This window comes from Nycticebus coucang, chromosome 1 (assembly GCF_027406575.1).
Source record: "Nycticebus coucang isolate mNycCou1 chromosome 1, mNycCou1.pri, whole genome shotgun sequence".
Taxonomy (NCBI): Eukaryota; Metazoa; Chordata; class Mammalia; order Primates; family Lorisidae; genus Nycticebus; species Nycticebus coucang.
In genome coordinates, this window is record NC_069780.1 from 139,414,005 (window position 1) to 139,558,183 (window position 144,179).

Sequence of the window (144,179 nt, forward strand, 5' to 3'; positions counted from 1 at the left end):
TTACGGCACAATGGGGACGCTCCGCCTCTCAGATGGCCTATGCACTCCCCTTCTCTGATGTGCTGTGTGACCTCGAGCAAGTCATTTCCCATCTCTGCCTTAGATTTCTCATCTGTAGAATGGGGATGATATCTTCTGCTCATGATCGTGGAAGGATTAAATCACATAAGGCACATGAAGAGTTTAATAGTCACTTGGTATATCAAATCAGAGTCCAGTCAGAAATAAAGAAATTAGCTGTTGAGAGAGAATTGAATAAGGGCAATTAATTACTCAGGTAATTGTTGAGCTAATTAGGGAGAAGGACTCAGAAACCAAATGGGGTGGTAGGAAAACCAGAGGTGTAGCAGCAGCACAAAACTGCTATCACTCTTTGCACTGGAGTAGAAATGGGAGGAGGCAATATCACCAGGGCCTTTTCCTGAGACCCTGGGTGGGCGGGGGAGGGTCAGACCTGGAAGGGAGGGTCTGTTTGGTGGGACCTGGAGCCCCAGAGGAGACACGCTACCTAGAAGCCAGAAGGCAAAATACCCAGGGAATATATTAACACATTAGCTGCCACATGATTTGTATTTAACTTATGCTAGTTTTGAGCCCAGGGTCTCATGAAATATATAGAACTCACATATCTCTTGACCTGTCTTGACCTAATAAAACACCACCATCCCATGGAAAATTTTTTTTTCCTCTTATGGCAGTCAATGCTAATAGTGCTGTGTGCTACCAAACAGAACCAGGGGAAAGCAGGAAATGAATCCCAGCTATCGCCGCAGTCAATGTTAGTCACTGTTTCCATGACGATGATTATTTGTATACCCCTCTCCTCCATTACTAGACCATGTCATTTTCAGGTCTGGGACCCTCACTGTGCCTACAAGTACTGTGGGTGATAAAAGGTACCATACACGCAAGGTGGCATTGCTCTAAGTCCATGTAGCAGTCAAAGCAAATGCAAACAGTCTTTACCAGTGAGGCTTGTGCATCTTGACGAGAGGCTTGTGCATCTTGACGAGAGGCTACAACGCAAAACCTGCATCTGGAGTGTGTAGCTCCTTCCCTGACTACAGCTCCAGTCGCACCTTTGCAAAATGTCAGTGTTCAAAGTATGTAGATCATATAATAGTAAAGTAAAAACCGGACACCCCAGCAAACCAGTTACTACAGGATGACTCAAGGCTGGGGGATGAGTGTGGAGGAGGGGAGAGAAAGTGAGGGACAGTGGCACCTCTTCTGTATCTCTATAATGTGCATATCACATCTGTATAATCCAGCTGTCTCGTAGCAAGAGCATTCCTCGGAATGACATCACCTAGAGGCATTTCTTTTTGTCACTCAGAATACAGTGAAACAATGTAAATGACACTAAGCTATCATGTGGCCACTCAATGTGCTCACTCCACCAAAAAATGAGATAATGGGATAACAGAAGAAAGGGGGTGAGTGGGAGACGACTGAAATAGCCAGAGGGAGAGAGGCATTTTAGCAATATTTCTTACGTGATAAGTGAAATTTCAGACCCAAACTGAAGTTTCAAAACAACCTTTATTCTGTTTGAAGACCTAATACAATGCATTAAAGCAACTTAAAACAACAAGACATAGCTCCATGGAATCTATAACTTGAACAAAATGTCGGAGGCACGCTCCCCCTCCCCCCCTCCCCGGTTGCCTTGTAAAGGCAAAATTACAACTGACCATGACATCCTCCCTCTCGTCAAAAGACCAACTTTATTTTAACAATGTCATATAAACAGATTTGTAAAAACATCGAATAGATTGTAGCTTCAAAAAATACACAGGTATAAATGAGTTTTTTTGTTTTGCTTTTTGATTTATTTTTCTAAAGTCTCCATTTGCAGTCAAATGCTCTACCACTGAGCTATACGCCCCTGATTTATTTTTCTAAATAGCAGCATCCTGGGCAGCTAATGCTATCTCATGGTGACAAATTTAATGTTAAGTTGGAGAGTTTGTTCAATTAACTCAAGTATTTTTTATAACTAGTTTTTTAAAAAACAAGAATTTGGCATTTTGGAACTTTGTCCCATGTGAGGCATTGCGTCTTAAACTGCCCCTTTCTTTAAAGGACCCTAAACTTAAACAGGTATCAGGGTCTGTTATCCAACTGACTTGGATACCATGCATAGCAAAAGCACAGTTGTTAAAACCAGCAGAATTTTTCTCCCAGTAAGGAACATCAGTAGGACTTCCCAAACACGTGACTAGCTTGTAACCAGCTACATGACAAAGCAATCGGTTCCCCACAGTGACATGTCACATGAACACATTTTGACTGGACACACTGAAAACAAGGATTTCCAAGTTAATCAAGTCACTCAGACCACCTCCCTAAAAGGAGTAACTTCTACAAACACAAAAAAGCAAAGAAATATGAACTTCTTACTTCACTTGCAAACAATTTTTACCTTTATAAGACAAAACAAAAGAGCCTCAAAGGAAAAAACCCAACCCATACATATACATAAGAATTGTACTAGACATCTGCCTGTTACATACTTGAACTCAACGACTGTGGATCTGTTTTGGCTGAAAGGTGTACTGAAAACACAGTCCATGCACATATACATATATACATATATCAAAGGCTGTGAAATTGTCAGATGTTGCAAACATGTGCTTTTTGCCTTTTCAGGTGGTTATGATCTCTCTTGTAATATGAGGTTCCAATGCCCCCACTTCTACACCCTATCACAGCCTCTCTGCAGCTTAGCTTTCTGGCTTGATCTTTAGGATGCTACGTTGGGTGGGGAAAAACTGATGCACATCTCAGGAGTGCCTCCGTTGTATCTATTCATACTCATGAGCCACTAAGATGATGTTGGTAGGAGATGACTACCTGACTGAACCCAAAGTGCCCTGCTGGCCGAACACACGAGAGGACAAATGCGGGGTGGGGTGGGGGGCATACTACACTGCCAACAAAAAGGCATTCGGCAGAATCGGTCCGGTGTAACTCACAGTCCTGCCTTGCTGTTCAATGAAACATCTATTGCACTTATGCTTGTGAGATGCAAAAATAAGGCAACTGCCTACATACCAAGTCATCTTGCAAAGAGTGTTGAAGCAAAAACATTCACAAAACTGTAGCTTTTAAGAACATTCAATCTCAGATCTTGTGTTTTAGAAATTAAAACTATTTGTATTTAATAGCATACATGATGTTCTACCAAAAAGCATAATCCACAAACCCAGTTTATAAACTACTAACAACTGATTAACTGTTAGACTTCTATGTAATCTGGAAGGATATCACCATCACAAGTTTTAAAGCAAAGACACTCAGAGGAAAATCAGGGAAATTATCAATTGCCTGTGATGAGAGGGAGATGGTCAGATCAGTACAGTCAAGTTTGAGGGCTGACAGTCTGGCTGTCTGACTTTTGCTTGAGTATGAGTAGCTGTATGGAGAGGGTGTAAAATGATACATTCTATATATGATTAACTCAGCTGTAAGACCGATCCTTTAAAAAGATTTTTAAAAGGAAAAAACAAATCCTTCACCCAAGTACTTGAAGAGAAATAGAGCTGTGGGTGAATCTAATACACATACTGAGAAAGAGAAACTGAAATCGCAAGATTATTCCATTTTAAGCTACTAGGGTAGTGACCATGATTATAATTAGTATTCATTCCTCCCAACTTACGTACAATTCCTACTGAACATAACAGCTTTTGCATATATAAATCAAGGAGAGACCTCACACTCTTGCCCTAAATTGGAAGGATTACACTAATCCCCCCTTCCTTTCCCCATAGTGAAGTATCACACACACAATTATTTGGATGAATGAGAAGGATCTCCCCTGGGATTCCTGCAGTGGCCACGACTTGAACGGTCTCCACACCGTCTAGAACAGTGACAGTACAACTGTGGCGATTTGCTTTATGTTCTAAACGGAATGGAAAGCTACTAAAGTAAGAAACTTCCACCTAAAAATATTTTTTCAGATCATGCTTCCTCTAAAATGAATGTGGGTTATCATGGACAGTCTAATGTTAGAGAAAGTTACTTTTTTCTAAAGGCAGAGATTATACCTTTAAATCAGTGTTCTAAACAAAGGTGAGCTCTATTCCAGGAACCCAAAAACAAACTCTCGGCACTTCCTTCCTAAGAACTGAAACACCTGACCAGCTGCACTGTTAGTTACAGTAGGTTTGTAACTGTCGTTAATTGATAACAACTAGCAAATCAAAGTGAGAAAACACTGCAGTATAAGCAACTTCCCTTTGCAGTTTATTCACTTCTTCTCTGTAATCATGAGAAAGTGCATACCACCATGTCACCCGCCCGCCACCCCACCTGTTACATCCCTTGGCTGTACCCCCTTTCCCTAGATTCAAGAAGTTCACAATTCTTTATGAAACAAAACATTGCCAGGTACCGTATTTTAAGAGTCTTTAAAACAACATTGTTGGACTCAGCGATACTTTGTCGTATTCATATATCTTTTTCTTTTTTTTATTGAATAAAGCAGCTTTGAAGCTTATCAGGCACTGCCCAACAAAACATTTAGTCCAAAAAAATCTGTTATGAACTTTTTAACCTTGGGCTAACAGCCAAGTATTCTGTACAAGAAAAACTGTAAAATATTTCATAGTTTTAATTCTGAAGCCATATTTTTTTTAACTGGCATCCTGTACATTTCTTCTTTAAAAAAAAAAAAGAGATAATAACAAAATGAATATTAACAAAAATCAGGGACAACAATATTTTCAAGCAACAAAAACTCGGGTGGGGAAGCTTATTCTGAAAGGTCCATTTAAAACTCAGATACCAACTTAATGAAAATTAAGAATTGCATAGCACTGTGAATTTAGCCTTCAGCAAAACAAAACAGAAGCTATTTGGTATTGATACAAATCCATCTATTTGATAATTAGTCATTCAATATTATGTACATATTTTATATACTGAATGTCCTTTAAAGTCCTGTTTTCCAAGCTCCACATTTTTCTGTTGGTGGTGGTGGTTGTTGGTTTTTGTTTTTTTGACAAGTTTAAACAAAACACTTTCTGGCACTCTGCTATGACATAATTTCTTCTGAACACACATGAACTGACGTTCTCCCAACGTGTCCCTCACGAGCGGAAGTGCCTTTCTGCTACATATCGTTCCTTTGTTAGAAAATCAAATAATCCACAGTGCGATGTGTCTAGGTCCACCGTGGACAGCAACACCCAGGCTAAACCAGGCTGGACCGAGCATCCTCAGGCCAGGAGGGCTCTGCAGCCCTATCTATCCTCTGGTTTCCAAAGTCCCAACTTTTAGCTGGTAAAGCTTCAGAAAGCATTAACAAGCACCATGGTTAAAGGCCTCTTTGTCCCTGCACGCAGAGATTTTTGCATTTCTTTTTCCCTTTGCGGTGTTGTGGCTTTAAACCAAAAAAAAAAAAAAAAAAAAGGAAAAGGAAAAGAAAAAAAGGATAAGCACTCCGGATTAGACACGTATGGTCATCATACAGCCCTAGGCTGTATGTCTTCCCCTACTTCTTTTTTTTTTGTCAAAGAAAGCTCTAGTCCCATCTGAAGACAGACGGCTTCATTTCTGCAGCTCAATTCACAGGTCAGGCTGGAGAGGAGCCCTTTGCTTTCCAGAGGCCTCAGGTGGTTGAACTTCAGGAGAAGGATCCGAGAGTAAGCGCTTCATCGCCTCTGCTGTGCATATACCGGGTAGGCTAGTGTGACATTGAGGGAGTCGTTGTGCTGCACGAGGGAGGTGTGTTGGTAATGTAGCACCAGTTCCTTCAGAGAGCTGTACAGGTTATAGGGCTCAGCAAACCCATAGCCAGTTGCTGTTTTGTTTATGACACAATGCTTCACTTCACCATCCACCCTAGAAGAGAGAGAAAAAACAACAGGTTTTTGAGCTTGTCCAGGACAATTCACAACTACAGGGGTGTTTTTAATAGAATCATCACCAGGAAAGGGCCATGCAGGCCGGTCTCAGCTTTAGGGAAAAAGTCCTAGGTTACTGTAGACCCTCCTTGGCTCTGTCACTTTACTGACTGAGTGCCTTGGGTAGGTAACCAAGCTTTACTGATTGACTGTATTTTCAACTTGAAAATGGTTTAAAAGGAGGACAATAGTAATAGGTATAAAATAAGGTAACTCTGAGAAATGAAGTAACGTGTGCCATGTGTGTGACAGAATGCCTGGCCCCCAGCAAACACACAAGTGAGGACTTTCAGTCACCATGAGAACTACTGTTAGTGCCCCAAGATGACCAGCAGCATTGCTGTAATTGCTTCTTTCAGGCTATCCTGGAAATGTCCACATAGCTCTCCATCGGTCCATTTCCTCTGTATCCTCCTATTCCCTCGTCTTTACTCCAAGTTCTTCTTACCCCTTCTTTGCTGTAGTAATATTTCTCTGATCAAATGGAGGTTGATCATGGAGTGTAACAGACTTCAGAACCTCTCCCTAGTTAGAGAATATTTACCTCTGTGCAATAATGTTAGTGATCTCTCTTTTCTAACTATTAAAAATATACAAATGGAAGCAATGTGTCTTCTCTTGGCTGCACCTGTCCCAAAGACAGTAATAGGGGTCTTTTCTCTTACTGGTCTGACCTGTTCTTGATGGATACTTTACGTATGGATAGCGTTCTCATGTGAATTAACTCAGATTCTAACTATGTTAGCCTTGGGAGGCCAAAAGGGGGGGAGGAGGGCAGTGAGAACAGGTATTGCTACTTCCTTTTTAAAGATGAGGAAAAACATGACTTAAAGACTTCTTGTGATTAATTAGTCATCAAACTGGAAGCCAAACCCCAGTCTTCCAAGTGAATGGCAGATTGTTTCTTTCTATTAGACCGTATTAACGGATACTTCCGGTTAGACTTTAAAATGCTATTATGGGCTGGGCTATGGCTCATGCCTATAACCCTAACACTCTGGGAGGCTGAGGCAGGTGGATTATTTGAGCTCAGGAGTTTGAGATGAGCCTGAGCGAGAGCAAGACACCCGCCTCTACTAAAAAAAGACAAACATCGTGGCAGACGCCTGAAGTCCCAGCTGCTCAGAGGCTGGGGCAAGAGGATGGCTTCAGCCCAAGAGTTTGAGGTTGCTGTGAGCTATGACACCGCAGCACTCTACTCAGGGTGACAGAGTGAGGCTCTGTCTCAAAAAATAAAATGAAATAAAATAAAATGGTATTATGTCTGCATTAGCTCCTTTTCTACATTATTGAACTATAAAATTCTTCAAGACTAGAACTTTCCAATCCTTGCCCCCAAGGCTGAATGAATGAAGTGCTGTCTCTTTGTGAGACGTGTGTGCGCTGGAGATACGTACACTACAGAGCAGGCGTAGCAACCCTGTTTACTGCTCTCCCGGACAAGAAAAGTGCCGTCCCGTTTCCCTCGTAACAGGTTTTCCGCTTTGTTTCGGTTGCTACTCCCGACATTCCACGTCTTCTCGTCATGGTGGGGCAAATCCTCATCATCTTCCACCAGTGAATATTGGCTGAGGAGGGAGAGGAGGAGGTTTCTCAGTGACGATGCAGGAGCCACCAGCCTGCCTCGCTGTGTCCCCGGAGCAGGGCCCTATCACTTCCTCCAGCTCCTGCCCCTCTACCGGAGCAAGTCAGCCCAGCCATCACGTGCCTGGCTAAGCCTGGCCTGAGCGCTCCTCACACTGTCCAGCCCCAAGTGCCAGCTCCCCGTTAGCCATAAATTATACCATTTCTGTTTTCAAGTGAGCAACCACTCTCAGGTACCTGGGCACAGGGGAAGGCATTAAACGATCTTGTTTATCCAGTTTAGATCAGGAAACTGATTGACTAGGAAGATTGCCAGTTTTCAAATAATTTAAACAAAGCATATACTTAAGCTTCAAAATATACTAAGCATAATTTTTTCTCTGACTGTTCCAAAAATATTTTTGGATTTTTTTTTTTAGGGACATCATTATGGACACAGCAGGTCCTTTCACAGCATTAAGGGTAAAAATAAACCCAAGTCCTCTTTAGCTAAGCTTTCCTTTTTAAAAATTCTGGATAATGAAGCCAAATTTATACATTTTCGCCTATGACATGCTCCAACTCAGTAAAATTCCTCACTTGTTCTAAAAACAAAGCAAGTCCCACGTTTCCCTAAGATAAGAAAAGCCTCCTGTCTTTAGTGTCTCTCTCCATCTTTTGGTAACTAAGTACTCACTCCTCAGTGTTTTCGTTGCCCAGCCACTCGTTCAACTTCTTCTGCCGAACACCTTTTTGAGTCAACCACCTGAAAAACAGTTTTGAAAAGAAAACGCATTAGTAACTCATCCTTAATTCTAGCAGTTACCACTCAATGGACAAGGTTTTCTCTCGAGGACTCACATCAGGTATTGGTCTCTCGTCTTTCTCAGCTGAATGAGGTCAGGCTTGATGCTGTTCATACGTTTGTCAATCTCTCGGTACTCAGCTGCCTGCTTCTTCAAATCTTCCTCTAGCCGTCTCCTGCTGTCAATAATTTCGCTGATTCGAGACTTTAACTTATCATAATTATGCATGATCCTGCAGGCAAGAGAAGTGCATCTGTAATTAGCTGGGTACATCAAGAAGGGTCCCCAAAGTTTACGAAACGTTTCACTCTGGCTTCCCAGCCGTTTTCCCCAGGTAAAAAGAATGTTTGCTTTTCCTATCATTTTAAAATTATTCACAGCACAGAAAGCAGGATTATCTGTAAGCAGTTTTAAAGGATTTTGGTCATCGCTAGCACAAGGACGATGAAGACACTCCTGGCTCACCAACCTTTGTATTTCTTTCTCATTGCCTTCACGTTTAAACTTTTCTATATATTCTTTGCTATACCGCTCCTGGGTTTGGCACTGTTCTTCAAATATTTTTATGGTTTCATTAAATGCTTCAATAGCTGTTCTTTTCATTTGGATTTCCTGCAACACAATTTTAACATGACAATGTCATACCTGTTGTAAAACAATTTCTTATTGTAAGATACTACCAGGACTTTGATCAGTATTATGATCTAGCATGTATCAGTGGGGTGGGGCTTGAATTCACAAAACCATAGATTCATAAAAAACACTTTTCCTTGGATAATTTTCCCATTCTATGACTGCTTGGCAATATTCCTACAGTTTTTGTCTTTTTAAAAGCTATTCTAGTTTAGAGCATCCATGTTGCCTTCTTACTCCCTCTGGTGATCCCAGATACCTGGAGATGACAGCCCTGGGACAAGTGTTGGGACAAGTGTCCAGGGAAACATGGAAGTCAATGCAGCCTCTCCTGTCATGGCAGAGACTGGACAAGTCTGTGAAACGGCCAGTAATCACTAACTTCCAATCTAAACAAGTCTTCAGTCAAGACTTATGTCAAACAACCTAAAAATGCCCATGACCTCTTGTGAACTTATTTTACTGATTCTTATCGATTGACTTTATTTATTAAAGATACTATGCTCAAATAATAAACAATGATTCACAAATAAATGATCTTGTCCCCACTTCATTCACAAAACTCAACTCTTTATTCTTTTTTTTTTGAAGCATGTTAAGTTTTAATAACTAAGTTCTGAACTTTCAATCAAAATTTCACAGAAAAGTTACCTGGGAAGTACGGGTATATTCTTCATATAATCTATCATATTCCCGACTTTTTTCTTGAAACTGAGTGTTATATTCATGTAATTTTTTCCCTACAGCTTCAATATTATCTTCTTTGACGACTTGATCCTAGAAACAATAAAAATCAGAGAAGAAAAAACTAAATTCAGTGAATAAGAATTTACTCAAACAGCAATTGTTTTAACAGAAAAGCTGTAATGCTTTATAGAGAAATCTTTAAAATTACTATTCATCAATTATAAAACCTCAAATTTGTGATCATAAGTATATAAAGTTTTTCAAATGTGAACTATTGAAAGTACTTTGTCTAAAGAACGTAACTTCAGGAATTATTCAATTTTGATTACCTGTTGGTATTTGGATACTGGATAAAGTAATTTCACATCCAATTTGGGATTATACTGAGCTAGAGATTCATTCCTGTAGTGGTTTATTAGTTCAACCACAGAATTGAAGGTTAAGGGGTCAGAGAAGCCATATTTCCCATCTCGGTGAAATATTTTGATTAATTTGTTATTTCCTCCTTTCCTGTAAATGCAATATAAAAATAATGGCATTAATATTTTCTAATAAATATGGTTATATCAACCCAAGCCCTGCAATTTCAGCGACGTTCTATGACTTACCTTAGTGTAAGAGTATAATCACCATGCATTTTAGTAGATGCATCTCGTACCAAAAAGGTCCCATCTGCTGTATCTCGAAGTTTTTCATTCACTTCTTCCCTGAAATAAAAAGAACACAAGACAATGCTCACTTTGAGGATGTAGTGACCATAGGTTTACACTGTTTTTTAACAAATTTTTTTTTAGAGCGGTTTTTAGGTTCACAGCAAAATTGAGAATATACCTCCTGCACCCACAGATCTACATTTACTAATTTCTTCTTTGTTTATACAGAAATAGTAACAATTCCAGTCTCACAATTAACAGGTGATGGGAGTTGAAAAAAATATATACTTTACTATTGGTATATCTGTGCTATTAAGTTTTAAATTTATTATTTCAGAAAATGTTCTAATCTCCCAGACAAACCAGCACAGAAAGTCTTGATCACAGAAAGGTTTCCCCAGCCCCTTCCTTCCCCCTCAAGAAAATGAAGAAAACAATGCTATCTTGTTATTGTGTCTGACATTAACATTAATTCTTAGGGTTTTGCTAAATAGAGCATCTTTCCTCACTGTTCTTAGGCGGTGTCATTTTTCCCCGGTGTTTCCCTACATCTCTGTCGATAGTGAAACTTCCTGGGTATTTAATTTCCTGTGGCATCCAGCACCCACAGTTCTCTACTGTTCAGTGACTTTTCTGGTCGTCTTTGGAAGAGAACCAACTATGCTTCATGCTTATGTTGGATGATATCCTAAAAATGGAACTTAGCAAGCTGGTGCTTCTCTTAATCTAAAACTCTCTGTGTCTAGGGAAAATGAAGAGTTTCTGGAGCCTTACCTCGAGATATCTCCCCAGTACCATTCTGCATCTTGTAAGGACATATTGTTATTCATACCGTTGTTGGCTACAGTAGTGGGTTTTGGTGGTTTAGGAGGCAATGCTGCAGATGAAGGAGGAAGAAAAAGTTGTTTGCAATCCCAACCACAACTGAACATTTCAAATTAGACCTAAATGTTTTTAGATTTTTTTTTTCATAAAACAGAAAATTTAGGGCAACTGAAATATACAGCACTAATTCACAATTCCATGCAACATGGAAGACAGTGTTTTTTAAAACAAACAAATCTTTCAGAGAATGGCTCAAAAAGAAACGAAACTAAAAAGAAGAAAGAGAGAGAGAGAACCTTGGAAACTAACGAACTGGGCTGGCCATGTGAATAAATTTCAAAGTCAATCCACAGTCATGACATTTTCTACTTCTAGATTCTAGTTATATGAAAGTTTCGTGCCTGGTCAAATCCATCTACAGTAAGAAACTATGAACACAGGAGCAGCAGGAATAACGTGAATTGGCTTTAATTTCCTCTTCTTATTTAATTATAAAAGACAAATTCACTCTCTGTCCTCCACAAATACTATTGCAGTAATGCAAAAGCTCATCTACAGCAGTATGCTTTAAGAGGAGGACTTGGGTTTCTCTACTCTTAGTATTTCAGGCAATGTTCTGCCAAAAGCCACTTTAAGAAACTCATCTGTGCCCTAAATCTCTTCAGTATTCACATTAATATTCTGCTGGCTAAATTGTGCTCCCTCTGCCAGAACTGATAAAAAGCCATATCCTCCTTCCTCAATGTCAAACCAGTATTCATATGTACCAATTGGTGACAAAAGACTGCAATGTTTCTGAATTTCTTAACTGGGGAGAGGGCTAATATTGGAATAAAACAATTCTGGAAACAAATCCAGGATTTTTAGCTGAATTCTAAGTAGTAAGTTTTCGAGCACTGTTAACTATTTTAATTTATGTACAAAGACTAGGGCTAAATAATGAAAAGTAGGCTTCTTTCTTCATCATACTATCTTAACATAAGAGACAGCAAGCCAAATCTCAACTTCTGATTTAGAATAGTTCAGGTCACCAAGAACTGAGTTGCAATCACTGCTACATTTTACATGCTTTCTAAACCACCAAGTGTTATCACTGCAAAGTACCACACTGTTCTCATCCACTGTCAACAGAGTAAAGCAGCATAAAGATGCATCATTTTAATTACAGGGACACTATATAACAATATAACCCAGCTAGGGAAGACCCCGATTAACAAAAGATACCAGTGAAAAAATGGAATTTAATACACATCCATTCAAGTCAGAATAAGCATTTCCCACACACAGCCTGACCTGCTTGCTTCTACAGGCAGTAAAACAATCTGTTTCATTTTTAACCTCTGAGCAAACTAATTTTTATCAATGAAACAAATTAATAAAAATAAAAATCTAAAGAGGATCTGTTCCAGTAGCTTTCAAAAAATTAAAAAGCCACAAAAATTAACTAGCTCTCTACAATAATTCCGCAGTATTACCTGGTGGATCCATTTCTATATAAAACATCAAGTCTGTGCCACAATTTATATCTGTCTTGGCATATTCTAAATCCAGGTCTTCCATATTCCAAACAGTGTTGTACATTTGTGCGAGAGTTTCCTTGGCTGAGCTCAGTTATAAGAAAAGAGTCCGGCTTTCTTTGTAATGGTGTCTTGGAATTCATTTTAAAACCTATAAGGGCTGCACTGAAACCTATTACATCACACACCCCAGCCAATCAAGTCAGAAAAATGTCACCAGACCACTCCTGCTTCATCAGTTCCCTTCTAAACCAGCCTTAGCACAATCTCAACCTCACTAAGAACACACATTTAATAGAAATGCAACATATACATGCTCATCCTTTGGAAAAGGTGTTTAATGTGACTGTTCTCCTCCAGCAGTGAGTTTTCTAATTCCTTATTTATTACTCCTTGCAGCATGGTACGCTCCGCTGTTGGCAGGTTGACAAAAGCTGATATGCTGCAGCTCCGAGCTCCCCCACCCCCCAGAGCATCTGGGTTTATAGATAGCCCAGTTATTCCCTGCTTTAAAAATCTTACAAAGGCATCAAAATAGTATACCTAAGCTATATTTTACAGTCCTTAAATATCTCCTATATATAGTAAAAGCAGAAAGGATCAACCACTCTGGGCATTTAATTTCAGTCCTGCATTATGTGCTGAAAACTCAGAACTTCAACACTGTTACACAGGCACATTAGAAAGGACATTAAAAAAAAAAGGTATAGATAAAATTCCTTCTTTTATCATACATTGTGAAGTTAAAATGAGACGTTCCAGAACAATGATGAAAACTCTGAATAGGAATGTAGGTGTCTGTTAGCAGAAATAATAAATATAATTGTCAACATTAATTTTAATGTTGCAAACTGGGCAAAGTTAAATGATTCTTCCCAAAAGAAAGAGGCCATATATCAGAAAAGCAGAAAGCAGAGTATAATATAGTTATCTTTGCAAATTATTTCACTAATAAACCCATCCTAAGACTGCTTGAAGGGTAGGGTGATGTAATCGCTTTTTCTTTTTCATCCCCCACCCCTATCTCAAATGCCCTACTCTGGGGACAAACATTCCTTCTTAGTAGTATTTAATATAAAGGAAATCAATTTCTCTATAAAGCCAATGACTAATTTTGACCCTTTAAAATCATTCTGCATACAATCCTGTTACTCTTATCGGAGCCTAAAGTACATTCTCCCTATGAACCAAGCTCCCTTTTTACAGTGACAATATTATGATGGGGGTTCTCCCCCTCAAAGAAACGGCTCATTTTAAAAACTGCAGTGGCTTTGCCATCTATGTACATTTGTATGCCACATATATACTTGTCAATTTAAAGAACACAGAAGCCCTTGGCATTTATTAACTTTATATCAAATTTGGAATCACAGAATATTATGGAAGAAAAAGACAAAGGCCAGGCATTCTGTTCTCTGGGCACTGTTCACTATGTCCCCTCTCTACTTTGATTCATTTTCCCATTACTGGGGAAGGAAGGGCTTATCCTATCCCCTCTCACTCTCTCCAGTTCATACTTTTCGGTTTGCTTAAGGGTTTAGGTAAATCTAAACTCAAATATAAATGGTAAAAATGGTGATGGTGGGGTATGCTGTCAGGTAAGAGTTGAAAAAAAAAATTCTTAGATTAATAAAAATGAGACTCCTTCAAAAGTAAGGAGACACATCTCCCAATCAGTGGCGGCCAGTCTAACAGTCAGCCCAGATACCCAGGCCTGCATTTGGGAATCCATGGTGCAAACCATTCCAGCTACAGGATCTCAAATGGTGAACTGACCCAGGAGGCAGGGAGACAGGTGATTTTCCACAGTCTCTCCAAGTCCTGGCCTGGCACCAACTTCCAGCCAAGCAAGCACTTGCTAATTAGTACCTCCTTCCCAAACTTCCAACATCACCCCCACCTTTCCCTGGAGCGGCACCCCTGGAGGACACGGGGGAGCGCCAGCCCTCCTCTCGCCTCTGCCCTCCCCAGCAGCGCTTACTGGGGCGTGCGCGCACCAGACACACGAGCACAGCACGCACGCCCCGAGACAAACTACAGAAAGGAGCCGTTCAGATAAAAAACCGCAGGGCAGGGGCAGAGAAGTGCACAAATTCAAGGCAACTTACTTTGCAGGTTATGCATTTCAGCGGTTTCCCTTTGAAATGCCTGTCTCCGACAATGAAAAAAAAAATCCAAAAAGCTGTTCTTCTATCAAGTGGGCCAAGTCCCCGCGTCTCCCCCGCCCTCTCCGCCTGCTCCTGCGGTGGCGGTGCGCGTGCCCAGCGGGTGGCTGCGAGTGCGCGCGGGGGTGGGGACGCCGCTGGGACCCCGGCTAGCTGAGCCCGGCACAGCCGGCTGCGCCCGCCCGGCCGTCCCGGCCCGGCCCGGCAGCTTGGCTGATCCCGCCGCTGCTCACCGCCGGCTCCCCAGCGAGAAGCCAACTGGATCTCGCTACTGTACCGGGGAGGGAAGGAGCCCGGGCGCTTGCACGTCTCCCTTAGATAAAGATCGCGGCTTCATGATTAACTCGGGCAGGTTCAAATATTTGCTGAACTAGGCATTTCGGGAGGGGGAGGGGTGCCCCAGTCAAAGTCAAAGTTGTCATGGGCTGAAAAGTGGCCAATGAAAGACCAACTTGCTCATTTTCGCAGAGGAAATGAGAAGGCCATTGTGAAGGGACCCAAAATAGTCTAACTGGCCACCGCGCGCTGGCTGCCTCCTTGGCTCAAGAAGCGGACTGAGAAGCAAGGCACTAGGCGCAGCCAAACACAGGAAGTGGCTGAGCTAGTTCAGCAAAAAATAGAATCAAAGCCTCGCTTGTAAAAGCCTGAACCTCTTGGAACAGCCCAGAATACAGGGCCTCGCATGTGTCCACGTCCTGCACCCGTCCCACACACTAGCACAGACAGACCTGCAGGTGTAACAGGAAAGCCTTTATGCAGCACCTGGGGGATGGGGATGGGGGGCAGATTACAGAAACATTCAGCGGAGGAGGGTACCCTCAGGAAGACTGGCAGAACTCCACCTGCATCCTATACTCCATGACCATGGGAAGATAAGAAAAACGAAACACCTGTAGCTCCCTGCCTCCTGGGTCAGTTTACCATATGGATGGCCATATGACCTCCTAATGAAAAGGTGTGTCCACATGAGGTTTATGTGCGGGCCACATGGGGCAAAAGACAGACAGGGAGAGAAGGGCATACCTTTCTAGTGGATTTTTGTTCTTTATTTGAGAAGGGTGCAATGAACCACATTTAGGATTATCGGCTACTATGAAAGATTTCACCTGAGAAAATTTTCAGTTGCTTCAGTATATATGCTTCTCCAGAGACATGTAACATAACATGAAATCACAAAATCACCAAGCTTTAAATAAGAAAGTGATTTACAGATCACTTTCAATCAATTCCTTCATGCTACAGAGGGAGGAAAAAAAAAAAAAACCTGTGACTCAAAGAGGTGAAGTGGTTTGCACAAGGTTATGGTACCTTGACTAGAACTAAACCTCTGACATTCAGTTCCAAATTCCCTTCTCTACCCACAGTCCTGCTCTTCACTTTGCCAGAAAGCGTAAAACTGACAAATGAAACTGAAGGTAATTTTAAAGCCACATGCAAAAAACTTTACATAACAGAACTCTAGCTTTTTCTGTTTTCTATTTTTAGCTTACTTTTTTTTTTTAAAGCTACCTTTGTATTCCTTTTGAAGAAAAATGGGTTCTGACTATAATACCCTTATACTCTGTATGGGAAGGTGATCTAGTGGTCACATAAAGTCCACACAGGCAAACAGCAGGAACCAGTTACAGGATTATTTCAAATATCTGGAAGTGCTGCTAAAGCTACGATGAAAGTGATTTTGCAAACTTTCCTTTGGTGCCACTGATATTGAAAAACTTTTCCCAGTGGGGGGAAAAAATAGTCTATAAGTGAATCTGCCATCTGATCATAGGGACATATGGTTAGTTCAGAGAACACCCTTATGTAGCATCCTGAGCTACATAATCTTGCCCTACTTTTAAAAATAGTCTTTCTAAAGCTAGAAACATTGGAAACATCACTCTCTTAAGCATACCTGCCTGGATTCACGTGATGTTTTGTGTCAAAACCTTCTAAGATTAAAATGCTGTAAATCCAACAATATATTTTCTGATTCAGAAGAAAATTATCCACTGGAAAGCAGTACATCCTCTACTTACAGAAAAAGTCTTATAATAGATTGGAAAACTTTGCTTGAAACACATTCTCATAAGAAGTACAATCATCTACCATAGGGGTTCTATGATATTACTGAAAAGTGTGAGCTGAATCTTTTCCCATTGAATTCCAGTCTTTGAAAAGTGACCACATGAACACATACTATTTATTAGCTCTTTAAGGGAGCCCTCTGCTGGTAGAATAGAATCAGTAACAATGCTTTGGGAGAAAACGATCAACTTTCTGTATTATTTTGTTCCTCTCACACTATGTTCACGTTTTACATAATTTTACAACTGTCACTTAATCCATAGGGTTCACTGACAAATAACTAGCAAAAAATCGAAAGCACAAATGTTATAATAACTTAAGTGTTTTTCATGTGACTGCCAAGCTCTTCTAGGAAAACTTGTATTTTAATGTCAGTATTTCTCTGGAACCTCAAAGACCCAGCCATATTGGAAAACTTGCACACGTAATTGAAAATTAACTTTCCCTTAGGGATTTTTAAAAACAATATATAACACTGTCCCTTTCCTCAAAGTTTTGTAAAACTAATTTCAGAGGCAAATATAGGCCATTATTTTGCTTCTCAGCAGATGTAATCCAGTCAGGAAAATGCTCTTGATCATTACGGTATGTGTGGAAGTTGTAGAGTGAATGCAGGATCTCATGTGCAAATCACCATCAAGTAGCAAATGTTCCCCCCAAGCAGCTTTCAGCGTGGAAATGTTTTTGTGAACCACCATTTATGAACAAAAACCACTTTAAAAAGGGCAGTGAGAAAAAAATTAATGGGCCAAAATCTTTATCTGAGAGTAAAATGAATACCTCCCCCTTCATAATTTTAACTTAAGACAGTTTAGGACAGAATCACCTTTCAGGATGATTTAAATTCTTTACTCTGCATCCAGTGTTCTTAATGATCCCATGCTAAGGAAAATGTCCATTTAAGTTTATAAATAAACTCAGATTGATGTATGCATAAAATGTGACAAATTCTATGAGGTGTCTGAAAGGTCACACCCACTGCTTAGCAGAAAAAGAACTCCTCCCCTTCCATCCTGTCCCTGGAGACAAAGAGAAGGCTGCTTTTTAAAGAGTACAAATACCATTGGAGTCTTTAATAAATCCTAGTTGTGGCTCACTTCTGTTTACTTCTGCTCATCTAAATATATCCATTTTTCTTTCAAAGTTTCATTTCTCACCTTTCAAACAACTCTGTAAAGCCAGATCACATTTTTAAACCTAATAAAAATTAAATCAGAGAAAAAACTCTGAAAGCCATTTCCCTCTACCTTAGTGCTTGCTATAGTCCTGATTGAAAACCAAGCCCAGAGCATTTAAAGCAAGATTTATGAATCAGGCTCTTCAGGATGAATGTTTTGCAATGTGCCAGTGGTTAAAAATTAACTTTGACAGGTGTAGAAGGGCAGGGGGGAGAAAGAGTCATTTATTTTCCACTCTGGGCTTGAGGATACAGTATTAGACTTCAATTATGCCACACTAATATTTCTGAATATACCCATGAACTCTGAAATATGTAAATACATGGATAATGGGTTTCATTCAAAGGCATCCTGTGTTAAATGGACCTATTATTACCTTGGTTGCCCTACAGAAATTTACTTTAGCTACCTAAGGATTTATAGGGCAAACATAACATGAATGACTCAAGAAAATCTGCTGTTTGGCTTTAAACATTTTTAAGACTTTTTATAACAAAGGGAACAGCAAAGGAGCTTCTCTGTGTGCTTGGCCTTCCCAAATCTTAGCTTTCCTTGTTACTTCACAAGGTTTCTGGATGTATGAAGTGAGTTGATGTATGAACATTCTTTGAAAATTGGGAAGCTTATGAAAGAATAAAAGACTTTCTTTGGATGATTATGCTGTACCCGGTTCTATGCTAGGAAGAGTTCAAAAGGAGAAAAAGCCTTTATCCTTGCCCTGTAGAAATGTAATTGAGTAGATTGAACTAATAGGAAAAACTACAGAACAGTTAAGTATAAGAGAACAAGGGGCTTAAGGGTATAAGCATATCAAACAGGTCAACTTAGCCTGCATGCAGAACAGGGGGAGGACATACAAGGCTGGCCATTGTGTACGGTTGTATTGTGCATTGGGAGAAGGCACCTAGGTAAGGTGACCAGGGAGTGGCGCTGAAATCTAGCTGCTCGCTCAGCAAGCTACACCCAGAGGAAGTGTATGGTACAAAGGCACTCTCCTCCTTCCAAGCAGTGTACCCACTGGAATGGGTGAACTGCCTGGGGATGTCTCTTTCTTTTTTTTTTTTTTTTTTTGTAGAGACAGAGTCTCACTGTACCGCCCTCGGGTAGAGTGCCATGGCGTCACACAGCTCACAGCAACCTCTTAACTCTTGGGCTTACGCAATTCTCTTGCCTCAGCCTCCCGAGCAGCTGGGACTACAGGCGCCCGCCACAACGCCCGGCTATTTTTTGGTTGCAGTTTGGCCGGGGCTGGGTTTGAACCCGCCACCCTCGGCATATGGGGCCGGCGCCCTACTCACTGAGCCACAGGCGCCACCGGGATGTCTCTTTCAGATTTTCACTGAGGCCCCTGTAGGCCCCAGAGGCCCTAGCTCTGCCGGCTGAGAATGTGAGGACAGTAGGGAGAACAGCCTGATAGGATTCAGGACTGAAGGAGTCAGATCTGCTGAATGAGGCCAGCTCCTGCAAGGCCTCAAAAGTGAGAGCACACAGTAGACAGGAATGAGACAGGGTCAGGAGTTTCACTGTGTGCCAACTCATTTAATCCTCATAAAAACCCCAAGAGAGAGGCATTACCCTCATTCTAGAGTCTGGAAAACTGTTTGGAAAAGCAGAGCTACTTGATAAAGAACTTGTCAAGTACAAAGCAAAGAGTTGAGCCTCAAAGCCTCAACTCCAAATCTATTTAACTCAGAAGCCTACCCTGTTCTTTCCATCACATGTCTGGTAGAGAGACACAGGCCTTATTCTGAAAACTGTAAACCAATGCCTTATGGCTCTTTGCTAAATGTGACCCATAGGTGCTCTTTTTACATATTTTTAGTTTACTGCATGATGGAGACTTTGGAAGAGTTTTTGCATGGACACAAAAGCAGCCCCATTGCTCATGAAGGTTCTGAAAACCCAGGCGGCAGATGTTGGCAGATAGAACAGGCTGGAGTCCAAGGGGTGGCCCTAGCACACCCAGTTCTGGCACATACTGCTTAGGTGGCACAGACAAACCTTTCAGGATCTGTGGGCCTCAGTTTCTCCATGTTCTAAGTGGCAAAATTGGACAGTGTGTAGCACTCTAAAATGATGCTTTCTATGATAACTTTCACTTAATGTATTCACTGATTTTATAAAATACCAAGCCATCATTTTTGTACTGTGCAGTTTATTTTGAATCTTTAGCCTCCATGAATCAAAATGCCATTCCTCCTTTCCCTATTCAAATGGTACCTATTCTCTAAGCCCCATTTCAAGCTGTTTCTTCCATGAGCCTTTTCTGTCTACTCAATTGCCCTAAAGACCACCATGTGCATTTTTAAAGTTCTTTTTATACTAAGAGTACATACCTGCCTTGTCTTTAATTAGATACTATATGCTAATGAGTCTTATTTGAACTGATACATTGCCTCAAACATCATCAGCTTTAGCCAAGTGGCACCTCATGCCTCTAATTCTAGTACTGTGGGAGGCCAAGGCAGGAGGATCAATTGAGCCTAGGAGTTTGAGAAATAGCAAAATAGCAAGACCTCATCTTTACAAAAACAAACAAACAAACAAAAAAAAAGACTGTAGCTGGTGTGGTGTCAGGCACCTGTAGTACCAGCTACCTGGGAGGATGAGGCAGGAGGATAGCCTGAGCCCGGGAGTTTAAGCTTGCAGTGAGCTATGATGATGCACTGCCTTCTAGCCTGGGTGAGAGTGAGACCCTGTCTCAAAAAAACAAACAAAAAAACAAAAACAAAAACAAAAACCAATCACCTTCCATCATTTCAAGCTACCTGGGAAAAACTAGAAAATCTGTCTACTCTATAACAGAATTTTGTTTTTGTCCTTCTTAAATACCATTCAGGCAAATGACTGATTGATGACATTCAGAGGTCCTGGTGCTATGCTTTCAAAGCCCTCTGGTATAGGCACGTGCTGGGGCCATGATAAAGGACTCTAGGAAACTATTGCATTTTCACCAGGCCTAAAAACTCTCTTCTCTGACCCAGGGTGCCCTGCCAACCATCCAATGTACTAGAGCCATTCCTGAACACAAAGGTGGTCGGGATGAGGATGTGTTTGTTCTGGTGTGAGAGATGCAGAAACAGCCATCTGATTCCAAAAGGCCCATATAATTTTCAGAATTGTTCAAAGATACACAGATCATATAAAGGGAAACGGCTCAAAGTAGGGTTTAAAAATTACTCAGATTCAATTTTTTGTGAAGAGGCTACATGAATACTGGGATGATCTAGTAAATGTTCAAGGCTTTGTCATTCCCTTGCAGAGCTGATGGAACTAATCCTCCTTTGAAACTGACGAACCAATTTCTTCGTCAAGGGATGTAGGGTCCTTTGACATAGCAAATAGCTTTCAGGGTACATTATGAAAATGGTTGCAGATATACTTTTCCTTTGGTGGAATAGGCTGCAACGGATAAAGACATTTAACCACTTTACACAAGTCAGACTAATCAGACTCCACCACTGATTCTATACTTTTGAGTAGTAGAAATTCTCAAAAACTCCATGGGATAAATCCACATATGGGTAGCTGTCAAGCTCTGTCTGGCTTTTGGCCTCCATGTCTCCCCTTTCCAGAGGAGTGGTCGCTGAGAAGTCCAGGACCACTCGCTAGCCCTTCACTGTCAGCAGGGCCCAGCTCTCCCTGGTCTCTAAGAGACACCTCAGCAAATGTCAGGAGGACATTACAGAGCTCAACTGTGCCCTCTGGCCCTGGCTACTCCTTATCCTTCCCCAGCTACATCATTCCTCTAGGAATGGTCGTCAGTAATGGCTCAAGTAGCATGTTCCATGCCTGACCCTCAGCGTTTCCTACTAAGTCCAAACCAGCTGCTGAACACAAGCACAGAACTCCCAAACCCATTCACAAGTGACCTGTGTAGTCACATGAAACCAAACTTTAGGCCAACTCTGAACTAAAGTCCTAGGCCACACCTGTTGACAATCTTCTCTGATGCAGCCTACCTACAATTCGGGCCATCCCTATAACTATGCTGCTTGCTTTGGAACATTTTGGACATCCACGCTTGCCTTATCTACTGTATCTCTGATGCCCTTCCCACTTCTGGTACCATATTTTGGGCCTGTCTGCGGAAGCCCTTCCCAATTCCTGCATCTTGAGTGGTTACCTACCCCTTAGACTAAACCCAACCCACGGTTGAGGGCGGAGGTGAAAACCCAGCCTAGGCCCTCACCTCTCTCAGGCTGCCCATTCAGGTGCAAATAGCCAAGCCTGGCTATGCAATACCTAATAAAAAAATTAAAAAAAAAGAAAAAAGAGCACAACTTAATTTTCCATGGAATGATGCTAGTAACTGGTCTTCGTCCCTGCTCATACAGAGATAAATATGGTAATCTACATGAACTATCTATAATAAATAATATATTCATGGTGTTTCATTTAAATTCTAGACATAAATTAAGACTCAAGGAATCTTGTCTACTGGTCCTAAAACTTAACTTCATTCCTAATCACTGTAGGGAGTTCCAAAAGTTGCACCTAAAATTGCCACACATAGGGAAAATGGAAAACTGTAGCTAAATGTACATTGATTTATAAAATATTCATACAAAATTTTAAAAACAGGTGGTCAACACAGAGAATATTTTGTAAAATTTTGTAATGAACATTTTATAAATCAAGGTACATTTAGCTACAATTTCCCATTTTCCCTATGTATGGCAACTTCAGGGATGACTTTTGGGACACCCTTTGTTCTAACTGATGAGCCTCTATTAGCCAACTTTTAACTAGTATATAGCATAGTGAGATTGTTTAGACTTTTCACAGTAGCCAAAAAATACATCAGTTTACATTAAACCCCCGGATAACATAATCCACAATTCCTGCTTTGTTAAATGGCTACTAACTGCAGCATTTTTCAAAGTAGTAGTGTCTGGCTTGCTCTAACTTGCTGCAGTGAACACTCTGTTTTCATACGGCTTGCATTATTGAAAATGTTTGACAGACATTTCTCAGTATACCTGCTTCCAAAAAACACATTCCAAAATACTTTAAATTATATCGTAATTACATAAATCCCCTACTTTATAAGTATTAGAAAAACAAAAAAATGTCAACAACTAACATGAACTCCACAAATTTATTCTTCAACAAGTAGCAGAGTTACAGGAAGCTCTCCCAACTCTCACCTAAAACCAAGGCAATTTAAAACCTGAAAATGTTGAAATCCGGATAATATTCACTATATACCCTACCACTCAGCTATTTCTTTCTTTAAATCACTAGGGCACCTATGACTATGGATTGTAATTCCACGAGAAACTTATGTTACTTCAGAGGAGGTCTACAGCCACCATTTTTAAGGCTCTAAAAAAAATGAACAAGGAGAGAACTTTAAATGTTCAAACAACGTTACCTGGTGCAGGCTGTCGTTCATTCCATTCAGTTGAGATTAAAATTTCTATAACTTTTATGAGGTGTTCAGTATTATCAGAGCTGCAAGAAAGAGAGTTTTATTAGAAATCTTTTCCCTAAAAACAAACTCATTTTACACATTCAAGTGAATATGTGATAGAAATTGGCACATGCCCCCATGATGATCTGAAACAAAAACAAACATTTGGCCCATGTATCTGCAAAGTAGTTATCTTTAGGATACATTTAATGACCGATCAATTTAGGACTATCTTCATGATCCCCAAATACATGTTTCTCTCCTTTCACTTACCTAGGTGCTGGAAATCGGAAAAGCATAGGGCTAAATATTTCTGAGAGCACTCTTGCAGTCAGAAGGTTTTTGCTGGAGGCTTGAGAGAGCTTGAAGAAATGTTTTAACAAATACTGAAGTGTGAGCCAATACTGATGAGGTATGTTTGGCGACCTAATGAGCTTCTTCAAAAGCTGGATATATTCTTCAGAGCTTTGTATTTCTACACATTTAAAAAAAAAAAAAAAAGAAAAAAAAGAAAAGAAAAAGGAATAAGAGAATGCTTCGAGGTATTAATGAACACACATCTAGAAAACTTCTGTACTTTCTTCTAGCTATAGACGCGGTCACTTAAGAAGTCGTCAGGAGAGGCACTCAGAGCATTTGTTCTTCTCATTGGAAGATGCATTATGAGAAAGTACAAGAAATAAAAATGCAAGAAACTCTCTGTGTAAGAAAACCACAAGCTGCTCAGAGTCTGCTGGCAGGAACCTGCCCTGGGTCAGGCAGCCTTGCATGTGATTGGCTAGCTCAGAGGTGCATCAGATAAGTTTCACAGGTTTTACCTTTGAAGGTTACCAACCACAATTTCCTGTCCCCAAAGCACTTACCTGAAACTTAGCTCCTAACATGAACATCTCCAGTCACCTGGGTACTGGTCCTGGTTCCCTGAATCTGACACTAGTACTTGAAATGCTGTGTCCTTTCCCAACTGCTAATACTGACAGAAAGTTACTGATTAGCCATGCCAACATGCAGACAGCATTAAGCAAATAAGAATAGTAGATGCCCTTGTAAAGGAGGAAATTTGGGTGGTAGTTTGGGGGAGAGGGAGCGTACTACTACTTTTCTCTAACTACGATCCCTACACATGCAGCACTCCATATGGAGTTTCCAAGCATATATCTATACAGCCATAGATCTATCTGTATCTCAGTGTATGTTCATTCAGTGAGGCTCTCAGAACAGAAAACAAACCTGGGGCTAAAGAAATCATTTCACTGTAAACGGCTACCGGGATCACAGGGTTCGGCAAGTCCAGGAGATAGCGTTTGAAAGCGTCTGTTAAAATGTGCACATCGATCATTTCCAAGTCCACAGAGGTCGTATCTAGGAAAGAAACATTTTAAGAGACATTCAGACATGTGTATATCAGTTTGGCCAATTTTCTCAACGTTTGACTTAAGCGTGGCAAAGGCAAAGAAGAGGCAGGTGGACAAATGCATGACACAAAGTATGTCCTAGCAGTGTGTCTCAGAGTGGGTGTGCCCTTCATTTGGGGTACAACAGTTCTTCCCTGAGGAAGTCTGTCTGACTGACAAGTTGCAAACATCGGCATGCCTGATCCTCAGACTGTGATGCCGGCAGCATGTGTGTAGTACTCCCCAACTCTGGGCAACAAAAAATAATGCCCGTTAGGAGCTGAATTACTGAAGCCCAAACTCTCGGTATCTCAGAAAGTGACTGCATCTGGTGATACTGCCTTTCCGGGGGTGATTAAGTTAAAATGAGGCCATCAGAGTGGACTCTAATCCAATCTGACTGGGATCCTTCTAGAAGAGGAAATTACGACACAGAGAGAGACACCAGGGATGCAGGGCACACAGAGGAAAGGCCACATGAGGACACAGTGAGAAGGCCGCCACCTGCAAGCCACGGAGAGAGGCCTCCAAGAAGCCAAAGCCGGCCGCGCCTTCATCTCGCACTTCCAACCTCCAGAAGTGGGAGAAACAAATTTCTGTTTTTTAAGCCACCCTGTCTGTGGTAGTTTGTTATGGCATCCTGAGCAAATTAACACAGAACCCCAGACATGTCCAAACACCTGCTGGAGGCAGGTCCTGCCCTGATTGAGAAGGGCTCTACCTAGCGACGGCTGGTCTCACAGTAAATGTTTCCAAAAACCTTGACACAAAAAAAGACAAATGTAAATTTCCAGATTTCTTAAAACTAAATCCTGTATCTCAGAATTTGTGTAAAGTCAACCAAAAGAGCAATTGATTAAGCAGTAAGATATTCAGCAGTTTAGCGACCCATCTCAAGAATAGTCATAAAAATAATTTGCATGTTTTCCGAATGTTACTTCCTAACTCTGATTTGCTAATCTAACCTGTGGGCAGCCAACTACCTGAAAAGAAAGATAAGATGAGCCGATCTGTCCAATAAATCGCTCAGCTGGGAAAGAGGTGAACCAATTGACTAATGGAGTGACATTCATCAAAACCACTCTGAGCAGCCGCTCTGCATGATGCTGAGTACCTGGCATAGAAACAGGAACAGTGACCACCCAGCAGAGAGCAGGGATGCTGGGAACAAAGATGTGGGGGCAGCAGTAGCCATGGGCATCTAGAGAAGAAGAGAGGTATCTGGCAGCTGCTGAAAAACCCACGCTGGCAATGTGAAGGGCAGCTTCAGGGAGTTATCTGGGGACTTGTGTTCTCATTGGACAAAAGGGCTGATGGGCCAGACCCTACATTTTTGTACAGATTTACTAGTTGTAGAGTTAAGAATAAATTGGAAAGCAGTACTGCTGGAAGTAAAAATACCAGTTTTGGCCATTCAATTCAAAGTGATGGAGTCTGAATTCTAATGCAGTTAGAAGCATACTAGTCAGTATCAAGACCTCATGCAACTTGGTGATTGACTGGATTGGGCTATGGCCTAGGGGAGAGAGAGGAAGCATCCACATTTACTACACAAGTAGGAGAAGGGCTATTCTAGACACCCTTGAACTAAGTATGATAATACAAATCATTCTAGGTTGAGCCTAAGACTAAAAAATTCCTTGAACACATCATTACCAAAAACCCAACTTGCCTCATTAAGTAGTCAGTGCTATGAAAGCTAATCACACAACACCATACTCTAAGGAAAGTCAGCCTGGAGTAAAATAGGAATAGGTCAGGGTCAGTTTGAGGAAAAGAACGATTACACTGAAAAGGTGAAGAGACAGGCTTGGCGCCTGTAGCTCAAGTGGCTAAGACGCCAGCCACATACACCAGAGCTGGCGAGTTCATATCCAGCCCGGGTCTGTCAAACAACAATGACAACTACAACCAAAAAATAGCTGGATGTTGTGGCGGGCGCCTGTAGTCCCAGCTACTTGAGGAGGCTGAGGCAAGAGAACCGCTTAAGCCCAGGAGTTGGAGGTTGCTCTGAGCTGTGATGCCCCGGCACTCTATCTAGGGTGACAGCTTGAGGCTCTGTCTCAAAAAAAAAAAAAAAAAAAAAAAAAGAGATACAGCGTTAAATCATTCAAATGTCCTACAAATAAGTAACCAGAGATATATCGTATTTCTAAGAAGTACAGGAAAGGCAATTGTAGGCCTTTGCATAAGGGATCTACATCAAAGGTAATGCTATTGCATGTGTAATTAAATGCTGCTGACTAAATTGTATATCACTAGAGGAATATGCTATAGTCACCTACTATTTGGCAAGCTTCTGGCCCTCCACATACCTCACACTATGTGCCCAGGAAATTAATATTACTTAATTTGCTCATCCCCCCAAAATGTGACAAAGTATTCGGTGCAGGTTAAGAGAAACCAAAATGTCAAGATGCTAACTATCCACACCCCCCTCTCTCTGTGCTCCTGCGGTGCTAGTGAGCCATCCCTCCACCAAGACACTTCCCAAAGAGAGGGGTACTTATGTGGGATTTTGTGTCTCTCCCTACTTGACTGGGAGTACCTCAAAGGCAGGGCCCGTGGCTCTCACCATGTCTCTCAGTGTGTCCAGCACACAGAATGTGCCGAATGTCTGTGGACTGAACTAGAAGCCCTTAAAGTGAGGTTCATTCACCAAAGACCATCCACATGGGAAATGATCTTTGGATAATGCTTACCTTACTTATATCAAATTCCTCTAGAGTTAATAAAACACACTGTGTTTTATTACTTTTGTAGTACATACAGCTCCAAAGTTTCTCAAGAATTTCTGACTTCTGCTCTGATTCTTTTTCTGCATTAAAATTAGCCTAACATGCCCTTCCAAGAGCTATACACCCTGGTCGTGGGATGACTTTTGAAGAGCCACATAATCCTGGGTTGGGGGAATCAACATCCTCTTCTACCTCAATTTTCACCAAGTCTCCTCATCACAGGTAACCAGTAAACTCCCAACACTTCGGTCCTGCCTTCCACAGGAATGGAGTCCCTTCCTGCCCTGGTCTCTGTCTAGGTTAGGGGTTCTCATTGGTTGGGGAGGGATCCCCGCCCCCAACCTGCCCCAAGAGATACCTGATGAAGTTTGAGGACTTTACTGATTGTCACAACTGGGGGAGGATGCTGCTAGCGCCTTGTGGGTAGAGGCCATCGATCTGGCTAAACACCCCACAATGCAGAGGACAGGCCTTCAACAAAGAATTACCAGCCTAAAAGGACAACAGTGCCAAGGCCGAGAAAGCCTGGTGCAGGTTAAGAGAAACCAAAAAAATGTCAGGAGAAAATTCATCATTCAAACCCTCACAAGACAAGAAAGAAACAATTCATTTTAGGGCAAAATAACAAAAGGAGGGGGGAAAATAACCAAGGACTTTTGGAGTCAGCAACGTACGGGTACAATTCACAGCTTTGTACTCAGCCACTGCAAAATGTGAGAGAAATTACTTACCTGTCTCTCACATTTTGCAGTAGCTAAGTGCAGAAGATTAGCTTCCTTTTCTGGTGAGTTAAAGTACTAGAAATTTTATTAGAAGGTTAATATGTGGATGGAATAGACTAACTTATTAGGTGCTAATAAAAGTGGGCTACTGTTCTCCATATCTGTCCTTTTCAGACACTAGTACTTCACAAGTTTGGTTAAAAGCCAGGTTTTTTGATTTTTTTTTATTTGTTTTTTTTCAGGAGTAAATGATTTATCTCATTACTCTATTTTTATGTATTGAAAAATCTTAGAGCTGGAGACAGTCCTGGAAGATTTCAGGACTGTTCCAAGTTTGGACAACGTTGACTATTTTTTTTTTTGGGGGGGGGCACAAAATTCACTTTTTTAACACAGAATCCAAATGAAAGCAGTTTTCTATATATGTGTTTTGATCTTACCAGGGAAGGAAAGTTGTCTGCTCAAATATACTGACGTAAATCTTGCTTGTTTATTCCACCTACGAAGTACACAGGAGTGGTGTGAAGAATTTGGGGCGACGGGAGACTAGACTGCATCATTTTGTATGGGTCGCATTGAAGACCTAACCACTGTTTCCATTTCATCAGTCTCTGATGTCTGAACACTTCCTGTGACTTTTAACATGTTCAATTTGACCAATTTTCTGACCAAAACATGTATCTCTCTTTCAATTGGCTATGAAAAAAATTCAGTGTTTCCTTATCACTGTGGTAAAGCTGTTAGAAATGCAGAAGGACAAGGCTTTTCTCTCAGAGTTTTCTGCCAGCTGACTGGTACCGACTGCCTCTGTGGGCAGTCCAAAAGACAGCGGCAAAGAGACCAGGCCTTGTACACGTGTGACTGGTTTCCACGAACAAAGGAAAAACATAGTTGAACAGAACTTTTTTTAAGTATCAAAACATTTGATCTATACATTTCAAGTGAAAGCATTTACTGATAAAGGTATAGGAAGATGTTTCTTTTCTCCAAGAAACATCTTTTCTAGAAATTTTCATAAGCTCCCTCATTTTGAAGTTGCCTCACGCTTCAAATTCTCATTTACTATTATAAATGTCATGAGAGGATTCTTTATATCATTTCACTTTTGAAGGAGCTTCTTTCAAAACTGAGTTACTCTTTTTGGCTCAAACACCCAAATTCAGTTAAAATGATGTGAGGCAGAAAATTATCTTTCTTAAAAAAAAAAAAAAAAAGGTATTGTGAGGGAATGAGGATCTGAGAGATTCTAGAAGTTGATAGGAGGTGACTGGCTGGAACGATGGCAAGTAAATTGATGTGGACAGTTTTTTCTGTATGCCGGGGGTGGGTGGGTGGGGAGGACACAACAGCAAAGCCACCACTTGGCTGAGCTAATTGTGTCATTTAACCAGCAGTGTGCTGGGGATGGCCTGTACCAGTTCGCAAAACCAACTGTCCTCAATTCTTCCCAACTTCACGGCCAGTAACATCACATCGGTTAGCCTGAAATCAACTATGATGGGAATATTCACTCCATGGAAACAGGCAAATGCTACAAACCAGGATTTTTTCTTCCTAGACAGTTTATCAGCACAGCACTGGATATAACAAAATTGTGATGTTACTTAGCACATAAATGACGCACACACAAAAAACAAGCAAGCCAGAAAAAAGGGGAGGGAAAGGGAAAAGGAAAAAGGAAGAAAATGAAAAAAAGGAGGAAAGGGAAAGAAGAGGAAAAGGAAAAGCAAAAAAAGTAAGAAAGTAAAAAGAAACAAAAAGAAAGTAATAAAAAGATGCCAGAAGAGACATGTGCTCAATGACATCACCTTATAAATATTTTTTAACTCATCCAGCTGAATTAGATGTAGCTAACTGCAGGGTCAAGGAAAGATGGTAGAGACACAGAGCTGGAGAAATAACAAAAGGTGGCTTCTCTCCTCTGCAATTCCTGCAGGACCCAGGGCCTCACAGCTGCAAGGATGGTCAAGGCGCCTACAGGCAGGCACGAAAACCCTTACATCCCCATGCAAATGACAGACAGCAAAGGCTTGCCCTGTTTTGCATTGCTACCCTAATAAAGCAGAGAACTGTGTGTGATTTCTAAGTTTGCAGTTTGTCTTTAAACTTTAGAATGCTGCATGGATCAACTTCAATTTTTTTTACATGCATTAACTGAAAAAGGTAAGGACTGGGTTTCCCGTTTGTATTTCTAGCTCCATGACACTCACCACAATCAAGAAGCTGTCGTAATTCTGCAGGGTTGCTAGAGCTCTGTGTTCTGTATAGAGTTGAACACTCCAGACCTAGGACACAAAACAGACCATGTACATATATACAACACACAGCTCTCCTGAGAACCTGTGAGCCTCCTGCCAGACACATTCCGGTTTCCATCCCATAGCTGTTCTAGATGTGTACCAAATATTCTTGGAGGCAATTCCTGTTCATCTTATCTGGCATGTCAATAATTCTGGCAAAACCATCTGGCTACTAAGAAGTTAATCACATCATTAACTTATGGAAAATTTGCTAGTTTCCACACTATAACTACATATTAATCTGGAGTTAGAAACCACAGACTGAGATCCCCCTCCTCTTACAGCCCCAAATAGCTAGGGTGTCTAGCACAGTATCTGTACGTAGCAGATAGTAAGAAATTTATTTCACGAATGGCCAAGAGGCAAACATTAATTATAAGAGACATGAAATAAAAGCAAATGAACTGTTTCTCTTGACAGTCTGGTTACCTTTCTTTTCAATGGCTTCCACGAGCTTGATAAGAAGAAGGGGGGCAATGTCAGGAGGGGCAAACTGCTCGGCAAGGTCCGGGAGCGTCAAAGCTGCAAGTAAACAAAATCCCACTGTTACTTTTCTACTGGGTACATTCAAGTGCATTAGGCCACAGTGAAGAACGCTGAAATAGAAAATAATCTAATTACATCTAACCTTAGCAAACTCATGCCCCAGCAAGAGGGACCACGACCCTGGGCTCAGCATTCTTGGGACAAGGGGCCACGCCTGCTTCTCCTCTCCTAGGACACACTGAGAGTACGCATGCAGAAGCCCAGGACTCCTTGCCAAATGGCCTCTTATGGCCTTTCCCCAAAGTCCATCCTCCCCTGGACATGGGAGCGCACAGTGGCTGAGTGGAGGGACTCGGGATAGGTTGGAGTTCAGATATGCAGGGAGAGCTGGGGACAAGCCCGAGTCCAGCTCTCCCCTCACCACCATGCTCTGAGGCAGAACTCTGAGGAGCCCAAGAAGGCCATTCAAATGTGGCCTCCTGGTCATTAGGAGGGAACAGCTGTCCAGGAAAGAAGACAGTACAGACTTTGTGAACAATCTGTTAATATGATCTATAACTAAAATATCTGGACGCAGGGTACCTGGGCCTCCTTTTCTATTCTTGCCTTAAGCCCCACAAGTGCCGGGGGGGGGGGGAGGGAGGGGGCGAGTAGCAGACCTGGAAGCTGATACAAATAAATGATCGCTGCCCACTTGGCATCAAATCAGATGCCTATGTAACTGCCATTAGAGTCTTTATTTGCTTACATATATTTTTGTCCGTAGTTTAAGAAACTCGATGCATTTATGGACTGTTTTTCCATGTTTTATTCACGGCCATTTACCAACTGTAATGGTACCAAAAAAATCTAACTGGATGACACTCACAAATACTTTCTTTGATATTACATCAATAACCATATTCTCGCTCGAAAAAATTAAAATCATTGTTAAGTAAAAATATTTTTCTCAAAATATTCCAGAAGAGGGAGCTAAATATATTCACTTCAAATTTCTCAAACTACAAAATACAGGTAAATGATAATCTTTCTGTATCTGCAACCTGTTTACTAGCCACCTATAAATACCTTTGTATGATACTTATGATTCATCATTTGAATGCTTATTTAGGAATAGTCCACATAATTTAAGAAAGATGAAGTACCTGCAAGTTTTTTTCAGTGAGATCCTAGTACTATGTTGGATAAATTTCTAATGAAGACCATATTTCAAGAACTAAAAGTCAACATGGAATAATGAATTCATGATACAAAAGTAATGCTATGCAATTTTGACTCAGAGAACTAAGTATGATTTAAGTCATTTTGCAAACCCTAGCCCTCTGTGCGAAGACTCGTTCCAATTGCAATATGCCACATGCAGTATATGGATGGACACGTCATCTTGCCACCTAGCTCTAATAGCCATTGCAACTGTCCAGGATAAAAAGAGCTGAATTTTGAAGGAAAATCCTATAGCCATACTGTCCAACAGAACTTTCTATAGTGATGGAAACATTCTATAGCTGTGCTCTCCCATGAAGCAACTACCTAGACACAGTGGCTACTAAGTTCTTAAAACACAGACATTGCAACCGAGGAACTGAATTTATTTTAAGTGATTTAAATTGCATAGCCGTATGTGGCCAGTGCCCAAGGTGCGACTATTTGCCTGAGCAAGGGCAAATTTTGTCAATGGTAGATGAAGGATTCCTGAGTCAGCTCTGTGTGACAGACTCCACCGTAAAGCTGTCCCTGAGCACAGGGCATCATGATATAGAGCTAATCAATATCGGAACTCCAGTCCCTGCAAAAGTTTATCACTCAGTTTCTTAGGTGACTTTGTCTTACTGTAACCTCACTAACTCACCTTGGACTTCATAACGGCAGAACCAACATGTGCTGTTAGATTTCCAGAAAGCCCCTATGCAGACAGCTGGGTGGGAACTTCATGTCTCCTGTGTTTCCCACACCTGCTAGAGCCCCAGCAACACCTGGAGAACTTGCTGGAATATCCTTTCCCAGTTACCACCCCAAATCCCCAGAATCAGAATCTCCAGGAATGGACTAGTAATCTGTTTGGGTTAGTCGTAAGTTTTAAGACATACTATTTTGACAAAAAAGTTCATGTGGGTGAACGCTTAAAATAAAAAATCTGGTAATAACTTCTCAATCACTAAATGTTAAAATGTGCATCTACCTGAAAAACACTTAAAATACAATTATCTTGAAAGTTTCGTGGCTTTTCAATGGAAAGTATTTTTATAAAATAAAGAAGGAATACTCTACAATGAAAGAGCACACCATTTCCTCTGATAAATTATCTCACTGTCCTTTTGACTTATGTGGATTGTCAGCTCACAAAAGTATCCTCTCATACAAATACCCTCTACACTGAACAAAATATCATCCTATCAGCATATGTAATCAAAGGGAAATATAAAGGTAAAGAAATAGTGTGGACTCTGTAGAGAAATGATATTAATTAGGATTTACTATAGTGTCTCTCCTTAACCCTCTCAACAAAGCCTTGGCATACCCAAAACTCAAAAAGTTAAAAGATTAAACAGTAAATGTACACACATGTCCACACAACTCTCAAGCAACTAACATGCCAATTCCTCTTCTTCTGTCATAAATTACACAGGATTTTTTTTTTTTTTTAGTTAAAAAAAAGCCCTGGGCGGTGCCTGTGGCTCAAGGAGTAGGGCGCCAGTCCCATATGCCGGAGGTGGCGGGTTCAAACCTAGCCCCGGCCAAAACCCCCCAAAAAATAAATAAATAAATAAATAAATAAAAGCCCAGTCATGTAACAACTGTTGGGTGCATATTTCAATCACAGTTAGATGAAATATTTAAATGTGCATGTACCTGAAAAACACTTAAAATACAATTATCTTAAACGTTTCATAGCTTTTTCAATGGAAAACTTTTTTTGAAAAGCTGATGAAAGCTTTTAGTGCCAGCCATGGAAATAGAATTACTTAATAAAAGTTTATTTCATTCCAGAATCTCATCAACATGGTCAAATATGAAAGTTAAATTAAACGATCATTAAAGATTTCATCTAACTGTGACTGAAATATGCACCCGACAGCTGTTACGTGACTGGGCTGGCAAATGCCACATCCCTCCTTCTCTTTCCTTAGTTAGTTCAAAAAACATAAAAAAAAGCAAAAGCTTCTTACTCTCCTTTGTCCTTTCAATGTTGGCAAAAAAAAAAAAACAAAAAAAAAAAACCCCAAACCATAGTTTACCTACAGTGTACTGGGCTACAATGTATCATTTGTTCTACTCATTCAGGTGTTAGATGAAGTTTCTGAAAGGTACTGTGATAAGCTGCCAGTCAGGGATCTGGGAGAACACTGGAACTTTTCTCAAAATGCACACCAGAATACCCAAAAGAGAAAAAATAACTACACATACAGTAGGAAGCATAAGTACTCCTTTTGTATCGTGTTGAGTGACTTTCCCACTGAATCCGTAATACATTGACAAAAGCTCTATTTTGCAAATAGAGCTCATCACAGCTGATGAACATTATGCAATTTAAGCTTTAAAAGGTAAATTTTACAATAAGAGATGGTTAAAAAAAATTCCAGGATTTCCTATTCCTTAGTATAGAATGTCTGTGATTCAAACCATTTCCCTTTAAAATATTTAGACATAAGGATGTGACAGCCCTACCTGAGAAGCTTTAAAGCTTATGTCATCCACTCAGGGCCATGGTAGCAATTACCACGGAAAGTCTAACAAGTATTCTAAGATAAAACATTAATTTTAATAATAATTCTAAAATCAACTATTCCTTTACTTCTATTAAATATACACAAGGTCAGTAATGATTTTTTTCCCATTAGATTTCATTTTAAAAAATCCCAACAGAAAGTGACAATGCCTAGGATTTCCAAATGTGACAAGTTGTTCTTTGAAAAGTCCATGATAAAGTATCGTATCATACAGTGTGCTAAACCAAAACATTTTAGAACTTAAACAAAAAAAAAAAAGATACTGAGAGTATTGATCATGTAGGGTGGAGCTACCAAGCAAAACACAAAACAAAGCATGGTCCTCCTGAAGTTTACATATAGATCCTCATTAGCTTTCACCTTTCAAATTTTATACCTGAATAAGTAATGAGTTTTGAGGCCTGTAGCACAGTGTGTAAAACCAGAGAACCAAGTTTACTCTTTAGAGCAGGCGTCCTCAAATTTTTTAAACAGGGAGCCAATTCACTGTCCCTCAGACCGTTGGAGGGCTGGACTATAGTTTAAAAAAAAAAAAAAAACTATGAATAAATTCCTATGCACACTGCACATATCTTATTTTGAAGTTAAAAAACAAAACGGGAACAAATACAATTCACACCGCTTCATGCGGCCCACGGGCCGCAGTTTGAGGACCCCGGCTTTAAAGTCTGGATAAATTTATACATTCCTCTATTACAATCCAACCCTATTTTTTTCACTTAGCTGAATTATTTTTTCATCAAACAAAATCAGAATTGCTTAGAAAGGAAGGAAGGAAGAATAGCAGAAAGGTCTGAAAGTGTTGTGATATCCAGACACACATTCCGAAGCAAGAAGTCATCTGTCTTCAGACCGTGATGAACTAGGTGTCCCAGGTCGTAGAAAAGAATTTCTGATGACACATCCCAATGCTGACTTTCCACTAGTTCTATTTTTCCTGCTTTAACCTGGCGACAACCAATCACAGGGAGGAGGAGAGAGCCTTACTCTCCAGATTTAAGCCCTTCCCAAACCACTAATGTGGACAGGCCTCAACTCAACAGTCCTTGGACACAAGCGATGTGTGGGAGACAGTGGCATCCTTTGCGTTAAGTGGTGCCAATACTGGTATGAAGTGCAAGATGAAACCAGCACACAGCTGCACCTTTTGGAGGCGTTCTCCATAAAAAAAAAAAAGATATTTTAAAGTTAGTGCCTGGCAGAGTTGAGTGGAAAGTTTAAGCTGAAACGCTGGGACTCCAGAGACTGCCCAAGCCAACTATTTCATTACCGATGGAAGCAGCTTAGAAGTGTGTGAAAAACTGCCACTGACCTCTAAAAATGTAATACACAGAAGAGTGTATATGCAAAGTCTGGATCAATATTGTATCAGTCTGTATCTTAACTGCTGCTGAATCAAAATTGAATTCTTATCTGAAACAATCTCACTTCCGAGAAAAAAATGTACATTCTGGTAGGCAAAACTAACAAATTCCAAGTTTTTTCTTAAATAAACCTTTTAAGCACACTCTTACTTTATGCCTACAGTGACTAATGTCCTGAACTTTAAACTCCTTGAGCGCTATGGGCAACGTCACAAAGAATGCTGGTCTGGGCTCAGCGCCCGTTGCTCAGTTAGGTTAGGGTGCTGGCCACATACACCGGGTCTGGCAGGTTGGAACCTGGCCTGGGCCTGCTAAGCAACGACAACTACAACAAAAAGATAGCCGGGCATTGTGGTGGGCGCCTGTAGTCCCAGCTACTTGGGAGGCTGAGGCAAGTGAATCACTTGAGCCCAAGAGTTTGAGATTGCTGTGAGCTGTGATGCCACAGCACTCTACCGAGGGAAACATCGTGAGACTCTGTCTCAACAAAACAAAACAAAACAAAATGCTGGTCCGTGCTCTTTAGCTAAGTTAATGCAGCTAAAACACAAAAACAAAGCACGAAACCAATTATGAGTTCCTTAATTTTGGGACACACCTGTTTAATCAGCAGTATAGAAGTGATTAAAAACCCAGGTATAAAACCAAAGAGGCCTGGATTTTAATTCTGACTTTTCCATTTGCTGAGAGTAATCCTGGGGAAGTTAATTAACTTGAACCCCAGTCTCTTCATCTGGAAAATGGGAATAATTATGTGAGGTAATAAGAATTAAATGAATAATATAAATAAACATGGTAGGCATAGCACCCAGTATGTAGAAAACACAAACTAATGGGTAGTTATTATTGTTAAGATTATTCATGTAATCTTTATTATGGTTAACAGATTTTTGAAATCCCCAATTGTAACGACTAATTTTAAGACCAGAAACTATCATATACTTAAGCAATGAAGAGTCTTCTCAATACTTTTTTAAGCTGGCAAGCTGGGAGCACGTTTGGTAGACACTTGGATTTTGCCTTTCTATATAAAAACATTACTGAATATCTTTTCAGAAGTCGTAACTATCATATTATTTTCATTTTATCACAGTTTCCCAACACGAGTTACCATACTAATCCATTTGAGTTACTAGACTTCAATTTTCTGGATGTAAAGTAAAATAAAGTTGGAGTGATCATGTACTAACTTATATTGTGCTTGGGAGGAACAAGGACTTTTTTTGGAGGAGCAAGAGGGAGAAAAAAGTATGGGCCGTTGAAAAAGAGTAGAAAGAGTTGATGTGAAAATAAATCCTCAGCTCTAATTCCATTATTTTCTGAGATAACTAATAGCAGAGAACAAAGAGTTGCCAACAGATTTGAACTGAAGTTTGCAAATCTTTTCAGACAACGTAATTAGTCTTTAGTATCTTTAGTGCATCTTCTCCCACTAATCTCTGTTGCTCTATAGCTTAAAAACAAATGAAAGGGATGTGAGATCCTCTTCCCATTAGTTTTATTTCTACAAAACAGACTGGGATAGGAAACAAACAGCGGGCGAAGATCTTATTAAACATAAGCAGATATCACAGCTTTGTTTTCGAAGGCCTTAGCTAAATTAGCTGTGGAGCTAAGAGATAACTGAAATGAAAGATTACACTTAATCTTTGACAGGCCTAATCAACTGTGATTCTTATCTCCTAAATTGGTATCTGATTCAAAGATTACAATTTACAGGGTATAGAAAATTAAAATGCTGGGCAGGAGGTAAGTGGGGAAGAAGGGACCTCCCCTCTTTCCCACCAGAAAAAAAGAGTTGAGTCCAAGAGATTTTAGAGGCCAGCGATTTTTAAGGGAAATTGGTCTTTCCGTCTGCTGGCTTAGAAAGACATCATACAAAGTATGACCAAGAGACCTCTTCTCCCCTCCCAAAAAGAAAGTGTACACACCACACAGTGGGCACTTGGCTATTTGTTGAATGAATGAATATTACAGAATGCCAACTAGGAGCCATATCACCACATTAAGTATTTTACAGGCATATGTTTACTTTTTCATAACAGCTTAAAGATGAATAGTTGCTATAAGCCCAATTTAAAGGCAAGGAAACTGAGATGTAGGAGAACTCAAGTCATTGGACCAATGTCACAAATCTCCTAAACAATGCTCAACTTAAGCCTCCTTCCCTCAGTGGGAGTATGTAAGTTTCAGTCAAAGAAAGAAACCTATGATAAGTTTTCCAAAATCCCCTGCCAAGACTCCCTAATTTAAAAGGTAAGTGGCAATAAGAATGTTACTTGACACATGGATTTTTGATGCTCAATCCCACAAGGGAACAGCTAAAATACTTTCTGATTATGTTCTAGTTAAACTATCTTAAGAATATCGGCTTTCGTACTTCCCCCCAAAATAAGTTTGGCTGCGAGTTAACTTGTGGAGACGCTCACTTCTCTCCCACCTAGATCGGGTAAGAAATTTCAAAGTCAAACTGGTTAAGATATAATGTTAAAAATTCTTAAAAATAATAAAGCAAGATCTTAAGGCATAACTTGAGAAGCCCCAATGTCACAAGCAATTGACGGGTCCCTAGACGAGGAAAGGGCAGGGCTAAGGAGAAGAGCTGGACAGAAAGGTTTTACTGGGAAACCAGAAACCCAAAAACAGCACTGGATCCAAGCTGGAACCTCACTCACAGTGCAGAAGCAGGACGTTTGACCAAGGAGTGTGGGAAGAGAGAGAAAAGGGAACTGCCAAAGAGGCATATTTGTCCAGCTACACAGAACAGGCAGTTTTAAGAAAGCCTGGATAGAAATCAGAGGAGAAAAGCAGGACCAAATTCCATTCAAATAACTAGAGAGAACGGAGGGTTTTCTCCTCTGACATTTTTAAACATACTAAAAGTTAAAAGAATTGTTCAGTAAATGCCCATATATCTTCCACCTAGATTCTACAATTAACATGTTATCATATTTGCTTTGTTACATAGTCACCCACCAATCCATCAGGTTTTTTTAGATGCATTTCAAAATAAGGTACAGATGTCAGTTGCTATGGACAGAATTGAGTCCTCTCTCCCCAAATTCATATGTTGATGCCCTAACCCTCAGCATCATACCCTGTTTCCCCCAAAATAGGTGTGCTCCCAAAGATGCGCTAGGTCTTATTTTTAGGGGACGTCTTATCTTTCCTGTAAGTAGGTATGATTTTCGGAGGATGTCTTATTTTCCGGGAAACAGGGTAGTATTTGGAGATGGGGCCTTTGGGAAGGAATTGGGCTTAGAGGTCCTGAGGGTGAGACTCTCAGGATGGATTAGAGCCCTTCCCTGAAAAGACCCCAGAGAGCTTGCTCCCTGCCCTTCTGGTGTGAGGACAGGTGAGAAGGTGGCCGCCCGCAAGTCAGGAAGAGCCCTCACCAGAAGCTGACCAGGTTGGCACCCTGATCCTAAACTTTCAGCTTCCAGAACTCTCAGAAATAATTTTTTTTTTATTAAATCATAGCTGTGTACATTAATGCGATCATGAGGCACCATACACTAGTTTCATAGACCGTTTGACACATTTTCATCACACTGGTTAACATAGCCTTCCTGGCATTTTCTTAGTTATTGTGCTAAGACATTTACATTCCACATTTACTAAGTTTCACATATTTCTATTATTTAAACCACCTACACTATGGTGTTTTGTTGCTGTAGTACACTACACCTCAAAGAGAAGAAAAAAACCTTGTCTAGAAAAAGTGGGTGTCAAACACAAATTCTACAGGTATTTAGGAAACATCCTTTGTGTGCCGGATTATCCCCAAGGGCAGTGATCTAAGGCAGGGCTTCCCCACCTTTAATGTGCATATCAATAACCTGGCTCAGGAGGTGGGGGTGGGTGGGATTCCACACTTCCACCAAGCTCCCAGTGATGCCCATGCTACTGGTCCTTGAACCACACTTGGAGTACTAAGGACTGAGAATGAACCCACCAGCTACAGTGAGAAAGTCCAGATCTTGATGGAGAGGGAACCCAAGGAATAACCTTCTTATTGGGCTGCTTGGGCTGGGCTCACACGGGGCCCCAGCTGACAAACACTGAAGCTTGTGCTGGGCAGAGGATGGTGACTGGAGGGTCTAGTTATCAAATGGAGTTAGGTCTGATATCATACTTAACTAGGCATCAGAGAGCAGAGGTTAGCAGGAAGCGCTCTGGTGCTCTGTGCGTGGTGTGCTGTTGCCTAGGGAGGGATCACGTGAGTCTCACCTTCCCTGAGGTCTCACAGGAAGTCCAAGCAAAGGCCTAGAACTCAGATCTCCTGACACTCACGTCAGAGCTCTTCTTACCATGCCACATTCAAGACAACTCAGCTCTGCAGATTTAGTGTTCGGTGTGGGGAGGTGGAAAACAGAAAAAGCTAGAAGGGCTGATCACAAATTACTACTCCTGCTGGTGACAGTTCCCACATAGATGCTCAGTGCTTTGCCCCCTCTGACCTGTATGACCTTGTGAGAGGAATTCTAACTGTCCTCATTTTACAGATGAGGAAATAGAAATGAAGAAAAGTTAAGCAAGTTGCCTACAGTTGTGTCAGCAGTGATAAAGCTAGGATTTCAAAGGACAGATGGGATTTCATAGCCAAGTGTCACTATGAATCTCAGTTCTCTCCTCAGGCAGCCACACTGCCTGACACCATTTGGGAGGTGACAGAGTCCTGAGCAGAGACTGAAAAATGTTTGCAGGAGACCACTGGGAAAGCACATGGTAACAGCTACAACCCACAAGTGACAAGAGACGCATTTGTTCAGCTTCAACTTGGACTGGCCGGCCAGCTTCTCTCCATCACCTCTGCTTTATCAGGATTGAAGCCTTGCCAGCCCACTCGGCCAGGCTAAATATTTTCAGGACAGCATATATTAAATCTTTTCTCATAAGGCTAAACTAAGCATTCTTCCCCAAGGACGTAATGGGTTTTATTCGGCTAAATATAGCTGGCTGAAGGTACAAGGGACTCTTCTGGTTAATCACCAGGTGGGGAAATGGCCCCCACAATAATTGTTTAAAAATATATTTTGTAATTTATATTTCTAAGGATCCTAAAATGAAATTTTGGTAGGAGATGCTTACTAAGCGCGTGAAGGGAGTTAAAGCGCCCATGATCCAAGAGGGAGAGAAAAGGAAACAATTAGCTGTGTGTGGAATTGTGGAAGAGAAAGAAGTAAAAGCCAAAAGGGTGAAGGGCCTGAAAATAATGAACAGAAAATCCCTATCAGTTAGTGCAGAAGAAGGCCACAAGAAAATAAGATAGCCTTTAGTCAGATTGTTTTTAATTAAAAAATGTGGGGGGCGGCGCCTGTGGCTTGGTGAGTAGGGCGCCGGCCCCATATGCCGAGGGTGGCGGGTTCAAACCCAGCCCCGGCCAAACTGCAACAACAACAAAAAACAGCCGGGCGTTGTGGCGGGCGCCTGTGGTCCCAGCTGCTCGGGAGGCTGAGGCAAGAGAATCACGTAAGCCCAAGAGTTAGAGGTTGCTGTGAGCCGTGTGACACCACGGCACTCTACCCGAGGGCGGTACAGTGAGACTCTGTCTCTACAAAAAAAAAAAATAAATAAAATAAAAAATGTGGGGAAAAAATCCCTGACATAAGACTAAGTTATCTCCATATAATAAAGTGTAACAATTTTGAAATAAAAGGGAACACGACCCTTAAGTGTATAAGGAATCCGAGTTTTAAAAATGAAGCAATATACTTTCATCACCTCAGACAAAGGTCATTAACACTAGTGGGCTAAGAAATTCTCATATCTCACAATATACTATGACCATCAGTGAAATAAACAATAAACAAACTACCTCTCAGCTAAAGAAATTAATAGACTTATTCTGGTTATGACTTTAAGATGTACAATTTTAGATGGGTCAATCTGGGCAGAAGATGGACCCTTATCATTAAATCCCCCTCCCACCAAAAAAATCTCAGGGTAATAAATAGTATTCTGTTATGGGAGTTATTTGTGCCAGATCAATCTACTTTTTTTAAATTGTGATACATTGCAGGCCTTACTGATAGAACCAAACCATAAAATATATATTGATTATAGAAAGAAGCCTGACCATGTTCCTGAAAAGATTCTCAGAAATAAGCTAACAAGTATAGAGAGGTGATATTTGGGAGCATATTTTAATAATTGCATAAACGTCAACAGGGAAAAGTGGCTATGTCAATATAAATGAGAGCTAACTGGTGAAAGAAAAGGGGTAAAGGAATAGATTGAACTTCACTCAGAGGGGGACCATCTAATCAGTAATTTTAATCAACACTTTTATGTTTTTGATAGAAATATATTAGTAACAATTAGTAACTATAACACAGCTGAAACATCCTGTCTAAAAGTAGGAATGGGAAAGAAAGTGTTGGTTGCCTATAATGAAAATACTTGTGATGTTGTTAATGAAAAAGTACCAGTGACTGGGGGGGCTGGTGAATGTTCCAGAGACCAAAGCAATCGCTTATCACGGCGGGGTATTCCTCCCTACATTATCGTCGCAGAGCCATCTCTCTGCTAACGAACTAACAACCTATACTCTACTTCTCTGTTGCACCATTTCTGTCTTCAGTTGAAAGGGAAGTGATAGGGCCTGAACCACGGGAGGGAATTTTGTACATTTTGTTCTATCAGATTAGGCCTCAGTAACTTTATGAATTATGAGCTGTCAACTACTTTTTCATCTGCTATAGAATATGCTTCTTAGAAATTGTGGCTATAAATAAAACAACAGATGTTTTTTGTTGGCTCCAACAGGAGCTTGGGTAATATTTTAAAGGGGGCTAGAAGTGAAGTGAATTAATCTAAAAAGCTGTGTTAGGTTTCCCCCTGTTGGTCACTTTTTGTATCAGCCTTTTGACGACGGATTTCATTTTAGTCCATAAACTGCTTTTGAGGGGTCACTTAACATAACTCCTAGAAAGGAGTTCCTACCACAATTATATCCTTTGCTGACTTCAATTTTTTTTAAAGTACCATTAAATGTCTTATGACTGTTACTGTATCATATGAAAAACAATTGAAAAGGTGCTTTATAGTAAGAAAAAATTAGACAATTTACATTTAATCAGGAATTACTTTAACAATAACTCCATGTTCTCCTTAACCACCATGTTGTTGCAAATCTGACAAAACAAAACACAACAACAACAAAAAACACTGCAATAAACAAGCACCTAAAGGATGGCTGGAATTACACTAAATATTATTTCAAATAGGTATGTGTTGGGGAGGAATAAATGAAGTTAAATAAATGGAAGAATGGCAACATTTAATTATATCTCATAGGGCTACATTACCCCAGGCGGGGTTAACCCTCTAATTAACACCCTCTAACCCAGAAGGAAGGTGAATTTAAAGTAGTGTTTTCAAGGTATATTTTATTTTGCCAGAACAAACTATAAGTTCAAAAGGACTAAGAATTTCCTCTGACTTCTGTAAGTCAGATCCAACAAAAGACAACTCTATGTTCTTAAATGTATTGGTTGCTACAAATCAGAGAATGTAACTTTAACTGGGTTCCTACCATGTCATGATTGGGAGATCATGAAATTGAGAATGACATGGAGAGAGACAGGGAGAGAGAGAGAGAAGGAGGGAGGGAGGGAGGGAGAGAGGGACACAGTCACTGCCCTAGATACTACCCTAGTCACCCAGGTCACTTCCTTTCCTTGAGGCACGCACAGCCCTGTGAAGCACAGCAATCTCTAATGAGATTTTTTTCTATGTGGGAAAGAAACTGAGAGGTTAGGTGACAGCACCAAGATCACTTGACTAGTGCTTGGCAGATCAGATGTTACAACCTGTGTCTGTCTGAATCCAAGGGCTGTTCTCTCCACTCCACTCCACTCCACCTCAGATGTCTTTTTCTCCTGTTGCCCTTCTTCTGAGTTTCTGAATTAAGTTACTTGTAACTGCAATTCCTTTTGACATTTTGAGATCCTTGAGCAATGTGTGCACACCAGTGCCGGGCTCTAAGAGATGGGGGAGGAGAGGTACATGTAAGACAAGCTCGAAGTGTACACAGGCAGCGGGTACAAATGGCAGGGGGTTAGTTAGAAGGCATGACGCTCAGAGGAGCTGCTCTGTGCTTCGAACCCTGCATCTTTATAAGTTTATCTGTTCCCCTCTGAAAGAACTTGTCATTCAGTCATTTACCTTTTTGAAAAACAATGCATTCTTGAAAAATGTAGTGGAAATAATTCCAAATCAAACGAGATCAGATCTAATATCCTAAAAACTGGCCTTAGTGTTTGAGGCTTTCATTACCAAGGTGCCAATAATGACAAGGACTCACATTTACAAACCACTTAATATGTGCCAGGTTCTATGCTAAGTTGCTTTACTAAAGTTATCTCAGAAAATATAATTTTTCACAACATGGCTACATATAAGGAAGGTTCTATCATCATCCTCATTTTATGGAGGGGAAAACTGAGGCTCAGAGAAGTGAAGTGACTTGTCCAGGCTCACACAACTGTGCTAGTCAGAGCCAGGATTTAACTGAAGGGAGATTACCTGGTTTAGAGGACATAAAGGCAGCTCCCTTCCAGGGGATCTTTTTATGTATGAACTGAGTGTTATCTCATGAGGTCCCACAGGGCATAGGGTTTCCTTAAAACCGTATGTGGTGCAGCCCACTGTGACTGCCAAGAACTAGACAAGGGAGTTAGAAAGAGAGTCTCTAGTCAAAGAACAGACCCAGGAAATAGAGCGGTAAAGAACGGCCATTCCTTAATCAAACCATTTTCCTACTTACTGTATTTTTCTTTTTCCAAGACTTTCTGCAGGATGTTTGGCCTCTCTGCTGTATGCTCACCCAATAGAAATGGAACCTCCCTCCTCGTGGTGACAACCAACCCTCCCCACTCTTGAAAAAATCACAGTACGACACCAGCTGTTGTCTACCAGTTGACCGTTCATTTTGGAAGCAGAAACACAGACACACACAAGAAGAAATCAAACAGAATGCACCAAATAGTCACTGAGTACAGTTTTAGACCAGGAGGTCAGAGGAAGAATGGCTTTGAGTGCTCTGTAAAAATTGGGGTTGAGACACAGAGCCACATATGTAACTTCACATTCTCTAGAAGCCACATTACAAGTAAAAAGAAACAGGTGGAAGTTTCTCTTTTATGTAACCCTATAAATCCAAGATACAGGATTATCATTTCGAAATATAATTTAAAAATTCCTAATTTTTAAGATATCTCAGTCCGCATTTTTCTCTTATTCTATGCCCACAGCACACCTCAATTCACGGTGGCCACACTGCAATGGCTCATGGTCACGGGGACATGTGGCTGTCAGTTTTTCCTCCATGTGAACCTGGTTATTTGGAGGATATGTTAGCTTTTTAGTCAAAATTATAAAGACATACAAAAAGGAACCATACCCTTTTATCCCCAGAGGGTCAAATAAGAGTTCTGTGTTCTTTTACTGTGAGCGTGTCATAGGTCCCAGCCTAACTGTGCTGTGAAGGCATTCGGTCTGAGCGCACAGGGAGCACCGTAGTGACTGTCACACACTGAGAACCTACTGAAATACTAGAAATCGGGAATCCTGGTGTTTAGCACAGTGCCTGGTGTAGGGTCAGAACATCTTCAGAAATGCTGTGATTAATAAAATTCTTTCATCTGATGGCTCTCCATCTGCTACTGGCGCTCCTTAAAATGAGCATTAAAAGTGTCTGTGTACCCTCTGTTAGAGACTGTCTGTTGACTGAAGATGACAGAAGGTTCAATTATCAGGGACAGGATGGCATTGTTAAGCTATTAAGTCAGAAAACCTAAGGTCTGCTTAGGTTCACATCTTGACAGTATGAGCTACAATAATTTCATTTGTGAAATTAGTGGTCATTACCATGTTCCATACCGGCTGTAAGATAAATGAATAGGGGTGAAGGTAGAAATATCTACCTAGTATTAGTGGCAGAGGCGGGCACCTTAGGGAGTTATCTTTGTTCTCAATAAACTGGTCCAAGGGCATATGTTTTTATGGAGTAGCATCCTCGAATTCAAGGTTTCAAATACATCCTCCTTGCAGAACATGCAGTTTAATGAATCCATTCTTATAAAATGTGGAAACTATTTTTCAACTGTGCATTCCTCGCTTCAAACTCCTGCTAACAAGGCAGCCTGGACAGGACCGGAGCCGTGGGGACAGCAGAGTGACTGAAGCAGCCCCACGTGCTGTCAGACGCCTCTCCCAGAAGGTGCTGTGCCGCCTGCCCCAGACCCAAAACGTGGCTCTGAAGTGCATGGACCATGACGCTTCAACCCAGTTCCTAACTGACACTTTTGAGGGGAAAAAAATAAAATGAGTTTCACCACTTAATTAAATCTGCTTCCAGTTAGGACCCAGAAGAGATATAATTTCCTTCAAAAAGTCAAGTTGCTATTGTTTTCTCTAAGCGTAAAATGTTTTTCTCTGTGGCAGAAACTGGAAGTGGCAAGTGGTTCCCAACTCAGATTATATGATAACGTTGTAAGTAGCTAAAAACTACTGGATCAAAAATTATTACAGGAAAGGCAACAAGAACGTGGAATTATATTACAGACAAGGGAATCGCCTTTGGAAATGTTAGTTTCTGGGTAACAGGTGCTATAGACAGTGGATGTTTGAAAAAGCACAAGGAGAGAATAGGGAACTGATACTATAGACACGGAATCTTCTTTGGAAATGACAGTTCCCAGATAAGAAATGCCGTCTATAGTAAATGTCTGAAAATGTTCATCTACTCCGTAAAAACTGTCTTACAAGGAAAGGTGATTAAAATTTTGCAGCATATGAGTAAAAGTATGAGCAGAACATGATAAATAACTCAAAGTGTAATATACCCTCCATCGCCCAGGCTGTTAGGACTAGCTTACCCCACTTTGGGGTCTTTGGACAGACACTAAGACGAAGGGGTAAATGGACCAACAGTAAGTCCCTAATCCTAGGCCTTCAGCTAATGCCTCCTCCACGGCTCTGTTTGCACCTCAGCAGGGCCTCAGGGAGACAAAAGGGGGTAAAATTTGTGCGTAATGGGAACTTGATGGCTCCTCTTCTAGAAGAGGCAGCTCTTATCATATTTTCTTGAGGTATAAATCCCTTCACTTGCTCCTACTAGGTATAATTTAAAATGCTAAAGGGGGGGGCGACAGGAGGTGGGGGTAAGCTAGGCCTGACCAGGCCAGGGAGTTCTCACCTCTCTGGTCCTCCTGCTTCAGTGGACCATGCAACCTGCTAGGAGACCATCACAATGCATGTCTGCTCTCTTGCTAGACAACCCTGAGGGGATGCTCTGTGTCACAGAACAGGTTTGAATGCACCAAGTCCTTGCCACTTGCCAGGTCACTGACCTGTGGGTGGGCAGGTGAATGCACTAACCTTCTGCAATAGGGCCAGGTCGAGGCAAAACTGCAAGTACGAGGCTTGCCTGGTGCGTCTATGTCTTCCTTTTCCAAACTTTCTTCCTAACTTGGCAATACTTTTCTTCCTCCATATCTCACTCTCGTGCTAATCATCCTCCTCCACCTCGAGGCTGCTCACTGTCTCATGGGCTTTCTGGCCTTTCCCCACTCAAAAGCCAGCTTCTTAAAGAAGAGACTGTTGACTCAATGACATTGAAATAGAAATGACCAGGCGAAGCTTTATGAATTATCACATCGGAGGGACATGCTTGATTTTAACAGGGCCTCCAGCCAAATTCTTCTCCTTATAGAATCACAGGCACAATTTTTCCTGAAAACATACACCCACCTATATAGCTCTTTAGCACTTTGCTATAAATGAATCATTAGAATGGGTCTAATTAAGATCATTAAAATGCTCCAGTCAATAGTAGATTTTGTACAGCTGAGACCAGATGATCATTCCAGATACCTAACCGTGCTCACTGTTGGTGTTTCAACCACCACCAATTTCATACCATAACACAGAAGTACAGCAAAAATACCTTGAATTTATGCAGGACTTAAAAGGTCACAAAATGTTTATATACTTGTTTGGGGTTTTTTTTTTGTTTTTTTAATACTCAAAGAAAGATAAAGAAAAACTAGTTCAAGAGAAAAGCAGAGCAGGGTGGTCAAAACAGAAAAAGACCTGGGTTAATAACTAAGTTCAGGCTGTTTTCATTAAAGAACAGGAAAATATCTAGTTGGGGGAAATCAACGTTGCTTTGAACTATGTGTTATTTTGAGTAAACAGATGCTTGGTTTTTCAAGATTTTTAAGTGTGAATATGCCCCTATGAATTCAGTGTCCCACTCCTTGCAACCAGGTGCAAGGGAAAAAAAAAAAAAAGAAAGAAAAAGAAACCACACCACAAAGGCACTCAGTTACCAAGCCTGCAAGGCCCATGCCTCTGTGGTTTTTGAAGATATTATCAGCGTTTTAATGCGAAATGTCTAAAGCCCCAAACAATCACCACTTCTTGGGAATTTTGCAAAGCATAATGTTCCAAATGACATAAGAACATTTATGACTTTGCATGTTATCTATTACAAGAGGTATTAATGACAACAGAATTCCAGTGCTATGGGGAGTAGCTGCTTCATACTGACAGCCAGTATGTTTCACTTCTGCCCTCTGATTTCCTCCTAAGTTAGAACAGTGGGGACAAGTCAGGCTCAAAGAATACTATGAAATAGTGAAGCTGGGGAATAAAATGAAGTTACACAGCTCAATATAAGCAAACATAAATGGTTTACTCAATCCCCGTTATCTTTATAAAATCAATAACATATTTCCCCCAAGGACTATTTTGCAGGATATGGCTTCAAATTAATGCTTGGTCCATAAGGGTCTTGAAGAAGCTAACAAGTGACGTTTGTTTATCCCATTGCTGAAGCAGACTGCTAGACTGAATCGGAGGCTGACCCAGATAATGATGTTATTTGGATATAACTTGGTCAAGAATGAATACCTCCAAAGAGTCTGGAAAAGCCCTGAATTCACCATTTGTTTCCAGACAACACTAACTTCCCTTTATAGGTAAGAGTGGATTATTCCTTCTACATCCGTGGCATGGAAAAATCTTTATCTGACAAAAATTTCAAGAGGACTTTGCAAATCAGAGACTGCAAGTCACCTTCGGTAATTTTAGAAAATCAGATGCTGTTAAATTTCATCATGCATTTAGAAATCTCAGAAGTTAAGCTCTAGAAAGCTCTGGAGGAACCTGATGACCCGCATTCCAGGTCCTTCCAGACTGATTTCCCTTGAAGGTTCTTTCCCCAGCAAGTGGAGCCTCAGCGTGGCATCTCATCCATTTGCAGAGTAAATCATGGCCTGACTCGTGTCAACCAGGGACAAAGGCAAGAGAGGGATTTGGAGGTTACCCAGTGGAAAATTTAGGAATAAGATTCCAGAACCTCAGGAAACCTGATTTAATTTAAGATACTGGTCTGTTTGCCTCATGGGGGAGTGGGCTGTACTGATGCAATCTACTCTCCTGTATTATGTAAAATTTTAAGACCCAAAAGAAACACAATTATGGGTATGAGCCATAGCAAAGCATTTCCAAGGGGGTCTTCTCTAAATCACATTAAAACTGCAAAAAGGAAGTTACAATTGATGACTAACTAAAACACTTATCAGTCTGTTCAGCTCAGCTCCAAGATAACAAAGACTTAAATATTAACCCAATATTCCAGAAAAACACAATAATCCTATCCTTAGAATCTCTAACAATGGGGTCATTTTTTTAGTTACAGATTTTACTTAAAATCAAGTCTTTGTAAAGATACTCTTTTGGTTAAAAGGCTTGAGATGAAAACACCTTAAAATGATTTTCTCCTTTAGGAAGAAATTCCAATGTCCCAGCACAATATCACTCATCTCCACTGGACTGTTTTTGTTTGGGGGGAGGGCAAGTTTGAGCTAGATGATTCCTATGGTCTTTTTCAAATTTGAAATTCCATGGCTCAAAATTCTTTTTGGTAAACTTATAATTTTCCATACTAGTTGATGAGGAGAGGAGAAGAGACTGACCATACAAAACAATGAAATGCCTCAACAGTTTACATTTATTGTTAATGTAAACTGGACCAAGTCTTTCCCGGTCTGGCTCCATCTGGCGACTGTGCCAGAAGAGGAGGTACATTCACAGAGCCATCATCAGAAGCTTGCTCCAACACCGACTGGTCAAGGAATGGATACAACATTCACAAGGGCAGACTCACATTTACGATGGCAAACATTTAAATATCACACAAAAATAAAAGATGGGATCCATGGGTGGAAAAAAAAAGACATTTAATAGCTCTTTCCCAGAATGGATATAGATGGGTTTACAGTTCTTTGTTTTCAGCCATCCTCTGACTAAATAAACTTTCCACCTGCTTAGTCAAGTGCTGAGAGAATCTGACTACACCAAAGTATGTATGAAACATGCATTTCATTTACCATAAAGAACTCTAATAAGGCAAATGTGTGCAGCTGGAACTAACTTGCACCAGATTTCACCAATTCCCCAGCTCAGGGTAGGTATTTGCAAACACCTCTATAAGTCCCAGCTGTTTATAATTAATAGCTGATGTTGAAGCATCTCGCCTAACTTACTAAACTATTTTATTTAAAATAGGATTCTGAATGTTTGGGTTTTTGTTTTTTTTAAATAAGGAGTAGATCCATTTATTTTCAAGTCAAATAAATGACCCAAAGATAAATTTAAGTTTGGCTCTTTTAAAAACAGTAATATTTCACATTGAATGTGCTCCCGAGGCCAGAGGAAATGTTCTTTCCTTTCCTAAAATTTTTAGCCAAGTACTCACAAATCCAGTTTCTTCCCAAGAATATTTGTTTCTGATTTCTCAGAGCCTAGTTTTAAAAGGCTGGAACCGTTCACAAGTCAGAATAAATTCCATTTGCTAGCTGGCTCTTTCTCCACGGTCAGCTTGAATCTTATGGGACACATAAATCCTTGTCTGAAATGTAGGATAAGTGTCACGAAACAGGCTAGGAAATTAGTAAACCACAGCTCAAAGCATAAATACAGAGACAGAAGTGAAACCTGCTTTACCATAAAACTACGACAACCAGAAATACCACCACGCATTAATTCTTTAGCCAAGGTAACAAAAACATTTAAGGTAAAAGTATGCAAATCATGACAGATCTGGAATGCAGTACAGGGAAGGATTAGTACTGCCTGAAAGGGACAAGGTAAATAAATTCACCTTCTCCCCGAATTACTGAAGCCAGACATTTAGTCAATTTTTACTGTCAAATACCATGTCAGGTACCATCTGGAAAAAAACAGAACTAGGAGCAGCAGAAAGGTGGAATCTGAGAAAGAAAAAGGCAGAACAGGGCACGTTTTCCAGCTACGGTGCTGTATAGCCCATTGCCACTGGATGGCAGCTGGGCTTTACTTAGCAAAGTTGAGTTAGGATGGGGCCTTCAACACTCGCCCTACCTACGGGCCAGGGTAACCCAAGTTTTCAAGGAAATCAAGTCACTCCTCTTTACAACAAAGGCTGGGGATCTCTGACCTAGACATTAAAAGTTCTTGTTCAAATTACCACTAAGTCCCTTTAAAATTACTCATTTAATATCATAGTCTGGAGTTAGGGACAGAAACAAATTTGAACTTCTAAGTAATTTCCAGTTTGAAATTCGGAGAGCGAGTATGCACAGGCTCACAGGCGTGCTCGTGCACGCACACCCCTGCAGGTCACTCTTGAAATATTATCATCTGGAGCCCAGTACAACAAATTGAAACCACATTTTATTCTACTTTTTCTTGTTAACTTGATGGCTTCACCACACTTATAAATGCTGCACACTCCCCTCCCTCTCCCTTGGCATTTGAACTTTTTTTTTTTTTTTGGTGAAATCAGTAATCTCACCAGCAACAAGCTTTGCTTTCAATAAGTGTATCTGCCAACTTAAACAGCATCTCCCCAGGCAACAGAATAATGAAAGACACATGTAGGTACTTGCCTGTCATCAGATGCACGCTCACGTCTGCCTGAAATTGGGCCTGTAATTCTGCTGATCCTCGGGTTTAGGAGAGCATGGCCGCGAGTGGTCTAGAACACAGCCCTCAGTCTCAACAGCAGATAAGGGACGCAAAGGGCCAAACGTTTCCATCCCTGATGGGCTTTCGACAGTCACTGCTCTTTAGCTCAAGAGAGAGATGTGAGGGATTGCTCAAGCATTTGGCAGACGGGAAGGTCTTAAGACACCAAGGAGTGAGTTCTGTCTCATTCCTGCCCATGAACTTGAGGCAGTGCTTCCAAGCCCAAACTCATGAACCAGCCAGAACATCTCCAGGGCCAGTCGTTCCTCCTGCACACAGCCAAGACTCCCCCGAGCCCGACCAGGGCAAAAGCCCTACATGACTCCTATCTGAGCTCTCCTCATCTGAGACTAGTTCTGGCCCCTTCCCCATAATGCAGCCAACCACATACTCTGCTCCGTGGATGTAGACTCTGCTTGAAAACTCACAAAGTCTAAAGAATGGAAAAGAACGAAAGGGCTGGAAAACTTCAAACAAATGAGTTCTAGTCCACAAAAAAAGCTTCCTACTTCTTGCAGCTGGGTCTACCATCAGAAATCAGCAGCTGACTCATCCGGGTCTACAGGAATCCCCTCTCCACCTCCCACCTGGCCTGACTTAAGTACAGGAAGTACTTTTATGTACTTCCTGTGTTGGTGAATGGTTTACAAATGTCGGGTGCTCTCAGTTTGGCCAAACAAGTAAAAAGTTTGAGGGCCATAGGAGCCCATAAAGACATACTCATTACACAAATTACTTAAAAAGAATAAAAAACAAAACAGGGTACATTGAAAAGCCAACTCAGAAACATCACTGACACCTTTTACTTTCTGAAACAAGCACCTGTGAGTCATCTCAGGCGCAACAAAGCCACCAGAGATGTGTTGTACAGGTTTTATCAAAAGTAAATTTCCACCACACATTATTAAATTACTGTTTTAAAATCAACTCTAGAATCCAGAAATTTTAACTTCATAATAACAGAGATGATGTTAGCCAACATAATCACAGTATCATCTACCTGGCCAAAAACAAAAACAAAAAAAAAATACCCTAGGATAGTTTAAGATCCTTATCAAAAATCCACAGCAGTAACCCATTGTGTGCTGAATGGTTTTGAAGATAAATCTTTATTACCTAAGATTTGATTATTATATTTGGAAATTAATCATTTTCCTCACTTCCCGTCTCCCTAGGAGAGTCACAAAACAAGGATGAAGCACCAAATTAATTTTAGTATATTCATAAAAGGAAACACACACTCTTGATTTAAAATGACTTTTTTTTTGAGACAGAGTCTCACTATTTTGCCCTGGGTAGAGCGCCATAGCATTACAGCTCACAGCAACTCTTGGGCTTAAGCAATTCTCTTGCCTCAGCCTCCCAAGTAGCTGGGACTACAGGCGTCTGTGACAATGCCTGGCTATTTTTTGTTGTAGTTGTCATTGTTTAGCAGGCCTGGGCCAGGCTTGATCTTGCCAGCCTCAGCGCACGTGGCTGGCACCAGAACTACTGTGCTACAGGTGCAGAGCCTAAAAGGACCTTTTTAGGGACATGAATTAGGTTTCCTTTAGCTCAGCAGTGCTGGTAAGCAGGTTCTCAAGTCTCACAACTAATGTACAGAACTTCAAGACAGCCAACTCAAAATCCCCAAGCAATGCTGCTTTTAGAAACTAAAGACTGGGGATATACATGCATGATACAATGGATGATACACCAACTTACATATATAAGCATTGTGTTTCCAAAGCTCGTTTATAAACTGGCTGTACAAAAGCCAAAACATGTTTACCCCTCAAATGTTATAAACAGCGGTTAGGTCCCCTGGGGTGGGAGGGTTAGCCCACTAAAGTCTATTACTCTCAAGTGATGGTGAAGGACTATGTTGGTGATGACCGCACATGGGCACACTTCAGTGACATAATGGATAATATGAATTTCATTAGATGTACACAGAAACTTTACTTATGAGGGTTTCTACGTCTAAGCTTGTCAAGGCCAACAGCAATCATATACCCTCCTCCTTTCCTAACAGATGTCAGAGGCAAGGGAGCTGAAAGAGCTGAGAGAATGTGAAGGGCTGGGAGAGGGGCTGGGACAGGTGTAGCGGTGCCAGGGAGAGCGGCACACGGGTTTTCACTGCCTTTCCCTGCTGGGGCCTGTCACAAGATCCCACATCCCAGGAGAGGCACCTGCTCCCCCTCCTACTCCAAAAATCTGATGAGCAGGTACTGTAGCCCCAACCCCTCGACCCCGGCGGGAAGGAAAGCGCAGTGATGCAGGAGAGGGTCCAGGCCTCAGTGTGAAGGAAGACACACCACGCTGGGTAGCCGGAGTTCCCGAGACACGCTGCCTACCCAGTGGGTGGCATGCACAGCTCCTGCCCTCTGCTGGGTTTTGAGCTTCCATCAAAGCAGTAAAGATGTCCTCGTCACTGCATGACCTGGGGATCTAGCCCACACTTTGCACAGAGTAAGCACACAAGAGCTGCCTGTGAACAGGAGTGCCCAGAGGATTATCTCCAGTTCCCTAGGGGTTCCCACATGAGTATTCATCTGGTTATCCATGTGCTTACCAGTCTATCAACCGTCTTCTATGTGGGAACACTCAAATGGTAGCTCAACTGAGAAAGTCTCTGCACTAATGTTTTACCCCCGGCCTTCAAGTATTCCATTCAAAGAGTACTTGAAATACTTGGTAAGTGGTAACCTATAAACACCTACTAAAATGCAACTTCATGGGAGGTTCAATCACTGGCACAGCACCACAGCAGTGGGAGCTACTGGGGTAATAGAAATCTGAAAATGACTTGTTGGATTAACCCAGGTCATTTGAAGAAAGAAATAGTTCAGTTCCAACTGCCCAATACAATATTGTTTTAAAACGAACTGAATTTAAATACTTCAGGAATTTGTGTTTAAGTACTGGCTTTTTTTTGACAGGACCACTTAGTACCAAGGTAGATAATATGTCTGGGCAGAATTACAAAAGCTCAATATATCTGCTTTTATGGAAATACAATACAAAAAAAGTAAAAGCCAAGGGAAGATACCACTACACAGATTAGATGGTTGACAGAGTAAAAATTAAAACAGGGTAAAAGTTGGATAGTTGAGAAAAAGAGAAATAAGAGAGAGATAAAAGTTTCACCTGTACCTAATTATATTCTTCTTTAGTGGTGGGAACAAAACTAACCAGAACAGGAAAATGACTCTGAATTTTAAATAATGAGTAAGCATATATTCCTTTTCCTAAAGGAAGAGACAAAAATAGAAGAGAAAGAAGGTATCATTACTGGTAAATGAGCAGGTCTTTACAGAAGGAAATTACACAGCCTGATTATAACAATGCATTTCGACTTTCCTACATAAAATGCTCACGTCTTAAACTCCTTGACAATATTGTCACAAAACTACCTTTTCCCTTCTATCTCATCCTTTTAAGTCAGGCTACAACACCAGGTGTTAATGCTGACATCTGTAAGAATTTTCTGGAAAATATAAAGATGTGTCTCTTCCTACAGAAAATATCTCGTTTTATTATGGCCCCATTCCAACCACTTTACTGTTTGGTTTTTGCTTTTTTTATGCTCTACTCATTTAAATTCATCAATATGTTGCTTTGTAACAGTTTATGTATTTTTTTCACACATATATAGGTGTACTATGTAAAAATTGAAGCAAATAACATATGGGTCTCCCAATTTCTCCTTGTTTAACCTCTTTAACTGTTTCAGTACATAGTTCTCAGAATGGGATAAATTTTTCCAAAATAACCGATCATGTAACACTAACAAAGGGTATGAAATGATTATTTGGGTAGTACCTAATATAAAAAAAGCTTAAAATATCAATCATGAACAGATGTGAAGACAAAATAAGGTCACTATACCAGAACAATGTTAGCTTTATTCATGAGTTTGTGAGTCTGTCTACCAACACACACACCATCTCACATAAAACACTCATCTATGTAAAATGTAATGTTAAGATTTGAAGGGTGTTTCGATCTTGGGGATGAGGAGGGGAGACGGCTTTAAGACTGATACATTATTAACAATAAAAAGTTGCTACACTGGTGTTTCATATTTAAAAATCCACATCATTTTGGCCCGGCACCTGTAGCTCAAGCGGCTAAGGTGCCAGCCACCTACACCAGAGCTGGCAGGTTCGAATCCAGCCCGGGCCTGCCAAACAATGACAATTACAACCAAAAAATAGCCAGGCATTGTGGTGGGCACCTGTATTCCCAGCTACTTGGGAGGCTGAGGCAAGAGAATCGCTTAAGCCCAGGAGTTGGAGTTTGTAGTGAGCTGTGGTGCCATAGCACTCTACCCAGGGTGATAGCTTGAGGCTCTGTCTCAAAAAAAAAAATCCACATCATTTTAACAACTGAATCTATACATGCATCCAAAGAGTGGGGGAAAGCCATTGAAAAGAACATTTTACCAGTTTGAAATTACTCGAGAATTTTCAACAAAAAAATTTTGTTTTATCAGATGTACTTCAAGGACATTCAACACCTCTGACTGGATGATGTTGTTTAGGGGAGTGGTCTTTGCATGGTGTCCATGATCTATAAAAACAGACCCCAGCACCAAAGGCCAATGTGACCAAACCTGCCCAATTTCAGCATAGTACTAATTACGAGATTTCAGAGGTTATACTAAAGAAAAGCTCAAACTAACAAAAGAGTTAGAAAAATGTTTCAAATGTTTCCAAAATCAATCATTAAGCCTCTATGGCCAATTAGAAATCCATTTATCCATTTAATATTCCATTAAAATGATATTCTCACATTCTCAAAAATATACTTTTAGAAGAGACCGTGACAGCAGCATACCTTCTTTCTCTCGGGATTTAAAGAGATTGGCTATAATAAATTCAACACACAGGTAAAGTCCCCTAATCAAAGCATACATTTTCAAATACCTTAACCAAGAGCTCTACCTAAAGAATTCTAGATTGGCAAAAATATTTTAGTTTTAGTTCTTCCTTTTTACCAGTAGGTGGCAATCTTTGTTGCTAACACTATTTAGGAAAAAGATTCAGAAACAGCTTTTCCTCTCTCCTCCCAGACCTCAGCATATTTGAGAGTCTCACTCATCACCTTAAACTCCTGGGCTCAAGTGATCCTCCTGTCAGCCTCCCAAGTAGCCAGGACTACAGACTACAGGCACATGCTACCATACTCGGCTAATTTTTTTTTTTTTTTTAGTTTTTTATACAGACAGTGTCTTGCTATATTGCTCAGCCTGGTCTCCAACTCCCAGCCTCAACTGATCCTCCTGCCCTACCTCCGAAAGCACTAGGATTACAGGCATTAGGGACTTCACTTGGCCAAGCATTTTTTTTTTCTTCTACTAATGAGCTATTTGATAAATGATTAGTGGTCATAAAAATAAAATATTTTTAATTAATAATTTAAATAATTTAATAATTTAAAATTTTAAATTTTAATAATTTAAAAAATATATTTTTAATAATTTATTTTTTAAAAATGTATTAAGATACTATAATTTTGGCTTTTTTTAAGGGAAAAGTTCCAAAAATCTCCTCAGAAAGAAATACACCAAATGAACAAAAGAGACTTGTTTTTCGGGAGTAGGGGGCTGGTTTTGACAGTAGCATGACCCCCCCAATAAGGCATAAAGTATAGAATACACCCACAGAAGCAAACCAGAAACTCTAGAATGGCTCACAGCCAAACTGTGCAGGTAATGACGATAGGGTGTAAAAATAATACTGGTGCTCACCGAAAGTCATCTTCCAAGGGACAAGACTTATGAATGTGAATGGAAACTGTCTCAAGAAATAAAATGTTAATCCAGGGGTCTATCTGGAGCACCATGCACACAGCTGTCCCACAAATTTACTGCCCCTTTCATTGAAAATGAAAAAAATACTCAAGTGTGTGTCTTAGAAATAATCGGTGGGTATAACCACCGTTGATAACTTATGTAATTTTGCTATAAAATAATTTCATTTCTTCTCTGGATAGTTTCAAAGAAAGTGAAGAATTCATTACTACTCTCCATAAAACACGGCTTCATATAATCTTCAAATGTTTAAGTTGCCTCTGGGTCTTTATTTTCTGTGACTAATTTTAATTCCTTTCATATTCTTCAGGTTTAAACATATCATTTAAGTCTAAAAAGCAATTTCTTGTGTTAGTGCAGATTTTTTTTTTTTTTAATGTTATCACTGAATGTTTGGTTTTAAATACTCAGAGTTGATTAAGAGTTTGGTTGTGATCAAGATGCCTCAACCTTGGCGTGGTAGAGGGACATCAATTCTATTTCACAGATGAGAAAACTAAGGTTAATTAAATATGTTACCGTCTTTAGGTCACACAGCACATTAGTCACAGCAATTAGGACTAACAGTTGGCCAAGGGCATTGTTCGAAGTTCCAAGATGCCCAGCCTGTTTGGAAGTGCTCCATGCAAGCAAGAACAATGAAAACAGACATTGAACAAAAGTACAATGGTTTCTCTGCTGCTCCTACGACATCAGTAACAAACTTTCCTATAGATTTTCCACATGTCTGACTCAACGTAGCATATTCAAAACTCAACCAGATTAAAGAAAAAAGAAATGTTTATCTGAATTCCTAAACTCTCCAAAAGATAACGAATTATAAAATATGAGAACTTGCTAATGTACTGAAGTAACTAAAATATTTTCTCCAACAAGGAGGCTTCTTTTGATTGGAAAATAAGAGATAGCTATTAAGACCCATCACACATTGTACACTACATTTTTTCCCAATGCCAGAACATATTTCTTCCTTTTGAAGATGGCAGCTGAGTCTCAGAAAATCAACCAGAAGCAGAGTGACTTGGATGCCTGATTTAATCCAGCAATTAACTGTGAGTCACTTCACCCTCTATTTTGCCCCCCTCATAACAGAAAAATGATTTCTTTTGCCATAGGGACGTCAGGACAAAACTGCCTATAAAACCCACAGGATATGTCACGCGATGGAATATTACGGAACTCTAGACGATGCTCAATTGAAGCTATTATTTCTTACTTCTAGTCCCACCGACAGCCACATTACATCTGAGAAGTTCAAACAAGTGCATTTTTCTAAAACATATAAATATTAAAAAACAAAGGAAGAAAATTTCAAATTAATAATGGATACAACCAGTTAACTGTTCAGTGAACAGCAGCAGCGTTAATATATTCATTACAAGTTACAATGTGGTTATACCTAAGCCTCCTCTTTGTGCCTGCAGAAATTTAACTTATTACTCAATATAAAATATGCAGTTGGCAGAAAAGGTTTCCCAAGGACCACTAAGTGAACCTAGCATTTCTTTTTTTTTTTTTTTGTAGAGACAGAGTCTCACTTTACCACCCTCGGTAGAGTGCCATGGCGTCACACGGCTCACAGCAACCTCCAGCTCTTGGGCTTACATGATTCTCTTGCCTCAGCCTCCCGAGTAGCTGGGACTACAGGCGCCCGCCACAACGCCCGGCTATTTTTTTGTTGCAGTTTGGCCAGGGCTGGGTTTGAACCCACCACCCTCGGTATATGGGGCCAGCGCCCTACTCACTAAGCCACAGGCGCCACCCTGAACCTAGTATTTCTAATGAAAATATCCATAAATAAGTCCCAAAGCTTTAATTATGACCCATTTAGGTAAGAGACTTTCAACACATGCTTTCTGCTAAATCCCACTGAAAAAATCGAATTTTCCATCACTAAGTCCTATACGCATGCAAATACACTCCATACAACTGCTTCCTGCTCCAGATTCTTTTTTCTTCCATCTGACTGGGGAGGTGGGCTGGGCAAGTTAAATTATTTCCATTTTAAAAGGTTATTATGTATAAATAAAAAATCACAAAGGATCGGTGGTTAACAGAATTTTGGTTTGCCACGGCTAAGCACCTATTGTTGCTTATGGGCATCTGCAAATCCTCAGGAATTTAATCTTAGTGGAGAACATAATTAATGCAGCCACAGAACACTCCAAATGAATGCTTTAATTTAAACTACAGCTGTTTAATCTCCTCATTGTAAGAGGCCAGAATACCTAATGCTTGATTTTAGAAGAGCAGGAAGTAAACAAGAGTGAAGAAAGGAAACTGAAGTTACTCAATTGTCCATGAAGCTTAAGGAACCATTTTATGTAGTTTCAATTAAGTCGCCCCTTGTCACTGGTGGGTTGATTGTTGGGTGGCAGACTGTTCAGGATCTGGATCCCAAAGGTTAACTGGTTTCTGCTCCAGATCCACCAGAATTAACTGAGGAGCAGCATAAGCTGAAGCCCTGGGCTGGGAGCTGGTCTGGACATGACAGTAGCTGCTTTCTGGTTAGCAAACTGAACTGCCTCTAAAGGAAATCTGTTTACCACAGTTGGTTTACACATATTTTCTCCAGCAAACGTTCTGGGGAGGAAAGAAAGGTACAACTATTAGTAAACATTCCTGGTGGGGGCCCAGGCGACCTCTCTCCTGCACCATGAACTGAAATCTGCAACTTCTGTAGAGTGTTTGCTACAAATCATGTGACTGCCCAGGCTCCAGACTGAAATGGTTCATTCAGCCATGGCTGTGGAGAACTTGCAGCTTCCTAACCCCACCCACTCTTAATTCATTGCAACTTCCCTTGAAGAATTTTCTAGGTTATGACCTCCCTAGATGGTTATTCCCAGAGCTGAATTTTCTCTGAGGAAAATCCTCTCATCTAGTTGAAGTTCATAGGTGAGGACACATTTCTTCTTCTTTTAAACAGGAAACAGAACATCAAATCCTTTCAAAGTTTTATGTGTCTAATCATAGCCATTAAACAAATCTTTTCTTAATCAAAATTACAATTAAACTGTTAGAGAACCCAGTAAGTTTTACATGCCTATCAGAGTTTAAAAAAAAAAATAACTGTTCTGATATCAAGAACAGAAATACAAGTTATGTTTCACAGAACACAGGAGCAAAGTTCTGGAGACAGGCTTTCCTCCTTCATGGCAGCCTCTTGTGAAAATTTCGACAGTGGACCAAGTGGGAATTCTGGCAGGAAAATAGTCCCATCAGAGGCTGGCTTTTTGTTGGGGGTGGGGGGGAAGCCTTGCTTATGCAGAAAATTCTTGCTTTTCCCATTATGTGGTGTCTGGGGGAGGGTGGGAAGAGGAAGGCGTCTTTCTATACTTGTAGAGCACTGTAATTTAAAGTGAGTCATGCAAAACATAAACGAAAATGGTAACCTTTGAGGCGGGGGTCAGCAAATTTTATTCCCGTTTTGGTCCAGTTTTCTCTGGCAAATTTGGCTAAAACCAAACCAGGGGCTTTCCCTGGATGGTCAGTCACACTCCAACTTTCCCAGGCACTGAGGGGCAAGTCTAACAGAAGGTCAAGCTCAAGGTGGAGGTCTCCATAATTGAGAAATCCTTGACCACAGCTCAGCTCATAGACCTTGTGGGCTCTCTGCTCCACCCAGCATACCTTCCATTTTCCCAATTTTAGCTACAAGGGGGATACTCTGGGAGGGGTGGGATGATCTGTCTTGAGGGTAAGCCACATCACAGTGGGTGATACTGTCACCCTAGTCCTGCCTGAGAAAGTATTTGCCTGTCCATCGAACCTACCCCTAAAAGACTTCTCCCTTCATGCCTTTCCTCAGTGGAAATAGTACTTCAGATAAAATCATTCAATCCACCCAGCACCTAGGACTTTTCTTTTGGCTCACACCTTACGATGTGAACTTAAGTTTGACTGCAGTGTTGGCTAAGCAAGACTCGACAGGAGGCCACATAAAAAAGTTCAGATATATGATGCATGTTCTAGCCCCATGTGCTCTAAGTCAGAGCTGTTCTTTTCTCTAAGCAAAGGTTAAATTTTTGCCTAAACTTCAATTAACCAATTAATACACAGACATTCTCCTAGCTTGGAATCGCTGTCAAGGAGTGTGACTCTAGGTTCCTGAACTAATAATGTTCAAATAGCATACTTTTGCCTAAATGACAGCATTGTTTTAATCTATGATGTTTCATATTCTTCCCTGCTTATTTCAAGCAAATCCTGAAAGAGTTGACATGTTTTTCCAAATGTGTATACAAATTGTCTCCTGAGTCTCTGGTTATACATATAGGCTTCTAGTGCATGATTTGACAGAAATGAGATACTGGCCAATCAAGCATTTTTAGTGTCTACTTCTGTAAGATTCTTGAAGTAGTTTGAGGGTAGCTGGGGTCTGGGCAAAAATTACAGAAATGTCTCCAATTCACAGGGAACTAGTTGCTAATAATGTTAGTGCTGCCAGAGGCCCAGCTCCCCCGGCTTTTCACTCTGAGGGCGGTACAGCGCGGTACACACATCCTGAATGAGCCTGTGCCTGCGAAGACCAGGTCTCTACCCTCAGCTCGTGTGTCACTCTGCGCAAGTTTCTTTTGCTTTCTAAGCCTCGGTCTGTAAATAAGACTGAGTGAGAGAAGGCAGGAAGAGCACGCAGCACGGTGCCTGGCACCAAGCGAATGCTCAGGGCATACCTGCAAACAGAAGAATGAACAGTCCTGTTAAAGAAATTTCACATTTTTCATTTCGGAAGTAAAACATTTCATCTTGCATGTATGTGAGAAAAGGCAGCACAGTAATGCCCCCAAAATTGCAAATACAACCTTTTCGGCAAATCAAAAATTCATGTTGTTATTGAACTCCATCCCCATAGATGGAAGGTCGAGAAAAAGGTTAACAAAATTGATCAGAACCAGCACTACTTTTGCCAAAAACATTAAATATCAATTCTCCTCTTTCGTCTCTGGTAATGAAAGGTCTTCTCCCTTGTTGAAGAGGCTTTTACTATTATTAACAGTAGTTACCATCAGTAACTGCTAACTACTTACCCCTACCCTCTCCATTTCCTTCTCTCAGGAAATTGTATGTTAAATATAAAACAGCATAATCTGAAGATTAGTAACTACATTTGCTAGGATATAAAATTTAAAACATTTCAAAATGCGACTGGTAAAACGTGGTTCCCTTAAGGGTACACGGAATCAAAAGACTCTTACCATTATCTAATCAAAACCCTTGGCTGTGTTTTACATGAATTCTAGGGAATGAAATGAGGCATTGCCTGGGGGCAGAGAGAGACAGCAGTCTTGTACTTTGGGGGAAAAAAATCATTGTTAAACTGACTCCATCATCCTCTGCTGCACTATATGAAAGGCAGCTAGTCTCACAACTAGACTATGACAACACCAGGAAAGAAGGAAGACAGAAAGAAAAAAATACTTTTACTCTCAGAGTTAAAGAATATAAATTACTCATAACAATAAAGGGACATAACAACTAAGTTAGAATTCACCAAAAGTAGCTAAGGGAATAAAAACAGTTAAGTAGCGGCAATTCACTAATTTGACTACACCGGAATAGGCAAAGAGGTCTCGACCAACTCAGGTTCTCGGCAAAGAATAACTAACTGTATCTTGTGAAACTTTTCCTTAACGAGGGTCAAAGTTAGTGATTCCAATCACAGAAGAGCTGAAGAGATGTGATCTGACAAGAACCAGAGTTTCAGCTGAACCCTGAGAATTTTATGCTCCAATGTTTAAACTTCCTCTAAAACTTAAAGCTCAGTAGGTTTCTCAAGTTTCCCCTAAGGGGAAGATTAGACCACAAGTGACAGTTACAATATAACTGTACGTGTAACTCCAATCCAAACAATGGAGCGAGCAAAGTAGCAAGTGAGGGCGAGTTTTCAATCCTCTCTTTAAAGCTTTTAGTGAAACAGCAAACCCAATTATAAAAGTGCATTTGCCCATCACACTCAACAATGACTCTTTTCTAAATGGTCTCATGGAAGCTACTACTTAGGAACTAAGTAATTAGATAAGTTATAAATAACACTTAATACATAGTATAATTATATATTGTATTTAATATGTTATGCATAAATATTCATTTACATATAAAGGATGTACAAATGTTATAACGTAGAAAGCTATAATGTTAACCTACAATATTGAGAAGGACTAGCCGCGTGAAGGCCAAAATGAAGGTTAGTACTTGAACCACCTAAGACACAGGTTCTGGCATGCAGAGGGAATGAACTGTCCTTTAAAAGTAATCATCTCTTTCTAACCAGCTGTTTTGATGAGGTTCTTTTGCTGTAAAGAAGAGAAACTCATAAATCTGCTTTATTTTCTTTAGTTTTTCTTGGGCCTATTTCTATAAAGGGGGAAAATCTGCTTGTTCAACTCACCGTGTCCTATCAAACCACGTCACCGGTCTCCGGCAAGCCAGGGAGTCATCTGCCTTTGGCTTCCGGGCACTGTGTGACCGACCAGGAGCCAGCAGTGCCACATCACACACTTGGGAACATTACCTCCACTAGCCCTTCTGCTGGATGGCACCGCTTTTGTAAGCACTGAGCTAAACTTGGATTTCTTGATCCCATCACACAGTGGGAACATTACTTCCACTGGCCTTTCTGCTGGACGGCACCGTTTCTTGTAAGCACTGAGCTAAACTTGGATTTCTTGATCCCATCACACAATGGGAACATTACTTCCACTGGCCTTTCTGCTGGATGGCACAGCTTCTTGTAAGCAATGAACTAAACTTGGATTTCTTATCTTTACAGCAGGCTTAATAACAGACGCCAGGCGCGGTGGCTCACACCTGTAATCCCAGCACTCTGGAAGACCAAGGTGGGTGGATTGCTGAGCTCACTGGTTCGAGACTAGCCTGAGCAAGAGCGAAACCCCGCCTCTAAAAATAGCCAGGCATTGTGGCAGGTGCCTGCAGTCCCAGCTACTAGGAAGGCCCAATCACTTGAGCCCAAGAGTTTGAAGTTGCTGTGAGCTAAGATGTCACAGCACTCTACTGAAGGTGACAAAGTAAGACTCTGTCTCAAAAAAAAAAAAGAAAGAAAGCAAAAGAAACTATCAAGTAAATGTAGTAAAAAATGTTAGCACAGAACAGGAAACATACATGTGAACATACAGATATATCTAGATTAATAATTATGTGTATATGTGTATATCTACACGTTTATGTATTTCTTTAAAGTGCTCATACATTGTAAGCATTTTCCCCAATCAATAATATCTTTATACTTTCTTCATTGTCTATCTTTTAGAATATGTATCATATATCTAGGTATATATATTTACTTTCATTCTTCTAGTATCTAGGAATTACTCTTTCAGTTAATCAAAATGAAATTACTCACACCTGTAATCCTAGCACTTTGAAGGCTGAGGAGGAGAGACTGAGATCTGGAGTTGGATACCAGCCTGAGCAAGAGCAAGACCTGACTCTACTAAAAACAGAGAAACTAGCCAGGTGTTGTGGCGCTTGTAGCACCTATATATAGCTATAGGCTAAACGGGAATCGCGTGAGCCCAAGAATTTGAGTTTGCTGTGAGCTATGATGCCACCGCACTCTACCCAGGGTGACAGAGTGAGACTTAGTCTCATTATAAAACTTAAGGGAAAAAAGGCAACTTTCAAGTCTTCCTGGTGACACAGAGGTTTAGCACATTTTTTCTGTTCTTGCTTGTCAGGGAATGCTTCTCAATTGCCTTTCCACACAAAAATGTAAGGAGAAAGCTCAATAGGTTCTTGAATCACCATATTTTTTCCTCAAAACTCTACTGAAATCAATCTTCTATCCTGGCATTTATAGGTAGAAAAGAGAGGAAGACAATTTTGTTTCTTGGTAGTAAATATCATGCCAGGTATTTTGACGAGGTACTTTAATATTATTCTTGTAATTTAAAACACAATGCCAAGACATATCCAGAGGTGGCCATCCGTGGGTATCACATGAAGAGTGTAAAGAACACTTCCAATTGGCACGCTGCATGAAAGCTTATTTTAAATTATGTTTTTCTATTATTTCACTTGACATGATTTCCTGTTTACCAACCCTCGCAATTTTCATGTTCGATCTTTACTCTCATTTTAAATCATGTTCGATCTTCACTCTCATTTTAAATCTCTTCTTCTTTGGATTCTGAAAGAGTTTTATCTGCGTTTCTCCTTCACAATGCAGGATTTATTTTCAGCTTTGTCAATTCTCCTCTTTACCACCTCTGATAAGAATTTTAATGTGTATTACATTTTAAATTTCTTTAATCATTTATTATTTCACTCCCATTTCATCTCATCATATTGCATTTTCAGCTCATAATCATCTTTCTTTCCCTTTCATGAGGCCCATGTTTTTTATTAAAAAGAAAGAAAGAAATCATCAATTTTGGAGGTCTATTCTTCTTTTGAATCTCCAAGATGATCTCCCCCTTTCCTTCCCAGAGCATTGTTGCCAGTAGGCTTGATTACGTAATTCCTGCTTATTTATCACTGAACAAGGAGAGCTCTGCCCTCACCTCATGTTTGCCCTGAGCCCACCTGTGATCCACCTGTGCAGCTGGTGGCTGCAGATCGTTAGTTGGCAAGTTGACATGGATAGTCCCCAGTCAATTCCCAAAGCATTTTTCATTTTAACATCATTTTGCAAGCCTGAGAGAAAAATCTTCTGCCTTCACCGCCTGGCTTTCTGATGCTCTAAATGGAGCATCTATAATACTAAAGTTCCTCAGTAAACACAGGTCCTCTAACAATGCCCCACCTCCAGTACCTTTTTTAGAATGAGATTCTCAGGATATACTAGAACAGCCTCTATTGCACCCTTCCAGCCTCCCCCTGAACAGAAAGGCACTATTGGAGAGGGGAGAGAGGAGGGAAGAGGAGGGAGGGGACGCTGCTCAGCTAGCCGTGCCATCCTCAATTATGGAAAGGGAGGAGATGGGTTTGCCTGTTTTTTTAGGTGGCAAAAACCTATCCAACTCTTGTTTTTAAACCCAGTTCTGATACGTTTACAGTAGCATTTCTCCTCACTGGTTCTAGTTTTTGTGTGTTTAGAATGTGTTGGGTGGTGCCTGTGGCTCAAAGGACTAGGGCGCCAGTCCCATATGCCAGAGGTGGCAGGTTCAAACCCAGCCCCGGCCAAAAACTGCAAAAAAAAAAAAAAAAAAGAATGTGTTCATGTTTTTCTATCTTCTTAGGGATTCTCAAGAGGCCACATCGGGACCACCAGTCAGAGGCCTTTTTAACTCAGCAAACTTAAAATAAGTTTCCTTTTCAATTTAAAAAAGAAAAGGAGACAAACGTAAAAGTATCCAAGAAGTTTTTTCTGGTGTTCACTGACTCTGAGAGATGATCTCTGTGCAAGGTCACCTTGTTCTTTTGAACACCTAGAAATAAAATTCACCTGTGCCTTGCACGTGACCTCATCCACCCTGCTGTCCTTTGAATGCAGGTAACAGAAACACAATGTTTATGTTATAAAACTTGGCAGTGGCCTACTTTCCCGAGAAATAGGCTTGACATTCAAAGGAATTCAGTAATTTACTCAAGTCTTTTAAAATGGCCTTTACTGCTAACCTTGACATAATTCGGGTACAAGACTTTAGACTTCATTTGAGTCTACTTGAGATTTCTTGTACTATTGACTTTCAGCAGCCACTAAGCACAGGCCAGACACACAATTCCTATGCCAGATACCTTCAATTTTTTTTTAAAAAAGCAGGTAATAACCAGCCTGTGCTCTCTTTTAATTAAAATTATATAGTTATGAGTCAGAAATAAGAAAATTTAAAAATCAGGGAAACATTTACAGCAGACATTTAACTTCTTCAAAAGTAACAGAAATGGAGAGTAAATCTATTTGCCAATGGTACTAACCTTTCAGTTATCACAACAAAGTATATTTCTTTTTGAGAAAAATTAGGCATACACCCCTGTCTTTGTCTTATCTTCATGGCCTTATTGATGTCTGTGTTATTTAATATATTTATCAGACCTAAACAAATGGTGTAAGGCACATGTACAGTGAAGGACTTTGACTTTGTAGTTGTATGAATATAATAGCTAATGAATCTTAACAGATAAAATAGACATAATGGAAGACCACCCAAAAAGCAGAATTCGGGTACTGATAACTTCACAACGGACTGCTTCACAAGAAGGGCATAGTCCCGCCCGCCTTGCTGAGTCTTCCTGATCCCTGTGGGTGCTCCATCAGTGTGGAGTCCCCTTTCTTTCTAAATATTTATGTAATCATCAGAAAGTTTCCATTTCTTAACCTGGAAAATGGTTGTAACATGCCCTCTTAGCAGAATGGCTGTGAGGATCAAACGAAAAATGTCCATGAAATGGCGTCCAGGATGACTGGGAAATAGTTAAGTCTGCAAAGTTTTACAGTTCATTTTGAAAAAGGCATTTTCAACATTTAAATCCATCCATGAGGAAGTGTGGGACAGTAAGTATAATACTTTGATATGTCCTAATCAAACTCACATCTCACTCCTTGGGAGTCAGGAGGTAATCAATAATATTTAGCAATAAATCTTGTTCTAACCTTTTTGAGTACCTCTCTCCATCAAAAACGGGCAACTTAGTTTTTGCTACCTACAGGAACATGGTTAAGACTTAAGTTAGCAATGTTGTAAAATGCTTTGAAATTAGAAATTAATAATGACATAAATATTAAACTATGTTTCTATAGTTAGGACATGATGATAGAAATATTTCAAATGAACTGTTTACTGGTAAAAAAAAAAAGTAACATGGGTGGCACCCGTGGCTCAAAGGGGTAGGGCGCCAGCCCCATATGCCGGAGGTGGTGGGTTCAAACCCATCCCCGGCCAAAAACTGCAAAAAAAAAAAAAAAAAAAAAAAAAAAAGTAACATATAAACATTAAAAATTATTTTAACAAATAGGATAAAAATAAGCCCAGAAATGTTTAATGCTGATTCATAATAGTTAAGAAATTAACATCTTTTTTTTTTTTTTGAGACAGAGTCTCATTATGTTGCCTTCAGTAGAGTGCCGTGGCATCACAGCTCACAGTAACCTCAAATTCCTAGGCTTAAGCGATTCTCTTGCCTCAGCCTCCTGAGTAGCTAAAATTAACATCTTTTTATTACAATATCAAATACCACAAAAACTAATCTTATAAATACCCTTGAAGGATTCTGAAAACATTTTACTAAAAACCAGTGGTAAGTTGGAACCAATGCCAATATGTTCTTACTAGGACACTGGTCCCACGTGCTGGGTCTGAAACCATTCTGGTGGCTTTCCTCTTTAGGGAAAGCTTAGAGGAAGAGGATAATGGCCCCAGACAGTTACTTTGGCTTCGCCAAGGCAGCCTTGCCTAATGCCTATGCTAATGCGTTATCTTAGGTGGACTGGAAGAGATTATGAATAAACAAAAACCTTTATAACCTGAATAAACAAACATTATAACTATCACTTTATACCTTGGAAATTTTAACCAAAAAGTCACTAAACAAACCTCTAGGAACTCTAAGTGCATATCACATCGACAAATTTACACTGTACTCATGCAACAAAGGAAGCAGTCCATGGGTTTTTTTCTTTTTAAATTCACTGATATACTGCAACATATGAAAATGAAGGAGCCTCAAACCAATTCAGGTTGTCAGCCACCACCGAGTGCCCACCAACAGAGGTGAAGCATAAAATTTACACTAGTGAAATAAATCTTAAAGTCATATACCATGTAGACATGTAAAAACTTGGGACTAGTTGGGAACTTTCAGTAGTAATGACCCCATTTAATGCACCGGACCAGCCTCCAATCAACCTTGCAATGGGATCATGTGAACATACCTTTCCAACCATCCTAGATGATTTCTTCTAAATAAATACTCTCATTATGTTCTCTTCTTCACCTACACAGGATTTCTGGGTTATATTAGTGGGGAAAACACCACCAGTGAGAACTTACACTTTTCAAGGTTTTATTTTTGAAGAGATTACAATGAAAACATGCCTAAACTCTGAAGAGGCAGCAGCTAGCTTACCATTCTACAGACAGAGAAAGAACACAAGGATGGAAAGAGTTAAGGAACTTACAGGAAGCCAAGCAGGGTAGAATTTCTGACACCAATAATCTGTCACAGAATTTACATTTCACTTACCTTACATTCTTTACTATCTTGGATATCAAATCTGATCAGATTACAAATAGTCTCCTAATACACTGTAGTAGATTCACAGTTGGAACTTCAATATGTATCAAACTGTGCCAGGACAGAACAATCTATAGGCATTGCATAATACATGCTCCCAACTGAAAATAGATAAATAGATGAATACAAACATACTGCAAACACCTACAAATAAAAAAAACAGTCCAGAAGGTATTCCTGAAAATCACTGCCATGCTTCAGGTGGGAGAAAATTCTGTACACATAATTTTAACAAAGGTGTACTATTTGCTTCATTTTTTTAATTGCAAAGTTGTATTTTAACAATGTACACAATGTTACTATGTTTTGTGTTTAATGTTCTACCTTAATGTTACTACTAGGCTAATACCACACACCTTCTGCACACTACATGGAATTATATCCATAATCAACTACCATGGTCCTTTACATAAATTGGTAAGTAGGAATAACATATTTAAAGTATTCCCACATAATTTTGGTAAAGAACTTGACATTTTAGGGAAACCGTACCCAAGTAATTGAAATAAAAAAGACAATTTCTAGTTCCTTTCTCTTTGTCCTCCTCTCTTGAAAGTCTCAGGACTGTTTTGATATTGAATGCCAAAAACTCAATCGAGACCTCAAAATACTAAAATATAATCCATCTTGCTTCATGCTTCTCATTTCTAGCTATCATACCAAGTTATTTTCCCCTATCCTGGCCTTTAGACCGGTGTTACCTCCTTCCCCATGGAAACCTGGTAGCAACAAAGATACACATGTATGCACTAGTCAGGTGTGCTGCTAACATCTGCTTTTTGTTTATTTTTTACTAATCAAAAAATGGATATGTAGGCCAGGTCTAGCACTCTGGGAGACCAAGGCAGGTGGACTTCCTGAGCTCATGAGTTCGAGACCAACTTGATCAAGAGCAAGACCTCATCTCTAAAAAATAGCTGGACGTTGTGGTGGGCGCCTGTAGTCCCAGCTACTTGGGAGGCTGAGGCAAAAGGATCACTTGCACCCAAGAGTTTGAGATTGCTGTGAGCTAAGATGCCATGGCACTGTACCCAGGACTCTTAAGAGAGTGAGACTCTGTCTCAAAAAAAGAGAAAAGGATATATAAATGACATAATATATTTGGCATTCTTACTTGCCATATGTACAAAATTCTCCCCCCTTTTGAATGCTACTTAGTAAATGTAAGATACCATTTATTGCTGAATTTTAGAATTTCTAATGTTTACTTTCTCAAACTCAGACTTACTGAAGAAACGCTTGCTAATCGGAATTTCCTAAAATTTTAGACAAAGATGCATTCATCTAGAAACCAGAAAATACTGACATCATACTTACCAAAGAATTGACTGACAACAAATTTGAAAAGAAACACTTTGAGCCTATAGACTTTTTTCTTTATAATAATTTTATTAGAACATCAACATTAACTTAATTGCTAGGAAACAAAATAGGCTGCCGCCACACCACTTAAATAACTTCTGTTCAAATCAGAGGTGTCGGGGCTTTATTTAGGCAGTACAAATATGGCCATTGAAGGCTTTAACTGTTTTAGAAAAAAAGAACACAGAAGCCCTAACAAAAACATCTGAACAAGTACTTCCCTTAAATAAGAAAGCATAACTTGCCTACCACAGTCCTGTGTCTCTAAAGGATAAGGGAGAAAAGACACATGACAGAAAGCTTCTGCTCAAACAATGTCTTACTCTAACCCTGAAAGTAATTGTCAGCATAGCTCCAGGAAAAAGCAAGTCAAGTTCTTCCTTTCAAATAATAGACCTGGGGGAGGGAGAGAAATGCTTTCCTCTCCGGTCTAGAAATACCAAGGGCAGCCTTTCTACTCATGGGCCCCTCAGGGTCTGCCTGTAAATTCCTAAGGTGGCCAGGTCAGCTCTGGGACAGAACCCTCCAGCTAAAAAGCAGTGAAAGTGAGAACCCATCCTTTTCTTGTCAATTTCCTTTTCAAATAACCATAGATGCCCAAATTGTTAATTAGGGTTGCTTTCCTTCCTCTTACACATTTCTGGGGAAACAAAACAACTAAATTTGACAGGAAAAATGTTTTACAAAGTCAAGAACAAGAATATAAATGCTGGTGCTTATGAGAGGGAGAACTGGGTTACAATATGCAACTTAATATGTAAGTAATAGGCTCAGCACCTATAGCACAGTGGTTGTGGCATCAGCTACCTACACTGAGGCTGTCGATTCAAGCCCAGCCCAGGCCAGCTAAACAACAATGACCACTGCAACAAAAAATAGCCAGGCGTTGTGGCGGGCCCCTGTAGTCCCAGCTACTTGGGACGCTGAAGCAAGAAAATCGCTTAAGCCCAAGAGTTTGAGGTTGCCTGAGCTGTGACGCCACAGCATTCTACCAAGGGCAACATAGTGAGACTGTGTCTCAAAAAAAAAGTAAGTAATAAATTCTGTGATCATAAGAGATGTGGTTAGTCTCAGCTGATTTTATTAATAATTACCACATTTGGTTTCTTTTTCCAGACCCACTCGTTAAATCAATTATATAGATTATATCTTTTAGACATTTATTTCATTTTCTACTAAAACATAGAGGGCAAACACTTAACATTTTTATGCCTGGATACAAATCTCTCTAAAGCTCTGATGAACTTTCTGGTTTGGTTAGTTAGAGACGAGGTCCAAAGGGCCCTATTTTCAAAGACCCTGCAAACAGCCCTGACTTCTTACAAAAGCGGTCAGTAGACGCAGAAACAGCAGTCAGCATCAGAAGGGGATTTGATGAGACAATTCTCCAACTTCACAGTAAAGGCTTACTTAAGTAGGAGAGAAGGTGGGGAAAGTGAGGAGAAGGCTTACTCAGTTCACAATGGCAGGAGTTTGAGAAACAAAGCAAATGACCTGCGTGAGCACTATTCCAGGGGTCTCCAGGAGACAGCCATATATTAGGGCCCCCGGACTTAGCAAAGGTGTGTAATTTGGGATTGGGTCCCAATTTTCCATGATCTCTGTTCCGTATAGTCAATTTATGTGATTTATTACAGCTGTGCTTTCTAGACACAGAGCAACAATTGTGGAGGGACACTCAAATGCTGAGTGTGAGAAATGTAAAAATAACATGCCTCAGGAAACCGTGAAAACAAACACCCATGGCAGGCTCTTTTTGTCCATTTAGAAGGGATTTTGATCAAGATTTAAAATGGGCTGTGCTTTATGATTTACATTCAAAAGTGGCTGGCACCTACTGTGAGTCCCCCTGGGAGCGGGGGAGGGTGTGTGGGCTGTGAATGGAGGTGGGCTGCACTCACACTCCTAGGTGGTCTCTGAAGTTAGCAGATTCCAACGTTCTACACAAACTTGACATGGGCGCAGAAGCTCACTCTTCTAAACAGTCTACATTTGCATGACTAAGTAAAGGATCTCAAAGTAAGTGCCAAAACAGTCTTAAGAAATAGCCGCCGGCTCACTTATGAAAGAGAGGAATATATTCCCCTATCCCTAAATCCCCACCTTCAATCAACTCATCTCCCAGTGTAGAGAGAAAACACAGAACCCCAGTTGGACGGGGCGTTTTAAGGAGCTGGAATGCCAGCATCCAAGCAGCCTGAGGCAGAAACAGCCAGAAGACAGCCTTTCAATAGCTGCCTCTCCTAAAGGCACCTGACACCCACCTCACACACCAAGCACACCCTTTACCTGAACAAGACACAGAAAAGGTTCTTTCCAAAGAACATAAAATGTGACTCCACTGGGTTGTGGGAAAATGAATTAACATGTGATCCTCATATTGGTAATTTTAGCCCCAACTGCAAAGGAGATGAAATAAAGGAGAGGAGAAAAGGTATGACATCACGACACACCTTCCACTCGGCTTAAGAGACTGAGGCACTAATCAGTTTAACCCACTTTCCCACCAGCAAAACTATGTGGCCTAAGCACCGGGGTAGAAAATGGTTAAAGCAGGATGCCTCAGATGTGAATGATATGAATAACAAATAAGTCGTTGTTTTCAAAAGCAGGATGCGCTGTTAAGCCTTATATGCTTGCCCATGACATACAAAGCATGTGGCTAATTTCAGAAACCATGCAGAAAGTGAAATGTCCAGAAAATCAGCTGCTGCAGCAGGCTCACTTGCTGGGAACCTACCACACTGTTCCAGACACTCCAGACAACAGGGACCACAAAGACCCCTCCCCTCATGGAACTTACAATCTAACAGAGGGAACAGACAGTAAATACTAAACACCACCTGGTAGGTTAATAGATGCTTTGCAATCAACGAGGAGCAGGTTGCAGCATGAAATGGACTGGCCAGAGGCAGAGTCCATGAGAAGACAGAGTGGGGGTGGGGGTGGGGGGGGTCAGCCAAGCAGATGTCTGGGGAGCTGGGGAGGAGCTGTCCACACACAGGGGACAAAGCACAGCCCTCAGATGGGACAGGCACCAGAGGGAGGCAGAGGGCACTCTGGCTGTCTGGAGGCTTCAGCTCATCTTTCATCTCTGTATTCTAGCATAAAATAAGAATTCAGTTCAGGCTTACTAAGTGAATTTAATTCCAGCAAATTCAAGACTATCTAAAAAACAAATTCATTTAATCCATAAGCCAGGGCGTCCTTAAAAAATCAATATGCAAAATGTGGTGGTAAAAGGTACATGCTCCTGAGAGGAGCTGCACAGGAGATTTTCTAACAGGTTTTTCACTCTCCCCAGAAGTTAAACTGGACAGCTTTATTTCCAAGAACAGATAAGGAAAGTGGAAAAGTGGTTTCTATTATGTAGGGAGGAGCCTCTCACGCAGGGTCTTTTTTTGGTCAGAGTCTAATGATGGCTTTCTTTTAAAAACAGAGGTCTTGAGGCTCAGCAAAATGTGAGAGACACCCCACGAGCTTGCAGGCGCCCCTGTGCCCTCTGTGTGCAGGTACCACACACCCTCTGTGCACCCTGACGCCCCTAACAAGGTGTGCGACCCTCCACAAAAAAGGGCTGCACACAGTTCTCAGTCCTGGGATGGGGGTGGGCAGGAAGTCACCTTCTAAATGAAATAAAGACAGCCAAACACGAAAAACAGGCTAAGTCAGGCGGGGAGAGTGAAGAGGAAAAAAAAAAAGGCTGAAGAATTCAATTACAGTAACTATCCTCCTTTCTTGCCTTCACATATTTGTCACCATAAAAACTTTTTAAATACATACAAACTTAGGCAGAAGAAACCCATCTCATAGGTTCCAAGACATAAAATTTGTCCTTACAACTACTTTCTACGTCAACGTAACATGCAACTCATAGGAGTTGGATCTTCACTTCGTAGGAAAACTTAAATGGGAATACAAGACAAACCCTTCTAAACAAAACTAACGTTCAGTATTCTGCCCGCATCACCCTTCCTGACACCACCTTCTCAACCTTTTAGTTATTCCTAGTTTCTCACTTATATTTGAGCTGTAAGAGTTTCATACACATTATCAAGGGTCTCTTTCTTGAATTGTGCTCAAATTTTCCATTTTGCTCCACATTTTCATGTATCAAAAGGAAAACGAAAAAGCTGTTAGAAATCTCAGTTGTCACCACACCACATGAGAAAGACAGCATCAAAAAATAACAAGGACATAAGAGAAAATCACTTTTCCTGCAAGGAAAGACTTGCTTTTCTGTATTCTATAACCAAGTAAACTTACACCTCACAGCAGTTATCAAATGCAGTTTTGTTTAAAACTATTTTTACAAATTTTTTTTGATACTAATCTTGCAAAGTGCCCTTATTCTACTTTCTAAGTAATCTGTTCTAATTCAAAATTGAGACTTTTTATGATTCTATAACCCTCTGTACTCTGGGACACATTAAATCATTTTTCCTTTTGAATTAGTCTTCTTTAAATGTTTATAACTTAGAAAGCCTAACTGAAAATACGTGATTTGGTGGAGAAAAACAATTATGTACGTATATATCTTCAATGCGCTATGAGAAACTGCAAGAAAAACAATCAATGACAGAATTATCCGTGTGTGTGCAGATTCATTTGCAAAGAAAACTTAACTTTTGCTTTTGAATTGCAGAGTAAAAGACATTATTTGGACACTATTTATAAAGCACAGTATAATGTTTATACAATAAGTAAGTGCCCCTATTGGGAGAGGGAGAGCAAATGGTTTCCTTTCAGGCATCCTTAGGAAACGCCTTCATTTTTAAACAATATTCCCAGTCCTACTCTCACCCAGTGCTAAAAGGCAGCTCTCAGCCTTGCATTCTGCATCATCATTCTCATTATCTCACTCGCTTATGCTAGACAGAGGTTCTCAACCTGTGGATTGCGACCCCTTTGGTCTATTTGCAACAATGGGGCAATTAGGAAGGTTGACAACCACCGTGCTAGAAGAAGCCAACACTCCAGAAGGCATGAGACATTATTAATGGCGTCAGCATCTCTTCCAGAAACATCCTGGGTCGCCACCGTCAGGTCTGCTCAGTACAGAACCACTACAGTGAGGTACACCTGTTTTAAACATACCTCCCATTCCTTTCTTAGTCCTTGAGGGGGAAAAACAAATGCTTGAGATTTACTAGTGAGGAAACCAATATTTGAAAAGTTGATAACAGCAAAGCTGAACACCAGGCTTGTCTCTGTAAAACTCAGCAGAAGGAAAACCTTAAAGGGACCGCTGTGCCCGCAGCTCAAGTGTGGGCCATCTCCAACAAGCAATAAGTGGTTTTGAATTAGGATGGTTTCCATTTAGGAAAAGTATTCGGTGAAATGTTTTCCCTTCATGAAAGCCAAGCAGACTATAGGCATTAATGCTACAAATGACACCGCCCACAAGAGGAAATGAATCCCTTTACTTTTATATTAACTATAGGATTGGGTTTCAGCTTCAGCCACAGGGTTCCTGGAGAGGAAACCAAGAGGTAGATACTGGGTTATGAAAACAATGGTTTCTTCTCTGCTGAGTTCTGTGGTCATTTTATTACTCTCTACATTTTTCCGTTCAAATCATATTAATGTTAAATATACTTGCATTAGACTTACCCTCTACTTTCCCAAAATGATCATTTAGATATATACAGGCTGAGTATCCCTTATCTAAACGCTTGGGGCCAGGAGTGTTTTTAATTTTGGTGGGTTTTTCCCCCCCTAGATTTTGTAATAGTTGTCTATTTTAAATTGCACATGAACTTTATGGCCACCTTGTATTTGTATTATCCCACTTCGGCATCCTCAATCTAAAAATCAGAAATCTGAAATGGTCCAAGGAGAATTCCCTTTGAGCAACAAATAGTTTTAAATTTCAGAGCACTCTGAATTTTCAGATTAGGAATACTCAACCTGTAATGCTAATTACAAGAATAAGAACCCCGATAGGTGTTTAATTAAGTGGCAACAATAATGATAGTGTTTAAAGACACTCACTAAACAGGTTCTCAGATGCTATCTCCCTGTTTTTATAACTACTCCCAACCCCACAAACACAAATTTCTAACTGTGTAATGATTGACCAAGCTTTTATGTACCATATATCAATTCAAGTACAGTTGCCAAGATAACTTCTGCTCAGCATCACAGCCCAACCCAAACTTAAGACTTTTCCTTAAAGAAGAGAGTCATTAAGCAATCATTCATCAATACTGACCTTGTTGCTCAACGTCTGCTTCAGTTTTCGAAGAACCTGGTGCAACAGGAAGGGGCCGAGGTGGCCGGGGCTTTGGTGTGGGAGGCGAGATTTTCTTCCTTCCAATATATTCAACATAAGTTCCTGGAAAGTCTCCCCTCTCCCCTGTGGTTTCATTATAGCCATTTAACCAGCCAATTTCTTCAGGCCTGGCTTCCTGTCCGTCACTGAATCCAAGAGCTACTAAGGACCCTTTGTTCACAGTCAATACATCCCCCAAGTGCAAGTCAATGTCTTCTTCTCGCTCCTTCTTGTAGTCATACAGCGCTCTGTACTGGTACCCCTCGGCACTCATGTTTGCAAATCTGTTACCATGCAACAGTTGAGTGCGCTTGCCCTCTAATTTTACGTGTTTATGAAAAGTGAATTCAGAGAGTGTGTTAAAATTCCTAATAGGTGTCCAGCAGAGGACAAAGGACCACTCTCCAAAGGTTTAAGAGGAGAGGTGACTGGCCATCCGGCCAACCATCTGTCCTCCATCAATGGTGTGACTGAAGATGAGGCTCCGCTTCCCCTTCGTGCCACCGTCTTCCCACTGGCTTCCTTTTCAGTAACTTGTCAGCACTTGGACTCCAGGCTGACTCTCACAGCAAGGCCCAGTCCTTTCTGATGCTCTTGTCACACTGTCCATCTGTCGTCTGATTTTACTGTGGCACTCCACACTCGAGCTTCACCTAGCAAAGGAAAAATAAGACTTATGAATGAACATCACACTCTGCCATCTGTGTGAACTGGAATTTCTACGTCCATTCAACAAGTACCTAACCAATTTGGCAGATGCACCCAGGCCAGCGTGCTACTGCTTGACACAGTCTACATAACAAGGTTAGTGAAACAGTCCCAGCCTTCTAAGAACACTGGGTGGTGGGCGGGGGAGGAGAACTGGCATGTGGCAACGCCTCAGAGATAAGACTGGTACACTCGGAACAAAACACTAGGAGTGAGCCGAGAGATGGGCGTAACTAAACACTCGGGGCTCAGTGACGGAGAGCACACTAACTGCAGGGATCGGAGGACAGAATGGAATGTGTGGCATGATCCTACGTACAGAAGTGACTAAGCAGATGTCATATTCTGAGAAGAACTAGAACAGACAGTCCCATCTACCTGGAGCCAAAGGAGGAGCCATGAGATCCAGGTTAGGGAGGACATCACGTGTGGCTGTGTCAGGGCTGAGTCACTCAGCCCAGTGTGGCCCACAGAAAGGGCTGGGAAAGGGCAAGCAAGAGGATCAGAGTGCACTTGGGGAATCCCGATCAAACCACGGAGTGTGACGAGGTGTAGCGCAGAGGTCTGGGCAAGCAGCCACGAGGGCATGACCCCAGACGGCAGCAGAAAGTGGAGAGGAAGACCGAAGCAGGGGACAGTACAGAGAATGAACGTGCGGGATGTGGCACAAGCTCCGATGTGGGAAGAGGAAGAAAGGAGCAAAGTGCCTGATCCCAACATCAGGCAAAGAGAAGCCAGGGGACCTGATGGCTTACAGTGACGCCGGGCATCCACATGATGTGGGCTAGGGCTACTCAACACCTGGCCTGCGATTCAGGAGGTGAACATGCTAGAGGTTTGGTAATCAGCCACAAACTAGGCAAGACGGAACTCAATGGAATGAAGAAGCTCACAAGGAAAAAAATTAAAGTTAAAAATAATGACCCAAGGGCCAAATGCTGATGTTCAATGAATACAAGTACAGAGGGAAAGTCAGGGTTTAGAAATAAAACAACATCCCAGAGATGGTTCAGGTAGAAGGTGATCTCCTAAGGCTAAATCCTAAAGAAGCATCCAGACACGAGGTGGAATCAAGGCTAAATATTATAATTTGGAACTCTGCCCACGGTGGAATCCTCCGTGACTTTTAAGAAAGTAGATTCCAGTCCAGTAGTGAGAACAGCTCATTTAACGTCATCTTAAGGAGTTAAGAAATCAGAGCGCAAGTAGCGATGGCTGCTGCAGACTGCTCTGTAAAGATGACTTAGTGGAGAGGGGAACACGTCATGGAAGTGTTTTTTTTTTCTTTTTAAACATAATGGAGGCAGAGGAATGAGACAGTCAGAGATTCTAAGTTGGAATTAGTAAGTCAAAGTAGATGGCTGATAGAACAGTGTGCACACACATACACTTTGCACCCTAGTCATTTCTCAATGTTATCTTTATTATAAAGAGTAAAGGCAACCTAAAGTTTTCAGTTAAGCTGGCTGCATAATAAAGCAATAAAAACAATAGCCACACAATTTCAGTGGGCCCTATCAAAGAGAGCTTTTATTAAGGTTTGAATAGCGGAGCACTTTGGAAGTTTAATATTATAGACACTTTTGGGGGCAGGCAGCTTAAGAAGCAAAATCTAATCGTAGATTAATTGTTACACTGGCATTCAGAAGTGTAAAGTATGCAACTTTACATGGTTAAAGTCTCTTAGCTGTAATACAATAACACACTTAGGAGTGTTACATATTAAAAGAAGCAAAAACAAACACTGGAAGCCTTTATGTAGCAAGAATATCAATTTGGGATAGTACTCTACTTTGCGTTTCCGTTGTCAGAGAAAAAAATTAAAGCGACCGGCAGAGCATATCAGAAAAATAAGCTATATTATTTGTTTGAAGAAAGCCTCTCGTCTTTTGAAAGATCCAGAATCAAATTTAATATTCACTGCATAAATTCACACAAAAATGTAAAACTAGCAAATCTCATTTTTAGTACTAATGTGCTCTGTACAAAAGAGACATAGAACTCTAAAGAACATGAAAATTTATATATCCCTAAATGCTTAGAAACCAGGCAATATGCCTAAGAATAATTTAATCCTCCAAATCTGCCTTGAAATTTTTGTTAGCTTTTCCTGGCAATGTATGTCTTTTTGGGAAAAAAAAAAAAATTCTCAACCAGTAAGCTGGGTAGATCCTTACGCCAGCTGCTGCCTAACACTTCCTCTACTGCAACCACACAGGGGGCCAGTTTGGTGGGATTCTTAACAGAATGGGAGGCACAATGAACACACTCTTGTCTCTCCTCCCTCTACCCTCCAATAACCATGAAATAAACCCGCTCTCCACTCACAGTGTACCTCTGAGGCAAGGTATGTACTCAGAAAAGGTTCCATGTTATGTCGTGGTTTTACAAATGAAAACTGTGCATGTAGCTGGGCATGGTGGTTCACGCCTATAATCCTAGCACTCCGGGAGGCCAAGGCAGGTAGACTGATCTCAGGAGTTCAGAGACCAGCCGGAGCCAGATTGAGACCCCTATCTCTAAAACACAGCCAGGCATCACAGTGGGCACCTGCAGTCCTAGCTACATGGAAGGCTGAAGCAAGAGAAATCACTTGAGCCCAAGAGTTTAAAGATGCTGTGAGCTATGATGACACCATGGCACTCAACCCTACAGTGGGGATGCTCTCCAAAAGTATCAGAGAACTACAAATTCTCTCTCCCTCACCACTTACAAGAAGAACCCTGTGCAGAACTCTGGGTCCTCGTCTGATACAAAGAACCCTAGATCTTCCCTGACTCTAGGATCCTATGTAGAACACACAGTCGCTTCCTTCTGAGACTCCACAATCAGGGTAGGAAGACTGATGCAGACAGGACAGGTTAAACAATTCAAGGTCAGCCATGATTCAGTGTCAGGTGGTTTTCAAGCAGTGTCGTAAAAGGAAGAGTGGGCAAGTCATTTGTGTGTGGACTGGATCTCATGGTTCAGAGGTTCAGAGAGGCGCTGGCTCGGCAGAGAAGGCAGGCACCTCCATCCTACGGCACAGTGCGCGCTTTCTCCTGGCTGCCATATCCAATTGTAATGATTCATGTCATTGTCATCATCTATTGGGAACTATTGGTGTATTGACTCATTTACTCCTCAAGATAACCATATAAAGTAGGTACTAGCAATATTTTCACCTTACATTTGAGGAAAATAAAGGGCAGAGAGTTTAGTATCTTGGCCATGATAACACTCGGGGATAGAGAGTTGGAACCAGAACCCAGATCCTGGCAGTCTGTCCCCATCACCTTTACCATCACTAGAACCTACTGCCGAACTGACTTTGCTTTGATGCCCAAGAGAAGCCCAGAGAGGTCAGTGGTATCAACACTGCAGATTTCTCGCCTTTCAAGCTAACCTCTCAGATTGGCCCTGAATATCTACTTTCTGCCCTCTGGGACAGCAGCCTTATTAAAAGAGTATGTGGTGCTCTTTCCTGATCCTGCACAAAAAGAAGCCATTATAACTCAGCAGCAGTTCCATCCAGTCCAGGACCCAGCATCTCAGCCTTGCAAATTGTCTTCTAAAGAGACTTCATTAAAATGCATCCTTGCCAGAGAAGTCCATAAATCAGTGAATAAAAGAATACTGGGCACACCACTTCTGGAAGGCTGCCCACTTCTGGAACCCTGCCCATTTTTGCTCTATGAGCTTAGCTTCTGCCACCTGTATCCCTCTTGGCAACTCACCCCCTCCCCCTATTCCAGGCTCCCCAATGCACAATTTCAGGCAACTCAACTCCTCTCTGGGGGATATGTGAAGCACCAATCCATAGTGATAGTCTGTCACATCTAGAAGACTGACAAGTTCTTTTCACTCACCCTCAAATTCTCCCTGGAACTACAGAAGACAGCAGCAGCCTGAGGCATTTGGCAATACTTGCGTAACCCTCCTGAGATCAATCTGGAGCGCAAACTGTTCAAATCAACAGGATACATCTTTCCCAGAGTCACAATATTATACTTCCATTCTCTTTGGCTACATACACTTGTCCACTGAACTATTTCCACCCAGATTTGACATAATTATTCACATAATAAAGGTTTTTATATGTGGATAATATTATCTACAACTTAACATTTTCAAATATCCAAAGTAGTTTTGAGATATAAGTTCCTACAATGTAAGTTAAGTTACTGTAACAAAAGGTATAAAAGAATACATTAGCTTACTCTTATAACATCATACCCAACAGTTCAAAATTTTGTTGAAGGGAATAATTTTGCTCCAAGTCTTTCAATCCTTTTAAATAACGGCCTGCAATCCCATTAATCAGAAGCACATTTCTCTGTCTGCTAAGATACTGAGAAATTCTCACTCTGCTCCTCAGAATTATTTCTGATGCTTGACAAATAGCAACCCATGACTGCTTAATGTACGACTGCAAGTAGATTTTCAGTTTAACCCTTGAACTTGCAGAAATTTTGGCAAAGAACCAAGCAAACAAAAAAAAAAAGCCCTCTGATTTTGTTGATTTTCTTCATTCCCCTTTTAGAAAGGACAAGAATTTGGAAAACTTGATGGGAGTAGCAGGAATAAAATTACATTAAATAATAAATCAAGACTATACCCCAGTCATGTGATTCTGTCTTGCAAGGAAATAAGCATTTTGGAAGCATAAAATGGGTCTTCAATGAGGATGGGAGAGTTGGGAAAGGTTCCTGGGACCAAGGTCCATGTCTCTACTTTCCATCTTTCCCTTCTCAGTGTGCTAGCTCGGAATCTAGGGCAAGCTCCCTAACTGAATTCATACAGTTAAAAAATTATTCAAAAACCTTTCTACCTTTCAAATTGTTGTATCCTAGAAATTATGAAAAGCAAACTGAACAAAGTTAAAATGTCTTAGGGTCTTAGTATTTCACATTGTTGTAACAGAATACCTGAAAGTGAGTGATTTATAAACAATAGAAGCTTATTTGGCTTGTGGTTCTGGAGGCTGGGAAGTCTAAGAGTGTGGCAGTAGCATTTGGTGAGGGCCTTCATCCTGCATCATCTTGCAGGGGCAAGAGAACAAGAAGGGGCTCAACATGCTTTTATAACAAGCCTTCTCTCAAGATAACTGACCCACTCCTGCAGGAACAACTCCACTCATGATGGCAGAGTTTCTTATTAGGGCCCACTCCCAACATTATTGCACTGGGGATTAAGTTTCCAACACATGAACCAGGAGGTACGTATTCAAATCACAGCACTCGGTAATAATACATTACCTTCTGTTTAATATGATGGGCTCTGGATGAATTTTACAGCGTGTGAAATTTATCTCAAAATAAAATGAAAATGATGGGCTCAAATTAAGCCCCAAATTATAGACATAAAATATCTTAATTAGTTTTCAAATGAGGCTGGGCACTGTAGCTCATTCCTATAATCCCGGTACTCTAGGAGGCTGAGGCAGGAGGATCTCTTGAGGCCAGGAGTTAGAAACCAGCCTGGGCAACACGGTGAGACCCCTTCTCTATAAAACCTAAAAATAAATTAAAAAATAAAAATTGTCAAAGCAACCAACTCACTAGAATGTGTTGCATGCTTTCACACTCAGGGCTGGGTATGTGGAGGACGTGTATGTCGGCTGCAGTTCCTGCCCACAAGCACTTTAGCTATTACTGGCCGGGTATGGGGGGGGGGCACAGGCGGGAAGGGGAACAGCTCAGCCCAAGTGAAACAACAAGGAGACAGGGCTCCTCAGAAAGGAGCCACAGGGATGGGATGGCACCTGAGCACCGCAGGAGGAGCAGAGGAGAGTGTGATCCCAGCCCAGCTGACAGCAGCCCTGAGGTGATTATGGTCACCACAGGAAGGCTAGGAGAAACAATGATGGGGCTTTTGGGACCTGAGGAACAGATCTCATCGCCTAGGCCATGAGGATTCCAGTTCTTTGCATGGTAGGGAATGAAGACCCGAGGGGAAGGCCATGGAATGAGGGTACTGAAAGGAGATGATCTGAATGAAGTCTTATGCAAAGATGATGCCGTTCTGCAAAATTCTTGACAGGGTGGTAGGAGCACCGAGCTTCAGACTCAGCAGCAGCCCACGCAGTGTCTAGACATGCAATCTCGGGCAAGTGACTTAAACTTCTCTAGGGTATGGGTTTTATCCTCTGTGAGACGGATAGAAGCAAACCCACACCTCATAGGGTCATTATAAGGATTAACAAAACAACATATAGAAAGCACTTAGCTCCATACTTGATAAGAGCTTCACATAATTCACACCAACACAGTGCAATGCGTACCAGGCACAGTTCTTAGAGCTTTACAAGTACCAACTCATTTAATTCTTCTAACCATCCTGGGTTCAATTATTATCCCCATTTAAAGCTGAGAAGAGTTAAATAATTTGCCTCAATCAAGTTACAGAGCTAGCAAATTGTAGCTGTGGGATTACTATACTATTATTACATGTTATTAAATGTCACTTATTGCCATTTATACAATTCAGATTTAAAACAGGAACAGACATTTGCCAGCAATTTTCTTTTGTATTGCCTCTTGCTGCCAATGGTTCTAAATGAATCCTGAATCTAGCTAAAATAAACTCCCTGGTGTCTTAACTCCTTTTCAGAGTAAATAGACAGATAGATAAAAGCTGATGGAGACTACCCACCTAGTTCTCTACCTACCTGAGGTAGAGGATGGCTCTAGAGAGGTTAGGGCAAAGGAGGCCTGGGAGGGGCCCAAGGGGTAAGTAGTTGCGTGATGTGTGAAGCAGGGGATGGGAGTCAGTAGACAATACTCCTCTCCACCAAGGTTTAGAGCTAAGCAAACGTAGTGGAGCCCCAGGTCAGGACAGCTGACCCAGCCACCTTGGCTTTATTAAGTCATTCACCCACCAGTCTCCTCACACTTTGGCCAGACTCCTGCAACTTCCATACTCTCTGGGGTGATCATTAACCTGAAAACTATTTTGACTACTGGTGCCTGTGGGTGCATATTTGATGTACTTTATGGAAAACAATGCCGGCAGAATAAAATCTCCAAAGACTTTTTACAGCAGACTCTTTCAGTATAATGGACCTCTTTTTTAGTACCATATTCACTCTACTCTTTAAAAAAAAAATAACATAAGCCAAACAGATGAGTTTATGAGTAATTACATGGTCTACTGTTTAGCTCATTTGGCTTACTGTACGTGAAAATGGCCTTCAATAGGCACTCTTTAAGGTAAGTAATTCCAGTCTGAGTATTGGTAGAATCACAGCAAGTAATCGCAATCACGTTAGAGTGTAGGTGAATGAGGCATGGCAAAAAATTAGGTAAGTAATAGGAAATTAATTATAACCTAAGTTTTTGATAAAAAGCTGTGATAGAATTTATATTACACCTTCTAAATTAAAAAAGATAACTTGATAATCGTTTCTATTGATAAGTAACTTCCTAGTCCTCCAGGGCTTCATTAAAATGCTTCATTTTCTTGCCTTCACTGGAAAAGCCCTGTACCCTGGAAGAGGAAGAGCCACAGGGACCCTCTCTAAAACATGTAGTATATGATTTGAGCGTTTATTTCTTCTGCATTGTGTATACCTCAAACATGAGCAAATTAAAAGCAAAAATCCAAATGCAAACATTCTCACCTTGCTATCATCTACTTGACCATAAAAATCAATTTTTTCAGCCTGCTCATTAGCTCTCTCTTTATTCAGTAATACGTTAAGTCACAAAATGCAAACACAATAAAAGCCAATCTAGAATTTAGAATTATTCCTGATTTAATAACCGTGTAGACAATCTCCCAGAGTAGATGCCTTTTTTACAGAACTCCTCTGAACTACTAAGGAAAAAAATGAAAATTTCAATCCACACAGCAACCTAAACATTTCATGGCATTGAAGGAAAAATGTAAAGAAATGGCCAACACTTAAGATTGTTCAAAATTTAAGTTAGTTCAAGTTTACATTTAAGATTCAAAACCCTTCAAAACTCAGCTTAGGTGCAGATGACACTTCCAAAACATAAACACATACCACCATCATCACTGTCAATAGTCAAGATAACTCCTTGACTATTGGTAAGATAAGTTATAGGAGTTATAACCTTATAGGAGTTATAACTTATATAACTATCTATAATTATAGATAGTTACCACCTGTTTCTCCAAACTATGCGCTCAGATTCCTGTACTTAACACATTTAAACTCAAAAAATACCTAAAGAAAAACAGTATGTTTAATCAATGGGAAGTAAAATGCTGTTTTTACATTGCCTAAACATCACAGAGTTGACATGACACACTGCTATCATTTTTAAAAAGCAGATAGTAGTGTGTACATTGCAGAATTCTGCTATGTAACTAAAAACAGGTCCCAAATCAAGATAAAAGTTAAAAGTAAATACACATAACACTCTGAAAGCTAGTATCAGATAAACAAAACTTCTTTCCAATCATAAAATCTATATATTTCTCAAGGAAAAATACTATGACCTTCAGTACCTACTTGCCACTGGCGCATAATAGCTAAAGAGGCCAGCAGTGACTGCAAAGTAGGGAGCCTCCCCCACTGGTCTTTACAATTTAAACTTTGACTCTGAACCAATGTAACTTCCCAAACTTTAGTGGCATCCATGTACTCATGCCAGAGTGTGTGTGCACGCACGCACGCACACACATATCACTCCGAGTATTTTCTTTGTAAAGAACAAACACATGCTTCCCTAAGTTTAAGCAACTTTTGCACCTAAGAAAACTATCATCTGCTTGCTTTTAAATGGTTTTTCAAGAACAGAGTTCTCTGTAAGTTATAGCTAGTGTGGTACTTTTCCCCCTTTTTCAAGGATAAAAGATGCCTTGGTCCTTCTCCTGTGCATAAGTCACCAAGTTCCTAATGATTTACACTGTGAAGCTCTATTACTTTAACAGTGTGCATAAGAAATGAACCAACCTTTCCCAGCTAGTTATCTAACTTTACATCTTTAAGGTTGCAAACACGCAACACAAACTTATAAAATATTAAAATATAATTCCACCTCAAGACTTGGTCAATAAGCTTGGTGAATATCCCCTTAACAACTAAAACTTGAACCTCATCACACTTAAATGACAATCTTGTGCTGCATTCAAAACCCGGAACTGTTTTATCCATTCGTAGTTAGCGCTAACCGACAAAGAGGAAAGTTGAGCGGAAAAAAAATCCATGAAAGTCATGAAACCCCCAAACACAGGGCACACTCAGACACCCACAGCGCTGCAGCTCCGCCCGGGATTAACGGTGGAACTGAGACCTTTCCGATATTAACAGCGCTGGAGAAGCAGATTTCCCCCCAATCCAGCTGACACACATTCTGCATTCAACATGTAACAGCCATTCCGCTCACACGCTTGCATTTCACGCTCGAATTCTGGTTACCAAAGTATATTTCTGTACAAGGGTGCCTGGCCGGAGCTTTTCTGTTCTCTTTGTCTTGTGATCCAAGAGGGTAGTTTCTGCCCCGGGGAAGTAAGTGTTAGAGCTGTGGTTTCTAGACAATTGCCCACGATATCTTAGCTCCGGCTTGCACGCTCCCTTGCTCTCCCCAGCCGGCTCCATATTGCTGGGCAGATCCTTCCAGACTCGCCCCACGTTACAAAAAGCTGGATTTCCGGACCGCTCGGAGACCTTACTAAACATGCCTCCAACAACCTGCCCCAGCTTGGCCGGCACCCGACGCCGAGTTAGGGCCCCAAAGACTAACCGCCCCGAGGCGCACTTCCCCCATCCCGGAAGAGGAGGGCGGCAAACTTCTGAGGGCGGGGGCTGGAGGGGCAGCTCAGGGACCGAGCTCCGGGGACCACCACCACCCCGCTCGCCCGCCCAGGAGAAGGGCCGGGCGGCGACCCTGGCTGCAGCTGGAGGGCCGCGGGGGACGGGAGCGCTCCTTCCCCTTAACGCCAAGGAGGTAGAGCGCCCTCCTCCCGTGAAGGGCCCGGAAAACTGCACAAGGCGACAGAGGGGACCCTCGGGAGGGAAGCCCGAGCTCGCCCGCAACTCCGGGGGCGAATACGCCCGGGGCGTGCAGAACCGGTTTGGAGAAGAACGGGAAAAACGCGAGCGGGGGAATGCTGCCCGGAGGCCGAGGGATGCCGGTGGCCAGGAGGGCCAGCGGCCAGCCCGTTTCCCCTGGCGGGTCTCTGCAGAAGGAGAAGCGGTGACAGGAAGAGAGCGGCGGCAGCCGCGCACGCATGCACCGCCTCCCCCTCCCGGGCACACACACCCGGAGCCACCGCCGCCGCCTACCTCCTCTGCCGGCCGGCTTCCTTCCTCTGCGGGGCCGGCGCTGCAGCGGCGGCCTTCTGCGTGCACGGCTCCAGCGCTCCTCCGGCCCTGCTGCGACCCCCAGACCGTTCCCAGTCCGTACTCTCTGTCTCTGTCCGCTCGCCTGCTGCCTCGCCGTGGACACCGCTTCCTCCAACTCGGCTCCAGCTGCTCACGACTCCTCTCCGCGCGCCCGCAGCTCCAGCGCCCCGAGCCGGCCCCGCCCCCAGTCCAGCCCCGCGCTCCCCGCCCCCGAACCCGCGCCAACCAGCGCCCGCGTCTCCGCCCCTCTTCGCCCGCACCACGCCCCCCGCCGCTGCCACTCACAACTGCGGCCTTGGAGGTGGACCGCCGTAGGTGGGGGAGCGGAGCTCCTGCCCCCCAGACCCTGCGGCCGCCCTCTCCTTCCGCCCCCAGCTGTGGGGATGCCCTGGGCCACCCGGCCGCGCTCTGCCTCCGCTGCGGAGCGCTCTGGCTCTGCACTCCCCGGGCCGGCCCGGCTTCTGGGCGTCTCCCGGACCAGAGGCCGAGGGTCTGGGGGACGTTGAGGACAAGTTCAGACCTCTCTGGAGGGTGATCGTATCTCTAATCCGAGCGTCTGACAACCAACCCCAGCAGAGTGGCTGGGGTGGGGAAGGCTCAGATTCCAGGGCTTGCCAAAGCCAAGAGGCCCTGCAATTCCTGGCCTCGCCAGCACAGCTTCCCGAGTGGGTGGAAAAACCGCGCCCCCTCGTTTGGCGCTCCAGGGGTGAAGGAGGGGTGAAAGGGTGAACCGGAGGGACGAGCGCCCGCAACCTGCAGCTAGCTAACTCCGGGAGCCCGGCGGGTCCGCAAGAAGGGAAGAGTTTCATGAGGAGGGCGTGCGCTGCTTGATGCCTTCCAGTCCCGAGATGACAGAGCAGATGGAGGTCGTTCAGGCAGACCATCGGTCCCTTGTTGCTCCTGGGACTGGGGAGGAGAAACTCAGGTGAATTATATTGTCACTTAAATGTGTTTTAAGTGCAGAGTCTTCGAGTAGTAATTACTGAAGTTGCTCAAGAAAAATTTGATGATGGTTCGGACCTTCCACTGATGGTAAGATGGAATGCCAACGCCTCGTGTTCCGCTCTTTCTCATTAAAGTCTGTAAGATTGTGCTGCTTAAAAAGCTCTTCCTGGATTCCTTTTTCTGTATCTTAGAGACCTGCATCCGCCCACCCTGCTTGCCCTAACGCCTTTTTAAAAAATGATTCTTTCTCAATTTCCTTTCCTTACTTTTCCAAATGTAAAAAGAAAATTACTTAAAAAAAACAAACAGGCTCTTAGACTTCCATAAAACTTTAGATTTGGTTGTTTATTCCTGTGGGCATTAGAAGTAGAGCGACGAACATCCTGAAACTTACTAACTGTCCTTAGAAAATATCATTTTTAAAGGTGACTCACTTTTTAACAGAAAAGTTCCACTGAAGGCTATTCAGACACTGGTGTTTCTATTATTCCAAGGTGTCTCTTGAAGGAGACACAAAAAAGCAGGCAGGTACCCACATTATGTTTAAGAATCCACTTTACCTAGAAGTAAATACGAAATTTACCAAAGTATACTATTCACACACCTGTTAGGTGAAATGAAGGGCTCATTCACGGTCTGCATGAGCTTTGTAAGTGAAATGATGTAACTTGCCTTTTGGTAGAATTACTTTGATCCAGTCCAATAAGCAGAGATGAAACTGCTGTGACCTTGGCAGTATTTCCTTTAGGTTTCTCTCTGAAGAAACTCTGAAAATGAAAACCTTACCATTTATAGCTTCCTTTTATATATGATGTGTTCTCAGACTTACACACTGTTAACGGTGGAGTCTATTAACCCCCAAACCTAACAACAGCATAAGATTCCTACTTGCACTTCTTATTTTAGACATAGTCTTCAGCAATTTATTTCCAGCCTATGTTGCATTTTCTTTAAGTTTTTCTATCATTTTTTGAACACATATCTTAAGTCCAAAGAGTGTCCCATGGAAGGAAAAGAAATCTCTTTTCATACACGTATAGTTTTAGCCTTTGTATTAAACTAATGATACCCTCTCCCATATCACAGGTATTAGCATTTTTTAAAATTCCTTTTCATTTTCCATTGATTTCTATGAAATAAATGCAAAGGCAACAAAACAGCAGCATAGGACTTAATTGCCTCATTCAGACTTGGGTGATACAAGATTGCCAACATCATCATTTGCAGAAATTCTCAGATAGATTAATCCTGTGTTAATTGTTTTACTGATTCCTTTCTCAGATGGTCACTTTTTCTTAATAAAAATAAAAACTTTTCCTTTATAAAAATCTTGTCTGGAATCCCAAAATATAATGACTATGAGGTAAGAATTCATGTGATAAGCCCAAGAGGCCGTTGCACCACCTCATTCTCTCTCCAGAACCTCCAGGTCCTTGGACTAGTAACATTAGCATCTTCTGGGAATTTGTTGGAAAGGCAAATTGCCTATCCTCACTGAATTGGAAATGCTGGAGGTAGAGCCCAACAATCTGTGTTTTAATAAGCCCTGATGCATGCTAGAGTTTGAGAACCAATGGTTTGAGAACCATTTCTCTGGGGCTTTGGGGAACACTGGCTGAGAACCACGGCAATGAAATGCTCACATAAGCACACAAACACCACCGTTCAATAAGTAATGGCCAAACTGTTGCTTGGCAGATGTTGCCACCATCAGGGAGCTCAAAATGTCAAAGAATGTACGATGTGCAACAAGGATACAGGGGTGTCATGCATAAGGCGTGACAGCAAAGATGGTTTGAAAGTTGGCCATAGGAAGTCAATGACCCCAGTACACAGGAAGGCTTTGGGTGACCACAGCAAGCTAAGAAATTGTCCTTCCCAAAGAGGTTCAGTAGTATACTCTCATTCGCCCTCATCACTCTGACTACTTGAATAATGTGAGTGCTGGAATGAGGTTTCGTTAGATTTGAAATCTGAATAGGTATTTTAGGGTTCAAAACCAAAATAAAATGAATACAAATGCTTTGGAGACTTGCTTATCAAAGTAAGGTCCATAGGCCAGCAGTATGGGCACCACACAGGAGCTTGTGAGAAATGCATGATCCAAGGCCCTCACCTAGACCTACTGAACCACAATCGGTACAGTAACAAGATTCCCAGATAATTCATATGCAAGTTACACTTCAGAAGCTCTATCGTAGACAGGGGTCCTCAATTTGGGCTACCTATTGCTTATAAATATCCCAGTACCTAGTCTGCAGGTATATATGCAACTTGGTTTTATTTTTATAAAATTATAGAAAACACAAACTAACCTGTAACAGAAACCAGAATAGTAATTGCCTCATTATCTGCTGAGATGAGGCAGGAGTGGAGAGATGGATGGATTATAAAAGGGCATGCAGAAGCTTTGGAAGCAAAGGCAGGGTTTCTGAGCCTTTGCGTATGTCAAAGCTCACTAACTTGTGCACTTTAAATATGTCCAGTTAATTATATATCAATTATACCTCAATAAAACTGTTAGGAAAAAGAAAAGGATCTCCTTCCTCATGGTGTTCTAATTTCATCCATCAGAAAACGATTATGACATACTGATTTTGTTAAAAATGACGAGAATTCTCTAATGTTTGCCAGAAACTTGTCATAATAAATATTCAAATCTTTATCTTGCGACTGATGCTCTCCTTGGTATGATGCTCTTGTTACACAATCTGTACAACCCATAGGCCCAGCATCCTGAAAATCCTCCGTTGTTCACAGTACCACCTTCCTGATACAAGGAAAACCTAGGAGCAGAGTGATTGATTGAAACACTATTTTTAATGAGCATAGATTCAGAGTAAATGGTGATGGAGAGTCTTGAGGGATATTTCATCCTGGCTTTAGAAAACCCAGTTAAAATGTCCCAGGCACTTCATGGAGCTGGTCTTCCTGGTGAGCAGAATGTTTACCTCCCTGTCCCAGGAACTTTCTCCCTGACTGCCTGATAAATATGAGTGAGCTCTTACTCTCCTGGCTTCCTCCTGGGCAGGTTCCACACTACTACCTCACTTTGATTAAAACTGTTTTACAAAGCTTACAGTACACTGAAGTTTGGTTTCCTGGGTTAATATCATATTCCAGCCCCAACTCGTAGGACTTAATCACCTCATTCAGACTTGGGTAATAAAACATTTTCAACATCATCATTTGCAGAAAGTCTCAGATTTATCATGTGTTAATTGTTTTATTGATTCCTTTCTCAGATGTTCACTTTTTCCAAAGTTCTCCAGCCACCTTACTCCAACAAAAGCAACCCTCTTAGATCTCTAAGGAATGTTTCATTTGAGCTAAAGAAGCAATTTGGAAACATTCTGCTATGGGCTTGCATTTGAAAAGCGAGACCTGAGTGTAAAGACAATGAAAACCAAGCTAATACACCATATTCCTTAGTGATTCAACTAATTGTAAATTTAGCCCATGGTTGATTATATTCCACACCTATGCCTGGAGCATTGACACAAATTGTCAGGGTGCTGTTACAGCTGTCTGGGTAGAAAGATTTGCTTAAATATGCTTGTGTTGGCACTGCTGGCATAAAAATTAAGGGCAAAGTCATGCTGATAGATAATGAGCCCTTTATCAAGGGAACTGTGTTGGACAATCTCGCTACTCAAAAAGAATTTTTCAAAAGAAACCACAGCCTTTGTTCCCTCCACAGGAGAGGACCCAGAGCTGTCAGTGCTGCTGACACAACCTGGCCCCTAGCATTCGAACAGGCCTGCAGAAGAAAGGACACACATTACCATCAGCCTCCCCAGTCTAGCTCCTATCACATAGCCTTTTCTTTGGGTCCTGCCAAGCTGTGTGAGCAAAGAAAACACTTCAGGTCAAAGAAGCTGTAGTCTGACAGTACCAATTTTTCTAAAAAGGGTTAGAATCTTTTATTTAAACACTCAAACTTCTTGTTGGTAGATGCATCACAATGTTAACAAGTATTTCCTTTCTGCTGTTATGAATAAAATGCATTTTGAAGGAACGACTATAGATAATTTAGGATTTTTGTAAGTTATTGATTTATTTACTTACGTATTTGAAAAACATAGCCTATGTGTCCTGTTTTAAGAAGGGAGCCATGCTTATCATGGCTTTTGTATTGAATTTTAATGCTTTTTAAAGAGGACTTGTACACGAATTGTTTTATTTGATCCACCAGTCTTGACTCGTTGGCAGATTGTGCATTGTGATTCTCATTTTGTAGATGAAGATATGGACTCAGAAGGCCACCTGACTTGGCCTGAGTCCTGAAGGTAGTAAGCAACAGAACCTTCTTTTTCCTCTTGGAGTATAGTGGATGTTGCCTCCTTGTTCAATAATACCTCCCTTTAGGTTATTTCACTCTTTCCCCTAAATCTGTAATATGCCACTTCTAGGCAACTTTCAGTCTAACTCTACAATAACTGACTGAACTATTATCACCATGACTTGAGGAGAAACTTTGAAAGGGCCCCAAGAGGATTTGGAATGATTAACACAAAATTTCAGGCCTCTGAGATCACCGTATCTCTCTTCTTGAGTAATCTTGAATTATAGAATTGGCAAGTGCTTTCCTTATACTTCATCTAACTCTCTCATTTTTCAGGTAAGGAAACTGAGACCCACAGAAGCTATGTCACTGTCTCTGTGCCAGAGTAAGTTAGTGCTCCAAGTCACACAGCTAGTGAAAGGACTATAACAAGAACCTATGTCTAAGGCCCTGGTACGGTATAATCCTAGCATGTAATCCTAGCACTCTGGGAGGTCAAGGTGGGTGGATCACCTAATCTCAAGAGTTCCAGACCAATCTGAGTGAGAGTGAGACCTCATATCTACTAAAAATACGAAAAATAGCTCGGCGTCAAGGCAGGTGCCCATAGTCCCAGTTACTTGGGAGGCTGAGGCAGGAGGATGGCTTAAGCCCGAGAGAGTTTGAGGTTGCTGTGAGCTAGGAAGCCATGGTACTCTCCCAGGGTGACAGAATGAGACTCTGTCTCAAAAAAAAAAAAAACAAAAAAAAGAACCTACGTCTGAATCCAGGCCCAGGCCTGTTCTTCCCCCATGCCTCACTGGTTTCATTCCAGTTTAGCCAGTGCCTGGGAAATATTTGCCAAATATAACAGGCACCGTTGACTTATTGAAGAAAAGATTTATGACTCGTATACATGATTACCGGACTGCCAACAATGCCCTTGTAAAAGATTAATAATCTTGTACAAAATGTAGGCGCTGTGCCACATGAAAAACAGGATGAACTATGCAGACCGATGATGCAATCAAAGGCAAAACTTATTTAAACATGAAATGCTATAAAATATGCTACCACCTTTAATCCTGACACACAATTGTGGCAAAGGAGTTGGCCATTCCTGCTCTTTTTTCAGTCTCTGAATTTGAAGGGAAAAGACAATACATATCTGTTCCTAAGCCATTCACCTGGCCCTGGATATCTGCCCACACCAAATTTTCACCACCATTGTCACTTCCTTTCCACAGTTCACTATCCAGCTATTATTTCCCTCATGTCTTTCTTTCTTTTTCTTTTCTTTCTTTTTTTTTTTTTTTTTTGAGACAGATTCTCACTTTGTCACCCTTTCTAGAGTGCCATGGCATCAGAGTTCACAGCAACCTTAAACTCTTGGGTTCAAGTGATCCTCTTGCCTCAACTTCCTGAGTAGCTGGGACTATAGGCTCCTGCCACAGTGTCCAGCTATTTTTACAGATGGGGTCTCCCTCTTGCTCGGGTTGGTCTTGACTCCTGAGATCAAGCAATCCACCTGCCTTGGCCTCCCAGAGTGCTGGGATTACAGGCATGAGCCACTGCACACAGCCCTTATTTCCCTCATTTCATTACTAATTGCTATATAATACTAAAAACCTAGCATTACTAAATGCTAACTGACAAAAACCTAGTGTTCTTCCCAACACAATGGTATGTGCTTTAGCAGAGGTGACTTTGCCATTCTTTTTCTTTTTCATTCTTTTTTGGAAAAAGGTTCAGAAACTTATTTGCTTATCAACAGGCCACCATGCAGAAGGCTACCTGACCATTGGCTTTAGAATCAAAGTAATACCATATAAGTGACCATTAGGGCCATTAGTTTGAGGTAGTTCAAGTTGATGTGCCTTTGCTCTAGTAAGAAGGTTTGAGTATATCTATGATCACAGGTAGAAAGTTCATGAACAGAGGAGTGCTTTATACATATAATATATTTAGTCCCCACAAACACAGGTAAGGAAATTATGGCACATAAAAGGTTAAGCAGCTGGCAGAGCTAAACTTTGAACTTAAGCAACTTGGCTTTAGACAGTGTCCTCTAAAGTAGAGGTCTGTTAACTCTGGCCCTCTTTCTTTCTTTCTTTCTTTCTTTCTTTCTTTCTTTCTTTCTTTCTTTCTTTCTTTCTTTCTTTCTTTCTTTCTTTCTTTCTTTCTTTCTTTCTTTTGAGACAGAGTCTCACTATATCACCCTTGGTTGAGTGCTGTGGTGTGGTGTCATAACTCACAGCAACCTCAAACTCTTGGGCTTAAGGGATTCTCTTGCCTCAGCCTCTCAAGTAGCTGGGAGTACAGGCGCCAGCCACAATGCCCAGCTATTTTTTTGTTGTAGTTGTCATTGCTGTTTTTAGCAGGCCGGGGTCGGATTTGAACCCACCAGCCCTAATGTATGTGGCCAGGACCCTAACCACTGAGCTATGGGCACCGAGCCCCACCACCTGACTTTCAAATAACTTTTGAAGTTGTCTGTATCTGCTTTCATGCTACCATGGAAGAACTGAGTAATTACAACAAAGACTTCATCCACAAAGCCTAAAATGTTTACTATCTGGCTCTTTACAGAAAAGCTTTACTGACTCTTGCTATAAATTATACTGCGGAATAATAGCGACTGTTCCTCTCTCATCTTTTAAAAATACAAGTACATCTGAAAGCCGTTGTTATAGAGATTAACAATTTAATACATAAAAGATAGTTTAGCATCTACCTTATTCTTCCCCATTTGTTTCAAAGATGAGGAAACTGAGGTCTCAGGAGATCAAAAGGAAAAATTTACCCTTAGGTCACGCTGAGTGAGTGAGGTAGACCCAGGACTAGAATCCAAATCTCCAGCCTACCAATCTGTATGTTTCAGATTCAAGTTTCAATTAGCACCTTGGCAGGGATATGTTAAAAATGAGTGAAGAGCAAGACTGGAAGGAATGCTAAACACCATTCGGCAGACGGAGAATGAACTCAAAGGCAAGTATGGAGAGGCCAAAAACAAAGAAACACTATCAGTGCTGATAACTGGGGTGCAAGGGCACCCAGATGAGACAAACAGTATCTACTTCCCAGCTTTGTCCAGGGCCAGCCCTGATGGGGCCTCTCGAGCCCGCTGCAACTCCCAGCCCCTGACTTCTCTTTCATGGTCTACTGGACACCCAGAATTGATTACCTTATAAATGTTATCAGCCATGTATGTGTTCAGTCCTAACTAGATTGTAAATTCCTTGAGGGAAAGTCCATGGGTTATGAACAGCATGGGATATAGATTCTGTCTTCCTTTCCTGAAAGAGAGGACACACAGAGGGAAGTCATAAGTAAAAAGTTGGCCTGATTATTTCCTAATACTTTTTTAAATGTCCATCCACAAGAAAGTTTATAAGAGTTCTTTATTTAGGTCATCTTCATCACCAGTAATTTGTACAGCCCTCATTTTATCTAGTGCCTCAAAAGAATACACTATTGAGACCAGCCTCTCCATCGACCATGCTCGTCTTTATTTCTAAGGGAACAAAACGCACATTTTCCCCAATACAACTGACATTCCATCTCCTGCTTTTCTTTTAAGGCTTAGGGAAATCTTAGTGTTAATCAAACGAGAATGAAAAGAACTAGAATTTGTTATATAATTTTCCACCCACAGAAAAGCAAATGATATTTAAAGGCAGGATAATTTCAGAATTAGCATATTGCGTTGTTGAAAGAACCAGTTCAAAACTCATGGTTTATACACAAATGCAAATCTACTGTCATATTTCATTGTCTAATATGAAATTTTAGAGATGCCAAGAAACTTCAGATGCCATGATTAAAAAAGGAAAAAACAACCTGTCCAGAGAGGAGAAATATTTTGTAGAGTCGTCAGCCTTCTTGTAATGGGAAACTTGCACTGTTTGCCCAGCCTCTGCTTTTCCCGGACTTGCCACTCCAGTCCCAAGGCAGTGCCCTCAGATTACCATGGGAGCATTCAGTCCAGCCACAGTTCAGCACAGTACGTGATTAATCACAGCCTTTTCCCCAGGTCCTACAGTTGACTGGTGTGGAAGAAGACAGCTTAGTCAAGCTAATGAGTTCTTTCCCTAGTTCATTCCCTGGAATGTGTATGGAGAGAGTCAGGATAGTCTCCCTCTGATGTCTGCGCTCTAGGATGAAAACCTCAGGAGCTGTCAGCTGCCGTATCTTCTTTCATGTTGACAGGAAAAGTGCCAGAAACTGGTTTATGAGGAGAGAGAAAGAACAAAGCTGAGTGTGCAGAGAGGAAGAATTGAGGAGTGGGAACTGTGAAGTCATGAATTCACGATGCTCATTTCTCCTAAGCCCAAGCTGCAGGTTTATTCTTGTGCTCAATGAGACACCTTTATATCCTTACAATGAAAATGTTCTCTCTGTTTAAGCTCACGGGAGTGAAATTTCTGTCCCTTGGCAGTAAATGTGCTAAGAAATATACAAAGTCAAAAATTCTAAGGAGAAGATGAAATGGAAATAGGTTTTCTAGGAAAATATGCATAGTTTAAGGTAAGATATTTATAGGTTAATAAGCTCCTTCAGATTACTAGTGGGGGCCGATTAAGCAGATCAGTGACAAGAACTCAATAAAAACAACTGGCAAACTCAATTGTTTTTTGTTGTTGCTGTTGCTTTTGTCGTTATTGTTGCTGTTTTCTGTTTTAATAAATAATAAATAGGAAGGACTGATGACCCAGAGAAAAGATAGGTAAAGCACATGATGTTAAAGCACAGTCTGCACGCCCAAGTTGAAGGCCTCCCGACGTACCATCTGTGTCTAGTCTCTGTCTCAACAAATGGCACAATTCCCCATCTTTTTGTGTGAGGAGAAGCCTGGTAGTCATTCACTCTGTTTTCCTTGCACTGAGGCCATCATGTCATCATCCCACCTGTCTTAGTGATTTCGTCAATTAGAAATCTCTTAAATGTATTCATTTTATCTCCATTGCTACTACCCTGATCCAAACTTGCATCATTTGGTAGACACTGAATTAATTTTCATTCTGAAATCTCTTAATCCCTAGCACTGTTCTAGCCAAAGGATGCTTTATAAAATGTAAGTCTGACGATGGCATCTATCTCCCCAAACACACGTATTACATATATTCTCTTTAAAACATTTTGGTGGTGTCCCATTCTTGTAGGGCAGCAGTTCTCAACCTGTGGGTCGCAACCCACAGGAACTGTATTAAAGGGTCGCAGCATTAGGAAGGTTGAGAACCACTGCTGTAGGGTGACGATCCTTACCCCTGGCTTCACAGTAAAAATTTCCTGCAAGCTTTAAAAAAATTGTCTATACCTGGGTCTTCCTTCCAGAAACTTTCATGGAGTAGGATCCTTTTGTCAATATTTCAAAAATGCTTCCTAGGTGATTCTGACATGCGACCAGAGTTAAAGAAATCTGCTACGGGTCCATAAACCAAAATCGTGGACACAGGCTTTACACAGTCTTCCCCCTGCTACGTCTCTTCCCTCCTCACATACCACACCCTGTGTTCTATTCTTTAGCCATGCTCGTCTTCTCTCAGTTCCTCAAAATCACCACCCTCCTTCCTGCCTGCCCAGGGGCCTCTGAGCAGGTTTTCCTGTGGAACGTGCTCCTGCTTCTCCGGATCTTATCTCTGCACTACTCCCCTGGGGAAGCCTTCCTCAGCCTCCCTGCTTGGGTCAGCTCCCCATTCCGGGCTTATCACACTCAGCCCCTTTCCTTTGTAGCACCCATCACAGTATAGTTTTACATTTATGCGTAATTCTTTGAATAATGTTTGTCTTCCCTGCTAGACCATAAACTCCACAAAGGCAGGGACTGTTTTTGCTTTGCTCACCACTGTATCTTTAGTCCTTAGCCTCTCCCTGGAATGAAGGAGTTCCTCTCTTATGTGTTGGGTGATCAAGCAAGGGGAAGGGTTTTGCTTACCAAGGGTAGCCCAACTAGCTGTGGAATTAAAATTCAGCACCAAGATTTTTGTTACACAAGTAACAAAACATCTCAAGCCTTCAGTGTACTGTATGAAACTCTAAGGGTTGTGTGGCTGATGATGGTTTGTGCAACCAAGGGAGTGGGGTGTGATGAAGTTTAGGACAGGTGAAAGGTCTAAAGGGGAGGCCTCTGACCAACCAGATCCAGTCTTTCATTTCACCCCTCAAGTTCTGCCTTTGTCTCAGGGGGCATGGCCTGAAAGAAGACAAGGAGAACCTTTGCCCAGTAATTCTGCAGGACTTGGCAGGGCAAGGCAACACCCTGTGGGGTCAGTGGCACAGACTGTGGGTTTGTTTGGGTGGCAGAGAAAGTACTCACCCAACCAAGAGAGGACTTGCCCAACCAAGAGTGGACTCACCCAACCAAGAGAGGATTCACCCAACCAAGAGTGGACTCACCCAACCAAGAGAGGACTCACCCAACCAAGAGAGGACTCAGCCAACCAAGAGAGGACTCAGCCAACCAAGAAAGGACTTACCCAACTAAGAGATGTCTAGTTTGGTAGTTAGACTTGGAGCCAGACTCCCTAATTTCAAATCTAAATGTCCTTAAGACAAGTTACTTATGTTCTCTATGCTATTTCCAAAGTGTAGCATATGGATAGTGATAGTACCTACCTCATATCATGTATAAAAGATAGAGTCTCTTTAGTATAGCAATTACAAATATAATGAAGTCTAGTGATAAAACAAGCACAACGGCCCTTCTTCAACCATGGTTTTAATAATTTTATTCCTACTCTAAGAACTCTGCCAGCTTCCCCATTTTTGCTTCCGTGTTGGTAGAGCTGCCGTCGGAGCGTTGGTAATTGCATGGTTTTAACCACGGTAGCACCCAGACTCCTCTGTGCCAGCCACACTTCCTACCACCAGTGAGAAGAAGCTATTTGTTTCTGAATAAGATCAAAGCAAAGCACATTTATGATTCCTGAATTGTAAATAAATTACAACTATACAGATAATTTGCCTTCCCACTGCAGGCACCAAAATGTCACTGATGTCTGAGAATGTGACACTCTGCTTTGACCTCCATGCCCTGCAACACCTCTGAAGGCAAGTCTGTTAATTCCTGGAGTAAAGACAGAGAGCTTGCACAGGGATTCCCTCTCCCTGTCATCATTGCACATCATATTCCCAGGGACACAGATAAGGGGGAGGGGATCTCATTTATTTACACTCCCTAAAATGAAATGTTCTTACCATGTAGTAAAACCTAAAGCAAATTGGATACACTATACATTTTTGGCAAAAAATGTACCATTATACATTTTTGGTAAAACAGTTACCAGAAGCAACACAAATTTCACTTCCACCAAATTTTGATTGACTAGTGCTTAGTGGAAAAGGAATGTGATGGCTAATTTTATGTTTCAACTTGAATGGGCCATTGGGTGCCTGTATATTTGGTCCAACATTATTCTGGGTGTGTCTGTAAGAATGCTTTAGGATGAGATGAGCACTGGGATTAGTACAGTGAGTACTTGGTTTCCCTAACGTGGTTGGGCCTCATCCAATTGGCTGAAGGTCCGAATAGAACAAAAGTCTGGCAGTACATGGTAAGAGGGAATTTCCTCCTTCCTGACCACCTAGAGCTGGAAGAGAGAGAGAGTGCATGTGTGTTCTCTGCCTTCAGGCTTTTACTGAAATGTTGGCTCTCTCTTGATTTTATATCTGCTGGCATTTGGACTAAACGTTGTACCATCAATTCTCTGGTTCTCAGGCATTTGGACTTAGACTGGAACTGTAACAGAAGTTCTCTTGGGTCTCCAGCTCACTGGATTGTAATCTGTGAACTTTTACAATCACATGTTAGTTCTTCAAAATAACTCTCTAATGTTCAGGACATAGTAGGATGGAAGATTCTAATGATTCCCAGGACTTCCCACTGCCCTCAGACACCCCGAGGAGGCAGTGGCAGGAGTGTACTGTCTACACCAAAGAACAGCAGAGCAAGCTAGAAAAACACTTTGAGATTAACAAGCCCTGGCAGTACTACTTAACTAGCAGGAGCACCAAGTACAGGTGTGGGTCAAGAACTGCAGGGCCAAACTGTCTTGGCAGTGGCTTCAGCAACTGCAGCAACTATCCAAATGTGAAGGCCATGAAGGCTGCAGCCATGGAACCTGCGTTGCACCCACCTGTCCCAGGGCCTGTGCACCCAACTACAGCAGCCCCATGTTCCCACAGCACGGAGGTTTCCAGAGCACCTCATTTCCTGGTCCCACAGGAATCTTCCCAGCAGCAGAATACATCACAGACTGTAGCCTCCACCAAGCCTGGGGGTGCCCAAGGACAGCGTCCAGGAGGGTGTCCCTGGCCCAGACCCAAGCCAATGCCCAACTTCAGGCCAAAGCCCATGCTCGGTTCCAGGCCCAACCTCAGCCCCAGGCCCCTTCCCAGGCGTAGCCTTGGTCCCAGGCCTAACCTCAGGCCTAAGCCCAGGCCCAGGCTCATGCCCATTCCCAGGCTCAGGCTCATTCCCAGGTCTTGCCCCAGACCCAACCCCAGGCCCAAGCGCAGGTCCATTCCTAGGCCCAGGCCCAGGCTGAGGTTCATACCGATTCCCAGGCCCATGCTCATTCCCAGGCCCTGCCCCAGCCCCAGCGTCAGGCCCACTGTGGACTCAGAGCCCTTATGCCTCTGATTTCTCAGCAGACATTCTGTTATTATCTGACATTTCTGAGCTCCTCTTTCCCCAAGACCCCTCCCAGGTCTCCTCAGTCTCCATCACCACATCTGGGCACCAAGAGGGGGATGGTTTTGTGGATATAAAAGACTCAGGCTCTAGGTCACTACTGGATTTATAGGGAGTTGTGCCTGTAATTCTTAATATTGGTAATAAAGGACAACTTTAACCCCCAAAATAAAAATAAATAGAATAAAATAAAATAACTCTCTTTCTACACACACACACACACACACACACACACACACACACACACACTATTGGGTCTTTTTCTCTGGATAACCCTGACTAATACAAGGAGATTAGAACGTTTTTATGCCTTAGTCAATTCAGGAGGTAAAATGTTGTTGACTTTTTTCCTTGCCAATGAAGACTCAGAGTGTTTTAGAGAAATACTACACATTGTGAACATGAGTCATTCTCTGTACAACGCTGTGGGGAAAAGAAGGGGAATTAACGTGTGGTGAGCGTTCACTATAAGCCATTTACACAAACATCAATTCAATTAATTGAATAAAGGAGTAGTTACTGACCTAAGAAATTAGTTTAAGAACAAGTCCCAAACATCCATTTTATTATTTGCCTTTCCTAATAAATATGGAATTTTCTAAATTGGAAAAGCCTTGAATCTGGCCCAATGCAAGCTAGAGCAAGAGCTTTCTTTTGCAAAGAGAAGCTATGTAAATTTCAAGAAAGAAGATGCTATTTCTTTCCTTTTGTTAATCAACTAGGGGGGCACTTTCAAAATACTATTCTTCCTGACAAAACTGCATCATTGTGATGCAAAATATGTGACTTGACATTCTGTCTCCTTGCACCCAAAGGGTGATTGATGTAAGTCTTGGTGATGGGGCAGTCACCACCTGGAAATACAAGAGGTCACTGGTACAGGGTCAGGCAGGCTCAGGAACACCTCCATTCCCTCACAGGCTTTTTGTAAATCACAAGAAGCCTTCTGGACTCAGCAATGACTGCCCCTGACATAGAAACTCCAAGAGTTTATTGCGAGACATGAAGAAAGGGTCAGGAAGTTGGTTCTTCTGACCTATATCTGAAGACAGCAACTTGGAGTCCCATGACCTCCTGGTGAGATCTTTCTGAGACTTTTCTTTATGTGCCTGATGGAAGGATGGGAAGGTCAGGGAGGAAAAGGATTCCCACAGAGATCAACAGGTTGGCAGGAGTCACACTTCACTCACCCTCATCTATAAAAAGATCTAAACCCCCTGGTCTCTGCACTTTTTGATAGGTCATAACTCCAGTTACTGACAAAATAATGTTTTGTAATGGTCGAGAAGCAATGACTGGAATTGCAACCATAGGTTCTAACTTTGTCTCTTGGTCACCTCAAATTCTCTGGGCATCAGCTATCAGTCTGGGGTGGGGTAAGATGGGGTAGGCTAAGAAGGGCTGGGAGAAAGGAGGAGGTGGGATTATCAAAACTCCTCAAAAAAAAACAAAAAGCAAAAAAACCAAGGTTTTCTCTTATCTATAGACATAGTGGTATTATCAGCATGATAAGCCTTCTAAATAATCAAAAATAAAAATTTGGCAGTCCCAAGCTCCCTTCTCCTTCATGTAAATGGCAAGGGTTCATTGCTTGTCAGCCTTCTGTTTAGTTTAGAAAATATTTGGCAGCATTTGCTATAACACAGACCCCATGCTAGGTTCTGGAAGCATAGAATGAACTCACAAACTTGTGAGGGCTTCAGGAGGATCCATGTTGCTAGTCGGGAAACACATGCTAAGTTGTTATTTTTAAAGAAAATCACAAAACACACTTACGGTAGTTTTAAAACGTATCTGCACATTATTTGATTCACCTTCTATTAAGAGGGGACAATCTTAGCGGCTCGATTGGAACTACCTGAATCTTACACGGGATGTCGTATGGTATCTGAGGCAGCCTGGACAAGGCACCAGTCTGGTTCTCTTGAGACCCTCTTGGGGAAGCCTTCCACCAGCTAGGATGTCTGACTTCCCTGGGATGGCCATGTTGGTGTAGGGCCAATGGTAAGAGCCCTTGCTGAATTCACAGCAGACACCTCAACTGCTGAACCTATGAAAGAGCGCTAATGAGTTGCATGTGACTGGAGCTCCAGCAACATCTGACTGCAACTGCATGCAAAATCCCCAAGGGAGCTGCTTGGGCTGAGCTCTTCCTGAATTCCCAGCCCATGAAATTGTGAACAAACTAAAATGATGGCTTTAAGCTATTGGTTCTCGGGGTGATTTATTATGCCACGATAGTAACCAGAATAACATTTTCACTAATATTACTTAGGTAAGCAATCCAAAATCAAAGTAACTGTAGGAACATTTATAATTTTTCCAATGGATATAGCCCCTGCTCAGGGAGAGAAAGATAACAATGGTGTAGCTGACCTAAAACTCTCACAAACAGAAGCATGCAATGTTCTAAAATCTTATTTTTGTTCAAGTATAGCCTTGAAAAGTAGCTTAAGTTTCCTCAAACTAGAAATATATCCATGAAACATGAGCATTGTGAAAAAACAAAATTCAATTTAAGAAAAATAAAACAAAGATGACCCTTGAAATAAAAACTGCAGTTGTCCAATGTCATATTATCAGTGTTCTTCAGGACAAATGAATTTTTCTGTTTTTGTTTCACTAACCACAGTGAAACATATTCTGGTCTGGTGATCAGAGGAAAAATACAGAAAGATAAGTATAGGTTCATGCCTCCTACCCCTCCAGCTAGATCGTGTGGTACACATACCTCTCATCATAAATTCATAGGTATTTTCAATACTATCAAGGTTCAAGTGCTTTAATTCATTTGGAAAGTGGAGTATGATCCATCTCTCAAGAATGACAGCATCAGGACTCCATGAACTGGCTGCTTTTCTGAAGATGCTTGTCCCAACACTGGAGAAAATATTGCTATTTTAACAGGTGACAATTTAAGGGCCTATCTGGGAAAGCAGTTAACCTTGCCTCTTTATTTTGGTTTCTTTATTTGCAAAGTAGTAATTATGGTCCTGACTTACCTTAAAGAGTCTCTGTGTAGGTTGGGAGAGGCTGCAAACTGGTTAAAAAAAAAAATTAGTCTAAGAATTAAAAATACTAAATCAGCTCTGCAAATATGGTAGTTTTCAAATTAAATTAAATTTGCTTTAAAAAAAGGACAATCTTTAAAATTTGCATTCGGCATGGCCACATTTGCCTGTGCCTGCCTGCTCTTGGCCTGCCTTTGGCCATCTGAATTATAATATTTACTATACAGGTAGATTAGTATGTTGGGGGCCATGGGTAGGGCTAACCAAATAAACATAAAACTCACTCAAGGTCCTTTTGGGCCTAAAGCTAGTAAGTGGAGCAAATGCAAAAGGCACCCGTTTGCATGATTGCTTTAACTACAGGTGGCACGTAACGTCTGTATTTAAAAAAGAAAAATTAGGGGTTATGTAGACAACAAATAAATTTATAGTTGGATTCCTTTAAATAATGAATTCCTGTGTTTTTCGAAATATGCTAAAAAATATCAAAGTTTGTCCTATGCAAAACTTTATAGGAGTATCTCTAGTCCAACAAAAGGGCAAGTCTATATCTAATAACATTGGTTGTAAGCCGATGAGGAAAAAAAGATACTTTAAAACACACTTGCTTTTTGTTTTTTGCTAAATCCAGCTGCAATGATTTCCCGTTATTTCTCCTTTCCCCCTATGTTTGTGAGGTCTCATTCTTCTCAACTTGGCTCCAAGGTTTCTTCCGCTCTGAGACCTTCCAGTCTTCCCATGAATCCTTGCTGTCTTCCACGGGGCTCTCACAGCACTTCATTCACTTCTCTGTACACGCAATCCCAACGTTGCGCTGAAGCGACCTGCTCATACCCTGTCTTCCCCCGGAGGCTGTGAGCTCCTCGAGACCAAGGCCTGCAGCCTCCTCACTCATCTTCATGTCTTCACATGCAGTGTGCAGCACTCCACGCACCAGCTGCCCGATCAGTGCTGAATGTCCTGTCGCTGGATCAACCTGCCATTCCTCTGTTAGCTTTTCTAATAGCAATGTGTCTGTCCACGTTAATCCTTGTGATTTGCCCTGGATCCTTGAGCTTTGATCTGTAAGTTCTTAATTTAACAGCAATCATGCAAGCTGATGTGAGGCCTGCAGAACCTGTTGTGTGTGTGTGTGTGCACGCACATGTGCACCAAGCATTGTCTCCCACTCTCTGGCTCTGCTCCTCACACCCACACCCCATCCTCACGCTCCATTTTCATTCCTTCTTATTTCCCCTTTTGGAGCACATGTGAAGGTGAGAAAATTTCATCCTGCTGCTATATTTGTACTTGTCAAATACTATACTGAATCCAGCTGCGATGCTTAAAGGATTCTGAAGAAAATGGTGTATATCCAATACAAAATAAATTTCCCTATAATTTGTTGCTCTAAGAATCTTCTCCCACTTTTTAAGTACAATATGGTATAAATAAAACTCTGTTCTGAACTTTTCTAGCATAGAGAAAAACAGGACAGAAATACTCCAAAGTCAACATGAATCATTCTTTTGAGAATATCTAATGGCACAAGGAATGGTTACCAGAAGTGCAAAAAGCATGGTATAAATCTAAACAAAACCGAATTTCCACTGGGTATGTAAATTTTGTTTCGAGAAAGAAAGTCTCTGCATGTGTGTAGAAGATTGAAAGAAAATACATACAAATAAGCGCTAATTCAAAGACATGGGACTTATAATTTTTTCTTCATTATACTCCTATTTTGCATTTTCTCAATTTATCACAATAATGAATGTACTTTTTAAACTAGGAAAAACAACACCTGATATTTAAAGGGAAAAAAATTCCAATAACTTAAAAATAGAATAGACTGAGACATTTAAAAGAAAACTTATTTTACATATTGTAGTCTGGAAAAAGAGGAAAGCAAAAGGACATTTTTATTGTAGTTTCTAATGAATAGTTTTTAAACTCATAGGAGTAGAGGGTAGTCGGATAAAGTCCCACTCATCTTAAGGAATTAACCAGCTGCAATGATCATTTCCTCTGTTTCTTTCTCCCCCCTTTTTCTGGCAGGCGTTTTTTTTTTTTTTTTTCAAGGATCCCAGTTACTCTTTGATTCTTTGGGAGATATTTTATGTTAGATCGCTTGAGTTTTCCCTTTCAGGATACTTCAGAAAGCCTCAAAGCTTCTGAACACCCACAAACGCCAACAAGGCATCTTGATGCTTCAAGGCTGTGCCCTTCAACCCCACCCCGAGAAAAATCCTATTGAAGCTTCTGCGAGCAAACATCTATCAAAAGCAAAGCGATATGGTATTTACTCAACTTTCCTTTAGTCCGGTGGGTCAGAGAACAGACTCCAGCGTCCAGGATAAAGCCGGGCCTGGCGGGGCCTTGGCTGTCCAAGCTGCCCCACTGTGAGTCCAGATTCGGGGTGTAAACAAATGCAGCTCTTAACAATCGCCAGTTTGCTTTTAAGGCTTTATAGCCGTGACTGCGGCTCGGGAAGAACACAGTAGTGTCTTCTCGGCTGGAACTGAAGTTGAGGCTTTATTAGGATCTGGGCTCGCGGCGCGGGCAGCTGCGAGCGCTCAATGGGCGCTTTCTAGTCGCAGCGCGGCCGCGTTGCCGGGAGCCCGGGGCCTGGAGCCGCCCGGGGAGCGCAGCGGGGGCGGGAGGAAGCGGGACTGCCCGGCCGGGCCATCCGCGTCCCCATGACAGGTGCGGTGCAACAAGGGCAGAAAGGAGCCCTGCCATCAGCCCCCAAGCCTGGGCTCAGCGTCTGACACGGACTGTCGTGTTTTTTATTGCGTTTTTGTTTGAGGAATACAGAGCGTTGGCAGGCAGAGATGTACCCTGTGGCTTGGGCTTTCTCTGCTTGGTCAGTGGTGATGAAAACAATAACAAAGCCCCTGACTTTGCTTAATGACCAAGACTGGCTGAGATAACAAACCCGCGCTGGTGTTGGCAGAGCGCCTTCTAGACGCTTGATGCGGTGTGGCCTATGAAAGCGGGACTTCCTTACAACCAAAGGAGATTTATCTTCTCCTGATTTGGACCGATAACCCTGTTTATTATTAACTGTCATTTGCTGAGAACTTTTCTGTGCCAGGTACTGAGTTACATACTTTAAACTCAGTTACTACAACCCTACTGAGTTTTGTTGTTGGTGTTCTTTTGTTTAAAAAGAAAGAATTGAGTTTCAGAGAGCTTAAGTAATGTATTCAACATTATTACACAGCTTATACATGGTACAGCCAAAATTCTATCTTGGTATGACTATAAAATAACTTTTATTCTTTCTACAGGGAAACATACAGCTTATGCTTTATGAATGAATTTTTCAAATCAAAGGTGCCAGGTGGCTGTGGCCTAAAACAGGTGAATTGACCGTGAGATACAGAGTGAATTCATAATTCAGTTATACTATGATATCTACTCTTTACATTGCAGAGAATTGCAGGAAAATTCAGTTAGGGAAAGTCATTAAGTGGAATTGAAAAAGCAACCCTTTCCAGCATTTAAAGAAACCTTCCAGCCTGGGCAACCTGTATACAAATTTTAATGCCATCAGACCACTGTTGTTCTCATTTTAACTAATTGCTCATTAAAGACATTTTAAAACAGACCTCATTTTTTAGAACAGTTTGAAAGCTAAAGAAAATTGAGAAGATGTATAGAGTGCTGGTGAACACTCTACCTCACCTGGTTTCCCCTGTTATTAACATCTATTAATGGTTCACATATTTTTCAATGGATGAGGCAATATTAACACATTATTATTAGTTAAAGCCCATAGTTAGTCCAATTTCCTTAGTTTTCACCTAATTCCTTTTTCCATTTCCCGAGTCCATACAAGGAACCAAGTCACATTTCTCCTCAACCTCTACCTGCTTAATGGAGTTTCTCAGACTTTTGTGGGTTTCAATTACATGGACTAGTGATTGATTTTGAAATGGGTAAGAAGATGCCCTTCAGTTGGCACTTGTCTGATGTTTTTCTCATGAGTAGATTAGGGGTAATGGATCTGGGGGAGGAAGACCACAGAGGTAAAAGTTCTCCTTTATCACATCATATATCATATCCAGTATGTAAACATGATTTATTACTGTTGATGCTGACTTTGGTCACCTGGCTGAGGTAATGTTTGTCCACTGTGAAGTTAGTCTTTTTTTTTTTTTTTTAACCTCCTTTACATGCTATATTCTTTGGAAGTCACTGTGCACATTCCACGCTTAAGAAGTAGGGTGTTCAGCTTGGCGCCTGTGGCTCAAGTGGCTAAGACGTCAGCCACATACACCTGAGCTAGAGGGTTCGAATCCAGCCCTGGCCTGCTGAACAATGATGGCTGCAACCAAAAAAAAAAAAAAAAAAATAGCCAGGCATTGTGGTGGGTGCCTGTAGTCCCAGCTACTTGGGAGGTAGAGACAGGAGACTCTTGAGCCCAGGAGTTGGAGATTGCTGTGAGCTGTAATGCCATGGCATTCTACCCAAGACTTTTAGTATCAAAGTCCTAAGGACCCTGTGTATTTTATGGAGAATTTGGAAAGGCGAAGTGAGTTGTCCCAGGTCTCAGAGGTGGATGTCTCTACCCTAAGGAAACAGTCTGCTTGCTGCAAATGGGACTAGACATCTGTTATGAGCCCATCTTTCCCCACAGACACAAAAGGCAGCTGGTTCTCTGATGGTCATAAGGAGGGGCAAGGATGATGAGAGAGGGGAGAAGTATGAGATGGAGGTAGTGTCCTTCCTTCCGTGGTTTATATACAAGCATCTGTTTGGACTTCTACAGCATTTATGAGAGAAAAGAAAAAATAAACAGCCATGAAATCATCTCTTAGATGTAGACATAACTGTTATCTTCCCAAACATTTCAAATTTTAATCACTTCTGTCTGTGGGCCCATGAGGGCATTTTTTTCTTTGTACATTCCATTTGTTTAAATGTTTTAAAGTTTATTTTGGTAAACTAAAAAAAAGACACTTAAAAATTATGAGTCCCACGCAGTGGCTCATGCCTGTAATCCTACCACTTTGGGAGGCCGAGGTGAGTGGATTGCTTGAGCTCAGGAGTTCAAACTATCCTGAGCAAGAGCGAGACTCCAACTCTACTAAAAGCAGAAAAACTAGCCAGGTGTAGTGTTGGGTGCCTGTCGTCCCAGCTACTTGGGAGCTGAGGCAAGAGGATCGCCTAAGCCCAAGAGTTTGAGATTGTTGTGAGCTCTGACGCCACAGCACTCTAGCCTGGGTGACAGAGTGAGACTGTGCCTTAGAAAGAAAAGGTGAGAAATATAAACAAAAATTGTCTGATGTTAACTTATTGTAGTGGAACGGAAACTAAACAAAGTTAGCAGTGTGCCTTTGACCTTGAACTGCTACTTTACTAATGATCTGAGTGCCAATCCTGGATTACTTAGGCCTGTCTTGCCTATATGCCTAAATTATTTTTGTAAGTGGGAGAATCCAGAAAGCAGAGTTCAATTTTCTGCCAAAGAATCTGCTCCCAAATCGACATATGTGAAGGAGCTGGTAGGCAAGATGGATTAAACTAAATTCACCCCAGAGGAAAACATGAAAGATATTTCTCAATGGAAAATATGCTGAGGGATATTTTAAAGGAAGTTTTTAACAGACATATTTGTTTGATTTATTTTATCTAATGTTCAGCAGACAACAACCCAGATACTTTCTGGGGTGGGCTAAGGAATGCTCTTCATAAACTCATAACTGGAGCACATGGTGTTGGTAATGAGAGGGAATGAAAACGCAGTAATGTAGCCCACTGTTTCTGACCTTTTCAAGAGCACAACTCTCTTTTGGAAGTCAAAATAATTGTGAAAGTAGTTGTATTTTATTATTCTTTCATTGGTGAAAAAAGAATTATAAATTAAGGATAATATTAACTGTATAATCACACTATAGCTTCTGTATATATTTGAAAAACCAGGGGCATGTATGTGTGAAGACATGTATCTATTAAATCTGTGGACGGTGCTTGCTGCATTAGCCCTCGCATTGAGCCCTGGACCCCCAGGATCCCCCAATCAGGAAGACACGTGCCCACCTGGCTCCCATGCTCAGCCTCATGTTCCTAACCCAGGTATCTTCTTCTAGTAGAGGAGCCATTTCTCTCGGACTTCTGGTTTCCATGGATCCACTTCCATCTCCAGAGAACTCTGACAAGGAAGTACAGAAGGACCCCCATGTGCCTGGTGGTTTGAACCTGGTGATTTCCCACAGCCTAAGTAACTCATGATGACATTGGCCAGGGCCTCCTCTGTCTCCATGCCCAATCTTGGGAAGGCATACCAATCCCAAAGGTATTGGTATTGGTATCTGTCAGCCATCAGAGTGCCCCAACTCTGTCCCCACCCCACAGTACAGAGCTACTCAAGTGAAAGAAGAGTGTGAGCTCTGGGTTCAGACTCGCTCCTGAGGCTGTTTATGGCTTGCCTTGCCCTATTCTGGCTTTTTGGTCTTCAGCAAAGGTCTTGATTCTTGGTGGGTCTGTCTTCCCCGAACCCCACAGGTTTCTCTGAAGGCAACTCCGATTTTCTACCCCAGCTTCAGCAGTCCTGCCTCAGACGTCCTGGGGGGAAAATCCAACATTTTCTCTTCCCCATCTTCTCACCTGCTTAGTTCACTTCCAGCCAGGAGGGGGGAACCCGGGTTAGTAAAAAACCCTAATTTCCTTCTTTCCTTCTCAAACAGCAAAAACAAACCAAAATGCAAAATTGTCCCACTCTTGACTGATACTAAAACCCTCTATTAGAGATCCTTTTGTTTTAGCTTTGACCTTGAATAAAATTGCAAATACCCTGAAAAGCAGAGGCCACCAGTTAAGCCTTATCAGTAAGTTAGCACTGAATGAACTTATCAGATGCTTTCGTGATGGCAAATTTCAATGGTGGAAGTATCTAAAGAGAACTAGGAATTTTCCTCTCCCTACTTTAACCTGAGAATAGTCAGGAAAACAAGAAGAGAAAACTAAAGGTTAGGTAAATTACAATGAAAATCAGGCTGGGTGGCTTACGCCTATAATCCCAGCACTCTGGGAGGCTGAGGTGGGTGAATGGCCTGAACTCACAAATTTGAGACCAGCCTGAGCAAGTGCTAGACCCCATCTCTAAAAAGTAGCAGGGCATTGTGGCGAGTGCCTGTAGTCCCTGCTACTCGGGAGGCTGAGACAAGAGAATCGCTTCAGCTCAAGAGTTTAAGTTTGCTCTGAGCTATGAGGCCATGGCATTTTACCAAAGATGACAAAGTGATATTCTGTCTCCAAAAAACAAACACCCCCCCCCCAAAAAAAATTAGGGTGCTTGCCCTCTTGTCTTTCCACTTCCTAGTATAATAATTGAAGGTTCTTTTCTAGAGCAGATGTGGGCAAATTACTGACAGATTTTAAAGTAGCTCACACTGGAGGCAACCAGCATGTGGAAAAAATCCTGACAGGTGCCCAGGATGGGTTTGGATGGGAAGATTATCAGTGGCACTCACTAGATTCCTGATACCGTTTTATTTAATTTGTATCCAAGAGATAGGTGTTGTTAAAATTTCACATGTAACATGTGAAGAAACAAAGGCAGAGAATGATCATATAACTTGCCCACCCCACTCAATAAGTGGCAGGACCACGTGATGAACCCTGGAAGAGTGACTGCAAAATCTCAAGCAACACTCTGTGCTCCTGACTTGACCTCCTCTGGCTTCCGGTCTTTCAACTATAAAAGGGGAAGATTGGAATAGGTGACTCTATGCGGCTCTCATATGGCTGGGAGACTTGACAGCCTGTGCAACTAAGAGAGAGAGGTTGCGAGTAGAGTTTATCCTTCTCTACACCCCACCTCTAGCCTGGAGATTTTATGTGCTCATGTGCTCAGAGTCACTTCTGTGCCTTCCTTTCCTAGCCCCACTGTTAGTTCCTCTCCATGGTGCTCCTAACAGAACTGGAATGAAGAGGGTGCTTGTGGGGTGAGTGAAAAGTGGGATGGGGGCATGGGGAGCATTGGAATCAAGTTTGCTTGCCTGGAAATGAACAGCAGCATGACCTTGGGTCCTTGGTCAAGTTCATTATCTTCTCTGAGCTTCAGCTTCATATCCTCAGGGGTTAGAACAGCCACTCGAGGGGTTTTTGTAGAGGCTCAGTTAAAGCAGTATATGTGGAGAACTCAGCTTGATGTCTGGCACACAGTAGGTGCTCAGTCTGAGTTCCAGTTCCATCCTCTATCATTCCCCCTTTCTAACAGGGGACATGCAGAATCTGGAGTTGTGATGGCAGTGGGGATGTAATAGGACCCCATCCCCTTCTAGTCCTAACAAGCAGCTCTTGATAAAGGTGAAAGGGAGTCACACCCTTTTTGTAAACACCTCTGGAGGTATCTGCCTAGCTCAAAACAATTCTCCCTTCTTTAGAAATAGCCTTCATACATAGAAGCTTTCAGATACAAATAACAACAAATACAGCTTAAGTAGGTTTAAGTAATAAAGGAAATTAGCTGGTTGTCAGAACTGAAAAGCCAACAGAATGAAAGCCTCAGGTGAGGCTTCCTCCAGCAGCTCAGCAGAGCACTAAGGATGTGGTTTATCTCAGTCACTCTTTGTTCTTCCTTTGGGGCTGTAGAGTTAATACTTGACTCCCCTCAAGGTCACTGGCTGGCTGCCAGCGGCTGGTAGAAGGAACTCCATGCTTTCTCGCTGACCTCTAGCAAGCCAGAAAGAGCATCTTTGCCAGTTCTCAGCACAAGCCTGAAGAGTCACTCTGACTGAACGGGTTTTAAGTTCACTTGCACCTTGAATCAGTCACTGTGTCCAGGGAGAGGCTGATTAGCCTCAAGGTCATGTACCTCATCTCTGAGAAGGAGGAAAGAGTCGTGTTTCTTGGATCCCTAAACAGAAATCAGGTGTTCTTCAGGAGGTAGAAGGTCTCAAACAAATGTCTTGTGGATAGCTGAAGAACTTGGAACAGACAGGCATGGTTCTGGGTTTATTGGTACTGAGTTAGATTAGTGATATGTTCTAAAATTGGCCCTCAAAATCTTGCTGCTGTTTCTGGAGCTGCTTCACCCTATATTGGTGGGTCAATTCCTCCTTTTAATCTGTGTTTGTGTTTTCTATTACTACATAACAAAACACCCCAATCTTAGTGGTTTAAAAAAATCAACCATTTTTATTATTTTGCAAAATTTCAGGCTGACTAGGAATAGCTGGGCAAATGTGATGTTGACTGGGGCTCAGCTAATCTAGAACATCCAAGGCTAGCATCTGTGATAGTTAATTTTACATGTCAACTTGGCTGGACTATATTACCCAGTTATTTCATCAAACACTCATCAGGGTGTTGCTCTGAAAGCATTTTGTAACTGAGGTTAACATTTACTATCAGTTGATTTTATGTAAAGGAGGTTACTTGTGATAATGTGGGTGAGCCTTATCCAAGCAATGGGAAAGCCTTAAGGGCAAACACAGATTTTTCTGGAGATAAAATCTGCTTCCAGGCTGCAGGTCACCTCCTGCCTGAGTTCCCAGGCTGCCTGCAGGTCCTACAGGTTTCAGACTTCAGATTTGCCAGACCCCACAATCACATGAGACTTAACAGCAGTCTATCTTTCTCCTATTGGTTCTATTTCTCTGCACGACCCTGACTGACCCAACTTCTGATGAAGGATGACTCAGCTGGGACAAAGTGAGCGAAGCTGGGCATAATGAGCAAAAGAAAACGACGTGAGAGGCCAAGAGAAGTTAGTCGCCAAAAATCAATTATATCTTTCCTCCTGTGTGTGTTTGCATGTATCAAAACTTTTTATAAAACTCAAATTTTATTTTTTTTAAGCCCTCTGATGAATAGAGTAAGAATATGGTAGGCGAGAGTTTCAGGATTATATGACTGTTACAAATTAGATAATGAATAAATCCAGAATATCTCTTAACTATTACCTATGAACCCATGTCTGTACTTGTTATGTCAGGGGCTGGGGGAGAGAATCCCCAGCAGTGGCCAGCTCGATGCACTCGGAGACCTGAACCCGACTGGCAGAAATAGAACAGGCACCTGCAAGAAGTTAAAGAACCTGCCCTCGCCTGCCCATGGCCTCCTGCTCAGTCTTCCCAGCTGGCTCTAACTTTACCTCTTCTCTAACTCTACCCAGTGGCATGGGTAGAGTTTCCCTTCTCCGTGTTCTCATAGTTCTTTGTAACTACCTTCAGTATATATTTACTCTGATGGACAGTGGCTTTTTCTTACGTGTGCAGATTGTGGGTAGGATTCTAAGATGACCTCCAATGACGGCCTTGCATAAGCCCTTCCCATTGAGTATGAGCAGGATCACAAATATGTTGAGATATTGCTCTGGTTATTATGTTATGGGATTTCACAGATGGTGCCAAATCCGTGGACCTTAAGACAGTGATATTACCCTTGATAAACTGACCTAAGCAGGTGTTTTTTTTTTTTTTTTTTAAATAAAGGTGAGGCTCTTCAGAAGTTATCTGAAGCAGGAAGGGGATCAGATGCAAGAGAGATACCCGTTGCTTGTTTGGAGATGAAGGGGCCCACCTGGCAGGGGGTGCAGGTAGCGTCCAGGATCTGAGAGCAGCCGCGGCTGACAGCCAGCAAGGAGCTTCAGTTCTCCAACTTCAAGGAACTGAATTATTTCACAAGTACATATGCTAGGAATGGGATCCCAGCTCTAGATGAGAATGCAGGCTGCCTAACATCCCAGTTTTAGACTTGCGAGACCCTGAGTGGAGAAGTCACTTGCGCTATACCCAGAACTGTGAGCTTAAAATGGATGTTGTTTTAAGCTTCTGTCTGGTAATTTGTTATACAGCAGTATTACAGCAGATTATACAGCAAATGCAATCATGCACAGCATAGCAATGAGGATGCATTCTCAGAAATCCACCATCAGGACATTTTGTCATTGTGGGAACATCATGGAGATTTTGTTGTTTTACTTACAAAAACCTAGATGGTATAGTCTACTGTACACTTAGGCTATAAAGTATAGTCTATTGCTTCTAGGCTACAAACTTGTACATCATGTTACTGTACTGAATACTGTAGGTAAGTGTAGGATAGTAGCAAGTATTTTTGTATGTAAACATACCTTTTTAAAAAATTTATTTAATTTATTTTTTGTTCGGAGACAGAGTCACACTCAGTCACCCTGGGTGGAGTGCAATGGTGTCAAACTCTTGGGCTAAAGAGATCCTCCTGCCTCAGCTTCCCGAGTAGCTGAGTCTACAGGCACCCCCCACAACGCCCAGTTAGATTTTCTATTTTTAGTAGAGATGGGGTCTCACTTTGCTCAGGCTGGGCTCTAACTCCTGAGCTTAGGTGATCCAAACACCTCGGCCTCCCAGAGTTACAGGGTTACAGGACTGTGCCACCGTGCCCTGCCTGTAAACATATCTAAACCTGGAAAAGGTACATTAAAAATACGGTATAGGAGATAGAAACTAGCATGTCCCTAAAAGGCATTTACCATAAGTGGAGCTTGTAGGACTGAAGTCGCTCTGGGTGAGTCCCTGAGTGATGAGCGAGACAAAGGGCCCCTAGGGCATTATTGTACACTACTGTAGACATTATACACCCTGCATATAGACATATATACTCCACTTAGGCTGCACTAAATTTATAAGAAATATTTTTTGTTCTTCAATACTAATTTAATCTGAGCTTACTAGAAGATTTCTACTTTATCAATTTTTTAAAGTTTTTGACTCTTATATTAAATAGCACTTAGCTTAAAACACAGATTATACATCTGTACAAAAATATTTTCTTTATATCCTTATCCTATAAGCTTTTTTCTGTTTTGTTTTGTTTTATTTTATTTTTTACTTTACAAACTTCTTTTTTAAAAACTAAGACACAAACACACACATTAGTCTAGGCCTACACAGGGACAGGGTCATCAGTATCACTGTCTTCCACCTCCAAAAACACACTTAGAACTATCTCCTATGATTAACAACGCCTTCTGAATACCTCTTGAAGGGCCTGCCTAAGGCTGTTTTACAGTTATCCCCTACTTTCTTTAAAATTAAGTAATTATCTAAAATAATGATGTTACAATGGCTACAAAGTCAGTAGGCAACGGGAATTTTTCGGCTCCACTATAATCTTGCAGGACCACTGTTGGGTATGTGGTCCCACATTGGCAGAACATCATTATGCAGCACATGACTGTTCATTACATATTTGTCTTCTCCACTGAATTAGGATCTGGAAGGCAGAGTCCATGACATCATTATCAGTATAGGGACCACTGAGCCAAGTGCCTGGCTTGAAGCAATGGTCTAAGAAGTATTTGTTGAATAAACTAATAAATGAATAACAAGTGTTGCATCTTATAGTACTGAATAAGCAATTAGAGATGAGGACCAAATGTATTCAATTTATTTCAATAAGTAACATTCAAATGCCCACTAGGTGCTCAGCCCCAATGTCAGGTCCCTCCAAGACACAGTCTCTCATTCTCTTCATCTCCCAGTGTACTTTATCATAAAACACAGGTTTCACATGTTACTGACTCAGACATAGTTAATCCCACTTACCATGGTGTCAGAGATAAAAGCTGATGAAGAAATGAAAATCAGAGATAAGAAAAGTTCCAAAAATTATTGCTATGGTCTGAATGTTTGTGTCTCCCTAAAACTCTCACGTTGAAATCATCATCCCCAATTTGATGATATTAGGAAACAGGGCTTTGAGTGGTGATTGTATTATGAACGTACAGCCCTCATACATGTGATTAGTGTCTTTATAAAAGAGACCTCTTTTTCCTTCCTCCATGTGAAGACACAGTGAGAAGTCATCCTTTATGAATCAGGAAATGGGCCTTCACTAGACACCCTGCTGGTGCCTTGACCTTGAATTTCCCAGCTTCTGGACTGTGAGAGATAAATTTCATTGTTTATAAGTCACCCACGCTATTTACAGCAGCCTAAATAGACTAAGGCTTATTGACTAATGGACTTATTTTGAGGAATAACTTCATTATGCTCACCTTTCAAATGTTTCCTTTTTTTTAATTTTTTTTTTTTTCTGAGACAGACCCTTACTCTGTCACCCCAGGGTTGAATGCCATGATGTCATAGCTTACAGCAACCTCAAATTCCTAGGCTTAAGCAATATTCCTGCCTCAGCCTCCTGAGTAGCTGGGACTACAGGTGCCTGCCATGGCTCCTGGGTGGTTTTTCTAATTTAGTAAAGATGAGGTCTTGCTCTTGCTGGTCTTGAACTCCTCAGCTCAAACAATCCACCTGCCTTAGCCTCCCAGAGTGCTAGGAGGTATGAGCCACCTCGCCTGGCTTACTTTACAACATTTGATGCAACTGATGATTATGTTTTTGGGCAATTCATTTGATGTCTCTAAGGGTCAGTTTCTTCACTAGGAAAATAAGGGGATATAATACATTGTGTAATTCCCAGCCAACATTCAATGTAATCTATGAGCTTCACATGTTCTTTCCAGTCCTACTCACCATCTGTATGTTTAGATGGCCATGTTGTTATTTACAGGCTAAAGAAATGAAGAGGCTCAAAATAATCCACACATGGACCACATTAACTGCATTTTTTATCCCCATAAGCCAAAAGGAACATCCCAGAATCCTCTAGAAACAAGAAAACATGTTCATATTTTTCAAAAATCTTCTCTTAGTATCTTAAACTGATATTTAAAAAGAGTATAAACAGCTTTTTTATTCTGAAGAAGAAAATCAGTCATTATAACATAATTGGAAGAGTCCCAGCCTAAAAGGCTTGACATTTGACTATCTGGACAGCAATAGAGCATGCACTCGAAATGAAAAGAGGATGACATGATGTTTAAACTATGCTTTAAAGTCCCTCCCACTCAAAGGGAGCGGGGTCAGGGGGAGCTTGGATGATGTAAGAATAAGTATCTCGAGGGTGGATGAAAACATTAAAAGTGAGAGGCAGCCAATGGCTTCCAGTTGACCAGCCTATTTTAACAGAGGAAAATAAAAGGCACTGGTAACTAATTTGCGTCCCCTTTACAAATGAAAAGAGGAAGAGGTTCCTCATTCATTTAAATCAGCCGTCCTCAATCTTTTTGGCACAAGGGACTGATCCATGGAAGAGAATTTTTCCATGGACCTGAGGTAGGGGAAAGGGATGGTTTGGGGATGATTCAACTGCCTTACATTTATTGTGCACTTTATTTCTATTATTATTACATTGTAATATATAATGAAATAATTATACCATTCTCCATGGTATGGAATTTTAGGAGCCCTGAGCTTGTTTTCCTGCAAGGAGATGTTCCATGTAGGGGTGACAGAGACAGTGACAGAAGAAGCTTCCCTCGCTTGTCCACCACTCACCTCCTACTGTAGTGGGTTCCTAACAGGCCATGGACCCCACAGGTCCACAGCCCAGCGGGTGGGGACTGCAGATTTAAATGAAGACAACTTAGTGGTGAACCAAGCAAACAAAAAGCCATGCCCTGTGAAGCTTGCAACTGGAAGAATATTTAGGGGTCACTTTAGCCAATTTCATTTTCACCTCCACAAAATGTCTCTTATATGGGGAGTAAATGAACAGAAAGGAGAATTTTTGTAAAGTCAATGTGTTGTAAATTTCACAGTTGCTTACTTTCACAGGGCCCTCCCAGGGTTCTGTGAATCCTTCTCAGGAGTTTGGGGTATAACTGGATACATGGATGCTGCCCCAGCCACTACATCCTGGGTCCATGGATAAATCTATTGGGCTACAAGTACTGTCTCTTTTTTTTTTTTTTTTTTTTTTTATAGAAGTGGAGTCTCACTCAGGCTGGTCTTGAACTCCTGAGCTCAAGCAATCCACCCGTCTCGACCTCCCAGTTACTAGGTTTATAGGTATGAGCCACTGTGTCCAGACTACTGTCTCCATCTTTGCTGACCTCCAGTGACACCCTGAATCGTGTAGCCGTCCCACCCCCCACTTATCTGGAACCCAACTTTCGCACCAAGGAGAAGTTTTGGAATGAGTTGCTGCACCACTCGCTGCACAGCGCCTTTCAGACCAAGGCTTTGCTATGAGCACCTCATGCCCTGCTCTTTCCACCCAGGACACCAAACAGGGTGTTGGATCAGTCGCTGAGGCAATGACCAAAGGGCTAGCTGAAGCCCGGCCTAGCGAAATCAAAGGTCTGGAGTCTCCAAGGACTTTTCTCAGGACCCAAAGCACCTCTGGAGCAAGAAATTTTTTCAGCTGTGTCACAGCCAATAGTTCTTGAGCTGAAAGAATCTTTTCTAAACCATTAATAACGAAAAACATATTTCTATTTACCATGCCAGAAGAAAGAAAATTATCTTTCTACTCTCTACACAAAATACTATTGTAAAATTTTTGTCATCTGAGGAAGGATTGAAGAGGATGAAATTGAAAAAGTAGGGGAAAGAAATGTTATAGAGGTGGGTCAGTTACCTTAGAATAGTAACAGTAATTATTAATTAATATGAGTGATGATAATGTTATTTTTCTGGATGCTTTTTAAAATTTATAATTTGTTACGGTTTCTTTTCTCATTCTAAATATTTACTCTCTGGACTAATTTTGTATTATCTTTTTACAAACAGGGTTTCATATTATATAAGCTTTGGAAAAACCTGGATCTACCTTTGACGGAGCTCCTTTTCTTGGAGAAGGGAGCAAGAGACAGAATTAAAAAAATTGCTAACATTATGAGAAACCAATTCCCACAGCTTTTCTTTATTCCATAAACTCAAGATCCTCTCCTACTTAGTCTTAATTTATTATAGAACCTTAAAGGATTCAAATGCCAATAGGAATATTCAAAATATCTAAGCCTGTAAAACCTGCCTGACCAGATCCCTCTAAAAAAGCAAGGCACCAACTTTGTCTTCCCAGCTTGGAAGATGGCAGAGTTTCCTGGATCAGTTTTTGGGAGGGAATCACTTTAGAAACGCAGAGCTCCAAAAATTGCAGAGCATATCATTTCATTAGTATATTTCTTTTGAACTAAGTTGTTAATACAGAGGCAGCCACTTTCAACTGTCTTTGTCCAGCGCATAGACCCATATTTTCCATCTATTCAGGAGGGAAGGCTGAGAGCCAATGAATGGCAAAGAAAAATGGCTGTCCATTTTATTGCAACACCACCACAGAACTCTTGATTTATCAGTACATTTGGCACACTTTTTTGGGCTGGGGTGAGGGGTGCGATGGGATGGTGGAAATAAAGGCTTGTAAATTTTATAAATGTGAGTCCTCTAAAGTAGGCCAATTGGTCAGCTGCAGACTTGGCAGCGTCGTGAAGCATGTGTGCTGGGCAGCTTCAGAACATGATGTTCTCTTTCACTTCTGAGAGCAGAGGAAAGTGGAAAGGGCTCAACCCATGACAGAGAGAGGGCTAAGTACAGACATGCAAAAGGGCCGAAAGACAAAGGCACACTGAAGAATGACATCTCCAGAGAATTCAAATGGAGGCGGGGAGAGGGAGAGAGAGAGAGAGAGAGAGAGAGAGAGAGAGAGAGAGAGAGAATAAGAGAAAGAATGAGAGAGAGAGAATGCTAAGGCTCCTGAGATTGATGCTGTGCTCCTGATCCTTGCTGGAACTGAATTCTGGAAAATTCAGAGCAGTTGTATGATTGATGATTAAAAGTAATAACTGAATGTTTTATGTAAGAGTAATAATGCAATTTTGCAAAAGTGCTCGGAAATAATGTTGAGTCTTACTGAGTCTATAAACTTTGAACTACAAAGATGCGTGGCATACAGAAAAAAATGATATTAAAAAAATCGTTTGAAACACAGACTCCTATAGTTTTGAATTCACTAAGGACATACGAGGGTTTTTTTAAAACCTAAAATTACATTGCATGTTGTTTCAATAAGTGTTTGGGTTCTAATAAATAAAATAAAATAAAATAAAATAAATCACAAAGTATTTGATACATTTGAGTAGTCACTCTTCTAAGATATTTTCAAATGACTTATGTAAAAGTAAAGAGAATACTTAAAAGTGTAAAAAATATGGAATAGTGTTAACAGTTCAATAAAAACAAGGACCTGATACGAAATTGATAAAACATTCTGTGGAATGGTACCAAACTATCCACATCTTGAGAGTTTTTTCCTTTTAACCAAGTGGTTTTAAATTGTGCTGTGTGACATTCTATTAGAATCATTTATAGCAGATAGTATGCAAGTTCACCTACATGCTTTTCTTCAAATATCTGGCACTGTCAAGATTTGAAAGGCCAGAGATCGAACAAGTGATAATTGCTTAATTCTGTATGTACACTAAAATTTAAAAATACATGTATTATATTGAAAATAAATTCTTAGGGAATATCTCCATACTTGATTTATTACACGGAAGTTCAAGTACAAAGCAGAAAACGATTTTTGCTTTAAATAGGATATCTTCTTCCACATACACACTAAAGAAAAAGCACCTATTTTATCAGTGTAAAAAAGAAAAATCACAGACCATGGTGACCAAAAGACTCAGCTGGTCTTTGTAAGGGAGTTTATAGCTTCAGCTGAGATCTCTAAGTGAGAATTCTCATTCTCAGCTGCTGGCTCCTCTGATCTCCCTGTGGCCTCTGACCCCATTTCCATGGAGCCAGAGGTGGGAAGGGTAAAAAATAAGTTAAGGAGAAAACTTTTCTTAAGGCAGTATTTCCAAATCACCACTCCTGCAATGCTAATGACTGTTCAACTGAGAACTGCCTGGACATCGATAATTGAAATTCACTTTCAGTTTTTCAAGGTTAAATGGCTGAAAATGAGGTATGTGCTCATAAAGATATGCTTGCAGAAATAAAAGCAAATGCCTGCCCTGTATGATACTGTTTAATTGAAGCTTAAATTAAGGCAGAATGCTAACATTTAAACAATGGAGAGAGAATTTTACCATCTTTCATGGTCCAATTTTTGGCTGAGTGCGGGGACTGCTCTACGCCAGGACTTTGCAGACTTCTGTAACCTGTGGAGATTGATGTTTCCCCAAATATCAGAAAGTTGAATTCATCAGGAGAACTTAAAGTTTAAAAAGTGATGATTTTCCTCACACATATCAGTTAATCCTGGGGTCCCCAAACCTCAGGCTACAGACTGGTACCAGTCCATGGCCTGGGAGGACCTGGGCCACACAGCAGGAGGTAGGTGAGCAAGTGAAGCTTCATCTGTATTTACAGCCGCTCCCCATCACTCACATCACCACCTGAGCTCTTCCTCCTGTCAGATCAGCAGTGGCATTAGGTTCTCACAGGAACATGAACCCTACTGTAAGCTGCCCGTACGAGGGATCTAGGTTGCACTCTCCTTATGAGAATCTAATGTCTGATGATCGGAGGTGGGATTAGTGCCACAAATACAGATTACCATTAGCAGAGAGGTTTGACTTCACAGAGACATAATAAATCAATTGCTTGCAGACTCATATCAAAACCATCCCCACCTTCTATCTCAATCTGTGAAAACATTATCTTCTATGAAACTGGTCCCTGGTACCAAAAAGGGTGGGGACTGCTGAGTTAAACCATTCCCTGGCCTATCAGCTACTTTTTTTATTTTTTAAATTGTTTTTTATTAAATCACAACTGTGTACATTAATGCATTTATGGGGTACAATGTGCTGATTGTATATATAATTTGGAATGCTTACATCAAACTGGTTAACATAACCTTCACCTCACTTACTTATTTGTTGTGTTAAGACATTTTCCTCACCATTTAAATGAGGCACAGAAAAATAAACCTGATACTGTAACTACTGCTACATCCGCCAGGTCTACAACTGGCAACTGGCAGCCATGTATCAGGTCATTACTGCACGCCTGCTGCTATCTAGTTTGTTTCCTCATCAGCCATTGTCTTTACAAATAGTTTCTTCCTAGGGAACAATTCAGCATACCCAGAAGAGGGGTGGATTATATGGTGAACTCCACACACCCATCACTCAAAAATGACAGTCATCAATTCACAGCCACTCCTACTTTCTTCATATCCCCACCCATTCTCCTCTCTGTGATTTTGAAGCAAATCAGGTATTTTTATTCATGGATATTTTATTATGACTTTATAAAATATAAGGACATATCAACAATAACACCATTATTACATCCGGAAATTACGAATAATTTCTCGGCTAGGTGAGGTGGCTCACGCCTGTAATTCTAGCACTCTACGAGGCCAAGGTGAGCGGATTCCTTGAGTTCAAGAGTTTGAGACCAGCCTGAGCAATACAGTGAGACACTATCTCTACTAAAATTAGAAAATCTAGCCAGGTGTTGTGGTGGGTGCCTATAGTCCCAGATACTCAGGAGGCTGAGTCAGCAGGATCTCTTGAACCCAGGAGTTGCAGATTGCTGTGAACTAGGCTGATATTCAGTGCACTCTATCCAGGGTGACAGAGTGAGACTCTGTCTCAAAAAACAAAAGTAAAAGAATAATTTCTTAATATCAAGAAATATAAAGTGAGTCGGTGTTCTGAGTTAATAATATTGTTGTTCAATTATTATAAACATTTTACAAATACAAAAACTGGGAACAAGATACGTTTAAAATCCTGCACAATATTTCACAGAAGGTAAGAGAACCTGGGTTATAATCCTCTCTTGGCTGAATACAAAACCAAGGTTTAGTTAGGTAAGTGAGCTCTCAAGGTCGCAAGGCCCATAGTAACAAATATTATAATAGCTAATATTTTCTTGTATTCACGACTTTCTAGTTACTTGTCTTAACTCCACCAATTCTCACAACATCCTCGTGAGGTAGGTGCTATCATCCCCATTTCCAGATGAGGAAACAAAGGAACAGAAAGTTAGGTAACAGCTACCAGGGGATATTTGCTTGCTGGCTTTTCTTTTCATCAATCTTTTTTTTTTTTTTTTTGTGATTTTTTGGCCGGGGCTGGGTTTGAACCCGCCACCTCTGGCATATGGGACCGGCGCCCTACTCCTTGAGCCACAGGCGCCGCCCCTTTTCATCAATCTTTATATTGATTGATTGATTGACACAGTCTCACTCTGTTGCCCTTAGTAGAGTGACAGGGAGTCACAGCTCACAGCAACCTCAAACTCTTGGGCTCAAGAGATTCTCTTGCCTCAGCCTCCTTAATAGCTAGCCATCTTGCCCGGCCCTCTTTTTATCAATCTTTAGATCAGTCAATCTATATACCCATTTATTTGATTAGATAATATACACAACTCAAAACGCAAAATGTTCAAAATGGAACACAGGGAAAAATCTCTGTATCCCTTCTACCTCCGCCATCCAGTTTCCTTCCCCAGAAGCGATCGGTATTTTCAGTTTCCTGGGTATCCTTTCATATCTACTTTATGGTCACACAAGCAAATTCATACTCTCCCCCCACACACGGAGGAAGGGTGCTATACACACTGCTCTACACTCATGGCTTTTCACTTTGCATGTGGGGAGCTTCATTGCTCTCCTTTACAGAGTCCACACTACTCCAACCTGCCCATTTGCATTGGCCAGCAAACCCAGGTCTGAGTTTCTAAGTCTTTAAATTTTAACTGCCATGTAAATATTTAATGTTGAGTTGGAACGTCCATGTTTTCCTTACTCAGACTTTGAGCCAGCCAGCTTAAGCCCTCTTTAAAATCAATTCATTCTGCTATCAGTGCCTCAGGCGATGCCCTGAAATTTACTCTTAAAGTAAAACTTCTTGAAGCATGTTCCCTGAGATCTTGCAAAGTTTCATTTAAAAATAATCCAGTGTCGGCTGGGCAACTTGACTCACACCTGTAATCCCAGCACTATGGGAGGCTGAGGCAGGTGGATCACCCAAGCTCAGGAGTTCAAGACTAGCTTGAGCAAGAGTAGACCCTGTCTCTAAACATAGCTGGGTATTGTGGTGGGCTCCTGTAGTCCCAGCTACTCAGTAAGCTGAGGCAAAGAGATTGCTGGAACCCAAGAATTTGAGGTTGCTGTGAGCTATGATGGCACTCAACCCCAGGATGACAGAGTGAGACTCTGTCTAAAATAATAAAATAAAATAAAATAAAATAAAAATATCCTATGTTATAATCAACTAACCTTTAGATGCTCTTAGACTGCAGATACAGTTTAATACGTTCTCATGGAGGATGTAAGATAGATGGCTTACAGTAAAATACACTACCAACTGATGTAGTGGAATACAAATAAAAGGCAAGGGTAGGAAAAAATATTTTAAAATGTTTTCTCTGAGAATTTCTAACCACATGAGTTTGAGACCATAATTGCAAATATCTCTGTAATACTTTAAAAAAAAAAAAAAATCCCAAATTGGCATTTCCACCAGATGCCTGGCAGAAACAAACATAAATCCTCCTTAACTCAAGGCTTCAACTGAATTTCTACATGTCGAGTTCCATGGAACATCTGGTAATCAGCATTTTCTCTCGATCTCTTTCTTTACACACACCACACACACGTACACAGTAACATGGATAAGCAAGCCACCATGAATAAGATCAGCAAAACGTCAACCTCTAGAAACAGACCCACAAAAATGGGAGATATTGGAATTACCAGAAAAAAATATGATTACAGAAAAATAGAAAGACTTGAATAGGAATGAAAATGTAGGAGTGGCCAAGAGATATTGAGGACAGGGTGAGATGAACTAATGAAATCAGATTGCTAGAAAAGATAACAAGGAGAATGGAGGAGAGGCAATATTTGAAAATAAAATAACTAAAAATTTTAACAGATTTAAAAGTATATAAAAATTATAGAATTAGGCTCAGTATGGTGGCCTATAATCCAATAATCCTAGCAGTCTGGAATGTCAAGGCGATGGATTGCTTTCACTGAGGAGTTCAAGACCAGCCTAAGCAAGTCTTGTTACTGTCTCTAGAAAAACTAGGTGGGCATTGTTGTGGGAGCCTGTAGTCCCAGCTACTTGGGAGGCTGAGGCAGGGGGATCTCTTGAACCCAAGAGTTTGAGGTTGCTGTGAGCTAGATGACCCCATGGGACTCAACCTCAGGGTGACAGAGTGAAACGCTGTCTAAAAAAAATAATAGGCTGGGTGCCTATAGCATGGTGGTTATGGTGCTGGCCACATGCACTGAGGGTGGCAGGTTCGAAAGCAGCCCAGGCCAGCTAAACAACAATGACAACTGCAATAAAAAAAATAGCTGGGCATTGTGGTGGATGCCTGTAGTTCCAGCTACTAGGGAGGCTGAGACAAGTGAATCACTTAAGCCCAAGAGTTTTTGAGGTTGCTGTGAGCTGCGATGCCATTGCACTCTATATAGTGAGACTCTGTCTCAAATAAATAAATTAATTAATTAATTAAAAAAAATTACAGATTACATTTTTATTTCTATACAAGATCAATTGTTAGAATCAGGTATTCTGATAAATCCCTGGCAAGTTAAATGTTATATAAATTTATACTTAGAGAGAAACTATGAAAGTAAAACAAAAAAAGAAAAAAAATTAATATCACAGAGAAAGACAGATTTACTACCAAAGAACAACAATTAATTTGACAGTTGACTTCACAACAGCAACATGGAAATGAGAAAACAGTGGAAAACTATTTTTAAATTGCTGGAGATAAAATAATTGTCATTATATCATTATTTACCCAGTAAAATGTCCATTTAAAAACAGGATGAAATAAAGAACTTTTCATACAGAAACTGTGAAAGTTTACCACTACCAGATCTTAGTGAAAGAACTTCTACAGGACAGATTTTGTGAAGAAAGAAAAAAAAAAAAAAAAAAAGATCTCTGAAGACTTAAATTTCAAGGAAAATAATAAGCAAAAAAAAAATAGTAATATGTTGTTATGTATGAACAATGGAATAAAACAATAATGTTTAATTTATGGGATTGAACATAAATTTAAAAATAAAATCTGAATTAAGAAATCATGTTAAGGCAAGTGTCATTTAACATTAAAATATCATAAGTTTCTTAGACTATTTAGAGTAGAAATGTTGGTTAAACTTAGACTTTTTACAATTAAACATGCATGTTAAAATTTTTAGGAAAAACACTAAAATTATAAAATAAGCAAGACAAAAAAATGAAATGAGAAAAAAAAAAACTCAGACAACCCAAAGAAGCAAAAAGGGGGGGGAATAAAAGAAAAGAAAAATTGGAGCAAATAGAATGTGAAAGTAGGATGGAAGAAAAGAATTAAAATAGAGCAGTAATCAATGTAATGTAATCAATCATGAGACTATCAGATTGAAGTTTTTTTTAAAAGGTAATATGTTATTTTACAATAGTCACATGCAAATCAAACTTACGTACAGAGAAAGATTAAGTCAAAGGATGTAAAAGTAGACAATAAGCAGATAACAAAAGAGTTGGCAAGACTTTTCATATCAGACAAAATAGACTGTAAGGCTGAAAGCATTAGCAGAAATAAAGTCAGTCACCATATTTTTATAAAATTTTCAATTTACCAGGGATAAATAGAATTCTAACTTTTATGGCCCATGATATGGCTTCAGAATATATTAAATAAATATGTAGATAGCTACAAGAAGAAACTGACAAATCCATCACCAAGCTCACAAACTTGAGGATACATCAAAATCTTGTGAAAACACAGATTGCAGAAAGGGAAAAAACTCCCGTTCTGGGAGTTTCTGATTCTGCAGGAGTCTGGGAGAATGTGCATTTCTAGAAAGGTCTTTCACGGTGTTCATGTGACTGGTCCAGGGACCACACCATGAGAACTAGTGCTCTAGACAAGTCTTGCACATGTGCACCAGGACACATGTAAGAAAGTTCATAGCAGCATTCTTCATTGTAGAAGAGTACCAGCAACAACTTGTTATGGGAATCAACCACAGAAACTATAAATAGCTCATGGTATATTTTATGAATTATACATCATCCTATAGTGATGACAAAGAATGAGCAACAGCTGCCTGCACCAACATAGCTAATTCTAAAACACAACATTTGAACAAAAAAAGAAAATATGAGAAAAATATATAAAGTGGGATTTTACTTATAGTATGAAGCTCAAGGCAAAACAAGTGAAGACATTGTTTAGAGATATGTCTAGTTGTAGAATGGTAAAGGAAAGCAAGAAAATGAATAACTCAGGAATAGGATAGCAGTTTCCTCTGAAGAGTGGGGATAGAAAGATGCAATAGCAGAAATAGCAGAGAGGAATGTTCTGGAAGAGTTATTGGATGATTATTTTATTCTAAGTTGTGTGGATAAATGAAGCATACTTTTTGTATGTAAGGCATATTTCTCAATAAAAATGTTAAAAGATAATAAAACCAGATAGTATATGGGAAGGAGAAATCACTTCAACTGAGGAGGTTAAGAGTAGGTTCCACAAGGAACTGAGATTTGATCTGTCACCAGAAGTCTGATAAGCAGGCTCCGCGCCTATAGCTCAAGCAGCCACGGTGCCAACCACACACACCGGAGCTGGCAGGTTTGAATCCAGCCCAGGCCCACCAAACAACAATGACAACTACAACTTAAAAATAGATGGGCGTTTTAACAATGTTGATTCTTCCCAGCCATAAGCATGGTATGTTCTTCCATTTGTTAAAGTCCTCTGCTATTTCCTTTATTAGGGTTTCGTAATTTTCATTATAGAGGTCCTTCACCTCTTTTGTTAGGTATATTCCTAGGTATTTCATTTTCTTTGGGGCTATGGTAAAGGGAGTTGTGTCCTTAATTAGCCTCTGATCTTGACTGTTATTGGCGTATACAAAGGCAACTGACCTGTGGACATTGATTTTATATCCTGAGACATTACTGTAATTTTTGATGACTTCCAGGAGTCTTGCGGTTGAGTCTTTGGTGTTCTCTAAGTGTAAGACCATATCGTCAGCAAAGAGAGAGCATTTGACCTCCTCTGCTCCCATTTGGATGACCTTTATTTTCTTGTCTTGCCTAATTATTGACTAGAATTTCCAGCACCACATTGAACAGTAATGGGGACAGAAGACAACCTTGTCTGGTTTCAGTTTTAAGTGGAAAAGTTTTCAGTTTTATTCCATTCAGTAAAATATTAGCTGTGGGTTTTTCATAGCTAGCTTCAATCAGTTTTAGAAATGTGCCACCTATGCCTATACTCTTCAGTGTTCTAATTAGAAAAGGATGCTGGATTTTATGAAATGCTTTTTCTGCATCTATTGAGATGATCACGTGGGCTTTGTTTTTGCTTCTGTTGATATGGTGAATAACGTTTATTAAACTAGCCTTGCATCCCTGGGTTGAAACCTACTTGATCATGATGTATGACTTTTTTGATGATAAATTGTAATCTATTGTCTAGGATTTTGTTGAGAATTTTTGCATCTATATTCATTAGTGAAATTGGTCTAAAGTTCTTCTTTTTAGTTAGGTCTTTTCTTGGTTTTGGCATCAGGGTGATGTTTGCTTCATAGAACGTGTTGGGGAAGATCCCTTCCTCCTCAATTGTTTGGAATAATTTCTGCAGTACGGGAATAAGCTCTTTCTTGAAGGTTTGATAGAATTCTGGTGTGAAGCTATCCGGACCAGGGCATTTTTTTGTTGGGAGATTTTTTTATTGTTTCTTTGATCTCAATGCTTGAAATTGGTCTGTTCAGGAGATCTATTTCACCTGGGCTAAGTCTAGGGAGAGGTTGTGATTCCAAATATTGATCCATTTCCTTCACGTTGTCAAATTTCTGGGCAAAGAGTTTCTGGTAGTATTCAGAGATAATCTCTTGTATCTCTGTGGCATCAGTTGTCTATACTTCCCAGAGCAATCTAATGATTCAATGCCATCCCTATTAAAATACCAACATCCTATTTTCAAGACTTGGAAAAAATGATTCTGTGTTTTGTATGGAACCAGAAAAAACCCCGTATAGCTAAGGCAGTTCTTAGTAATAAAAACAAAGCCAGGGGCATCACTATACCAGTTTTTAGGCTGTATTACAAAGCCATAGTGGGCAAGACAGCATGGTACTGGCACAAAAATAGAGACATAGACATTTGGAATCAAATAGAAAACCAGGAAATGAAACCCAACAACTTACAACCACCTAATCTTTGATAAACCAAATAAGAATGTACACTGGGGGAAAGACTTCCTATTTAATAAATGATGCTGGGAGAACTGGATATCCATGTATAAAAGACTGAAACTGAACCCGCACCTTTCTCCACTCACAAAAATTGATTCTAGATGGATAAAGGACTTAAACTTAAGGCATGAAACAATAAAAATCCTCAGAGAAAGCATAGGAAAAACTGGAAGATATCAGCATGAGGAAAGACTTTATGAAAAAGACTTCCATGGCAATTGCAACAACAAAAATAAACAAATGGGATTTAATTAAACTGAAAAGCTTCTGTACAGCTAAGGAGACAACCAAAGCAAATAGACAACCTACCCAATGGGAAAGGATATTTGCATATTTGGGATCAGACAAAAGCTTAATAACTAGGATCTATACAGAACATAAATTAATCCACAAGAAAAAAGCCATCAATGGGGAAGAGAGATGAACAGAATCTTCTCTAAAGAAGACAGACGAATGGCTAGCAAACATGTGAAAAAATGCTCTGCATCCCTAATTATTAGAGAAATGCAAATTAAAACAACTCTGAGATACCATCTAACCCCAGCAAGAATGGCCCATATCATAAAATCTCAAAACTGCAGATCCTGGCGCAGACACTTTTACACTGCTGGTGGGACTGCAAACTAATATAACCTTTTTGGAAGGAAGTATGGAGAATCCTCAAAGAACTCAACCTAGACCTCCCGTTTGATCCTGCAATCCCATTACTGGGCATCTATTCAGAAGGGAAAAAAATATTTTATTATAAAGACACTTGTACTGGACTGTTTAATTGCAGGTCCATTTACAATTGCCAAAATGTGGAAACAGCCTAAATGCCCCTCAACCCAGGAATGGATTGGCAAGCTGTGGTGTATGTATGCCATGAAACACTATTTAGCCATTTAAAAAATGGAGATTTTGCAGCATTTGTATTAACCTGGATGGAGGTGGAACACATTATTCTTAGTGAAGCATCACAAGAATGGAGAAGCATGAATCCTATGTATTCAACTTTGATATGAGGACAATTAATGACAATTAATGACATGGTGGGGGGTGGGGGAAGGAGAGAGCAGAAAGAGGGAGAAAGAGGGAGGGGTGGGGGAAAGGAAAAGGAAAAAAAAGAAAAAAAATAGCTGGGCATTGTGGTGGATGCTTGTAGTCTTAGCAGCTTGGGGGGCTGAGGCAAGAGAATCACTTAGGCCCAGGAGTTTGAGGTTGCTGTGAGCTGTGACACCATGGCACTTTACCCAGGGCAACAGCTGAGATTCTGTCTCAGAAAAAACAGAAGTCTGATAAGCAAAGCATCGAGGGAGGAGGGGAGAAAGATATTGTCTACTTTAGCCAAAGAAGTAGATCAGCCTGGCTCGAGAGAATTGTTCATATGGGATGTATCAGGCAGATCAGTTTGGAAAGGAAGTTAGATCAAATTCTTAATTCAATGAACTTTATAACAGATAAACAGATAACAGATACATTCTGATGAGAGGAGGTCAAGGAAAATTAGAGATATGACTGCTTTCTGACCCTACATGGTACATAAGAATTTTTAAGTTGATTACTCTGTAAGTTTTATAATAAGAATAATAGTTAACCTTGTCTAACTGTCAGTCCCTGAGTTCTGCTACTTAGAAAAACTACTTTTAAGTTTTTTAGGCTCTGTGATTTTAAATTTCAATTTTATTTTATTTTATTTTATGACAGAGACTCAAGCTGTTGCCCTAGGTAGAGTGCTGGGGCATCACAGCTAACAGCAATCTCCAACTCCTGGGCTCAAGCAACTCTCCTACCTCCACCACCCAGACTACAGGCGCCTACCACAACGCTCAGCTATTTTTTGGTTGCAGTCGTCATTGTTGTTTGGTGGGCCCGGGCTGGATTCAAACCTGCCAGCTCATGTGTATGTGGCTGGTGCCTTAACTGCTTGAGCCACAGGCGCCAAGCCTAAATTTCAATTTTAAAAGAAATGTATCTGTGCTGCTACTTTATGACTTAGACATGATTTTTTGTATTGGATTAGGAGTTAGCTTTTTTATAACTACTACCCCTAGACTTTACCACCCACTAACAGTCCCCCACTTTTATCCTCCTAACCTAAGTCTTTCGCAATTTTTGGCTAAATCAGAGTACAGTGTTTACATTATTACAATAAGGTGAAAATTGTTCTCAGGTGAGCCAGGTAGCACACTGAGAACGCATTTCTTTTCATGTATAACTTTTAGATTTTATAGGAGTTAATTGCTTCTTATATTTTTTCAGTTTTCTATATACCTATCAATCGTTATCCCTGGACTCTGCAGTTAAAATGCCCCGTTCAATTGGTAATTTCTATGTTCCATTTTTTTCCCCCATTGGAGACGTTCCTCTTGGAGTATTCCATCTTTTTGTTCCATCTGGCTAAACAAAGTGTTGTTATCCTAAGGGCCTCATTCAATGCCATCCTGGAAATTCTCATCACTTCTTCTTCTGTAGGATATCATCTTCCTTTTTTTCTCTCTTGTGTGCTGAGGGTTGGGTTTGTCATATGGTAGGCCTCTCTGTACATCAGGCCCATATGGTTCTTTGGAGAACTCCAAATGCTAGTTGTCTTTTAAGTTTTATCTCTTGGACTTATCAGCTTTCTCAGGGAGGTGTGTGTGTAAAAGACCTTCAACTAGGGTCTTGGCAGGGCCTTGGGGGAGTAGTATTGCTCTTCAGAGTGTAGTATTTCTTAACCAGTCTGCTTTCAATAAAGAGAGGCTTACTTTCACCTTTAAGTGTTTCAGGGGTCTAGTCTAAATGGATGAAGGTTGAAAGTCATATCATCAGGTCATAAAGCTATCAAGATTATGAAAGGGGTAAATCAGTTACATTTTGTAGTCCACAAATATTTATTAAGTACTTAATTTGAACAAGGCATTGTGAAAATTGAGTGAATGTGTACTTCTTGACCAAATTCCTTGAAAGCAGAACCTACTCTTTGAGGAAAAAAGAATCAAATTTGGTATAAATCCTAGAAAGTAGAGCTTACACATAAGAATTTGAAACTCCGTTCTCAAAGAGGGTCTCTGGGATAAATAATAAAAATAGTTTCAAAAGAAGAAATGGGAAAATTCACAAATGTCAACTCCATCAAGAGAACAAGAGAAAGGCACATGTTTTAGAAACATTTCTAATCTTTAGTCCTTTTATCAAAGAGAACAACCATATCTTTCAACCGTTTTGGTTGTGTTGAGAGGTATGTTCCTGAAATGGTATGTGCAATTCTCAGAATATAATAAATTCTAATGCTTCTGCTATTGTGTGAGCCCATCAGAAGATAACTTCCATATTATTTAAGTGTGAAGTGAAATGATCTTCATAGACCAGCAGTTCTCATACAGTAGTTTGTGGGCCTCTGAGGGTACCCAAGAGGGATACTATTTTTTATAATAATATTAAGACATTATTTGCTTTTTCCACTATGTTGATATTTGTACCAATGGTGTTTATGCTTTAGCAGAAACCAAGACAGTGGCATGAGACTATGCTGGTATAAACTGTATTCTTCACCACCAGGCACTTGTAGCAATAAAAAGAAAAAAACAATTCTCCAGTTTCACTTAAGAATATTGTTGGGCCAAGTGTTGTGGCTCAGTCTTATAATCCCAATACTTTGGGAGGCCAACGCAGGAGGGTTATATGAGGCCAGGCATTTGAGACCAGACTGGGTAACATAGTGAGACTGTTCTCTACAAAAAAAAAAAAAAAAAAAAAATAGCTGAGGTGGAGGAGGATGGTGGTGCACCCTGTAGTTCTGGCTACTGTGATCGGTTGAGGCAATAGGATCACTTGAGCCCAGGAGTTTGAAGCTACAGTGAGCTATGATGGCACCACTGCACTCCAGCCTGGGCAACAAAGCAAGACTCTGTCTCAAAACAAAAAAAAAAGAGGAAGGAAGGAAGGAAGGAAGGAAGGAAGGAAGGAAGGAAGGAAGGAAGGAAGGAAGGAAGGAAGAAAGAAAGAAAGAAAGAAAATGTCTTTGATAAAACATAAAAAATGATTAATATTATTAAATATCAACCATTATGTACACTTCAAAAAATTGTATGAAAAAATGGGAAATGCATGCAAAACACTTCTTGAAGAATAAAGATTGGCTTGAGGAAAAGTACATGTTTAATTGTATGAGTTACAAGCTAAAGAGCCATTTTTTACAAAACACATTTTTTTTTACTTGAAAGAATGACTGACAAATTATAGCTATTCATACTTGAGTATTTGTCAGATGCTTTCTCAAAAATTAATGGAGTGAGTCTATCACTTCAAGGGGAACAACTGACGGTGTTAGTTGCCAGTGATAAAATTCAAGCTTTCAAGTGAAAATCATCATGTTAGAAAACTCATATTCACCACGGTGAGCTTGACAATATCCTAACTCTTCAAAGCTTTGTTGATGAGATTGGTAATGATGTTAACAATTGTGTGTGTGTTTTTTTTAATACTTATTTTTAGAAATGGAGTCTCTTTATGTTGCTGAGGCTGGACTCCAGCTCCTGGGCTCAAGCAATCCTCCTGCCTCTGCCTACTAAGTAGCTAGGACTACAGGTGTGGCCATGCCTGGCTAATCATTTTTTTTTTTTTGGGGGGGGGTGGTGGCATTAAAATAATAATAAAAATGATAATAAAATGTGTCAAATTTTGGAAAAACAACATAACTCAATGAACCAATGTGCATTAGTGAAAGATCCATTCTAAGTGAAAGATTGACAGAAGAATCTTAATTTGACAAGGCAACATTAAGAAACTCCTAGTTGGTGAGTTTTGGGTAGTGCTAAAGAAAAACATCCACAGCTATTTGAAAAGGCTATCAAAGTATTTCCTCACTTTCCTTCTATATGTTTGTATGGAATGTTCTCCATATACCTCAACCCAAACGACACGTGTCCACAGAATGAAAGAAGTGGAAGACATGAGAATCCAGTTGTCTTCTATTAAGCCAGACAGTGATGATATTCACAACAATTTAACAATGCTACTCTTCTCACTATTAAAAAACTAGAGATAATTTTTATAAAATATGCTGTGGTTCCCAAGTGTGGGTGACACTGCCCGCTCTCCCTTCCAGGAAAGCTTGGCAGTGTCTGTAGATGTTTTTGGTTGTTGCATTGGGTGGAGGTCAGGGAAAAGATGTCACTGGCCTCTGGAGAGAAGAGACCAAGGATGCCCCTAAACGTCTTCATGCATAGGACGGCCCCCACACCAAAGAGTTACTCCAGCACAAAACATCAATAATGCCCAGGTTGAGAAACCTTAGAGAAATTATAGAAGAGAGACACAAAGCTTCCTGTCAAAACATACCAATGTATGCACCCACCTCACCATGTCTTTAAATCACGATACAGCGCAGGATAGTTGGTTGTAAGCCCCGAGAGCTGGTCTCTGATTTACCAGTGAGACAAGTCTGTAATTTTCTAAAGAAAAATCCAATGCTAATTTTTGAGCTCTGGTTTATCATTAAAACAAACAGTATTTCAGAAGTTCATCTGTGAGCCTGAATGTGAAAAAAAGGTACAGTAATTAACGCTTTACCCTCCAGGCACCGACACAAGGCAATATCATAAGATTTTGCAATCATTTACAAAATACAAGACTTAAAGCCTTTGCCAGATGTCATGTTTTTAAGACAGAACAGATCTAGAGAAAGGAGCTAGTTAACACTTGTTGGACAAATGAATGACACTGTTTTTAGTAGAGAAGACTTATTACATGTAAGACTCCTAGACTTGCACAGCAGATGGGTCAGCATAGCAGCGCATCAGCCATAGTCTGGTGTGTTGAGGTCCTAGCCCTTGAAACCTAGGAATGTGACCTTATGTAGAAATAGCGTCTTTGCGGGTACAATCAAGTTAAGATGAAGTCGTACTGGATTAAGGTGAATTAAGGCCCTACACACAATCACTGATCTATTTACATGGTACAAGGACAGAGAGCTTTTAAGACACACACAGAGGGAAGAAGGCCATATGAAGACAGGAGCAGAGGCTTCAGTGAAATAGCTGCCAACCAAAGATTTCCAGGAGCCACCAGCAGCGAGGAGTCTCCTCTTCTTGATTTTGTATTTCTGGAACTCTGAACCAATATATTTCTGTTGTTTTGAGCCACTCAGCTTGTGGTATTTTTTTTACAGCAACCCTAGGAAACTAATACACCTGCCAATCTGTATCAAAGTCTTTTCTTCAAACCTCTTGCAGATAGGATAATGGCCTTGGGGTGACAGAGTCTAGTAACAGGTATTCACTACCTAACAGAATAGGTAAATTCATTGCTGGGTGGTTCTAAAAGCTACAAAGTTCTTCCTTGCATAGTGAGCAGACAGACTTTTGTGCTTGGTTGCTTAAGTTGTTTTATAGATTTTTTTTTTTATTTTTGCAGTTTTTTGGCCAGGGGTGGGTCTGGCCACCTCTGGCATATGAGGCCGGCACTCTACCCTTTTGAGCCACAGGCACCGTCCAAAGTTGTAACATTGTATTCTCTTTCTTTGCAGGCTTTTTTTTTTTTTGCAGGGGCTGGGTTTGAACCCTCCACCTCTGGTATATGGGGCTGGCGCCCTACTCCTTTAAGCCACAGGTGCCGCCCTTTTATAAATATTTTTATCAGCCACTAGTTTAGAATTCTGACATTTAAAATATATACATATGTTGGCAACTGGCTCACTGAAAATTTATCTCATCCAAAGGCAGAAACTGAGATCCTTAAATCAAAGTCCTATTTACTTACTATCTTCAGAGTAGGCAGGTAGCACAAATGTGTTAGGCTGTCCAATGAGCCCACAAGGAATTGTGGCTACCATGAATGAGAAGGGGTGGTGCCATCTCAAGTCATTCAAATTCAGTTTTTAAAAAGTTGGTAGAGATAGCTATTCAGGAGGCTGAGGTGGAGGATTACTTGAATCCAGAAGTTCAAGTCCAGCCTGGGCAATATAGCAAGATCCCATCTCTTAAGGAAAAAAAAGTTTGCAGAGGGAATTAGGCCCAGAGGGTTGGAGCCTAGTTTACACAAAAAGGATAAACAAACCTTTTAAGCTTCACAAAGCAAAGTTAATAGCAGAGATGGGATTAGAGTTCAGGTTGTTATGCACAAAACCTTTAGTGGTTTTCTGACTCCCAGGCAAAGTGCTTTCCCTGAGCACCACATTGGGATACCCACAATTTAATTCATTTTACACTCTCCCTTGTGAGGGGAGCTCTTAATAAGGTGTTTGACAAGTGCTCACAAATTAGTTTACTTCCGTGCCATTGTGTGGCCTTCTTTCACGGCAATTGAAATTCTATTTATAATAAATTCACTCAGTATTCACGTGGGCGATGCATACATTTCAAAATGTTCAGCTGCAATTTGGATCTAATTAGTTGACACTTTGAGTACTACCAATAGTTTTTTATTCAGGGTTGGATTGGCTGTTTCAACAACAAATCCTCAAAAACATCTGTAGAATAAAGCCAACTGACAAAAATATTTATGTTACAGTTTTCTTCAGTGACATAAGGGGACATTCCGTCTTGTGTGCTTTGCATTTATTACAAGAGCTTGGGCCACAAGGATGCTCTGTGGGATGGGCTTTCCTCCCTATCGTTTTGTCTTGTCTTTCCTTCCTTTGTTGGTTCACATTTCCAAGGTGCGTTAGAGGAAAAATGCAACAGCCCGACGGGACACTGAGTTTTTCACCTGAACATCTTGTGCTCTGTGTAGGCGGCCCTCTGCATCGCTGCATTTCACATTTGTCGGTATCACCCTCAATGGGTCAAACTATTTGGGAAAAAATTAAAAATACAATAATTTAATGATACAAATAAAAAAGCAATACAGTATAACAACTATTTACATATCATTTAAATGTGTAAGTCATCTAAAAATGATTTTAAGTGTAAGAGGGATTTGCATAGGTATATGTGATCTGCAGATTTTGGTATCCAAGAGGGTCCTGGAACTAATCCCCCATGGATTTGGGGAACAACTCTGGTTAATAACGAAAAGCAAGGATAATCATCACATTGGAAATCAGTTTCAATACCCCGAAGAACTGACAACAGAGCAGGTGTTGCTAATTACGATAAGGTGTTAAAGAAAATGATGATGATGATGATGATGAAAAAAAAATAACGGCTAACAAATATGGTGCTTGCTTTCCTCCAGTCACCGTACCAGACCTGGCATCTCATACGGCCCTCTCAACAACTCTGTAAAGAAGGTAGATGTTGTCTCCACCTTGAAGATGAGAAACCTGAGGCTTAGGGAAGTAGAGTTACTTTCCCAAGGTCTCAGAGCTGGGGGCCAGCATTTGAAGCCAGTGCTATCTACCGTGCAAAGTCTATACCCTTACTCCCTACATTAAATGGACTGAACTGTGTTTGAGGTGACATGGCTTTGGGGGGGGTGTGTGGTAGAAATTCCTATTTCTACTCCGTATACTAGTGTGCATATTCTGTATTTTTTACAGTGTTGTCATTTCAGCCACTACATCACAGCTTTGGGTAAGAGACAAACAAGCTTTTCCCAGGTAGGAACATGTCATAAAGTGAAAATCTGGCCCTCTACAGTGACTCCATGTTCTCTAGCTTATAATAGTAAAGCAAGGCAATTACCTCAGCAACTTAGGTACACCCCCATTTTTGTTTAATTCCATATTAGAGTGTGGGGCTGATTTATCCAAATACTTATATCATTTATTTGTTTTGAAGGACACAAACCTATTTCTGAAAACCAGATAACTTGACCTCCCATCCCCACCCCATCAGGATCCAAGCCGGGGGAGGGGGAGAGACTCCAAGGCACAGTGTATTGAATTCTGGAGTCCAACTGCCTTGGTTTAATGACCAGCATCATCCCTCATTAGCTGTGTGATTTTAGATAAGTTTTAAAATTACTTTATGCTTCAGTTCCATTCTCTTAAAACATAGACAATACTTGTATCTCTTCATAGCAATTTTGGGTAAATTAAATTACTTCATACGTGTAGAGTACTTGGAATGGAGCTTAACATATAGTAAAGGATCATTAAGTACCAGCTCTCACCACCAGCACCACCCGCCCCTTGTAGGAATCCAAGTGTTCGAATCCTGATAGAAACTTGGTTTTCACTATGGAAAACTAAACTGTCCCAAAGAACTTTATTTACAAATTTCTTAGGGAAATTATAACAGGTATTAGGATCTTTATTATTATGTATGTTTGTACTCAACAGCAATAATTTTTAGGATAATGTGATGGGCCATGAGAGTGACAAAAATTCTAATTTTTATTAAGTTATCTCTGGCTGGCACATGGTGGTGATCAATAAACATCACTACCACTACCATAAATGTGACGGCTTCATGTCTGTTTTGTGGTCTTTCTTAGTGCCTTAGAACATAGTTTACTTTTCTGTTATGTATTTGTTCGAACTTCTGAACACTGAAAATCTTGACTCCTTAAATTACATCGATCATCATTTCTCCTTCTATGAACTTTTTGGCCAAACATATCTGCCTTGCCCACTTCCGTAAAGCTGGAATTAGAAAAATTTAACCTGGGTGTGAAAGAATAAATCAATGAGAGCACGTATACCCTTCACAATAGCATTCATTCTGTTAGGAACTGCTTATACTAAGGCTTCCAGTTTCAGCTTCATCAACAGAACCTGTTTCAAATGTCATTGTGGACAACGTTCTGTTAACATCAGCTCCCAAGTAAGTAAATGCGCAGAAGGATTTAAGTTTCAGTTCTTTTTCAATGATGAGAAACAGCACCTTGAGGGAATAGAACCAGTGGGATAAACAACCTGCTACGAAAACATTTCCTTTACCTGAACACATGCACTTAGTCTTTACGTTTTACTGGAAAATGCTGTTTTGCTAGCAAGCTTTTTGACTGGCACACATAACACCCATTATGTTTAATGTAATTTTAGATAAATTCACTACTAAGTAAGGCATATTATTTTCAAGAGAAGAAACCCAGGAAATAAGAAAAATAAGAGAAAATTAAAATCAACTGTGTAATACCACCACAAAAATAGAAACCATTGTTAACATCTTGGTACATAGCCTTGTAGATTATTTCTCTCTTCTCTCTCTTTGTGTTTTTGTTTCTTTTACTGGTTTTTGTTACTTACATTTTGGGAAATTTCAAAGATTTTAATTTTTCTTGTAATTAACCAACTTCTTTGTAGCTTTTCTATTTGTAGCATTCTTGTCTTTCTCCATATTAAGAGTATAATTATTGGCCAGGCGCAGTGGCTCACACCTGTAATCCTAGCACTCTTGGAGGCCGAGGCGGGCAGATTGCCTGAGCTCACAGGTTCAAGATCAGCCTGAGCCAGACTGAAACCCTTGTCTCTAAAAAACAGCTGGGCATTGTGGCAGGGCCCTGTAGTCCCAGCTACTCGGGAGGCTGAGGCAGGAGGATCACTTAAGCCCAAGAGTCTGAGTTTGCTGTGAGCAATGATGCTATGGCACTCTACTGGGGTGGGGGTGGAGGGCTGACAAAGTGAGACTCTGTCTCAAAAAAAGAGATTATAATTTTTATTCAGTTGTATTTTTATCTATCTATTACCATTATGCATTTGCTGCTTTTTTTTTTTTTGAGACAGAATCTCACTTTGTTGTCCTGGGTAGAGTACTAAGGGGTCACGGCTCACAGCAACATCAAACTCTTGGGCTCAAGCAATACTCTTGCTTCAGCCTCCGGAGTAGCTGGGACTACAGGCCCCCACTACAACACCTGGCTATTTTTAGAGACAGGGTCTAACACTTGCTCAGGCTGGTCTTGAACCTGTGAGCTCAGGCAATCCACCTGCCTCGGCCTCCCTGAGTGCTAGGATTACAGTGTGAGTTAATTAATTATTATTAATTAGTGGGTATTAATAGCAATATATGGCAATTTCATTTATATATGACCTGCATTTATTTTAAGTTTAAAATAAACTTTAAAATAAACTTTACAGCTCCTGGCTCTTTCACTGAAGTTTTTAATCCATTTGAAAGTGCTTTGGTTTAGGAGTAAGTGTGGGACCATATTTTATGTTCCTCCAAATGACTGGCCTGTTTCTCAGACACCACTTGCTAAATAATCCTTTCCCCTTATTAGCTTGAAGTGCACTTTTATCACACAGTAAGTTGATATGTAGCTTGAGGTTTGCTTCTATACTTTCTATTCTGTTTTATTGCTTTATCTGTCTATTCCTGCATCAGACTACATCTATTAATTATTATTAATTAGTGGGTATTATTAGCAATATTTGGCAATTTCATTTATATATGACCTGCATTTATTTTAAGTTTAATCATCAATATTCTACCATTTCTTTTTAGACACATTAACTGATTTAAGTATTTTCATAGGTAATGTATCACAGTGTATAAATTCAAATGGTACGAGAATGTGAAAAGAGAAAAGTTAGTCTCCTCTTATTTTTTCTGCCAGTTACTTCCCCATCCCAAATTGCCATCTTTTATATACCTTTCCAGTACTATTCTATGCATATATAAATATAGGAATAAGATGTTAAAATGGAAATTCCAAATAAGACCCTATAATGACAGATATTAGATTTTCAGATACCAACGTAAGTGCCGTATCAAAATATAAATCTTCTGTGGAAATACTTAGAGACAAGCTTCATGACTCTTAAACTTCTTAGCTGTATTTAGTATATAAAATGGTGACTGTTGACAAAAAAGGAAAGAGAGTGGAGCTATGATTGTGAGGATGGTTTATGTGAAGAAGGCTGTGCTGTATGCTTCATATCCCACCAACCTTGGGCCTAGAGAGAAGAAGCTTCCACAGGAGTACTCCAAGACCTTACTGTGTGGCCCTGCTGAGGGACAGACGCCCAGAGCAGCATTTCACTTTCACCCGAGAGCCAGAGGCAGCAGGGGGCTTGCTACCAGTGGTGGAGCAATGGGAGTGTGGGCTTGTGGGCTGAGTCTGCAAGTTCAGAATTTGCCAAGGCAAAAGAAGTGTCAGTGATTCTCGTTCACCAGATGTGGGCCGTGCAGAAGACAGACAGAGGCAAAGAGAATGGGGAGATAAGAGAAACAGAGCAACAAAGAGAGAGAGATAGGGAGAAAGAAGAGTTTTATAAGATCATTGTCTTAGTCTGTGACCCTATAGCAAAAATATTCGAGACTAATTTACAAACAATATGTATTTATTTCTCACAGTTCTGCAAGCTGGAATTCCCAAATCAAGGTTCTAGCAGGTGTGGTGCATGCCGAGCATCTGGTCTCTTTGTTTCTGGCATCTTGTTGCCCTGTTCTTGTATGGAGGAAGGAGGAAGGGTAGAGACGCCAACTCCTTTTGAAGTATGAGGGAATTGATCCATTCACTGAGGTGTATGAGGGAATTGATCCATTCACTGAGGTGGAGCCCTCAGCGATTTTTGTGACTTAATCACTTCCCCAAAGGGCCCACCTCTTATTACTCTCACAATGGAGATGGAGTTTCACCATGACTTTTAGAGAGGACACACATTTAAACCTG

At 40.9% G+C, this 144,179-nt stretch overlaps 1 protein-coding gene across 3 annotated transcripts; it reads right to left on the minus strand.

Annotated features, from left to right (window-relative positions):
* Positions 1-1,526: 1,526 nt before the first annotated feature.
* Positions 1,527-88,925, minus strand: PIK3R1 (phosphoinositide-3-kinase regulatory subunit 1). 3 transcript variants are annotated; one of them, XM_053589448.1, is made up of 16 exons: positions 88,751-88,925; positions 77,746-78,458; positions 31,009-31,101; positions 30,490-30,564; positions 24,656-24,787; positions 23,699-23,900; positions 23,387-23,466; positions 11,032-11,134; positions 10,213-10,311; positions 9,934-10,114; positions 9,569-9,694; positions 8,754-8,896; positions 8,340-8,516; positions 8,176-8,244; positions 7,313-7,483; positions 1,527-5,853 (listed from the first exon to the last, which is right to left on the minus strand). In XM_053589448.1, the coding sequence occupies exons 2-16, from the start codon at positions 78,077-78,079 to the stop codon at positions 5,664-5,666; spliced, it is 2,175 nt and encodes a 724-aa protein (XP_053445423.1). In that variant the 5' UTR covers positions 78,080-78,458; positions 88,751-88,925; the 3' UTR covers positions 1,527-5,663. The 3 variants fall into 3 exon arrangements, with proteins under 3 accessions (XP_053445423.1, XP_053445440.1, XP_053445430.1); XM_053589465.1 differs by lacking the exons at positions 23,387-23,466; positions 23,699-23,900; positions 24,656-24,787; ... (2 more) ...; positions 77,746-78,458; positions 88,751-88,925 and adding an exon at positions 14,708-15,198; XM_053589455.1 differs by lacking the exons at positions 23,387-23,466; positions 23,699-23,900; positions 24,656-24,787; ... (2 more) ...; positions 77,746-78,458; positions 88,751-88,925 and adding an exon at positions 12,558-13,500.
* Positions 88,926-144,179: the final 55,254 nt, after the last annotated feature.

Excerpts from the sequence above, each read along its gene's own strand:
- PIK3R1 (XM_053589448.1), bottom strand. The coding sequence starts at position 78,079 with ATGAGTGCCGAGGGGTACCAGTACAGAGCGCTGTATGACTACAAGAAG. Across the intron at positions 30,565-31,008 it reads GGAAGCCATTGAAAAGAAAG|GTCTGGAGTGTTCAACTCTA; the intron begins GTAACCAGACTG and ends TTTGTGTCCTAG. Across the intron at positions 10,312-11,031 it reads TACTGGGGAGATATCTCGAG|GGAAGAAGTGAATGAAAAAC; the intron begins GTAAGGCTCCAG and ends TTTTTATTTCAG.